General features: G+C 50.1%; 1 protein-coding gene and 1 pseudogene across 2 annotated transcripts; both read left to right on the top strand.

Moving 5' to 3' along the window:
• The first annotated feature begins 48286 nt into the window (after nucleotides 1–48286).
• LOC142474710 (cold shock domain-containing protein E1 pseudogene) lies at nucleotides 48287–50931 on the top strand (annotated as a pseudogene).
• Nucleotides 50932–60765: 9834 nt separating this feature from the next.
• LOC142474709 (rano class II histocompatibility antigen, A beta chain-like) lies at nucleotides 60766–142575 on the top strand. 2 transcript variants are annotated; one of them, XM_075580896.1, is made up of 6 exons: nucleotides 60766–61660; nucleotides 62649–62918; nucleotides 128012–128293; nucleotides 139575–139688; nucleotides 140046–140075; nucleotides 141753–142575. In XM_075580896.1, the coding sequence occupies exons 1-6, from the start codon at nucleotides 61564–61566 to the stop codon at nucleotides 141764–141766; spliced, it is 807 nt and encodes a 268-aa protein (XP_075437011.1). In that variant the 5' UTR covers nucleotides 60766–61563; the 3' UTR covers nucleotides 141767–142575. The 2 variants fall into 2 exon arrangements, with proteins under 2 accessions (XP_075437011.1, XP_075437010.1); XM_075580895.1 differs by having other exon boundaries at nucleotides 140043–140075.
• The last annotated feature ends 1604 nt before the right edge of the window (nucleotides 142576–144179 follow it).

Below are 144179 nucleotides of genomic sequence, written 5' to 3'. Positions count from 1 at the left end.
CATTATTAAACACTGCATTAGTATACCTAAATAAAGTCAATAAAAACAGTAGCCAGCTAATCCAATGAATACAAGCAGTAACAACATCAGCAATGAATTAATTAAACCATTAACCAATTACACCAATTAATTCCTAAACCAACTCAAAATGAATAGTAACACTAACCAATCAAACCAATTAATTACAACATTAATAAATGTTAACATTAAAAGACAAAGAAATACATTCAAACAATCTCAGAAAGAACCATAAAACACATTAGCCAACATAATACAACATTAACTACAAACGAACACCAATCGCAAACATTTTATTACATTAAGCATGAAAAAAAAAAACAATCACATCCACAGAAGAAACTGACATAAAAATATCAACAGCAATAGCAAGCCACAAATGCCCCCCAAATATTGGCATAATAATGTATTAATCTGTACCCTAAAGTGGTACAGATTAATATATTATCAGTCAATATGCCGGCCCCAAAAAAATCAAAAATCACATCCAAAGAATAAACCTGTAAAAAGAGACATTTACAAACATTGAATATCTTACTTACCATTAGAAGCGGTGGCCCTCCGACGTAGACACGCGAAGCATTGCAGCCTATTAAATCCTAATCATTATCATTTAACAGATCAGCCGCCCGTCAGCCAGGCATGAACCCAGGCTGGGAAGGCAAATGCAACGGGGCTTGTTAGAGGTGAGGAGCGGCGCATTCCAGGTATCTGCCAGGTACATACCGGGTATTTGCTCGAATAAAGTGTGTCGGTGCAGTACATTGCACGCACGATAAGCCAGTGTTGGGCACGTCTGATAAAAAATGGGCTGAGGGCATTAGTGAATCGCGCCGCCGGCTTCATTTTTTATCGGACGTGCTAATTTTTTTCAGGCCTGCGCAAAAGCTCGGAGCTTAGTGCATAGCCCCCTTTGTCTGAGTACTGGAATAGTTGTAACTCTGACTTCTGTGGCCTTCAAAATTGTGACCTTACTCAGGACAGATGTTCCTGTAAGACTATCGTTGCTTAGCCTGGCGATCCCGCCGCTATGCCACCAGAAAATAGCCTATCACGGGAGACCAGGACTAACACACCTGGGATCAATTTGCCAGACAGAAACACAGAGTTTATAAAGTTAATTTATTGGAAAAAGAATTATCCACAGTGATTAACAGCAAATCAACACAAACACAACTGGGAAACCCTATAAACCTAGATGCAGTGACCCCCCTAAAGAGATTTTCTCTGTTCTTCCTGCAATGTCTATGCAGCTTCTTCCAGATTCTTCACAGCTGCTGCTCCAAACAAAATCTGATTCACAACTAAAACACTCTGAGCTCACAGCTAACAAAGAGCTGCTCTTATCTCAACAGAAAACTCCCCTCCCTCAGGTGTTTGCAACATGACCCAGCCCCTGATTAGTGGGTGGAAGGGGAACAACTAAGCCATTTACATGCAAAAAGTTACTTGTAAAGATGAGACCATTTGGCCACTTTACAACAGTCACCTGAAAACAAAATTAACCCCTGGTCCCTGAAGTGCTGGAACCAGGCTACAGAATACATATACACAAATAGCATAAAACAAATGTATTAATGACAGGTAGGGGTAATGGCAGGCTTGATCTTTATTAAAAGCAGTCACATTTACCCCAACCATCACAGTCTCCATGGGTAATGAATCCCACACTGTAACTGCCCTTACTGTAAAGAACCCTTTCCTTTGTTGCTGGTGAAATCTCCATTCCTCCAACCTTAATGGATGACCCCGTGACCTTTGTACTGCCCGTGGGATGAATAGTTCTTTTGAAAGCTCTTTGTACTGTCCCTGAATATATTTGTAAATAGTTATCATATCCCCTCTTAGACACCACCCCTTTTTTTTTCAATTGTGTATTTTATCCATTTTTCTTCAAAAGGCATCAATACATAGTATGACCCGCGTTATCTTTTTTAACTGCCACAGCCATACTGATTGACATACAAACATACAGTATAAGACAATGTTGGGGGTAAGGAAAGGAAAACCAAGGTGGGGGGGCAGAGGAAGAGGGTCGCTGAATTATTTTCTGCTGGTTGTGTGATGAACACTGCTTTTTGTTACCTTCCAATTAATGGATGCTCCTGTGTCGCCTGCTGAATCTGTGGTTAGATCCATCTATTCCGAATTTTTCAATAGATGGAATTGTGTTCTGGTTCCACAATGCTGCGGTCTCGCACCTCATCGCAGTTGCAAAATGCACATAATTTATTCCTTGCTCTGGCTATTCCTTGCAATGGTTTGTTTAGCAAAACCAACCAGGGGTCTAGCTGAATTTCAAGGCCCAATATCCTCTGTAACCAATTCCGAATTTGTTCCCAAATCGGTGCCAATCTGGGACAAGACCACAGCATATGCAACAAATCCCCCAGCTCTCCGCATTGCCTAGGGTACAAGGGGGAATAACCGGGTACAGATTTAGCTAGTGAGGTACCACCTCACCTTATATGAGTTCTCCTTTAATGTCGTGTAGATGGAGCTTTTGGCCGCTGCGTCAAATATCTTTGTCCAGTCTTCGTCTTCTAACGTCCTAGACGCCTCTTTTCTAATGTAAATAAATCTAATATAGCTAGCCTCTCCTAGATGTTTCCCCCCCCCCCTCTTAACTCTGTGCTGTTAATTGACCAACTGGAACAAGCTGATTTATTGGGGAGGGGGAGGGTCATGTGACTGCTTTAGCTGTATAAAACCAGTACCCCTTCTGCATTTGCAGGACCTGCATTGGCATTTTAGTGAGGCATTTTAAGTGAGCTTGAGCTTTTAAGTGAGCTTTTAAGTGAGCAGATAGTTAGACTATAGTTAAACTAGAGGTGACTGGGGACTGCGTCCTACTGCACATGGCAACAAACGGTGAGCTATTCTGATCACACTATGGTTCCTGCTGTTTAGTCTGCGCACACATACTTGGCTCACAATAGCTCCATGCAGCATTACCTACCTCTGGCAAAATGAACCTGCTTTTTACCTCCACTTTGTTCTTTCTCATGGCCTCATTGAAATGTTACTCTCTCTATATTCACTACACACTCCCCCCTCCTGGCCCACGCCCAACATCACCATACACCCTGGATTACTCAAAAGCCTTGCACTATCTACTGAATGTTGGTGGAGAACCCTGAAAACCAGCACACCAACCACTGCACACTCAAATGGCAAACATCATAAAGTAACAACTTGCAAACAACTCAAATTTCTACTCATACTATTACTCTCTTTAGCAGGTGATATTGATCCTAACCCAGGCCCTCCCACATTAACTCGGTCACACACCCCTTCAAATTCAAAAAAGGGCTGTCGCCCATATAAATATCCGGAGCCTGCTACCCAAACTGGATGAACTAAGGGCATGGTGCCTTATGCATAAACCAAAAGCCATCATTCTTACAGAAACATGGCTAACCCATAAAACCCCTGATGCACATATTACCATTCAGGGATACTCCATTTTTAGGAGAGATAGGTCAAAGAGAGGAGGAGGGGTGTTATTTTATATTGCAGACACATTACAATTTACACTGTTAAATTGCCCCCCAAGACCAACCTCTTTTGAAATCCTAAATTGGCAGAATCTGCCTCCCCTTTTCTAAGCCCATCTTGCTCGCTGGCATCTACAATCTCTGACTGATATCACCCAGTTTCTTGGCTCCATTTCCTCTCTGAATGAGAAGAGTGAGCTGCTAGTTCTTGGGGATTTCAACTTCAATTGGCTTGACCCTAAAAACCACAAAATCCAGATACAACTCAAGTCACTTAACCTATCGCAACTCATTTCCCAACCCACACGGATAAACCTGAAAGCGCATAACCATTCCTTGCTTGACTGGATACTCTCCTCAAATCCCAGCAGAATCCAATCCTCTGGCATCCTTCCTGATATTTTCAGTGACCATGCAATATTGTACTGTGTAAGGAAAATTAAACCGCCCCAATCAAGCCCTAAAGTTCTCCTCACTAGAACATTCAGAAACTTTAACCCACAACAGTTTCTGGATGACCTTACCAACTGCCCTTGGCACAGAATCGATTTAATCCCTGACCCTGATTCTGCGCTAAACTATTTCCAATCTGAGTTCTTAAAACTCTGTGATACCCATGCTCCACTACGCAGAATAAGGGTATGGGGTGCCCACCTTCCATGGGTTACACCTGACCTTATAGCACTCTACCAGTTCAGGGATGCCTTGTGGAAAAGCCACAAAGTAACTGGCACTACCAAGGATCTCAATCACTACAGATGCATGCGGAACATGTGCACAAGGCAAACAAGGCAAGCAAAAGCACAATATTACTCTGAAAATCTCCACCAGAACACATCAAACCCAGCTAACTTCTGGAAGGTTATCAACAATATATTCCAGCCTCCTAACCATCAACAGCCAAGTAATATCACTAAGGGGGATATTACTCTGACAAACCCCACCGACATTGCAAATGCATTCAATGATTACTTTGTGGGGTGTGCCACTAACTTATTAGCAAAACGCAGCCCAAACCACAAACCTGAATCTCATCCTGGGAGTACCCCTATAGCCCCACCCCCTCCCAACACTGCCCACAAATTTCAATTTGGCCCAGTATCCGAAGAGGAGATTACACAAGCGCTTCTCAAACTAAAACTAAGCAGCCAATGTGGACCTGACTTACTACAATCTAGGTTCCTAAGACTTGGTGCCCCAGCAATTGCCAAACCAATTGCTTCCATAGTCAACTCTATCCTGTCTGCTGGCCATATCCCTAAGACCTGGAAAGCTGCCAGAGTTGTCCCAATCTTCAAAAGTGGGGACAAAAACACTGTCTCAAACTACAGTCCAATCTCCCTTCTCCCAATCCTATCCAAAGTCATGGAAAAATGTGTCCACTCCCAATTAAGCGATTACTATAACAAGACAAATTTCCCTAGCCAATTCCGATCTGGCTTTCGCCCCAAACACTCTACCGTAACTACCCTGCTAAAAGTTTGCAATGAAATCCACTGTGGAATGGAACGGGGTCAACTCACTGGTGCAGTATTCCTAGATTTTGCAAAGGCTTTTGATACTGTTGATCATGCTATCCTGCTTAACAAACCCCAGAGCTCTGGAATAGGGAAGCATGCTTTAAACTGGTTTCAGTCCTACCTATCAGGTAGATCCCAACATGTGTCCATCTCTGGCTCTAACTCTAACCCTAACCCCCTGGATATCACCTGTGGCGTCCCGCAAGGCTCTGTTCTGGGGCCCCTACTCTTCTCAGTGTTCATCAATGATCTTCCCACAGCTTGTCAGGAAGCCTCAATACACATGTATGCACATGACACAATCCTATATGCACACAGCCATAGCCTCTCTGACCTTCAACACATACTTCAGTCTGACTTTTTGAGACTCGAAAACTGGATTTCCCAAAACAAACTGTTTTTAAACACTGACAAGACTGTAACAATGGTATTTGGGACCAAGACTAAATTTTTAAAGCTTCCAGCAACTGAGCTCCACATTAGAACCAACACTAACACCACCCTAACTCCTGTTACTAGTTTTAAATACCGGGGCATATGGCTTGACTCCCACTTAACATTCGGGATGCACATTGATACCCTGAAAACCAAGACCTATGCCAAACTAGGGGTACTTTACAGGATCAAATCCTCCCTAAGTCTCCTGGTCAGAAAGCGTATCACACAGCAGATGCTAATGCCAATTATTGACTATGGAGACATAGTATATGGCTCGGCAACTCAATCCCACCTTAGAAAACTTGACACCCTCTACAATTCAATTTGTCGTTTTGTTCTCCAATGCAACTACAACACACATCACTGCGAAATGCTCAAAGAACTAGATTGGTCGTCACTCGAGTCTAGGCGCAAAGTTCACCTTTCCTGTCTTGTCTTCAAATATTTTCTGGGCAAGCTACACATCTATCTGAACAAGCTCCTCACCCCTACCACATGCAGCACCTATCACCTGAGATCAGACTCCAAAAGACTGTTCATGGTCCCAAGGCTCAACAAAGTATCCGGCCGCTCCTCCTTCTCCTACCGTGCACCCCAAAACTGGAACAACCTACCGGAGACTCTCACATCCACCACCAGTTTAAGTTCTTTCAAAACTAAGGCTGTCTCACATTTTAATCTGGTCTTTAACTGTTACATACGCCCATAATATATATTATCTTTAACTGTGCATGCAATGTCTTGTATATAATGTATACCCTGTTCATTTATTTAACTGTATTTGTAACCATGTATTATTTGTCATATTAACTATGCCCAGGACATACTTGAAAACGAGAGGTAACTCTCAATGTATTACTTCCTGGTAAAACATTTTTATAAATAAATCAATTTAAAAAAAACAAGTTAGATTGTCCATCCCTTTTATTAATTTGGTGGCTCTTCTCTGCACTCTCTCTAGTTCCATAATGTATTTTCTAAGGAGTAGTGCCCAAAATGGTACTCCATATTAAAGGTGTGTGTCAATGGAGACAAGAACTTTTAACACCAGGATCACTATTACCAGAGAGAACACCGTAGTAGAATCAACAAAAGTTTATTCTGGCAAGCCAGCAAACATACAAATCAGGCAATCGCAGTGTAACACTCACCAACTGAGGCCTGAGGGGGTAGAATCTAGCCTCAACTAGGTGCAGGGTCCTGCTTCGGTAGGATTGCCCTGACAGCTCCTTCTCATTCTTCTCAGTGCTATTCCACAAGTAGCACTTTCGAATCACCCACCAGTCGTGACATCACAGTCTCCGTTCAACTCCAAATCTGATCTTGTACTCTGATCAGCCGTGCTCTTTACATAGCCCTTGGTTTCCCATTTTTATACTGGAGCAGAGGCCGGCAACCAATCAGAGCGCCGGATCGTGATGGTGCAGCCAATCGGAGGATGAAGGCTCACCCGGCTGCACCAATCAGAGAAGGGGGCCGGCCCAGGGACTCTGCACCGCCCCTCGGGGAGTGAGCTACTGTCGAGCGGGAAATTCGAACTGGCCAATAGTGTTACGCTTGTGCTCCTACACACAAGCAGAGGGAAAGGAAAGGGACCCGATAGCGAGGTGGGGGATCCGCTGGAGAGACGAAAGGGAGTCAGTTGCCGCGCAGCTGGGGATCGCGCACGTAGTCACGTGAGCGCGTCGCGCGCATGAGAATGCGCGACGCGTCCGGAGGTGCGGAGCCAAGCTCAGAGACATGACTAGCCCAGCTGCATGTGCACACGTGCTCTGGCAGCAGAGCGGGGATGCGCGCGTTCTCAGGCACCAACGCGGGGGGAAGCCAACGCTTCAGCACAGGAGTCTGGAACAGGCCTCTGCGTGGAGAATAGCAGCAGGTCTCTGGAAACATGGTGACCCAGGCCTCTGCGTGGAGGGTAGCAGCAGGCCTCAGGAAATCAGGAACGCAGGCCTCTCCATGGAGAGTTGCAGCAGGCCTCAGGATAATCAGATACTAATAACGAGATCTAGAGAGGAGCAGGGGAGGTAGAGTCCAGAGCACAAGGTAACAATAGAATTGCTTCTTAGAGGATGTCCAGCCTCCTTAAAGGCATAGTGCCAGTAACAGAAGAGTTGTCAGGAATCCACTCCTGGGTTTGGCTGGAGCCCATCCATCCGGAGCTTTGCAGGTTCCAGACAAACTATTCCCTGTTTCTGCAATCACCTGCCTCCTGCTGCCTCCTGTGCAGCTCTGGCCTGATTGGCCTCCTGTGCTATTTAGTGCCTGCCCCGCCCTCAGGAAGTGGCTGGACATAGACTTTGCAATCCAAGTTGCTAGTGACTGTGCTTGTCAAATCAAATCAAATCAAATCAGCTTTATTGGCATGACGAAAGAACATTTCAGTATTGCCAAAGCGTGAATAGTAAGGGGTGGGGGACAATAATTACACGAATACTAGGGCGTAGGGAATAATGATTGCAGGGTATATGGGTAACAGTTTCGCACAGGGGTGTGGAGGTTAGTGGACGTCTCTCAGCTTGTGGCAGGTGCTGACAGTGTGCAGCCAGTTCTGCTGTGGTTTCATCTTCTCCCAGGAGGATCGCTATTTGTTGGTTCTCCTCTATATTATTAAAGTTCTGGATAACAGCAGTGAGTTTCTCTAGGTGGGCACTCCTCACTTCAGAGTATTGTGTGCAACGCAACAGGAAGTGAGTTTCATCTTCTACCTCTCGTAGCTCACATCTTTGGCACAGTCTCATCTCCCGGGGCTTCCAGTTCTGTTTGTGTCTGCCTGTTTCTATTTCTAGGCTGTGGGCACTTATTCTGTACTGGCCCAGGGTCTGTCTCTGTTTTGGGTCTTTTACCTTCAGTAGGTAGGGTGCCAGAGTGTATTCTCTCTGTAGGCTGTGGTAGGTTTCCAGCTTCTTTGAGCGCTGGATATCATTTTCCCACATTGCAAATACTGCTTCTTCATTTCGCTGGCGATTGAGTTGATTTCTTTTTTCGTCAGGTTGTTAATCTGTGTGGGGTTTTGTCCTTGGAGTGAGAGGACAAGTTGTTTGATGGCACAGGGTCTAGTGATGAGGTCCTGACTTCGCATTGCTCTGTAGCAGTAAGACTGTGGTTGGCTCTTGTTTAGGTGAGCCCAGAATGTCAGTGCTCTCTTCTGTACCGTGAGCAGTAGAGGAAAGCGGCCCAGCTCAGCCCGGCATGCATTGTTTCATGTACTCCTGTGTACTTGGAGAAGGTGTTTGCAGAATTCCAGATGCAGTATTTCTGTTGGGCTGGTATCCCATTTTGTGGAGTCTGGGTATGTTACAGGAACCCACACCTCGCTGCCATACAGAAGGATGGGTGTGATGATGCTGTTGAATATTTTCATCCAGATTCTTATTGGTGGTTTGAGGTGGTACATCTGTTTCCTTATTGCATAAAATGCGGGCCTTCTCCTTCAGTATATTTATGGCCAGATTGAATTTCCCTGATGAGCTGATTGTCAGACCAAGGTATGTGTAGCTCGTTGTCTGTTCCAGTGCATTGTCGTCCAGTGTGAATTGAGATATGGTTGGATGTTTTTTAGATTTTTTCTGGAATACCATTATTCTGTTTTTTTCTAGGTTCACAGAGAGTGCCCAGGTCTGGCTGAATTTTTCTAGTATTGCCAGTTTCTGTTGGAGGCCTTGTTCTGTTGGAGACAGCAGGAGCAGGTCGTCTGCGTATAGTAGAAACTTAATCTCAGTTCCAGCCAAGTTGAGCCCAGGTGCTGAGGAGGATTCTAGGGCTGCTGCGAGCTCATTGATGTAGATGTTACACAGTGTGGGACTCAGGCTGCAGCCCTCCAACTCCACGGCCTTGATGGAAGAAGTCTGTCCTTTTGTTATTAACTTTCACGCAGCATTTGTTTTCAGAGTACATACTTTTGATTGTGTCGTATGTTCTCCCCCCGATTCCGCTCTAGTATTTTCAGCAATAGGCCTTGTTAGGTCCAGTCTACCTAACCAGACCTTAGAGCAGGCAACTTCTTCTACTCGACCCGGGGAGATTCATCACGCAGCTGCTATATGCTTCTGGTCTCAGATATGATAGTCGAGCTCGGAGAAGCAAAGATTCAATGCACACAAGGCAGTTGAGTTATCACTTCTGATTTTTTTTTTTTTTTTTCAACTTAAAATTTTTTATTTTGTATTTTGTGCAGTACATAATATACATACAGTAGAAAATCTCTCGGCAGCGTACCGTAACAGTTTACTGCATGTGACAATCCTTTTCGTAAATTGGTGGATGTCTTTGGACAAACTGGGAAGACCGACAGACATACTGGGGATGGGATCTCCGGCTAGGAGCCGGGGGGGGGGGGGGGGGGAAGACAGACAAGGGGAGTGGAAAAAGGAAAGAGAGAGTGGAGGGGGGGGGGGGGGAGGGAGTATGGGAGTTAGGGGGGTCTCCTTCCGTGGGTCCGCTTCTGCCTCCCCCATGCTGGTTCTCTGCGTCTGAGGACTTTCTGCGTACCCCGTAGGCCGTCTGGTTCGTACCTGATTTGTCTCTCTCATTGTCTTGTGTGTCCCATCCTGGCCATATGGGGTTCTGGGGTGGGAGGGGGGGGAGTGGGGGGGGGGGCCTCTATCTTAGTGTGTTGTAGGTTCCGTCGTTAAGCACCCCCGCAAGGGAGAACGCATTTGTTCCTATTAAAGCCAAATTGAGGACCTCTCCACTCCCCGAATTTCTTTCTGGGCTAACCACGGTGCCCATACTTTTTCAAAATTTTCGCCAGTGTCATTGACCAAGCTTGTTAGCATTTCCATCTGGCATACCGTCCAAATTCTATGTCTAATGTTTGGAATTGAAGGGATTATGTTTTGTTTCCAGCGTGCTGCAGTCTCCCCCCTCATCGCCATAGCAAAGTGAGCTATCAGTTTGTTTTCCCCTTTGGTGAACCCGATTGCTGGCCTGTTCAGGAGGAACAGCCATGGATCTAATGGGACGGGTTTACCTGTGATAATGTTCAACCAGTCTTTAATTGAGTCCCAGACTGGGACGATTTTGGGGCAGGACCACAGCATGTGCAACAAATCTGCCTGCTGTCCACATTGTCTTGGACACAATGGGGAGTAACTGGGCAGAAATTTAGCTAATTTTGTGGGAGTGTGATACCAGCGCATCATTACCTTATATGCGTTCTCCCTTAAGGTCGTGCACATTGAACTTTTGGAGGTCGCCGTCACTATCTTTGTCCAGTCCTCTACCTCCAACTCCTCTCCTAGGTCTGTTTCCCATTGGGTCATATATCTGGTTTTGTCCTTTACTGTCGTGCTAGAACCGGTCACTTCTTTATACATCTGCGATGTAAGTCTCACCGTGGATGTCCCTGATCGACAGAGCTTTTCGAAATTTGTCATAGGGGATTTTGGCTGAACTTTTTGATAGAACGCCCTGATCTGGAGGTACCTAAAGAGCTCGGCATTGGGGATATGGAAGTCTGATTTTACTATTTCGAAGATTTTTATTCCTTGTCTTCCCTCCAGATCAATCAATCGTTTAATGTTATTTTGTTTCCAGATAGAGAATTCTGTGCTGGACTGGCCCGGAGCAAAGAGGGGGTTATTCCAAATTGGTGTCATGCCCGATGCCCTGCTGGTCAGGCCATATTTGAGCCTTGTGCTTTCCCAGATTAACAGCGAGTTGGTCATTGAGGATAGCGGCAGTTTGGTGCTGTTGCGCACCTTCTTAGGGTACCAAATCAGGTGCTCTAGTTCCAATGGGGAGCATGCCTCTCGTTCCAACGCGACCCACCTTTTAGAGTCGGGGTTAGTGTGCCATTGCACAATTTGACATAATTGGGCCGCTCGATAGTATGACAACAAACAAGGTACCGCTAGCCCTCCCGCCCCCGTTTGTGTGCGCATTATCTGTTTGCTCACTCTCGCCTTTTTGCCTCCCCAGATAAACTTATCTATTTCAGTTTGGAGGGAGAGAGTTTCCTTCAAATTTAATGGCACTGGGAGCGTTTGAAAAAGATACAAGAGGCGAGGGAGCAAATTCATTTTTACGCATTGGATTTTACCAATCCATGAGATCTTGTTTTTAGCCCACTTATGGAGATCCTCTCTCAGGGTCCGCATCAGTTGCGGGTAATTGGCGTGGCCGATGGTATTGTATGTCCGTGTGATATTGACTCCCAGGTATTTGATTTGTTGCTTCTGCCAGCGGAAATTGAAGTTAAGGGCAATTAATTTTTCTACGTGTTTGGGGAGGTTTATGTTAATGGCCTCCGATTTGCTCTGATTTATTTTGAACCCGGAGACCCTATTGAACCGTCCCAATACTTCAAACAGGTTCGGCAGAGAGGTGAGGGGCCTGGATACTGTCAGGAACACGTCATCCGCATAGAGTGCCACCTTATGCGTCTGGTTTCCGATGGCAATACCTGAAATATCTTTGCTATCCCGGATCTGGGCCGCCAGCGGCTCCATACACAGTGCAAAGAGGAGGGGGGAGAGCGGGCATCCCTGTCGCGTACCACTCTTAATTTGAAAGGGGTCGGAAGCGAATCCCTGGTGGGTCACCCTAGCCGACGGGGTCGAATATAGTGCGAATATAGCTTTTATTAATTTGTTGCCCATTCCGAACGCTCCAAGCGTGGCCTCCAAGTATGGCCAGTCTATCCTATCAAACGCTTTTTCCGCATCCAGACTGAGCGCCATAACTGGTATATCGTTGTGATTGGCTATTTCTATCAGATCAATAATCCGTCGGGTATTATCCGATGCTTGTCGACCCTGGATAAACCCGACTTGATCTGGGTGCACCAGTCTGGGTAGGATTAGACTCACTCTATTGGCCAGTAATTTGGAATAGATTTTGATGTCCGAATTAATGAGGGATATAGGTCTGTAGCTCTTACAGTCCTGCGGGTCTTTCCCTGTTTTGTGTATTACTGAGATGGACGCTTGGAGCATTTGGCTAGGGAATGGGGATCCGTTCAACACTTGGTTAAACATACGTAGTAAATAAGGGGCCAATTGTTTCCTAAACTTTTTGTAGTAAAGATTTGAGTACCCGTCGGGGCCCGGGGCTTTAGAGGGTTTCAGGTTTTTCATAACCTCCGATAATTCCTCCATTGTAAAATCTCTACCCATCACCTCTCTGTCCAACTCGCCCAAACAGGGTATATTTGAACTTGCTAGAAAATTCTCTAGGGCCACCTTGTTCGCTGGTGATCTGGTTACTTTATCCCCGTCGTACAACTTTGCGTAGAAATCTTTAAATTCCCGTACAATTTGCTTGGGGTTGGCAGTAATTTCCCCTGATTCGCGCCGTAACGCTTGGATACTATAATTGTGCAATTTGGAGTTAATCATATTGGCTAATAAGGTATCTGGTTTGTTTGCTTTCTCGAAAAATCTTCTCTTTGACCAACTTAACGCTTTCTCAGCCTGGGAGGTGAGCAGAAGATTCAGCTTAGTCTGGGTGTCTTTAATTTGTTGCAGGGTCTCTGCATTAGGTGACTGCCTATGCTGTTCCCAGTGCTGTTTTAGTTCTGTTTGCACCTTAATAATTTTTGCGTTACGCTCCTTTTTCTTACGGGCTCCCATACTAATCAAAACCCCCCTCAGTGTTGCTTTATGTGCCTCCCAGAGGGTTATGTGTGAGTCAACGCTGTCTTTATTTTCACTGAAGAAGTATTTAATCTCCTCTTTGATCTTTCTCTCAAGGTCTGGGATCTTTAGAAGGGAGTCGTTTAGTTTCCAATTTGCTCTTGGCCTTTCCAGCCCTATCTGCGCGCACCTTAGCTCGATCGGCGCATGGTCCGACCATGAAATATCATGGATCCCCGTGTGGGTGACCGCGGAGACCAGTCTGCTAGAGATAAAGAAGTAATCGATTCTGCTGAATGAGTCATGTGGGTGTGAATAGAAAGTGTAGAGTTTTTCTAGTGGGTGGATTTCTCTCCATGCGTCTATTAGTTGTAGGTCTTTCAGACCTTGTTCTAGTGCGGAATGTCGGGGGTTGGTTCTGCGCTTGTGGGGACCTGAGCGATCTAGGGTTGTGTTCATAGCCACGTTGAAGTCCCCGCCTAGGATTAGGGCTCCTTCGCTAAATTTTTTTATAACGCCGAATGTCTTCGTAAAGAATTCTGCTTCATGGGTGTTAGGGGCATACAGCGTGGCTATTGTTATGGGGAGCATATTGATGGATCCTATGAGCATCAGGAACCTTCCCTCTTGGTCTTTCTTTACCTTATCCACCACTAGGCCTACTCTATTATGGACTAGGATTGCTACCCCCCTTTTCTTTTCTGGAGCGGAGGATAGGAATACTTGATTATATTGTTTATCAAAATATTTGGGAGCGCTAGTGGTACTGAAATGCGTTTCCTGGAGTAGGATGAAGTCCGCTCCCTTTTTTTTGTAATCAGTGAGTGCTATCCTTCGTTTGCATGGGGAGTTTAGACCCTTAGTGTTGTGGGATATAAAGGTTAGAGGCATGGTGGTGTGGGGAACTGACCTTGTTTTCCTAATGTTGCTCTTGGATGTGTCGGGCCGCTACGGTGCCGCTTCTGTTCCTCTGCAGTACTCAGCTCTGTGCGGGGCTTCAGCGGGGGACCACTCGTGTAGGAGACGATGTGGGGGAGGGTAGACACAATAGGTACATGGGACACATAAGGGAAAAGAAAAAACACGTAAACAACACATATCAACTGGGGAGATTGATCAGCGGCATAGGACCGCCGTCTCTCCCTTGCCTGTGGGACTGCGGATCTCTGGAACACGTCCTCCCTCTCCTTCCTCCTCCAAAGGGCCGTGTTGCCCCGCCTCGTCCCCAGGACTTCCTCGGGTTCTAGGGCGACTGCCCCAGCCCAAGGGTAGACACGCATGGCGACTGTAGGACCGCCGTCTCAGCCGATGAACTAGTAACTTTGTTAGTCCAAACCTGACTTTTAAACAACCTGCATACTTAAGAAATTGCATGTAAACTAAAACTCTGACCTTCTATCAGTAACTTTCATCAACTTGTCCCCCCTTCCTCTGTAGCCCCTTACCAATTTGCCTCTTGTACTGCCTATTCGGCCCAAACTTTCTGCCAAATCCCGTGATTATTCACCCGGTTTCTTTACCTCTTGATTTAGCCTGAGTTCAGCTTAGCTGCCCTAAGCTTAACTTAATCTCCCTCCCTGAAGTGTCTGTGCGTCAGGGCACCCTCCTATGTCTTTCTGTCTGTTTTTGTCTTTTGTTTTCGTTTTCCCCTCCCAGAGCTCCGTTTTGGGGCTTCTAACTCCCGCCCCCCCGGTCTCTCCGTCGGCCCATGTCTACATTCACTACTGCCCCTTGCCTCTCGCTATTGCTGTGTGTGCCCCTGCTTCAGCGGGTGTTCCCGCCTTTATCTCCCTCTCCCCTCACTTAGAGGGCTTCCGTTACTGTTGTGAAGGTGTCTGTGGGAGGAGCAGAGGTGTCAGCGTGAGTAGGGGTGTTTGCCGTGCGCCTAAGAGGTATCCTCAAGGGACTCGCCCGCAGGAGTATCCGCGGGAGGGGTGCCAGCGGGGGACGTAGGGGTGTCAGCGCGAGGGGTCAAGGTGTCAAAGGGACGTCCGCGGGAGGGGCGGGAGTATCAGTGAGCGAAGCGCCAGTGGGAGCGTTAGGGGTGTCAGCGCAAGGATCAGGGGCGGCCGCAGAAGCGGGGGTGTCAGTGTATGGGGTGCCCGCCCGCGTGGTGGCTTATGCTGCACTCTGTGCTGTCCGTTTGTCCCACCTCCTAGGGCCCTACTTCTCTCTGTCTACGTGCGCTCTATTAGTGTGTCTTCCTGCGCCGTTTCCCTTCGGCGCCTTATAGTGTTTGGTCCCCTCCGGGGTTGCCTTCCGGATCCCGCCTCTTCCGGCCCGTCCCGACCTCCGCCATCTTGGATGTGGCATCTCTCCTGCGCCCCTCGCACGTGAAGTGCAGTCTCCTCCCTGCTGACGTCATCCGCGGCCGCTCCTCCTCAGTTGGGCACCAGAGCTGATCCAAGATGGCTGCCAGTCTCCCTCCGCTGCCGTCAGTGGATCAGGTGAGTGGTGCATCAAGTCCAAAGGGCCTTGGCTCTTCTGGGCTCCGGGGGGGGATGCCGTGGGGGGGGGGGAGGGGGTGTAGCTATAAGGGGGGGTCTCAGAGGGGCTACTACGGGTATTTTTAGGCGAGCGGAGAGCGGGGGGTAGGGGGGGGGTCAACACCAACTGTGATAGAACTCAGTCTCGTTAGTAGATCGATTACCGTGGACTGCGGGCACGATTTTTCTTGTTGGGTCTTCCCGCCTCCCGCCATGTTGGGTCCGGCGCTATTCTGTTTCCCGCCACTTCCTCTGTAATTTTGTCCTGCAAGCCCAGTTTAGTGAGGAAGGCTCCGCCATCTTCAGCTTTTTTTATCGTTGTAGATGCCCCGTTTCTGGATACTAGGAGCCCAAAGGGGAAAATCCAGCGATATTTAACCCCTTCATCTCTGAGGATCTTGGTAATTGGGGTAAGTTGTTTTCTTTTTAATAACGTGGTGGGGGAGATGTCCTGAAAAACTTGAATTTTTTGTGATTCAAAAGAAGGATTATTGCGGGTCAGCTGGGTAAATAGTTCTTTTATTTTGAAATAATGGAAGCGGGCGATGATATCCCGCGGGGGGTCTCCCTGCTGTGGCCTGGATCTCAGGGCTCTGTGACACCGGTCCAGATGCAGCTCCTGGGTCGTCTTATCCGGCATCAATTGGGTTAGCCACCGGCCCACAAAGTCCTCCGGGTCAAGTTCCTCTTCTGAGACCCCTCTAATCCTCACATTATTCCGACGCTCTCGGTTTTCAGCATCTTCCTGCTTGTCTAAGAGGTCTTGGATAGTGTCCTTTACTTGGGCTAGTTGTTTGTCAGTTCTGTGGAGGGACTTTATTGTGGTGTCCAGCTTCCTCTCTAGGGAGTCCGTTCTGGCGCCAATGCTGCTTATGTCCGCTCTCAGGGACGCCACTTCAGCCTGCAGGCATCTTTTAATATCTGTGCAGAACTCCTGCATATCGCGTCTCCGCATGATTCTGTTCCCGCTATCCTCATCTCCCTCTCCCTCTGCCTCTGAGTCGGACCCGCTTGGCGGGGGGCCCTCTTGGCTGCGGGCGCGTGGTTGATCTCCCTTGCCATAGTAATCAGTCATTACTGTGGAGGGGCGCTTTGATCTTGTCCCTTTTGACATCTTGACTGTGTCCGGGGGCTCTGTGGTCAGTTTTCAGTGAAATCCGCCAGGTTTGGATGTGTTTATTTATTGATAATCGTCGGCTGGAAACGGAGCTGAATGTTCAAGCAGCCATTCAGTCCGTTGTCGCGCATGCGCCTCATCACTTCTGATTTTAATATGCTAACAGAGGAATATTTATACAAAAGGCAAGGACAATACATCGTGTGTCAATTTCATACATCTGTTACAAACTAAGTTCTCATGTATAGATCATACATCTAAAATGACATATACCATCTGGCCTAAATTAGTAGAAATAGGGATCAAAGGTCAATAACTACTAATGGGGTAAGAAACAAGACTAGTGGTCTTGTTTCTTATAATCTTATTTCTTATGTAATAGATATCCTGGGACAGCTGGTCCACAGCTAGAATACTTTTACTATTTGGTCTCTGAGAGAACAAAGCTTGACACATATTTATTTTAACCTGTTCAGTCCCTGAAAAGAACAGAGCTGGCAGATACAGTTTTTAACCTTACATTTCCTCCTTTTGTTCTGGAAGAACAATCCAATCGACCAGTCCCATTTATTCTTCTACACACCACTCAGGAGAGGAAAAACTGCAAGGGAGAAACCTCTAAGAGACCGTGGGGATGCAGAAACCTATCTCTTTTAGGTACCTCGTTTGATAATCAGAGATGAACATATGGGTGGTTGACGAGTACCAAGACTATTGGTATTTCTCGCTATCATTGTGGGAAACATATACATAACTGTAGAGCTAGAAGCAGCTTTCTTTGGCAAAAATAGAGCTGATTACACTTTTAGCCATCTGAATTAACATATACACACAAAGTAATAAACTTGCGATTGCCATGATTCCATAAAGAATTTTCATTCCCAACGCACCTAGCCAATTTCCAAGACCAAATGTCCAATCGAACCCTTTTGGTTCCTCTCGCATTCTAGATTGAATTTCTGGTAGAGTGTCCATGTCATGATGTATACTTTTTGATTGGTCATCAATATAAACACAACATTCTTTACCTACTAACTTACAAACCCCTCCTTGTGCTGCCAACAGATAATCTAGTGCCATACAATTTTGCAATACTATTGCTCTAATTTGTTGCTATTTGCTACTGAGTCTTAAAATATCGTCTTTAGTATCGTTAAAAACGGCATCTATATTGACTACTAAAAAATCCCCTTTTGCATATAAATCATACATTCCTAAAAAAGGTATTAGACCTCCCGCAACTCTCTTAACTGAGCTACTTTTAATAATTAATGCCTTTCAATTTCGTATTCTTTGCTTAGGTAGGGGGAACATTATTTAAATTCTATTTCTGAGCATAAGTGGGGGTTGGTGTGGGTTAATATTTCCTAGGAGCGACTGCCCAACACATACATCTTACATACTACATTTACTCAGAATATCGGAACAGACAAAATGGATACCATGGTCAAAATGGATGACTTGTGATCCTTTCCTTGTGGTTGACACACACCCTTCCCACCTTCCTCATATCCAATCTTCTCAGCCCCCTCGTATCCTTTAGAGACAGTCTTTTTAAAGAACGGTTAACCATATCATAGTCCTGCTGGACCAAAAAAATAGTCCCATAGTGCATAACTTGATTCCTATCTGGCCATTGTATCGGCCCAGTTGATTTCTTTTTTGGTCTCTTCTTCTGGGGGACTGCTGACATTTTCATCACCAAAAAGAGACATAGCATCGGTGGGGGGGGTTGCAACACACTTCTGGACCAAAGTTTTGCTGTTCATAACGCATATATAGAGAGTAATGAGTAGGACAAACACACATACAAAAACATCCACTAGCTTCGCTCCCAGCGAAATAATCTAACCACCAAGTCCCAACAAATCCCAACCCTCATCTCTACCTTTAAACACTAAAATCACTTTCCCAAATAACATAACCTGGTCTAGTTGCAGGATAATACTTTATCTATCCTTCTATCACAGAGTCAATAACTTCCCTAGGGCAAAGTCGTATTTCTACTCCCTTCGTAACCAGTTTCTTTTATATATATATAGTTCTACAAATATCTTATAGCATCTTGTCTTTTTCCAAGGGGTTAAATATAACTCTCGTGTTCCAGGGGTGCAACCTATTGGGTATGGATAGTACATTGGGTTACATTGCACATAAGATGTGGGCTTTGTTTACCAGGATTCCATTATATAACAAGAAGGTGTGCATATATGCTATACACAGGACAATAAAACAAAAGACATATTTTTAAACAAAATATTCCTGTTACTACCCTATCATCTTAATGTGAACACCATTTATATAAACCTAACAGCATAAACATTGTACTGCACCGACACACTTTATTCGAGCAAATACCCGGTATGTACCTGGCAGATACCTGGAATGCGCCGCTCCTCACCTCTGACAAGCCCCGTTGCATTTGCCTTCCCAGCCTGGGTTCATGCCTGGCTGATGGGCGGCTGATCTGTTAAATGATAATGATTAGGATTTAATAGGCTGCAATGCTTCGCGTGTCTACCAGATGGCATAAATTCATGAATTGTAATGCAGTATATATATATATATACTGTGCAGTATTGCAGCCAACGGGAATAAAATGCTTCAATCCCTGCCGGAAAATAACTCAATGCACTCGGGCAGAAAACAGTCACAAACCTCAATACACCCGGGTATACCCGAATTCGTGGGACTAGCCGAGCTCGAATAAAGTGTGTCGCCAGTGTAATTAAAATAATAAAACCTGTAAAAAAGGGTTATTAGAAAGTTCAAAGTTCATATATTGAGGTCCGGATTTCTGGTACGAACTTTTCTCCTTCTTTGGTTAGTGCCGGGTTTTATTGTGACCCAAAACACCAACTGAAAATAACTGTGTCTTTAGGCCTTCCCTTCTGTATTGAGGTTTAATTTTGAAGCGACTGTGGGTGCACTTGTGTAACATGGATCCAGGAAAATACTCTGACGGGGTAGAATCTGGAATGGGCCTCTCCACTTTAGATGAAAAGCGCTTTTGCGTCACCTTTATCTTCATCTAATTAGTAGGACTGCACCTGGACATGAGACACTCAAACAATTGCATTAGTTTCACACAATAGACGCTGATTAAAATCGTCTGTTTAGAGCATAATCATACAACATTAAATCTAAAATGTACCTGGGGTGACCATTGGTTTTCCCATGAGAAAAATTATTTCTGATTGTCACGGTAGGCCAGGCCGAATACAACTTTATATTTAAGGGATCGATCACAAAGCAAAACAGGCAGAAAAATACATTGCGGTTTATTCGGATAGGACCTCAGAAACACACAGAAACACAAGAAACAGAGAATATACTTTGGGGGACCTTATACTTATTAGGGAAATAACTTGGGGGGATTTGGGCTCAAAATCCAGCAGTCTGGGGGACACAGGGAAGCCCTGGTGTAATTCACCCTGCGCACTGTCAAATCATGCCTGCTTGCTGGGGAAAATTAAGTGACTACCAGCACGTTGGACCCCTAACTCCTGCAACCATAATAATTATATTTCCACCCAAATATCCCCCTAAAACTGACACACAAGAAATTTCACAGTTCAAGGGCTAATGGAACATGACATAGGAAATAACAGGGTCAGTTCACTTTCAAGCACTCCATATCTGAGCTGGGGCATTGGGATGCTTATTCACATGCTAATTCACCAACCTGGGTTTAAATCACAGGACAAACACAATGCATTGTAGGTTTAAAACACATACAACCAACATGTAGACACAAGAGCTTGCACTCCACCATTTGTACCTATCATGTGGGGTTCTAAAACCTTCTCTTCTCTAAGACACCAGCTAAGAATACCTTGCTGACAGGCCAAAATATCCCCTCCGTTTTCTATCATGTGCCAGGAGACTGCTCTGCAGCTATTTCTCATAAGGGGCCACCCATACAAGGCAATCCACTTATAAACTCGCACAGACAGCTGCAGTCCCATGAGGCAAAGGGAATACACAGAGAATGCATTAACTAGCCCACTGGTCTTACACAGTTAATCCCACATACACAGTTCCTAGCTTATACCCCTAAGGGGGACAGTATCAAAGGGAAAAATTATAGGCAACACAGTAAGGTACAATATTATACCCAAGAGCTGACAATCTCAGCCCTTGCCATACGGTTTCAGGGGCAGCCAGCAATAATAACAGCAATAACACCCTCCTTTTGTTCACTTTTATTACATGTGAACAATATCACATAAAGGATAACAGCATTTAAAGCATAACCTTAATGGAATTGCTTGACGTATAGCAAAACTAACCTGAAACCTTTGGGTATAAAATGTACATTAAAAAATCTCAAAAAAAACCTACTGAATATAAATATAATCTGCTATAGTCTTCTGACAGAAACTTTTAGAACACAAAATAACATCTGGTTTGCTGAAAGAACAACCTGTAGCATAAAAAACTCATAGACACAGATTTAAAGGTGGGACACATTTGAGAGAAAAAGATGGTTAAAAAATGATAAAATATTAAATATTTGATCAATTTTGCAGAAAAATAATTCCACATAGAACCCTCTAGTATACTGGCAGACCTGGCTAGGGTCCCTTTTCCATGTCTTTTTTTTTTACTGCTATTTCAGGGTCTGCACACTTATACGTACATCAGCACTAGAGTTTTTTTTTTTGTGCTGATTACATTGGACTAGTGGTTACTTTATCCACTTCACTGTTCCCACTGCAAGACACTAGTTTAGTGATTCTATGCAGTTAATCAGTGATCCAGAACATTACATTGTGCTCATACTATAGGATCTGAGCATTTAATATCTGTTTTAATTCCCATCATTTTACACGGATATTAAAGATTTAAGTTTTAACCACTTCATTACCCACCCACCAGGTGTTTAGAGTGCTCATTCTAGGTTACTGTCCTCTGTTCATTTGAACTATATTTTAATCAATTTACAACTGTTTCCATTTCAAGCCATATAACAAGCTCAAATAACTTCTGGGCTTCCTGCCAAAACCTTGTAACAAAAAAAAGGTTAATTACTGGTTACTGCAATACAATTTAGGACAGCTTGAAATATGCAGCTCGTCACAGAGCCCGATAATGTTACTGGTATTCAAAAATTAAAACTGGATCTTTGTTAAACAGAAAATTATAGGCTTAATATATACTTTAGACAGTTTTAGTTACTGGTTATACACAAAAAGAGCACAGAGTGCAGACACAAAACAAACAGAATTTTACGCTTCATTCACACATTCAACCAGTTTTTACAAAAATAACAGACACATATTTTCTCACCTATTCTAATAAATAGGAAAACAAAACAATTTGATCCTGCAGACTAAATTTATAAAGATATCCTTTTTTTTTCATATCATAATTAACTTTTTTAAACTAATTTTAAAATGCTGAGCTTCTAGTTAGCTTTGTGTCTAGAATATATTTCGCCTGTTATTTCTATATAACATATTCACCTGATTTTATCTGTGGAGATTTAGAGGAAAAGAATTGTAATTCTGTTTAAGGAAATAAATCGCCTGGCCAGTACGATAAACATCCTTATTATTCCAGTGACAGAACTGTTTACAAAAATAATTAATCCTTTCTTTATTCTTTTTCTCCACAGATACCCAAAACTTCCCCATGTCCAGTGTAAATTAGTTTATATTATAGTGGGGGTGTACACCTTTTAAAAATTAAATTTCAACATGAGCAATTAATTATATTCTTATTTTAGAAGCACTTGCCCTGAATAGTAATTTTGTATACATACAATAAACCGTTTTTCTTATTATTCAATGCAAATAACACTTTCATATGGATAGAATTCACTCAGATTCTTACAAGCACACACACAGGGATTACATACAATCAACCTTTTTATCATATTCATGCCTGAAAATGTAATAAAAACATTCTAATGGAAAAAGAAACCTATACCTGTTATAATCTTGTTTTTCCACTCAATTTTGTAATACATAAGACTCCTTGAACTTTTCAATTCAGACGGGAAAATATTATTAATTCAACTTAATATACACTCATACTTGGTTAATGTGGCACAAATAATTTGGGTTTGCATGTCTTAAAATTAAATTGGAACAATTATATTTTTCTGTCTTTCTCTCTCCTAAGAGCTCTGCTGACTTGCTAACAACATTTCAACAAAAAGAAAACCATCTCTGTAACTTGTCCTATAAAACAAAATTCTTATTATTTCAACTTTCTAATTCTTGTCTCTCTCTTTTTTTTCTTTTTCTTCTCTATCTGTCTTCAACATTCCTGTGCCTTTTCTGTGTAACAAATCACTGGGGGAAAAAAGGTGGGGGCTAGAGCGGTTTATACATGCAGGCAACTTGAGAGGGAGACAGACAAAAAAAAAAAATCTTTTATCTTCCCAGCTTGTTGCTGTGCTTGAGAGTTAATTGAGGCACCTATGCCACACTGCATTCATCCATAAGGGTTATTTTAACTCATCCTACAGTACATTTCTTCATACAGTATACCTATAATCCCATAAACAACTTATAAAGGAATTTTATCTTAACAAGCATACAATAAGGTTAGTCTTATCATTCTTAATATCATCTTAACCTAAACAATTATTAGCTTATCCTAAATTACCATCATATCTGAGACACCATATCAGTACAGCCCGTTTCAATTAAACAAATGGGACTCCAACCCTTTGTTATATAAATAAGGGACTTAAACCCTTGATTCTTCTGCCCTATAAAATTTAGGTTCTTTAGATTCGCAGAGAAACGGTGAGAAACAATAAAATAAGTTTTTCTCACCTTTTTTCTGTGCAAATCCCACTTTTTCTGACACCATTTGTTAGGTCCAGTCTACCTAACCAGACCTTAGAGCAGGCAACTTCTTCTACTCGACCCGGGGAGATTCATCACGCAGCTGCTATATGCTTCTGGTCTCAGATATGATAGTCGAGCTCGGAGAAGCAAAGATTCAATGCACACAAGGCAGTTGAGTTATCACTTCTGATTTTAATATGCTAACAGAGGAATATTTATACAAAAGGCAAGGACAATACATCGTGTGTCAATTTCATACATCTGTTACAAACTAAGTTCTCATGTATAGATCATACATCTAAAATGACATATACCATCTGGCCTAAATTAGTAGAAATAGGGATCAAAGGTCAATAACTACTAATGGGGTAAGAAACAAGACTAGTGGTCTTGTTTCTTATAATCTTATTTCTTATGTAATAGATATCCTGGGACAGCTGGTCCACAGCTAGAATACTTTTACTATTTGGTCTCTGAGAGAACAAAGCTTGACACATATTTATTTTAACCTGTTCAGTCCCTGAAAAGAACAGAGCTTGCAGATACAGTTTTTAACCTTACAGGCCTGGATTCCAGATGGAGTCGAAGGCTCCCTGTTTGGTCTGCTGGGCTCCTTGTGCCTGGTATCCTGCTTCCAGTCCCCTGCTTCACAAGGCCTTCTTGCTTAGCAGCCCCGGCGCTGCTTTCCTTGTTCCTGGCAGACTTCGCCGCCGCGCTGAAGCGGCTACACTGGTGTCCCCAGTGTTTCCTGTGGCGTGTCTGCACCCCTGGTTCCTGTGGCCTTCCTGTTGGCAGTCCTGTTCCCAGTAGTCTCCACCACTCTCGGCTGTACCCGCTAGGGGGTGCCGCTCTGTGCTGTAGCACTGGATTCTGCAGTTCCTGTTCCCAGTGGTCTCCACCACTCTCGGCTGTACCCGGCTAGGGGGTGCTGTTTTGTGCTGAAGCACTGGATTCTGCAGTTCCTGTTCCCAGTGGTCTCCACCACTCTCGGCTGTACCCGGCTAGGGAGTGCTGTTTTGTGCTGAAGCACTGGATTCTGCAGTTCCTGTTCCCAGTGGTCTCCACCACTCTCGGCTGTACCCGGCTAGGGGGTGCCGTTCTGTGCTGAAGCACTGGATTTCCAGTTCCTGTTCCTATCCCTGAAGTACCTTCACCCAAGATTTCCTGTTGATGACCTCGGCTTGTTTCCTCGACCACCGCTCCTGTGCCGCCTGCCTTGACCCCTGCCTGGATAACTTTAACCCTACCTTCTCCAATCCTGACCTGGCTATGTCTGATTATGGAATCCGCACTCCGGACCTGACTCTGTGGCCTAAGGTCGGTGTTTATATATCCCCACCTCAGCCCCGCGGTCCGGTACCAGTTTGTGGCAAGCACGTACGTCACAGTATGTCCAGCCTCACAAACTCGGACCCCGCTGAGGTGGGGTTAAGCCAGTCCCCCTCTGAAAACCTGGCTCTCTGGGAAAGCCGGCCCCAGTCTGAAAACCGGCCCCAGTCTGAAAGCCGGCCCCAGTCTGAAAACCGGCCACAGTCTGAAAACCGGCCCCAGTCTGAAAACCTGTCCCAGTCTGAAAAACTTCCCCTTTCTGAGAACTGGTCCCTGTCTAAAAACCTGTCCCAGCCTGAAAACCTGACCCTGTGGGAAAAAACGACCCAGTCTGGAAGATGGTTTACACTCTCACGCCAGAGCGTGGGACAGATGGATCGTCCTCGGGCCAGCTACGCTGCCCTGTCAGTCTATCAGCGCTGAAAATCCCCCTACTGAACCCCCTTTTTCTGACTCTCTTGCAGCATCTAATGTTACCCCTCCAGTTTCTCAGAGAGTTGAAATCCCTGCCTGTGTCTAAGGGCCTCGTGCAGTAAGCCCCGATAAGGCTTTTTCGGCATTTTATAGCCGTTTTTTGCCCTCCTGATTCAGTAAGCCCCGATAAGTGGGAATTATCGGCAACTTTTGTTCCGAAAAAAATTTTTTCGCCACCCGGCTGCCGATAAGCCACTTATCGGGACTTTTTTTTCCCGCCTGAATTCAGTAAGCCCCGATCAGCTTTTCGGTGCTGATCGGCAGGCCAGATTGGAGATTTTATGGCCAATCCAGCCCGCCAACTAAAGTTGGCAACTTGCTGAAGGAGAAGCATCGGCAAGGGCGACACTTAGAAAAAATCAGCCCTTTTTCCTGCCTGTGATTGATGCCGGGGGTCTCCGGAGCTGATACCCGCACCGGAGCCCCCCGGCATGCATCCGAGGCAGGAAAAAGGCATTTAAAAGCCACTTCATTACCTTAGCGGCTAACCGCTAAGGCAATGAAGGGGTTAACCCACCGTGCCAGCGTTATTGTGGGTAGCGGGGATGGGTGAGGGGGGTATTTGGCCCTGGGTGTGAGTTTAGGACTTGCGGGGGGGATGCGGGGGCACTTAACCCCTTCACGACCGTAGCGGTTAATACCGCTACGGTCCTGAAGGGGTTAAGGCCTCCCGCTACCCACCCGCAAGCCCTAAACAACCACCGTTGGGGCTAATGCCCCCTTCACACACCCCCACCACCCACAATAATAAAAAAACACACCCCAGCCCCACAATAACGAATTAAATAAATAATTAAATAATTATATATATATATATATATATATATATATATATATATATATATATATATATATATATATATATATATACCCAACAACACCTATACCCCCCTAACATACAGTATATTAATGGGCAGAATGACTATTATCCACAAATGGATAATAGTGCAGTTGTCCATTTACAATACATACACAACAATAAAGACTTTAAATACATATAGCACTCACCCATGTCCCACTGCCACGATGAAGGCCATCCTCATCTTCATCCTGCCCATGCCCCATCCGCTTCTGCAAAACAAACACAAGAATTACAACATCCAAATTAATGTCCCCTAACCCCTTAATCACCATAGCGGTTATTAACCGCTACAGTTATTAAGGGGTTAAGCCACCATCACCCACATACCCTCCCCCACAAAGCCCCCCAACCACCCTCACCCAATAACCACAGGGGAGTCCTACCAAATACCCTTGGGCCTAATACCCCCTCCCCCAGCACATACAGTACAATAATGTGCCAAATAACTATTATCCACATAGGGATAATACATTATTTGGCCATTATTAAACACATTCAATACCGTTAAAATGTAAAGAAAATTGTACTAACCTCATCAATAAGAAGTCTCCGTCGCCAGCATCATCCTTGGGGTCCGTTGCCAACATTATAAATAGCCACAACATTTGAATATCATTAACATAACACTGAACCCCTTAATCACCTTATCGGGTACTAACCTGAAAGGTAATTAAGGGGTGAAGCCATCCTGCAATGCCTACAACAGTTATGCATAACATCCTCAGTGAAATAAAAACCAATTGCCTAACCAAATTCCATTTAATCATTCAATCTGTAGGCTCACATGCCTCATAAAACATTGCATTTACAGTGTATACATGTAGCATAACATGTAAACTGCATGTACACGCTGCAAATCAATGTTAACAATACAATAATCCCACTCAAATCGCCATACATCACAAGAAGTATATTATTTAATCCAATAAACTCACCATCAATGAATTACCACACATCACTTACATCCCTAAACAATTAAAATACCATCCATACCAATTACACAATGAACTAAAGCTATCCTAACAGAGAACAACTTCAAAACATAGTCAAAAGTACACCAACAATTACAATATACTAAAGCAAGGCTTTCCATATCCTACTGTACGGCCTGGAAGCCCAAAACTTACATCTGTCTAAAAATAAAATACATTTAGCACACATCAATGCATAGCCACAATGATTAACAATACAGAATTAGAAGCTTTAACAACACTATCATTTCTTACCCTGTATATATATCTGTACACATACATACAGACATACATACAGTGGGAAGAAATGATATGCATTATAAAAAATGAAAACATGAAAAAGCAACAAAAAAAACAGTTACATTAAGAACATTTCTTTATTTAACTTACCATTACTTGCCCCCACCGACTCCCGTTGATCAGCTTACTCACGTACCAATCCACGACACCATCCACGACACCATCCAGGAACAAATCCACGAACCAAACCAGGAACCAATCCAAGAACAAGTGCAGGAACCAATCCAGGAAGCAAGCCACGAAGAAATCCACGAAACAATCCACGACACGATCCAGGAACAGGAACCCATAAAAGAAAAAAACATAACAAATTAAACATTAAAATAATAAAACATGACAATCAAGGGTTGTGCTAGTTTTATTCTTAGTGAATCTGTATTAAAATACCTTGTTCCGGGGTCTTCTTGACGTCCGGTGCCACGCCCTGGTCTTCAATCTTCAGGAGGAGGTCCGTCCTCCTCGGCATCTGCCTTCAAAATGAGACGACATAGGCTTTTAAAGGCCTATGACGTCACATTTGTCGTCATATGGTTCCCACGGCCCTGATTGGGCCGTGAAAACCATGTGTTTTGGCCGATGTAAAAAAATTGATGACGTCACTTAAAGGCAATGCCAGCACAGCCAATCAGAATGGCTTTGCTGCTATTGCCTTTAAGAAAACGTCATGAAATGACACATGGCCGGACTCACATGGTAAGCCAGCCAATCAGAGCGTGGGAACTCAATCCCTACTCTGATTGGTTCAAGTACCATGTGAGTCCGGCCATGTGTCATTTCATGACGTTTTCTTAAAGGCAATAGCAGCAAAGCCATTCTGATTGGCTGTGCTGGCATTGCCTTTAAGTGACGTCATCAATTTTTTTACATCGGCCAAAACACATGGTTTTCACGGCCCAATCAGGGCCGTGGGAACCATATGACGACAAATGTGACGTCATAGGCCTTTAAAAGCCTATGTCGTCTCATTTTGAAGGCAGATGCCGAGGAGGACGGACCTCCTCCTGAAGATTGAAGACCAGGGCGTGGCACCGGACGTCAAGAAGACCCCGGAACAAGGTATTTTAATACAGATTCACTAAGAATAAAACTAGTACAACCCTTGATTGTCATGTTTTATTATTTTAATGTTTAATTTGTTATGTTTTTTTCTTTTATGGGTTCCTGTTCCTGGATCGTGTCGTGGATTGTTTCGTGGATTTCTTCGTGGCTTGCTTCCTGGATTGGTTCCTGCACTTGTTCTTGGATTGGTTCCTGGTTTGGTTCGTGGATTTGTTCCTGGATGGTGTCGTGGATGGTGTCGTGGATTGGTACGTGAGTAAGCTGATCAACGGGAGTCGGTGGGGGCAAGTAATGGTAAGTTAAATAAAGAAATGTTCTTAATGTAACTGTTTTTTTTGTTGCTTTTTCATGTTTTCATTTTTTATAATGCATATCATTTCTTCCCACTGTATGTATGTCTGTATGTATGTGTACAGATATATATACAGGGTAAGAAATGATAGTGTTGTTAAAGCTTCTAATTCTGTATTGTTAATCATTGTGGCTATGCATTGATGTGTGCTAAATGTATTTTATTTTTAGACAGATGTAAGTTTTGGGCTTCCAGGCCGTACAGTAGGATATGGAAAGCCTTGCTTTAGTATATTGTAATTGTTGGTGTACTTTTGACTATGTTTTGAAGTTGTTCTCTGTTAGGATAGCTTTAGTTCATTGTGTAATTGGTATGGATGGTATTTTAATTGTTTAGGGATGTAAGTGATGTGTGGTAATTCATTGATGGTGAGTTTATTGGATTAAATAATATACTTCTTGTGATGTATGGCGATTTGAGTGGGATTATTGTATTGTTAACATTGATTTGCAGCGTGTACATGCAGTTTACATGTTATGCTACATGTATACACTGTAAATGCAATGTTTTATGAGGCATGTGAGCCTACAGATTGAATGATTAAATGGAATTTGGTTAGGCAATTGGTTTTTATATCACTGAGGATGTTATGCATAACTGTTGTAGGCATTGCAGGATGGCTTCACCCCTTAATTACCTTTCAGGTTAGTACCCGATAAGGTGATTAAGGGGTTCAGTGTTATGTTAATGATATTCAAATGTTGTGGCTATTTATAATGTTGGCAACGGACCCCAAGGATGATGCTGGCGACGGAGACTTCTTATTGATGAGGTTAGTACAATTTTCTTTACATTTTAACGGTATTGAATGTGTTTAATAATGGCCAAATAATGTATTATCCCTATGTGGATAATAGTTATTTGGCACATTATTGTACTGTATGTGCTGAGGGAGGGGGTATTAGGCCCAAGGGTATTTGGTAGGACTCCCCTGTGGTTATTGGGTGAGGGTGGTTGGGGGGCTTTGTGGGGGAGGGTATGTGGGTGATGGTGGCTTAACCCCTTAATAACTGTAGCGGTTAATAACCGCTATGGTGATTAAGGGGTTAGGGGACATTAATTTGGATGTTGTAATTCTTGTGTTTGTTTTGCAGAAGCGGATGGGGCATGGGCAGGATGAAGATGAGGATGGCCTTCATCGTGGCAGTGGGACATGGGTGAGTGCTATATGTATTTAAAGTCTTTATTGTTGTGTATGTATTGTAAATGGACAACTGCACTATTATCCATTTGTGGATAATAGTCATTCTGCCCATTAATATACTGTATGTTGTGTATTGCTGCTATGTTTATTGGGGGCATTTGTCCCCAATAAACATGCTACTATGCGTTAACCCCTTCATTGCCTTAGCGGATATCCGCTATGGTAATGAAGCAGCATTAATGTATTTTAATAATATTGTGCGGAAGCAGGAGGCCCCCTGAGCTGAAGCGCATTTATTTGTGGCTCAGAGACCCCCTGCCTCCCTAGTTACAGGCCCCGGTTTGGGCCATCGGTTACAGTGTGGACGCCATGTTTATTGCGGGGACGCTATAAACATGGCGGCGACACTGCCACCCGATGACACATACCGGGGCCTGTAACTCGGGAAGCAGGGGGTCCCTGCTCCACAAAGCAATGCGGTTCAGCTCAGGGGACCCCCTGCTCACTGTACAGTATAATTAAAAAGACATTCATGCTGCTTCATTACCGTTGCACATAGCCGCCAAGGTAAGGAACGAGTCTTTATTGATGTGTGTGTGTTTTATTTATACTGTACATGTGCAGAGGGTCTCCGGAGCAGAACCGCGTTGGTTTGAGGTCCGGGGACCCCCTGCCCCCCGAGATACAGGCCCCTTTATGGGGTGCCGGTATCTCTCTGGTTTGTTTACAGGTCGCGGTCACGTGATCGGGACCTTTAAATGCCGAGGGATACCGGCACCTCATAAAGGGGCCTGTATCTCGGGGGGCAGGGGGTCCCCGGACCTCAAACCAACGCGGTTCAGCTCCGAAGACCCACTGCACATGTACACTATGAGTAAAAGTTGTTTTTAAATACTTTTTTTGGTGCCGAAGTTTGCGCTGAGAGAGCGGCTTGTCTCTCTCAGCTGCAAACATCTATCGGCACCAAAGGCTTATCGGGAGCCTTATCGGGAGCCAGGCTGTATCGCCACAGGTCATCGGCAGCTTTGCTTTCGCAGTGCTTCGGCAGGGATCGGAAGGATTCGGCCCTTACTGAATCCTGCGAGGGCAAATCGCCCCAAAAAAGCCTTTTCGCAATTCGTGGCGAAAATTTTGTATCGGGGCTTACTGCATGAGGCCCTAAATCTCTTTCCTTAGAGCCTTCCCTTCCTGCATTGACAGCTCAGGTTTCCAAGTCAAAGTTTCCTTTTTCTCCTTTCCCTGCAAAGTGCCAAATCCCTGTTATTGCACCTAATGATTCTCCAGCACCTCCTGTGTTAACCTGTACCACCGTTAAAACCCCCGATGTAATAGCAGCCTTCCCTTTCTCTGATTCCCCTGTAGTATGTGATATGTCTGAGTTTTCTGCCATTGCATCTAAAGCTCCAGTTTCTTGTTCAATGTTATCTTTGTCAAAGTTTTGTAATCATGTTGCAGTCCCTAGCAGTAACTCTCACACGCCCATTTCAGAGACCAGTGCACTTTTCTCTAAACCCTTTACAGGAGCAAGTGTAATCACTGCTGCCCCTCAGACATGTAAGATTTCTACCTTTGACTCCAAGCCTGTCTCTTTAGAACCACCCACAGCATTTGTCTCTCCTTTTGCTGTTTCTCAATCTACCACTTCAGAGATCAGCCTTTCTGTCTCTGATTCCTTTGCAAATTCTCAGTTCCCTGTTACTGCATCCCAGGATTTTCCAGCAGTTCCTGAGTTAATTTGTGAAAGTTCCAAAGCTCCTGATGAAAAAACATGTTTTCCTCCCTCTGCCTCTCCTGTAGCATGTGATTTACCCGTCACTAAAACTCCTGCTGTAAGAGGTGTTTTTCCTGATGTACCCGCATGGTTAGATGCACCTAGCTCTGTTTCTATGGTTCCTGCCACGAAGATACCCCCAGGTTCTGTTATGCCTATTGTTGTTCCACAATTTTTCCCTTCAGAGACAAGCGCAGCTTCCTCTGATTCTACTGACGCATCTACTCTGGCCCTTGGTGTTTCACAGATATCCACTTCAGAGGCTAGCGCAATGCCTTCTGACAATCAAAATACCTAGTTTGGCTCTTGCTGCTTCTCAAGGACTCACTTCAGTGACCGGTGTACCTTTTTCGATTCCCCGTGTTCTGTCTAGGGTAGCCGCTGCTGTCTCTCAGCCATGCATTTCTGGAACAAACAGACGCCTCACTGACTCTCCTGCACGTCCTGTTATAATAGGGTGACCAGATTTTGAAAATGAAAAACCGGGACACAAAAAAAATTATTAATACAACAAAAAACATTACTAAAAAAGAATATTATAATGATATTTATCTAATAGTGTCACCATTGATGCTGTATTATTCATTCTACCTCTTCCCATTCTCTCTCTACCTTCTCCCCCATCACTGCCGCCAACAGAAATCATGCGTGCGCCCCCAAAGGGAGGGAGGTGATAGGGAGGGAGGGAGGTGACAGGGAGGGAGGGAGGGAGGGAGAGAGGTGACAGGGAGGGAGGGAGAGAGGTGACAGGGAGGGAGGGAGAGAGGTGACTAGGAGGGAGGGAGAGAGGTGACAGGGAGGGAGGGAGGTGACAGGGAGGGAGGTGACAGGGAGGGAGGGAGGTGACGGAGGGAGAGAGGGGTGACAGGGAGGGAGGGAGAGAGAGAGGGGTGACAGGGAGGGAGGTGACAGGGAGGTGACAGGGAGGGAGGGAGTGACAGGGAGGGAGGGAGGTGACTGGGAGGGAGAGATAGAGGTGACTGGGAGGGATGGAGAGAGGTGGCTGGGAGTGAGGAAGAGATAGAGGTGACTGGGAGGGAGGGAGATAGGTGACTGGGAGGGAGGGAGGTGACTGGGAGGGAGGTGACTGGGAGGGAGGGAGGGAGAGAGGTGACTGGGAGGGAGAGATAGAGGTGACTGGGAGGGAGGGAGAGATAGAGGTGACTGGGAGGGAGAGATAGAGGTGACTGGGAGGGAGGGAGGGAGAGATAGAGGTGACTGGGAGGGAGAGATAGAGGTGACTGGGAGGGAGAGATAGAGATGACTGGGAGGGAGATAGAGGTGGCTGGGAGGGAGGAAGAGATAGAGGTGGCTGGATGGAGGAAGAGATAGAGGTGACTGGGAGGGAGGGAGAGATAGAGGTGACAGGGAGGGAGAGATGTGAAAGGGAGGGAGGGAGGTAGGGAGGTGACAGGGAGGGGGGAGGTGACAGGGAAGGAGGGAGGGAGAGAGGTGACAGGGAGAGAGGTGACTGGGAGGGAGAGATAGAGGTGACTGGGAGGGAGAGATAGAGGTGACTGGGAGGGAGAGATAGAGGTGACTGGGAGGGAGGGAGAGATAGAGGTGACAGGGAGGGAGGGAGGTGAAAGGGAGGGAGGGAGGTAGGGAGGTGACAGGGAGGGGGGAGGTGACAGGGAGGGAGGGAGAGAGGTGACGGAGGGAGGGGTGGCGAGAGGTGACAGGGAGGGAGGGAGAGAGGTGACAGGGAGGGAGGGAGGTGACAGGGAGGGAGGGAGAGAGGGAGAGAGGCGACAGGGAGGGAGAGATAGAGGTGACTGGGAGGGAGGGAGAGATAGAGGTGACTGGGAGGGAGGGAGAGATAGAGGTGACTGGGAGGGAGGGAGAGATAGAGGTGACAGGGAGGGAGGGAGAGATAGAGGTGACAGGGAGGGAGATAGAGGTGAAAGGGAGGGAGGGAGGTGAAAGGGAGGGAGGCAGGTAGGGAGGTGACAGGGAGGGGGGAGGGAGGTGACAGGGAGGGAGGGAGGGAGAGAGGTGACGGAGGGAGGGGGGGCGAGAGGTGACAGGGAGGGAGAGAGGTGACAGGGAGGGAGGGAGGTGACAGGGAGGGAGGTGACAGGGAGGGAGGGAGAGAGGTGACAGGGAGGGAGGGAGAGAGGGAGAGGGGTGAAAGGGAGAGAGGTGACAGGGAGGGAGGGAGGTGACAGGGAGGGAGGGAGGTGACAGGGAGGGAGGTGACAGGGAGGGAGGGAGGTGACAGGGAGGGAGGGAGGGAGGTGGGAGGGAGGTGACAGGGAGGGAGGGAGGTGACCGGGAGAGAGGGAGAGAGAGAGAGGGGGAGAGGTGACAGGGAGGTGGAGAGAGAGGGAGAGGTGACAGGTATGGAGAGGATTAGGGATGATTCTCCGGGAAGCGCAGGGATATGTGGAAAAAATATATAGAGATAGTGCAATATTGATGTGATAAATTCAAAGTAAATTGGCTGATCTATTGTAGATGTACTCACAAGTGTGAGAGGATTAAAGGCACGTAAAGGTATCTTTCCATAATATGGATATCACACAGTAGTCAGGAAATCAGTCTTAGCCCCATATAGACTCCAAGAGACCTTAAAGAAGAAGACTGGACATAGCGCAGACTGTATACAAAGGATTTATAAAAGGTAAGTGGAAAGTATTACACTCACATGATTTCAAAAGTTTAAAAGCATTTCGATCACACGCAGTGGATCTCAGCAGCCGGATAGATGGTGTATCTGGTTCCCCTCCTTCTGTGGCGTGCGTGTCACTGGTTGCGTTCCAACTGCACCGGAAGTGATGTCATCTGCTTCCAGGGGTTCCGGCCAATGGTAAAGACGTCACTCTACGCGTTTCACCTCTTCGGTGACTCCTGATGAAACCGAAGAGGTGAAACGCGTAGAGTGACGTCTTTACCATTGGCCGGAACCCCTGGAAGCAGATGACATCACTTCCGGTGCAGTTGGAACGCAACCAGTGACACGCACGCCACAGAAGGAGGGGAACCAGATACACCATCTATCCGGCTGCTGAGATCCACTGCGTGTGATCGAAATGCTTTTAAACTTTTGAAATCATGTGAGTGTAATACTTTCCACTTACCTTTTATAAATCCTTTGTATACAGTCTGCGCTATGTCCAGTCTTCTTCTTTAAGGTCTCTTGGAGTCTATATGGGGCTAAGACTGATTTCCTGACTACTGTGTGATATCCATATTATGGAAAGATACCTTTACGTGCCTTTAATCCTCTCACACTTGTGAGTACATCTACAATAGATCAGCCAATTTACTTTGAATGTATCACATCAATATTGCACTATCTATATATATTTTTTCCACATATCCCTGCGCTTCCCAGAGAATCATCCCTACTTCTCACCACGAGGACTGACAGAGCAATCCTCACCGGGTCATAGCAGCACCTGTTTATGTGTTTGTATAAGTATCACTTTTTGATTATTTCAATCACTATTATATCACTATGTTTAGCTAATTGATTTATGTAGAGCGCCACTTTTAGATAAGTTTCTTTTTTCACAGGTATGGAGAGGATGACAGGGAGGGGGAGAGACACACACACACACACACACACACACACACACAGAGACACACACACCCAGACAGAGACACACCCAGACAGAGACACACACCCAGAAAATTATATAAATAATTTATTGACATTAATTAAAATTAAATAACAAATGAAGACATTAATTGGACATTCCTCATTGTCATTCCTGACCTGACCTTGGGGCTTGTATATATAATATAAAAATGTGCTAAATAAATAGCAGGGGAAAGCAGAAATATGGTTGTGCATTATTATAAATATATATGTTGCTACTTACACTTACAGTACTTATTGTACAGACTGTGTCACACGTGCAGCAGCAGCAGCTCTGCCTCTGAGCAGCTCCAGACTGTCTGACACACCTTCTCCTGTGCTCCTCGTGGCAGTCACTGTCACAGGTCAGTGACATCACTGCCATCCCATGGATCACTGCGGCCCCGCCCACCCGGCATCTGTCCAATCCCCTGCCGTCTTGCTGAGCTGCTCCCATCCTCCTCAAATGGCCACCAATCTCCTGCACCGTTGCTCCCTGGTAGTGTAGTGTGGTGTGCTCTGCTCATACTCTGCCCCCGCCCCTCGGCATTCTCACCCAATCCCCTGCAGCCTAGCATTCTACTATGAAGGAGTATGCCGGGGCGGGGCTTTGTAGAATGCTGGCCGGCACGCAGGGGATTGGTTGAAGGATGTCTAAAGCCCCACCCCCCGGCAGCATTCTATTCTACAAGTGAAAAAACTCACCAGCTGAGTCCCGCATCCTCCTCGCGCAGCTCCGCCTCCGCAGACTAGCGCACCGCCGCCCGCTCCACATCACATCTATGTACCGGGACAAAGGCCACAACCCAGGACATTTCCGGGACAGGCAGGCAACCGGGACAGTAATGAAAAAACCGGGACTGTCCCGGCAAAATCGGTACAAGTGGTCACCCTATGTTATAACCATGGATGATCCTAAGATTCTCACAGTAAAGCATCATCCTTCCCTCCCTATCCCCCCCATAGTACCTCATGTTACCTCTGAATCTGGGATTCCCACTCCTCAGGCAATACTGTTTCCCAGTGACTCCTCCACAGTATTTGAGGTACCCGTTTCTGACTGCATAACTGCTACTGTGAATTTAGGATTATCCCTCATGGAACTTTCTGTACTACCTCATGTGTTCTCTCTGGATTTCACGTTGTCATCGTCAAAGACTGCAACGCTCCTATTGGACTTCCTTGCCTTGCCGAGTGGTGCCCGTCCCTGCTTCTTGTGCTCTCACTCTGGACACGGGCATGCTTCTCCCTGCTTTTTCCTTCGTGCCTACTGCGTTCTATGTAGATGCCCAGACAGCGGACCTGATGTTCTCTAAACCTCACCTACCTAGGGGTGCTGACCCCCTATTGATTGCAGTGCCACTACTTTTTGTTTTGAAAAAAGCGCTCATTGACAAACGCCCTCGGCGTAGATCTACAACTATACCCAGAGGGTTCAGAAATAATTCCATGTCGCCAAGACCTCTGTGGGACCCTATCTCTGCTCGTCCGGAGGTCTCGCGTGAAGGGGGGGGGGGGGTAATGTCAGGAATCCACTCCTTGGTTTGGCTGGAGCCCATCCATCTGGAGCTTTGCAGGTTCCAGACAAACTATTCCCTGCTTCTGCAATCTCCTGCCTCCTGCACTACCCGACGGTAAACGATCCTCAGTGGTAGAATGAGTGACTGTCCCTGTCTTCTGGAATCCAAAGGAGAGGAGTACAGGTCCCAGAGGAAGTTCAGGCAGGAACAGCATAGAGTACTGGGGTAGTACTTTGCAGGGCCCTGGGCAGGTAGCCACTGACTGCTTTTAAAAGGAAGCGGCAGCTGTTAGCAATGAGAAAGTCAGAGAGAGGCTTACTTCCTGTCAGGAGGAAGAGGGCAGGATTTGCCAGGAAGCAAGATGGCATTGTTTGCGTCAGAATCCTTAAAGACACAGGATCTTGACCCGCAGCTAGAGGGCGGCGATCAGAATTAAACAGGTAAGGAAGGAACACGTCACAGGGGGCATGTTCCGCTCATCGTTACAATTAGGAATCATGCTGACTGGGTTGAGACCCAGCAACGGTTCACCTGACAAGCCTCATACCCCCTGCAAGATAGGCGCTGCAGCATCTCAAACCAAAAAATGGCTCTGCACCGCCGAGAACCAGTTCCCGGACCTGAGTTACAGCCCTTCCCCACTCACCATTGTCCCAGTCCTGAAGCCGCTCCCAAGCTCTGTCACGAACCGGTATCTCTCCGTTTTCAGCCCAGCTAAGTGAATTACTGCATCTGCCCATGGAGAGATACCAGAACCATAAAGGACATTACTGGATGACTGTGAAGAAAATGGGCGTAATCAGCGCATTAATAAAGGCAGTGTGCTCAGCTGGTTACCCCTATTTCGTATTGGGGATGAAGGGGTTAATTTTTCATGCCCTGTACATGTCTTATTTTTCCCTTCTATGCATTGTTGTCTCCTATTTTGCAGACGAGTCTCGACCTGCAGTGCTGAATCACAGGAGCTGTTCCATTAAGACTGCTAAGTCAGGAACGGAGTGAGGCAGCACCCTGATTGTTGGTGTGCAGCCTCAGTGTAACCCCACAAGCACACACATATTAAAAATATAACTTTGTCATAAGCGAAACATATATTTTTGATAAAGTGCCTTTCTGTTGCAGTTTTAAAAGGCAGGATGCTATTTTTTCTGCCTGCCTTTGTAATGCACAAGAACCAAATATTTTGACACCTATGAGCTGGGTCACTTGCCTATGCAAGCTTCAAAGGTAACATGCTGGGCCCATGCCTGTAAGTCTCTCTGAAAGTTGCATATCAAAGACCCAGACTCAGGTGGGTGTGAATTGGCCAAATGGGTGCTAAATAGGAAATCCTGTTGACCATTTGTGCTAGCTCACATCCTGAGTTCCCCCTTCCAGCCTGAGAGGGGCCAGGTAAAGAGGGGAGTGCACCTATGCTAAGTAGCCAAGGTGGCGTTGTCGCACAGACTCTGTGTGAACAGGAAATCCCTAGAGTGCCCACTCTCCAAACAGTGGGCAAGTAGGGGATTGGGAAATTAAAAAATTCCCACGAGTGGGATTGGGTGGGTATGTTGGAGACAGACTTTCAAACCCTATATACATGCCACCCAGGCTATCCCCATTGTCCTTCGTTGTTCATTATACCATGTGAGCGGATTTCCAACACGCTTCTAATAGCGGAGAAGAGCAGCAGCACATTCCTGGAACACAAAGAGTCTTATTACATCGGAACCAAGGACAAAACTCTGCGTTAGGACACTGTGATTGCTGGGGGTTATCTGATTAACCCCAAGGGACCAGAAAAGACTTTGCACATTCACAGAAGGATTGGGCTGGCAATTTATGCCCTCGCAAAAGGACTACATTTTAAAAGACAATCTTCTGGTGCTTTGCACCTTTCTGGACATTATCCCGTTCCTATACCAGTAAGTGTAATTATTAAGTGTATTCTGAAGTTGTCGTGCATTTGCCTATCAAGGGAATAAATCTGAGTTTATTTTGCTCAACTTGTTCTGCTCAATTGGGATCCACAAAATATAAATTTGTTAATAAGTGCGTCCATCGTGACAGGCATTTAAAACTGGTGGCAGCGTGTGGGATACTGATTGAGCCTATATTGCAGTTCCCTGCGGGGCTCTGTAATATATTGAGGACCTTGTAGATTGCAAGCTCCCAGACAAGTGGCAACTTACACACACTTCCAAAGAGCACAAGATAATTCACTGGTCTCTGGACCCATACCCCAGTGGCACCATGAGTCCACGCTCAGGTAGATTTTGTACCTGGAACCGGGCGCAGATAGTGGAGATTTGTGGGGTACGTTTCACAACAGATGGTCGGTCCAAGAGTCAGCTGGAGGAGGACTTAGAAGAATATGAGGGCAGAATGGCCCCACCAGCTGCTGTGGCAGCAGACAGTACTCAGCCCGGAGTGCAGGAGGTCCCTCAAGGTCCGGGGCTGCAAGGACAGGGGGAGGGTGTCAGTGACCACCTGGAAGAGGGTGGCGTGGTGCCAGGGGGTGCAGATGGGTTTGTCGCTGCGGCGACCGGACTTGCTACCTCTGGACTCATTGCACTCCTCACCGCCTGGGGAGAAGGGGTTAGCTATGAACAGCGGGTACAGCTCCTGTCGACAGCGCTTGGAAGGACCCCTCACTCCCACATTGTCAGCGGGGAACAGAACGTTCCCAGAGTAACTGCTGTGGAAGCAGCAGAGTACAATGTAAAGGGGGTTTTGGCTGCACACCACAATATAATAAATACATACAGTTTACCGGTGCTGCTGGCTCAAGGAAGTACCTGCCAGGCAAATTCCAATGTACACTGAGGAAAAAAGAGAGATCCAGCGCTCCACAGATTTCAAGATAAATGAATTTATTGTGCCACACGACGTTTCGACCAACAGGTCTTTTTCAAGTGATTAGGCATACTCAAATGAGGATCTACCCAGTATATATACCCTCCAACATTAATCAAACAAGTGAAAACAAGTGAAAACATTTACATAATCACCCCAGCTGCTCCCAATCCGCTTCCCCCGATCAGTGCTACCTTCATGCATAGCCATAACAGTCCATTTCCGGTTCCTGTGTCCATTTCCGGTCTGTGCGTTCCAGTGACGTCACGATCCTCTTCTGCGCATGTGCATGCGTTCCAGCGTCGTCATCGCCTCCCCGTCGACCTGCTGTGACGTCAGTCTCATTGCCTGGATGGATTATCCTTTCCTCGTGATGCTGTGGGGGCTGTATGCTAGCTCTATGAGCTGTAAGCCTTCCTTCCTTCTGCGTCTCGATGTGGGAGGTGCTCCTGCGTCCTGTGTCATCACTGGAATCTTGTAGTGCTTCTTGGGTCCTTTTAAAAATGCAGCAAAGGATGAGAAATGAATCTCTGTATGGTGCTTCTAATTCCCAGAATAGTGAAATGAAGGCAATATAGCCCAGGAGTCAAGGGTTGAGTCAAATCAATGAAAAAATGTATATATGTGACAGGGTATGTAGCTCACCAAATAAAGCCTGATATGGACAGAAAGCATATAACCACCCTCAAAATGAAATCACAAAACAGCCCCTATATAAAAGGACTCCCAGTGCATTCACTATAGAGAGGGATGGTGTCCTGAACCAAAGGCTGGAGCCATGCAAATACCCTATAGTCACAGTCACAATGTAAGAAATACAGATAAATGACTCACATGATAGACCCCTTATGCTCCATATACGCGTGCATCCGTCCGTTGTGTAGATCAAATATGCGTGGAGAGAAGGTAGAGCACTGGTGAAAAAAGTAGGGCTGGAGGCTGAGTAGTGAAAATTAAAAATGCTTTAATAGAGATGCATGGTAGCAAAAGCTACATAAAAAGGGTCCTCTAATGCATTTCGCGCTAAATAGCGCTTTATCAAAGAGTTATGCCCTCGCAAAAGGACTACATTTTAAAAGACAATCTTCTGGTGCTTTGCACCTTTCTGGACATTATCCCGTTCCTATACCAGTAAGTGTAATTATTAAGTGTATTCTGAAGTTGTCGTGCATTTGCCTATCAAGGGAATAAATCTGAGTTTATTTTGCTCAACTTGTTCTGCTCAATTGGGATCCACAAAATATAAATTTGTTAATAAGTGCGTCCATCGTGACAGGCATTTAAAACTGGTGGCAGCGTGTGGGATACTGATTGAGCCTATATTGCAGTTCCCTGCGGGGCTCTGTAATATATTGAGGACCTTGTAGATTGCAAGCTCCCAGACAAGTGGCAACTTACACACACTTCCAAAGAGCACAAGATAATTCACTGGTCTCTGGACCCATACCCCAGTGGCACCATGAGTCCACGCTCAGGTAGGTTTTGTACCTGGAACCGGGCGCAGATAGTGGAGATGTGTGGGGTACGTTTCACAACAGATGGTCGGTCCAAGAGTCAGCTGGAGGAGGACTTAGAAGAATATGAGGGCAGAATGGCCCCACCAGCTGCTGTGGCAGCAGACAGTACTCAGCCCGGAGTGCAGGAGGTCCCTCAAGGTCCGGGGCTGCAAGGACAGGGGGAGGGTGTCAGTGACCACCTGGAAGAGGGTGGCGTGGTGCCAGGGGGTGCAGATGGGTTTGTCGCTGCGGCGACCGGACTTGCTACCTCTGGACTCATTGCACTCCTCACCGCCTGGGGAGAAGGGGTTAGCTATGAACAGCGGGTACAGCTCCTGTCGACAGCGCTTGGAAGGACCCCTCACTCCCACCTTGTCAGCGGGGAACAGAACGTTCCCAGAGTAACTGCTGTGGAAGCAGCAGAGTACAATGTAAAGGGGGTTTTGGCTGCACACCACAATATAATAAATACATACAGTTTACCGGTGCTGCTGGCTCAAGGAAGTACCTGCCAGGCAAATTCCAATGTACACTGAGGAAAAAAGAGAGATCCAGCGCTCCACAGATTTCAAGATAAATGAATTTATTGTGCCACACGACGTTTCGACCAACAGGTCTTTTTCAAGTGATTAGGCATACTCAAATGAGGATCTACCCAGTATATATACCCTCCAACATTAATCAAACAAGTGAAAACAAGTGAAAACATTTACATAATCACCCCAGCTGCTCCCAATCCGCTTCCCCCGATCAGTGCTACCTTCATGCATAGCCATAACAGTCCATTTCCGGTTCCTGTGTCCATTTCCGGTCTGTGCGTTCCAGTGACGTCACGATCCTCTTCTGCGCATGTGCATGCGTTCCAGCGTCGTCATCGCCTCCCCGTCGACCTGCTGTGACGTTAGTCTCATTGCCTGGATGGATTATCCTTTCCTCGTGATGCTGTGGGGGCTGTATGCTCGCTCTATGAGCTGTAAGCCTTCCTTCCTTCTGCGTCTCGATGTGGGAGGTGCTCCTGCGTCCTGTGTCATCACTGGAATCTTGTAGTGCTTCTTGGGTCCTTTTAAAAATGCAGCAAAGGATGAGAAATGAATCTCTGTATGGTGCTTCTAATTCCCAGAATAGTGAAATGAAGGCAATATAGCCCAGGAGTCAAGGGTTGAGTCAAATCAATGAAAAAATGTATATATGTGACAGGGTATGTAGCTCACCAAATAAAGCCTGATATGGACAGAAAGCATATAACCACCCTCAAAATGAAATCACAAAACAGCCCCTATATAAAAGGACTCCCAGTGCATTCACTATAGAGAGGGATGGTGTCCTGAACCAAAGGCTGGAGCCATGCAAATACCCTATAGTCACAGTCACAATGTAAGAAATACAGATAAATGACTCACATGATAGACCCCTTATGCTCCATATACGTGTGCATCCGTCCGTTGTGTAGATCAAATATGCGTGGAGAGAAGGTAGAGCACTGGTGAAAAAAGTAGGGCTGGAGGCTGAGTAGTGAAAATTAAAAATGCTTTAATAGAGATGCATGGTAGCAAAAGCTACATAAAAAGGGTCCTCTAATGCATTTCGCGCTAAATAGCGCTTTATCAAAGAGTTATGCCCTCGCAAAAGGACTACATTTTAAAAGACAATCTTCTGGTGCTTTGCACCTTTCTGGACATTATCCCGTTCCTATACCAGTAAGTGTAATTATTAAGTGTATTCTGAAGTTGTCGTGCATTTGCCTATCAAGGGAATAAATCTGAGTTTATTTTGCTCAACTTGTTCTGCTCAATTGGGATCCACAAAATATAAATTTGTTAATAAGTGCGTCCATCGTGACAGGCATTTAAAACTGGTGGCAGCGTGTGGGATACTGATTGAGCCTATATTGCAGTTCCCTGCGGGGCTCTGTAATATATTGAGGACCTTGTAGATTGCAAGCTCCCAGACAAGTGGCAACTTACACACACTTCCAAAGAGCACAAGATAATTCACTGGTCTCTGGACCCATACCCCAGTGGCACCATGAGTCCACGCTCAGGTAGGTTTTGTACCTGGAACCGGGCGCAGATAGTGGAGATGTGTGGGGTACGTTTCACAACAGATGGTCGGTCCAAGAGTCAGCTGGAGGAGGACTTAGAAGAATATGAGGGCAGAATGGCCCCACCAGCTGCTGTGGCAGCAGACAGTACTCAGCCCGGAGTGCAGGAGGTCCCTCAAGGTCCGGGGCTGCAAGGACAGGGGGAGGGTGTCAGTGACCACCTGGAAGAGGGTGGCGTGGTGCCAGGGGGTGCAGATGGGTTTGTCGCTGCGGCGACCGGACTTGCTACCTCTGGACTCATTGCACTCCTCACCACCTGGGGAGAAGGGGTTAGCTATGAACAGCGGGTACAGCTCCTGTCGACAGCGCTTGGAAGGACCCCTCACTCCCACCTTGTCAGCGGGGAACAGAACGTTCCCAGAGTAACTGCTGTGGAAGCAGCAGAGTACAATGTAAAGGGGGTTTTGGCTGCACACCACAATATAATAAATACATACAGTTTACCGGTGCTGCTGGCTCAAGGAAGTACCTGCCAGGCAAATTCCAATGTACACTGAGGAAAAAAGAGAGATCCAGCGCTCCACAGATTTCAAGATAAATGAATTTATTGTGCCACACGACGTTTCGACCAACAGGTCTTTTTCAAGTGATTAGGCATACTCAAATGAGGATCTACCCAGTATATATACCCTCCAACATTAATCAAACAAGTGAAAACAAGTGAAAACATTTACATAATCACCCCAGCTGCTCCCAATCCGCTTCCCCCGATCAGTGCTACCTTCATGCATAGCCATAACAGTCCATTTCCGGTTCCTGTGTCCATTTCCGGTCTGTGCGTTCCAGTGACGTCACGATCCTCTTCTGCGCATGTGCATGCGTTCCAGCGTCGTCATCGCCTCCCCGTCGACCTGCTGTGACGTCAGTCTCATTGCCTGGATGGATTATCCTTTCCTCGTGATGCTGTGGGGGCTGTATGCTAGCTCTATGAGCTGTAAGCCTTCCTTCCTTCTGCGTCTCGATGTGGGAGGTGCTCCTGCGTCCTGTGTCATCACTGGAATCTTGTAGTGCTTCTTGGGTCCTTTTAAAAATGCAGCAAAGGATGAGAAATGAATCTCTGTATGGTGCTTCTAATTCCCAGAATAGTGAAATGAAGGCAATATAGCCCAGGAGTCAAGGGTTGAGTCAAATCAATGAAAAAATGTATATATGTGACAGGGTATGTAGCTCACCAAATAAAGCCTGATATGGACAGAAAGCATATAACCACCCTCAAAATGAAATCACAAAACAGCCCCTATATAAAAGGACTCCCAGTGCATTCACTATAGAGAGGGATGGTGTCCTGAACCAAAGGCTGGAGCCATGCAAATACCCTATAGTCACAGTCACAATGTAAGAAATACAGATAAATGACTCACATGATAGACCCCTTATGCTCCATATACGCGTGCATCCGTCCGTTGTGTAGATCAAATATGCGTGGAGAGAAGGTAGAGCACTGGTGAAAAAAGTAGGGCTGGAGGCTGAGTAGTGAAAATTAAAAATGCTTTAATAGAGATGCATGGTAGCAAAAGCTACATAAAAAGGGTCCTCTAATGCATTTCGCGCTAAATAGCGCTTTATCAAAGAGTTATGCCCTCGCAAAAGGACTACATTTTAAAAGACAATCTTCTGGTGCTTTGCACCTTTCTGGACATTATCCCGTTCCTATACCAGTAAGTGTAATTATTAAGTGTATTCTGAAGTTGTCGTGCATTTGCCTATCAAGGGAATAAATCTGAGTTTATTTTGCTCAACTTGTTCTGCTCAATTGGGATCCACAAAATATAAATTTGTTAATAAGTGCGTCCATCGTGACAGGCATTTAAAACTGGTGGCAGCGTGTGGGATACTGATTGAGCCTATATTGCAGTTCCCTGCGGGGCTCTGTAATATATTGAGGACCTTGTAGATTGCAAGCTCCCAGACAAGTGGCAACTTACACACACTTCCAAAGAGCACAAGATAATTCACTGGTCTCTGGACCCATACCCCAGTGGCACCATGAGTCCACGCTCAGGTAGGTTTTGTACCTGGAACCGGGCGCAGATAGTGGAGATGTGTGGGGTACGTTTCACAACAGATGGTCGGTCCAAGAGTCAGCTGGAGGAGGACTTAGAAGAATATGAGGGCAGAATGGCCCCACCAGCTGCTGTGGCAGCAGACAGTACTCAGCCCGGAGTGCAGGAGGTCCCTCAAGGTCCGGGGCTGCAAGGACAGGGGGAGGGTGTCAGTGACCACCTGGAAGAGGGTGGCGTGGTGCCAGGGGGTGCAGATGGGTTTGTCGCTGCGGCGACCGGACTTGCTACCTCTGGACTCATTGCACTCCTCACCGCCTGGGGAGAAGGGGTTAGCTATGAACAGCGGGTACAGCTCCTGTCGACAGCGCTTGGAAGGACCCCTCACTCCCACCTTGTCAGCGGGGAACAGAACGTTCCCAGAGTAACTGCTGTGGAAGCAGCAGAGTACAATGTAAAGGGGGTTTTGGCTGCACACCACAATATAATAAATACATACAGTTTACCGGTGCTGCTGGCTCAAGGAAGTACCTGCCAGGCAAATTCCAATGTACACTGAGGAAAAAAGAGAGATCCAGCGCTCCACAGATTTCAAGATAAATGAATTTATTGTGCCACACGACGTTTCGACCAACAGGTCTTTTTCAAGTGATTAGGCATACTCAAATGAGGATCTACCCAGTATATATACCCTCCAACATTAATCAAACAAGTGAAAACAAGTGAAAACATTTACATAATCACCCCAGCTGCTCCCAATCCGCTTCCCCCGATCAGTGCTACCTTCATGCATAGCCATAACAGTCCATTTCCGGTTCCTGTGTCCATTTCCGGTCTGTGCGTTCCAGTGACGTCACGATCCTCTTCTGCGCATGTGCATGCGTTCCAGCGTCGTCATCGCCTCCCCGTCGACCTGCTGTGACGTTAGTCTCATTGCCTGGATGGATTATCCTTTCCTCGTGATGCTGTGGGGGCTGTATGCTCGCTCTATGAGCTGTAAGCCTTCCTTCCTTCTGCGTCTCGATGTGGGAGGTGCTCCTGCGTCCTGTGTCATCACTGGAATCTTGTAGTGCTTCTTGGGTCCTTTTAAAAATGCAGCAAAGGATGAGAAATGAATCTCTGTATGGTGCTTCTAATTCCCAGAATAGTGAAATGAAGGCAATATAGCCCAGGAGTCAAGGGTTGAGTCAAATCAATGAAAAAATGTATATATGTGACAGGGTATGTAGCTCACCAAATAAAGCCTGATATGGACAGAAAGCATATAACCACCCTCAAAATGAAATCACAAAACAGCCCCTATATAAAAGGACTCCCAGTGCATTCACTATAGAGAGGGATGGTGTCCTGAACCAAAGGCTGGAGCCATGCAAATACCCTATAGTCACAGTCACAATGTAAGAAATACAGATAAATGACTCACATGATAGACCCCTTATGCTCCATATACGTGTGCATCCGTCCGTTGTGTAGATCAAATATGCGTGGAGAGAAGGTAGAGCACTGGTGAAAAAAGTAGGGCTGGAGGCTGAGTAGTGAAAATTAAAAATGCTTTAATAGAGATGCATGGTAGCAAAAGCTACATAAAAAGGGTCCTCTAATGCATTTCGCGCTAAATAGCGCTTTATCAAAGAGTTGATAAAGCGCTATTTAGCGCGAAATGCATTAGAGGACCCTTTTTATGTAGCTTTTGCTACCATGCATCTCTATTAAAGCATTTTTAATTTTCACTACTCAGCCTCCAGCCCTACTTTTTTCAGCAGTGCTCTACCTTCTCTCCACGCATCCTTTTAAAAATGGGCTTTCCTTCTTTCTCTCTCTTCCTGCAATAAAAGTCCTTTACTGTGCATGAATGAGCCATGATGTGATCAGAGGTTGCTGTATATAGTGTGTTCCAGTGTACAATTTAGAATGTGCAAAATCAACATTTAATAAAAGTTTTTGGAATGCTTATCAATCTATTTGGCCCTTACTCACTTTAAAGGCTTTTCACCAACAGCAGCCATGTCATGTAAGAAACAGTTTTATCTCCTATCAAGAAAACAGTTGTAAGATATGTAGTCATTTAACCCTTTAGGATAAACTGTATCCAATGTGTATGTCCAGTATGTTTCTCGTTGTAATAAAAGCGTATCAACATCAAATCCTGTGGACTTTCTTTTTATTAGTTCTATCCCCATTACATGAAGGGATGAGACTGGGTGTTTGTGGTCTGTACAGTGGTCAATAAAAACCGTATTCTCCGATTTATTATTGATCCTGCTTTTATGCTCAATAAATCTGGTTTTTAGACTCCTTTTTGTCTTACCCACATATAAAAGTCCACAAGGACATTTGATAATATAAATGACTTGTGAGGTAGTGCAGGTGATACGTTTATTAATTTTAAATTTTGCACCACTTCTCGGATGACAAAATACATCACCTGTCATTAAACTGTTACATACCGAACTATTAAAACACATAGCAGCCGCTACGTAATGTGCCGTGCTGCTTATGGCGGCGCTGGTGATAGTGCTGTGAGCTGTTGGGTATGAAGTGTAACAGAACAGAAACTACCACCTGAAACTGCTGCTTCAAGTTCAGATCAGTCAAGGAACCACCGCCACAATTGTAACCAACAAGACCAAAGAAGAGAATTTGCGCTGAAGACACAACACTTGATCTGAAACAAGAAGTTTGTGCCTACTCAACAGCTTCACAAGAGCACATCCCAACGCTGCTAATTAGTCTGTTTTATTCTCAGCGCTGCACTTTGCATAACGCCTGGTGCAGCGGGAGTCGTCTTTCTCCGTTCAATAGATCACTTTCTCTCGCTATCTCTCTTTTTAATACTAGCAACCGACAACCTTCCGAAGCGTACGTTGACCGAAAGAATCGGTAAATACTACTGAAAGTGCAATACCTGAATATCCCAAGATATCTTCAAGGAAGTGGTGTTCCCTTCATTCGGGCTGCAAAGACTTTTTTGGATAGCATCTGGAGCAATTTTTAGGATTTGTATATTTTACGTTTTTTGTATTCTTTTTTCTGGACTTTGTCATTTGATGAGCTTTGATCCAAACCTTCTCCACAACAATGGACACAATGGGTACCCCAATGGTACTTCAGCACTGCGTGAAACGGGCGTTATTGAAAAACTGCTGACATCTTATGGATTTATTCAATGTTCAGAGCGTCAAGCTAGACTCTTCTTCCACTGTTCACAGTACAATGGAAACCTCCAAGAGCTTAAAGTGGGAGATGATGTTGAGTTTGAAGTGTCATCCGACAGACGAACTGGCAAACCAATTGCTGTTAAACTGGTAAAGATAAAAACGGAAATTTTGCCAGAAGAAAGAATCAATGGACAGGTTGTGTGCGCTGTGCCTCACAACTTAGAAAGCAAGTCTCCAGCTGCCCCCGGTCAGAGTCCCTCAGGGAGTGTGTGCTACGAACGCAACTGGGAGGTGTTCTATCTGACCTACACCCCTGAAGATGTGGATGGAAATGTTCATCTGGAAACTGGAGATAAAATAAATTTTATAATTGAAACTAATAAACATGGAGATCCTATTGGCAACTTAGAAAAACTAAGTACTGGTGCAGTAAGCGCTCGTAACATTATGCTGCTGATGAAGAGGAAACAAATGCGCTGTCAGGGAGTGGTTTGCGCCATGAAGGAAGCCTTTGGGTTCATCGAAAGAGGAGATGTTGTCAAGGAGATATTCTTTCACTACAGCGAATTTAAAGGTGACCTCGAAGCCTTACAGCCTGGTGACGATGTTGAGTTTACAATCAAGGATCGCAACGGCAAAGAGGTGGCCACAGATGTAAGACTGCTGCCTCAAGGAACTGTTATTTTTGAAGATATCAGCATTGAACATTTTGATGGCACTGTTACCAAAGTTATCCCTAAAGTACCCAACAAAAATCAGAATGACCCTTTACCTGGACGTATCAAAGTTGACTTTGTGATTCCTAAAGAACTCCCCTTCGGTGACAAAGATACTAAATCCAAGGTGACCCTTCTGGAAGGAGATCACGTGAGATTCAACATATCGACGGATCGACGGGACAAACTAGAACGTGCAACCAACATTGAAGTGCTTCCAGATACGTTTGACTTCACAGATGAGTCCAGAGAAATGGACATGCTGTCTGCCCAGAGAAATCATGCCATACGAATTAAAAAGCTCCCCAAAGGCACAGTCTCCTTTCACACCCAGTCAGATCATCGTTTTGTGGGCATTGTAGAAAAAGAAGCCAGCGCTAAATCTAGTAGCCCCAACAAAGGCAAGGAAAAGGAGGAGGAGGAAGGAACCATCTCTTATGAAGATTGTGGCATCAGGTTAACCGTATCCTATAACCTCAAGGACCTGGAAGGATCTGCCCCCCAGACTGGTGATAAGGTTGAGTTCAGCATTTGTGAAGCCAAAAGGACCGGTCAGCAGAACGCAGTTTCAATGAAGGTTCTTGGCCGTAACTCAAATGCCAAGAGGTTTTTTGGCTATGTGGCCACCCTAAAAGATAATTTTGGATTCATTGAAACCGCAAACCACGATAAAGAAATCTTCTTTCATTACAGCGAGTATTCTGGCGATGTGGATAAACTGGACCTGGGGGACATGGTGGAGTACAGCTTGTCAAAGGGCAAAGGGAACAAAGTCAGCGCTGAGAGAGTCACCAAGGTCCATCAGGTTAATGGCTCAAATGATGAAGTGGATCCAATGGTGTATTGGGGCAGAGTTACCAGACCACTGCGAAGCGTGGATCCTACCCAGACTGAATACCAAGGCATGATTGAGCTTCTAGAAGAGGTTTCAGATGAGCAGAAGATTGCTGAAGAAACTCCAGAGGAAGCTGATGAAACAGAAGATGATCCCATTACAGAAACAAATAAAGAAGCCAACATGAAAGGACGCCTGATCCCTTTTGGCATTGTGGGAATGGCCAATAAAGCAGATTGTCTGCAGAAAGGAGAAACCGTGAAGTTCCAACTCTGTGTTCTGGGTCAGAATGGGCAGACAATGGCCTGTAATATTGAGCCTCTCCGCAGGGGTACTGTGGAGTGTGTGAAAGATCAGTTTGGCTTCATTAACTACGAAGTGGGTGACAGCAAGAAGCTTTTCTTCCACGTGAAGGAGATACAGGATGGCGTTGAGCTGCAGTCTGGGGATGAGGTGGAGTTCTCGGTAATTTTGAATCAGCGAACTGGGAAGTGCAGTGCCTGTAATGTAACCCTTCTAAGCAAAGGCCCCGAACTGGTAGCAGCCCCTCGCCCTGACAGATTAGTAAGTCGTTTAAAGAGTATTACCCTGGATGATGCCAGCGCTCCCCGTCTCATGGTCTTACGTCAGCCCAGAGGTCCAGATAACACAAAGGGATTTGGCATAGAGAGAAAGATCCGTCAAGCAGGCGTCGTCGACTAAGTTCCATCTGCAGAAGCACATTACCTAATCAACTACGATCAAACGAATGGTTGTTTTGAAGAGCAACAACATCTCTTTGCAGCCCAGAAACTCAGAAATCCTTATTCTGTATGATTAGACACATTTTAACACCTTCCATCTTATGTTCAAGCCAGGAAAATTACAAGAAGCAAACATTTTAAATTATGCACATTTGCAAGTGAGAAGTTAAGTGGAAGCCTTAGTACGATTTTTTTTTTCTTTCTTTTTTTTTTTTTTTTTTTTTTTTAAGAAGCTTTGTTTTGAATGGTGCATTGACTGCAACAGACTTTTCCTTTTGCCTATTCAAGTCAACATTGGTAATCTTCTGATTTAACCCTATGAAATTCTGCACTTGATATTGTTTAGCATATATTCTACCTCCATTATTGCTGATTTTGTTTTTACTTTGCCTTAAAGTTAATGTAGCATCTTCCTTTTTGTTCATGATTTGAACTCTGCTTTTTCTATCGGAGGACCACATAGTGAAGGTGGAGTATATTCTATACAGTTATCTCTCCAACCTGTAGATGCTTTGAAGCCCATATCGCTAATCTGACGACAGCCAAATGTTCCCTTATATTTTTTTTTTTGTTCAGATTAAAATAAAATGTTATTCATTTCAAATGTCATGAACAAAAGCTGTTAGAATTGAAAGCATGTTCTGTGACTTTGTAACTTTTTTCTTTTAATTAGTGGTTTGTGAAGATTTCTGGGAGTGCAGTATTCCACAAGGGTGTCGTGCCATCAGTGTGATTAATTTAAATATATATTAAATGCACAGGTTTTTTTTGCTGCTTTGTGACATTGCAGCGTCTAAACTTTTATGGATTCAAAAGGAAGAAAAATGTGCCTGGAAAAAAAAAATAAAAAAAAATATAATACATACACAGACGCATATACACACATACACACCCCACACACATACACACCCCACACACATACACATACACATACACACACATACACATAAACACACACACACACACCACACACACACACACACACACACACACACACACACACACACACACACACACACACACACACACACACACACACACACACACACACACACACACACACACACACACACCCCACACACACACACACCCCACACACACTCCCCCCACACACACCCCACACACACACCACACACACACACACACACACACATACACACATACACACATACACACACACATACACACACACACACACACACACACACACACACACATACACACATACACACATACACACACACATACACACGTGTCATATTAAGAAATTCTTTAGGCTTTTGACAGCTATATTGATATTTGCATCAAGGTGAATATAGAAAGTTGGTATCTATGTTTTGTTTTTCTTTACCTATTTCATTCACTCTCCGCGTTTTTTTTGTTTGTTTTTTTTTTCTCTCCACCATCAATTATCAAGCAAGAAAACAAATTTGGTCAAAGTATTTTAAACCAGAAAGATCAGGAGCTATTTTCTCTGAATAGAGGGAAGAGGTTTTTTGTTTTTTTACCTCTGTTCTGATTTAGGGGTTCTTTGTTGGAGACTTGCATTACCTTTGTAAAAACAAAACTTGGCTCCAATTTTTCTGTTTAATGGCAAAAAAAATAAAAATTGAAAATAGAATAAAGTTTTACCGATAATTAAAAAAAAAAAAAAAAAAAAACACATAGCAGCCTGCTTTTGGATTACTTAAAAAATGTGTATTCATATAGTGCTCTTTTTTTATCTGCTTTGATAAGAATATCCTTGATGTTCTCTCCACTTTTGTAGGCAAATCTAGGTGTTTCTTTACACAGGACGCAGGAGTACCTCCCACATCGAGACGCAGAAGGAAGGAAGGCTTACAGCTCATAGAGCGAGCTTACAGCCCCCACAGCATCACGAGGAAAGGATAATCCATCCAGGCAATGAGACTAACGTCACAGCAGGTCGACGGGGAGGCGATGACGACGCTGGAACGCATGCACATGCGCAGAAGAGGATCGTGACGTCACTGGAACGCACAGACCGGAAATGGACACAGGAACCGGAAATGGACTGTTATGGCTATGCATGAAGGTAGCACTGATCGGGGGAAGCGGATTGGGAGCAGCTGGGGTGATTATGTAAATGTTTTCACTTGTTTTCACTTGTTTGATTAATGTTGGAGGGTATATATACTGGGTAGATCCTCATTTGAGTATGCCTAATCACTTGAAAAAGACCTGTTGGTCGAAACGTCGTGTGGCACAATAAATTCATTTATCTTGAAATCCGTGGAGCGCTGGATCTCTCTTTTTTCCTCAGTGGAAGCAGCAGAGCCAGCAAATGAATATGTAACCAGCAGAGCTTTGGTGAGTAACGCAGCAGTCCCCAGAGAGGCAGCCATTCCGGCTAGGGGGGACCAGTCTGCACCTCAGCGGACTCCCAAACATACAGTGGGCAGTGACACGTCCTATACTGGGGAGTCCAAGCTTGAGAGACGGTGCTATCATTGCCACAAGGTGGGCCACATACGGCCACATTGCCCGGACCGTGAGCGGTCTGGGGAACCCCATCAGGGGCAACGTTCACAAGCTGCAGGGCAAGTAACCCAGATTGGGCTGGCCCACACAGAGGAACAGAGCACAGCCCTGGAGCCACAACCAAGAGGGATGTCCCAGGCAGATGCTGCTTTTGTCACCTCAGAGCCAGCAGCAGTGAGTAGAGGATGTCCAAGTGCATCAGTCGAGATGCAGCCTGCTGATGTCCTGAGAAGGCACCCACGGAGGGTTACCTTTGATGACCAGCAAGCAGATTTGGGTGCTGCTATTATTCTGGTGCAGCCAGAAGATTTGCTCCCGGGCACCGGGGTGCAAAGAACCATGCCTGATAGAGGGCTGCGGTCCTTCCAGGGTGCCCAGATCATTTTGGATGGGGGTGCCAATCATGGCATGAGGGAGGTGGGGTTTTTTGTCCAGGGTAACTGCTGAGGTGCGCCTTAGCAATAACCTGGAGCCTGTGATCTGTGTGGTTGCTGCGGAATTGCCTGCTGTTGCGGCGATTCCTAAAAGCCTGTCATCAGGGATCACAGAAGAAGCAGCCCCTGTCCCCCAGCATTTGGCACCTACGGTTCCAGCAGTCTCTGAGGAGACCAGACAGGTAAGCCAGACTACTTAGTCGCGACCAGTGACTGACTTACTGTTCCCTTTACCTGTTCCTGTTACCCCTGACTTAGAGACTACGGGTGGGTGGTTAGAATTAGGGACAGCAGATAGGGATGCGGTGAAAGCTGACCCCTCCCTCCCCGGTTCCCACTGGCCCACCCAACCCTCTACCAGGCAATCATACCCTAGAGCTGGGTGCTAACGAGGCTAGCCCCTCTCCCTGAAGCTGTGTCCTCATTACCGGAGGTGAGCTCAGGGTTGCTGGTGCAGATGCACCTACCTTAGCTCCTGGCCGGTAGATAACCCTGGGGTGGTCTAACTTTGCTACAAACCCTGATACCTCCAGCTCATAGCAAGGCTGCAACAGTGGGGCTCTTAACTGAGAGTCCCCTTGCTGCTCCGCCAGGGTCATGGGGAAGCCTAGCTGCCCTATAAGCTGCCCTTCCTTCCCCTCCCCTGGTACCCCTATCTCCTGCCACCCCCCGGTCACCCCTATAGTGAAACAACAGGGTACAGTCGTAGGAAAAAATAAGTCAGGGTCAGTCTGCGACTTGGTCTGGCTTACCTCGCTGGTCCCCGCAGAGACCGCCGCCTTCGTTGGTCCCGATTGCAGGGGGACTGGAGTGGCCGCCGCCGGCATCATCTGGGCCGGGAAGCAACGGGTCGCCGCCGCAGCAGCGCCCGGGGTTGGTACAGGTACAACGGTGCAGGACAAGGGTCCCAGGTCCTCGTGGAGAAACACGGCTCCAAACCAGGTAACATAACCCCCTCCCGCAATCCCTGTCCCTCCCCCCACTCAGAAAGGGCTCCGGCACTTTGCCGGAATCGCGGCTCTTCCGCCGCCGCGGGCGAGCCCCGGGTAGCTGCCGCAACAGCACCCGGCTTTGGTGCAGGGTCGCCGGTGCAGATCGTGGGGCTCCGGTCATCGCTGGGGATCGTCGGAATGGCGGCTTCTCCTCCGCTGGCTCCGCTGGTTCTAAGGAATTCGATGGATGGCAGCCGCTCTTGCCGATGCAGCCCGACCAGGTTCTCCAGGGAACGTCCCACGAAGGGTTGTCGCTCCGGCTGGGCGGGAGCCATCGGAGGATGCCGCTAAATGGGTCATGTTTTCCACAGCTTGTGAGCGCTGGCCCTGGGGGGCTTCGGTCATCGCTGGGAATCGCAGACTCTGCCAAACAATGTGAAACACCCACCTCCCGCACACCCCAACCCTCCCCCCAAATAAAATTGCCGCCGGCAGGATGCCGGAATGACGGCTTCTTCTCCGCCGCCGCCGGTTCACCGCCGGGATCCAAGGGACGGCCGCCGCTCTCCGCCGCTGTTGCCGATGCAGCCCGGCCAGGTTCTCCAGGGGACATCCCGCGAAGGGTTGTCGCCCCGGCTGGGCGTTAGCCATCGGAGGATGCCGCTAACGGGGTCATCTTTTCCGCAGCTCGTGAGCGCTGGCCCTGAGGGGCTTCATCGCCCGACCGCGCACGGTCCGGGCACCGGACATTGTGGCCCGTTTGTTGGCAGTGCCGCAGCGCCTGCCGGAGCTTCTCCGCCGCATGGTGGACTACCCCCCGCAAGGGGCTGCTGAGTCCAGAGCGGAGTTGCTTGAGCGCCGGGCTCACGCCAGAGCTTCTCTGCCGCCGGTGGACTACCCCCCGCAAGCGGCTGCTGAGTCCAGAGCGGAGTTGCTTGAGCGCCGGGTTCTGGGAGGGGGTAAGCGGGTCTGTGCGGCACCAACGCCATGAACTGGGTCCACTTCGCCAGGAACCACGTCTTGCCCAACGCACACACCAGTGCTAGCTCTTTCAGGGAAAATGGACGGGCCGCCGCAACGGCCGTTACCTCTCCTGGTGCAAGACTTCCGTGGTCTCCGAGACCACCCGCTCCCTCCCCAAGTCTCTGCCGTCCCGGAGCTGGGTCCATTCCCTGCTCTCCGGGAGGTTTGATGGTTATGGCGGCTGCAGCGATGGTTCTTTGCTCAGCCGGCCGGGTTTCATTCTCACCGATCGCTGTCTCTCTCTCAGCCTTGCCGGCTGCTGGTCCCCGCGCCGACTTGATGCCCTCCTCCGGTCTCAATGCCCGGCTCCAGTCACACGGGTAGCCGGCACTTTGGTTCTGGAGGCAATGCTTATCACAAGTAGGGGAACAGTGAGGAGGTGCCATATCTTGTGTTATATGTTGTACAGTACACTGTGTGTTCAATATCTTTAGTCCCAGGAACTCACAATTACTCTTGAGTTCCCACTATATTACAGAGTCCCGCAGTACTCTGTAATACAGGTCCAGTTCAATCCCGCCGCTGCCACCAGTTTTATTATAGAGCCTGTGACAGTAACTTTATGACAGGCTATTATAATACACCAAAAATACCTGGGTTGAACTGAACGAGGCTTAGATATGATAAAATATAATTTATTCCATGAAAAAGGTGAACACAACAAGATAGTACAAATAACAAACAAAATATGACACTTACTTAAGATGGAATGATGAAACAGTCAAATCTGGACTGGCAGTTCATACAGCAATCTTCAAAATCACCAAAGACACAAAAGACATAGAGCATAGGCTGAGCCTCATCTCTTAACCCTGGGCGCCTAGCTGGCTAGCAGGAGGCTCCTTTGAAGTAGAATCTTTAAGTGTGAAGTATGACACTTCCAAACCACTCAACTTCTTTGTTCCTGGCCCTAGTGTAAACAATCAGGGCGGTTAACCTTTGATCAGAAGGCTTAGGCTAAACCATCCGGCTGCCCTTCCTGACCTATTAGCATAGCAGATGGGGTCTGCATCCTTATCTCAGATCCAAAATACTATACCCAGTTTAATATCTTCACATATTAATAAGTTCCATTCTGGTGGGCTCAGTGGGTCGAAACCTGACAGTTTTTTTATGCCTACAGTGACTCTACATAGTGGCCAAATTTCAACTCTGCGACCTCCAGAACCGGAGATACATAAATGCACTTTACAAAAATTTTTACATACAGGATTCGTCCCTTTAAAAATGAATCTCTGCTTTTCACTCCCAACTTCAATCAAGCCTGTTGAAGCCCAGATATTTCTGAAAAGACACCACACATATTTGTATTTTCCTAAACTGTAGCTCATTAACCCCTTAAGCCTCCCGCATCAATCCCAGTGTATGTGTTGGTGCAAACACTGGAACAGAAACAATACATTTTAACAGGGGAATATACATTAGGATGCTGAAGCAAGGTAAAAACACATTACTGGACCACAGTCCAGTTAACCCCTTGCTTCCCAGGTGAGAGTAGGGGGTGGCCAAATGGGGTGTAACCCCTTTAATCCCGGGCCAAACCCCCTCTACCATGACACCTGCCTTTCACCCTCCGCCGCCCCCCCGCCCCTGCCTTTCACCCACCGCCGCCCTACCGCCCCTGCCTTTCACCCCCCCGCCGCTGCCTGCCGCCCTCCCGCCCCTGCCTTTCACCCCCTTGCCACCCTCCCGCCCCTGCCTTTCACCCCCCCGCCGCCCTCGCGCCCCTGCCTTTCAGCCACCCGCCGCCCTCCCGCCCCTGCCATTCACCCGCCCCTGCCTTTCATCCGCCCGCCACCCTCCCGCCCCTGCCTTTCACCCCCCCGCCCCTGACTTTCACCCCCCCGCCGCCCTCCCGCCCCTGCCTTTCACCCCCCATTGCCCTCCTGCCCCTGCCTTTCACCCCCCTGCCGCCCTCGCGCCCCTGCCTTTCACCCGCCCGCCGCCCTCCCGCCCCTGCCTTTCATCCGCCCGCCGCCCTCCCGCCCCTGCCTTTCACCCGCCCGCCGCCCTCCCGCCCCTGCCTTTCATCCGCCCGCCGCCCTCGCGCCCCTGCCTTTCACCCGCCCGCCGCCCTCCCGCCCCTGCCTTTCATCCGCCCGCCGCCCTCCCGCCCCTGCCTTTCACCCACCCTCGCCCCTGCCTTTCACCCCCCCCACCTCCCTCCCGCCCCTGCCTTTCACCCCCTCCCGCTGCCCTCCCGCCCCTGCGCCGCCCTCCCACCCCTGCCTTTCACTCCCCGCCCCTGCCTTTCACCCCCCCCGCCGCCCTCCCGCCCCTGCCTTTCAACCCCCCGTCGCCCTCCCGCCCCTGCCTTTAATCCCCCCCGCCCTCCTGCCCCTGCCTTTCACCCGCCCCTGCCTTTCACCTGCCCCTGCCTTTCACCTGCCCCTGCCTTTCGCCCACCCGCCCCTGCCTTACACCCACCCGCCCCTGCCTTACACCCCTTCCAACCGTAGTGGGACCGCCACACCGCACTCACCAGCCACTCGCCACCTTATACCCGCTCACAACCTAGCGGGACTCACACCCACCACTCACTACCCTCCCGCCCCCCGTACTGAGCACCCGCCCGCCGACTCACACATTGGCGGGGGACACACCTCACATTGTACTGTGTTGTGTTTACAATAAACCATTTTTAAACAACATCGTATTACATTTTATTCCATGTTTCTTTTCAACATTATTATACAACCTTTACACCAGGCCCGTCTGGCCTCTCTGTGCGGCCCGCGATGACTCCGGACGGGCGCCAGTTAATTAATTAAATAAATAATAAATAAAAAAGTTTTAAAAAAATGGCGGCGATTCATCTCCCCCCTCCCTCCCCGCCCCCGGGGTTTGCGGTGCGCGGGGGCAGCAGCAGCAGCGTGAGGAGGATGCGGCAGCCGTGAGAATTTTATTTTTCAATAGCAGGATGCCGGGCGCGGGGCTTAGTACCGGGGGGGTGTGTGAAAAATGGGCTGGTGCAGAGGTGGGGGGTGGGCTGCTGACATGTGAGGGGGGGGTGCTGACATGTGAGGGGGGGGTGCTGACATGTGAGGGGGTGTGGGCTGCTGACATGTGAGGGGGGGTGGGCTGCTGACATGTGAGGGGGGTGGGCTGCTGACATGTGAGGGGGGGGTGGGCTGCTGACATGTGAGGGGGGGTGGGCTGCTGACATGTGAGGGGGGGTGGGCTGCTGACATGTGAGGGGGGGTGGGCTGCTGACATGTGAGGGGGGGTGGGCTGCTGACATGTGGGGGGGTGGGCTGCTGACATGTGAGGGGGGGGTGCTGACATGTGAGGGGGGGGTGCTGACATGTGAGGGGGGGTGGGCTGCTGACCTGTGAGGTGGGGTGGGCTGCTGACATGTGAGGGTGGGGTGGGCTGCTGACATGTGAGGGGGGGGGCTGCTGACATGTGAGGGGAGGTGGGCTGCTGACATGTGAGGGGGGTGGGCTGCTGACATGTGAGGGGGGGTGGGCTGCTGACATGTGAGGGGGGTGGGCTGCTGGCATGTGAGGGGGTGGGCTGCTGACATGTGAGGGGGGTGGGCTGCTGGCATGTGAGGTGGGGTGGGCTGCTGGCATGTGAGGGGGGGTGGGCTGCTGACATGTGATGGGGGGTGGGCTGCTGACATGTGAGGGGGGGGCTGCTGGCATGTGAGGGGGGGGCTGCTGACATGTAAGGTGCAGGGGGGAAGTGATGTGAGGTGCAGGGGGGGGGAGAGAGTGATGTGAGTTGCAGGGGGGGGAGGGTATGATGTGAGTTGCAGGGGGGGGAGAGAGTGTCATATTGAGAGGAGGGGGAGAGTGTCATATTGAGGGGAGGGGGAGAGTGTCATATTGAGGGGAGGGGGAGAGAGTCATATTGAGAGGAGGGGGAGAGAGTGTCATATTGAGAGGAGAGGGTGTGATTTAGGGGAGGGGGAGAGTGTCATATTGAGGGGAGGGGGAGAGTCATATTGAGAGGACGGGGATAGGGTGTGATTCAGGGGAGGGGGAGAGTGTTATATTGAGGGAAGAGAGACATGGGGGGATGCTGACTTGTGGGGGGGGGATGCTGACATGGGATGCTGACTGGGGGGGGGCAGCTGACATGGAATGGGCTGGGGGGATGTGGAGGGGGTATTGTGTGTTTGATGTGGAGGAGGGTATTGTGTGGGTGAGGGGGAGAGATGGGGGTATGAGAGATAGATGGGGAGTATCGTAAAGGTTGATAGTGAGGGGTTCTGGGGGAGATATGATGATGATGAGAGGTGCTGGAGGAGAGATGATGATGATGATGATGATTATTTAACCCGTGCGGCCCAAATTTTTTTTCCTTGAAGCAGTTCGGCCCTTCTCACTTTACGAGTTGGGCAGGCCTGCTCTACACCAAATACTCAACCTATTCTTACCCTATTTAGAAATACTACCTATTACAGATTTACATCCCGGGCAACGCCGAGTATATCAGCTAGTACCAAATAAATATACATGGGAAGGATGTTGATCCAGGGATTAATCCGATCTCTTTAAACATAACTCATTCATTTTCTGTCATATCTGACTACCCTGGTAGCACACACACCCAAGATACTATATATATTCACGGTGGTTAGAGCGGGGGATATCCTCCTCTGTATCAAAATCTGGTCACTCTACCGCCACAGGGTTAGGGAAGTACCTTTGGTCCTTTTGGACCTGAGGGAACGGGCCTGAGGAAGGGGTCGTAACCCTGAAACGTTGCCCTACATCCCTCACCCTTTATCCCCCCACGTTCCCCTTGTGGTTTTCTCCGTCTCTGTCCCCCTCCCCCCTGTTATTCTCCCACATCTGTATTTTGGGGTGTTTTTTTGTGATTTATGTATATTATTCTAGTTAATTATATCTTGTGCTTCTATTATTATATTTTTTTTTTTCATTTTTGCTTATTCCAATGTTTGAGAGTATTCTATAAGTCAGTGACTGCTGGAACATACTATCATATTTTCATCAATCAAACAGTTTTTATCGGTAACAAACCGCCACAGGAGGCGCACTTTGGGCTGTGAAAGTCCTGGTTCTGTGACACACATTCCTCTGTGTGCAGAGCTGCAGCTGTCAGACTGCAGGTCCTTCTCCCCGGTAACTAGTGACGCTCACAGGTTCCTCAGCCCATTGGTCAGTATCATACTGCTGCTGCCATGCAGGGCGGAGTGTGAGATGTAACACACATTATATCACGGGGCTGTTAGCAGGGGGGGCATTAGGGTTATAACACAGGGCTGTTAGCAGAGGGGGCATTAGGGTTATATCACAGGGCTGTTAGCAGAGGGGGCATTAGGGTTATATCACAGAGATGTTAGTAGGGGGGCATTAGGGTTATATCAGAGGGCTGTTAGCAGGGGGCATTAGGGTTATAACACAGGGCTGTTAGCAGAGGGGGCATTAGGGTTATATCACAGAGATGTTAGTAGGGGGCATTAGGGTTATATCAGAGGGCTGTTAGCAGGGGACATTAGGGTTATATCACAGAGCTGTTAGCAGGGGGTATTAGGGTTATATCACAGGGCTGTTAGCAGAGGGACATTAGGGTTATAACACAGGGCTGTTAGCAGAGGGGGCATTAGGGTTATATCACAGAGCTGTTAGCAGAGGGGGCATTAGGGTTATATCACAGAGCTGTTAGCAGAGGGGGCATTAGGGTTATATCACAGAGCTGTTAGCAGGGGGCATTAGGGTTATATCACAGGGCTGTTAGCAGAGGGGGCATTAGGGTTATATCACAGAGCTGTTAGCAGGGGGCATTAGGGTTATAACACAGAGCTGTTAGCAGGGGGCATTAGGGTTATTACACAGAGCTGTTAGCAGAGGGGGCATTAGGGTTATATCACAGAGCTGTTAGCAGAGGGGGCATTAGGGTTATAACACAGGGCTTTTAGCAGGGGGCATTAGGGATATATCGCAGGGCTGTTAGCAGGGGGGTATTAGTATCAGTAGGGGCATTAGTGTCAGGATGGTTTCCTCTCAGGAATTAGGAATACTACATATAACTGTGCGGGTTATGGCCGTACTTCTGACCCTGAGCCCCTCACTGTGCGAGACTCCGCCAGGTAATGTGCATTTATTTACACTGTTTGTGAAACTATTATCTGCTGAAATATATTCCTGAATATTGTGAGAAAACGGGAATCAGAGCAATTAACTAAATATTCAAGCTGCATGTTTACTATCTTTTACTGGTTTTAAATTAAGCATATATATCCTCTGTTTTATTATATATTATACAATGTATAGTTGATGGCATTAACTTTCTGCTTTATTATTTAGTAACACCAGTTAATTGATCTTTGGATTGATGACGGTGGGGTATATATAATATAGGACATTATATGGGGCAGTACTTGCAGATGTTCAGGTTATGGATGCTTTTGCCCTGTGAAGAACTCAGTATTTCTGCCCTACTGTCTGCAGAACTCTTTATTTCTGCCCTAAGTTCTCTCTATCCTCAGTTTAGATAACTGCGATACAGGAAAGCTGCAGCTCTGTGACATGATGTGGATATAAATATAAATTACATGTTGTATAAATGAAGGTAGACATGTAATGGGGGGAGGGGGAGAGGGGAGCCTCTGTTGTGTTCTTGTGTATAGCTGAGTATTTTAATCTAGATAACACATATGTCTTATGTATGTGGCTGTGTGTACTGTATATGCACTGTATATGTAGTGTATGTGTACTGTATCCAGTACTAGAAGTGACAGTGTGTAACTTCCTCTTTATACTGTATGGGGTGAATATAAAGCAGGGTGCTCAGATTTCTGTTATTATTTTGGGGTACAGCCCCACCCCTGCCTGAGATAATTTATTAGAAATCTGTGATGATGCAGGAATGATAAAAAAAGAAATATTTAATGAAATAAATTGGGAGCTCCTGGAGTAAAGGTGTTTATGCATCAGCACCCTATGTGTGTTATTATATATCCTATAACTTACATTAAGAGTAACATACTGCACCTCTGTGACCTCACCCTGGTATTCCCATAACCCCCCTCCCCTCCCCCACCCGCGGATAGTGACTGGGGGTGTTTCTCTTCACAGAGGATTTCCTGTATCAGACGAAGAGTCAGTGCTATTACAGGAACGGCAGCGCGGACATCAGGTTTCTGTATCGCTGCATTTATAACCAGGAGGAGTTTGCTTACTTCGACAGTGACACCGGTTACTTTATCCCCAAAACTGAGCTGGGGAGACTGCAGGCGGATACATGGAACAGTCAGCCGGACCTGTTAGAGGATGCACGGGCTCAGGTGGAGAGAGTCTGTAAACACAACTATGAGATCTTTACACCTTATACTATAGACAAGAAATGTGAGTATGCACTTACTGACCACGCACCACTCACACCCCCGTCCCTCAGCCCCACTCACACCCCCGTCCCTCAGCCCCACTCACACCCCCGTCCCTCAGCCCCACTCACACCCTTGTCCCTCAGCCCCACTCGCACCCCTGTCACTCAGCCCCACTCGCACCCCCGTCCCTCAGCACCTCACACCCCTGTCCCTCAGCACCACTCACACTCCTCTAACTCAGCACCACTCACACTCCTGTCCCTCAGCCCCACTCACACCCCGTCACTCAGCACCACTCACACCCCCTGTCCCTCAGCCCCACTCACACCCCCTGTCCCTCAGCCCCACTCACACCCCCTGTCCCTCAGCCCCACTCACACCGTCACTCAGCACCACTCACACACCTGTCCGTCAGCCCCACTCACACCCCTGTCACTCAGCCCCACTCACCCCCCCGTCACTCAGCACCACTCACTCCCCCGTCCCTCAGCCCCACTCACACCCCTGTCACTCAGCCCCACTCACACCCCTGTCACTCAGCACCATTCACACCCCTGTCCCTCAGCCCCACTCACACTCCTGTCACTCAGCACCACTCACACTCCTGTCCCTCAGCACCACTCACACCCCCGTCACTCAGCACCACTCACACCCCTGTCCCTCAGCACCACTCACACCCCTGTCACTCAGCCCCACTCACACCCGTCACTCAGCCCCACTCACATCCCTGTCACTCAGCACCACTCACACTCCCGTCCCTCAGTACCACTCACACTCCCGTACCTCAGGCCCACTCACACCCGTCACTCAGCCCCACTCACACCCGTCACTCAGCCCCACTCACATCCCTGTCACTCAGCACCACTCACACTCCCGTCCCTCAGTACCACTCACACTCCCGTCCCTCAGGCCCACTCACACACCCGTCACTCAGCACCACTCGCACCCCTGTCACTCAGCCCCACTCGCACCCCCGTCCCTCAGCACCTCACACCCCTGTCCCTCAGCACCACTCACACTCCTCTCACTCAGCACCACTCACACTCCTGTCCCTCAGCCCCACTCACACCCCGTCACTCAGCACCACTCACACCCCTGTCCCTCAGCCCCACTCACACCCCCTGTCCCTCAGCCCCACTCACACCCCCTGTCCCTCAGCCCCACTCACACCGTCACTCAGCACCACTCACACACCTGTCCGTCAGCCCCACTCACACCCCTGTCACTCAGCCCCACTCACACCCCCGTCACTCAGCACCACTCACTCCCCCGTCCCTCAGCCCCACTCACACCCCTGTCACTCAGCCCCACTCACACCCCTGTCACTCAGCACCATTCACACCCCTGTCCCTCAGCCCCACTCACACTCCTGTCACTCAGCACCACTCACACTCCTGTCCCTCAGCACCACTCACACCCCCGTCACTCAGCACCACTCACACCCCTGTCCCTCAGCACCACTCACACCCCTGTCACTCAGCCCCACTCACACCCGTCACTCAGCCCCACTCACATCCCTGTCACTCAGCACCACTCACACTCCCGTCCCTCAGTACCACTCACACTCCCGTACCTCAGGCCCACTCACACCTGTCACTCAGCCCCACTCACACCCGTCACTCAGCCCCACTCACATCCCTGTCACTCAGCACCACTCACACTCCCGTCCCTCAGTACCACTCACACTCCCGTCCCTCAGGCCCACTCACACACCCGTCACTCAGCACCACTCGCACCCCTGTCACTCAGCCCCACTCGCACCCCCGTCCCTCAGCACCTCACACCCCTGTCCCTCAGCACCACTCACACTCCTCTCACTCAGCACCACTCACACTCCTGTCCCTCAGCCCCACTCACACCCCTGTCCCTCAGCCCCACTCACACCCCCGTCCCTCAGCCCCACTCACACCCCCGTCCCTCAGCCCCACTCACACCCGTCACTCAGCCCCACTCACATCCCTGTCACTCAGCACCACTCACACTCCCGTCCCTCAGTACCACTCACACTCCCGTCCCTCAGGCCCACTCACACACCCGTCACTCAGCACCACTCACCCCCTGTCACTCAGCACCACTCACACCCCTGTCACTCAGCCCCACTCACACCCCCGTCCCTCAGCCCCACTCACACCCCCGTCCCTCAGCCCCACTCACACCCCCGTCCCTCAGCCCCACTCACACCCCTGTCCCTCAGCCCCACTCACACCCCCGTCCCTCAGCCCCACTCACACCCCCGTCCCTCAGCCCCACTCACACCCCCGTCCCTCAGCCCCACTCACACCCCCGTCCCTCAGCCCCACTCACACCCCCGTCCCTCAGCCCCACTCACACCCTTGTCCCTCAGCCCCACTCACACCCCTGTCACTCAGCCCCTCACACCCCTGTCCCTCAGCACCACTCACACCCCTGTCACTCAGCCCCACTCACACCCCTGTCACTCAGCCCCACTCACAGCCCCGTCACTCAGCACTACTCACACCCCTGTCACTGAGCCCCACTCACACCCCTATCACTCAGCACCACTCACACCCGTTACTCAGCACCACTCACACTCCCGTCCCTCAGCACCACACACCCCCGTCCCTCAGCACCACTCACACACCTGTCCCTCAGCCCCACTCACACCCCTGTCACTCAGCCCCACTCACACCCCTGTCACTCAGCCCCACTCACACCCCCGTCCCTCAGCCCCACTCACACCCCTGTCACTCAGCCCCACTCACACCCCCGTCCCTCAGCCCCACTCACCCCCCCGTCCCTCAGCCCCACTCACACCCCCGTCCCTCAGCCCCACTCACACCCCTGTCCCTCAGCCCCACTCACACCCCTGTCCCTCAGCCCCACTCACACCCCCGTCCCTCAGCCCCACTCACACCCCCGTCCCTCAGCCCCACTCACACCCCCGTCCCTCAGCCCCACTCACACCCCCGTCCCTCAGCCCCACTCACACCCCCGTCCCTCAGCCCCACTCACACCCCCGTCCCTCAGCCCAACTCACACCCTTGTCCCTCAGCCCCACTCACACCCCTGTCACTCAGCCCCTCACACCCCTGTCCCTCAGCACCACTCACACCCCTGTCACTCAGCCCCACTCACACCCCTGTCACTCAGCCCCACTCACAGCCCCGTCACTCAGCACTACTCACACCCCTGTCACTCAGCCCCACTCACACCCCTATCACTCAGCACCACTCACACCCGTTACTCAGCACCACTCACACTCCCATCCCTCAGCACCACACCCCCCCGTCCCTCAGCACCACTCACACCCCTGTCCCTCAGCCCCACTCACACCCCTGTCACTCAGCCCCACTCACACCCCTGTCACTCAGCCCCACTCACAGCCCCGTCACTCAGCACTACTCACACCCCTGTCACTCAGCCCCACTCACACCCCTATCACTCAGCACCACTCACACCCGTTACTCAGCACCACTCACACTCCCGTCCCTCAGTACCACACCCCTCCGTCCCTCAGCACCACTCACACCCCTGTCCCTCAGCCCCACTCACACCGTCACTCAGCACCACTCACACACCTGTCCGTCAGCCCCACTCACACCCCTGTCACTCAGCCCCACTCAAACCCCCGTCACTCAGCACCACTCACTCCCCCGTCCCTCAGCCCCACTCACACCCCTGTCACTCAGCCCCACTCACACCCCTGTCACTCAGCACCATTCACACCCCCGTCCCTCAGCCCCACTCACACTCCTGTCACTCAGCACCACTCACACTCCTGTCCCTCAGCACCACTCACACCCCCGTCACTCAGCACCACTCACACCCCCGTCACTCAGCACCACTCACACCCCTGTCCCTCAGCACCACTCACACCCCTGTCACTCAGCCCCACTCACACCCCCGTCCCTCAGCCCCACTCACACCCCCGTCCCTCAGCCCCACTCACACCCCCGTCCCTCAGCCCCACTCACACCCCCGTCCCTCAGCCCCACTCACACCCCCAACCCTCAGCCCCACTCACACCCTTGTCCCTCAGCCCCACTCCCACCCCTGTCACTCAGCCCCTCACACCCCTGTCCCTCAGCACCACTCACACCCCTGTCACTCAGCCCCACTCACACCCCTGTCACTCAGCCCCACTCACAGCCCCGTCACTCAGCACCACTCACACTCCCGTCCCTCAGTACCACTCACACTCCCGTCCCTCAGGCCCACTCACACACCCGTCACTCAGCCCCACTCACACCCGTCACTCAGCCCCACTCACATCCCTGTCACTCAGCACCACTCACACTCCTGTCCCTCAGTACCACTCACACTCCCGTCCCTCAGGCCCACTCACACACCCGTCACTCAGCACCACTCGCACCCCTGTCACTCAGCACCTCACACCCCTGTCCCTCAGCACCACTCACACTCCTCTCACTCAGCACCACTCACACTCCTGTCCCTCAGCCCCACTCACACCCCGTCACTCAGCACCACTCACACCCCTGTCCCTCAGCCCCACTCACACCCCTGTCACTCAGCCCCACTCACACCCCTGTCACTCAGCCCCACTCACAGCCCCGTCACTCAGCACTACTCACACCCCTGTCACTGAGCCCCACTCACACCCCTATCACTCAGCACCACTCACACCCGTTACTCAGCACCACTCACACTCCCGTCCCTCAGCACCACACACCCCCGTCCCTCAGGCCCACTCACACACCCGTCACTCAGCACCACTCACCCCCTGTCACTCAGCACCACTCACACCCCTGTCACTCAGCCCCACTCACACCCCCGTCCCTCAGCCCCACTCACACCCCCGTCCCTCAGCCCCACTCACACCCCCGTCCCTCAGCCCCACTCACACCCCTGTCCCTCAGCACCATTCACACCCCCGTCCCTCAGCCCCACTCACACTCCTGTCACTCAGCACCACTCACACTCCTGTCCCTCAGCACCACTCACACCCCCGTCACTCAGCACCACTCACACCCCCGTCACTCAGCACCACTCACACCCCTGTCCCTCAGCACCACTCACACCCCTGTCACTCAGCCCCACTCACCCCCCCGTCCCTCAGCCCCACTCACCCCCCCGTCCCTCAGCCCCACTCACACCCCCGTCCCTCAGCCCCACTCACACCCCCGTCCCTCAGCCCCACTCACACCCCCGTCCCTCAGCCCCACTCACACCCCCAACCCTCAGCCCCACTCACACCCTTGTCCCTCAGCCCCACTCCCACCCCTGTCACTCAGCCCCTCACACCCCTGTCCCTCAGCACCACTCACACCCCTGTCACTCAGCCCCACTCACACCCCTGTCACTCAGCCCCACTCACAGCCCCGTCACTCAGCACCACTCACACTCCCGTCCCTCAGTACCACTCACACTCCCGTCCCTCAGGCCCACTCACACACCCGTCACTCAGCCCCACTCACACCCGTCACTCAGCCACACTCACATCCCTGTCACTCAGCACCACTCACACTCCTGTCCCTCAGTACCACTCACACTCCCGTCCCTCAGGCCCACTCACTCACCCGTCACTCAGCACCACTCGCACCCCTGTCACTCAGCACCTCACACCCCTGTCCCTCAGCACCACTCACACTCCTCTCACTCAGCACCACTCACACTCCTGTCCCTCAGCCCCACTCACACCCCGTCACTCAGCCCCACTCACACCCCCGTCCCTCAGCCCCACTCACACCCCCGTCCCTCAGCCCCACTCACACCCCCGTCCCTCAGCCCCACTCACACCCCCTGTCCCTCAGCCCCACTCACACCCCCTGTCCCTCAGCCCCACTCACACCGTCACTCAGCACCACTCACACACCTGTCCGTCAGCCCCACTCACACCCCTGTCACTCAGCCCCAATCACACCCCCGTCACTCAGCACCACTCACTCCCCCGTCCCTCAGCCCCACTCACACCCCTGTCACTCAGCCCCACTCACACCCCTGTCACTCAGCACCATTCACACCCCTGTCCCTCAGCCCCACTCACACTCCTGTCACTCAGCACCACTCACACTCCTGTCCCTCAGCACCACTCACACCCCCGTCACTCAGCACCACTCACACCCCCGTCACTCAGCACCACTCACACCCCTGTCCCTCAGCACCACTCACACCCCTGTCACTCAGCCCCACTCACACCCCCGTCCCTCAGCCCCACTCACACCCCCGTCCCTCAGCACCACTCGCACCCCTGTCACTCAGCCCCACTCGCACCCCCGTCCCTCAGCACCTCACACCCCTGTCCCTCAGCACCACTCACACTCCTCTCACTCAGCACCACTCACACTCCTGTCCCTCAGCCCCACTCGCACCCCTGTCACTCAGCCCCACTCGCACCCCCGTCCCTCAGCACCTCACACCCCTGTCCCTCAGCACCACTCACACTCCTCTCACTCAGCACCACTCGCACCCCTGTCACTCAGCCCCACTCGCACCCCCGTCCCTCAGCACCTCACACCCCTGTCCCTCAGCACCACTCACACTCCTCTCACTCAGCACCACTCACACTCCTGTCCCTCAGCCCCACTCACACCCCGTCACTCAGCACCACTCACAACCCTGTCCCTCAGCCCCACTCACACCCCCTGTCCCTCAGCCCCACTCACACCCCCTGTCCCTCAGCCCCACTCACACCCGTCACTCAGCACCACTCACACACCTGTCCCTCATCCCCACTCACACCCCTGTCACTCAGCCCCACTCACACCCCTGTCACTCAGCACCACTCACTCCCCCGTCCCTCAGCCCCACTCACACCCCTGTCACTCAGCCCCACTCACCCCTGTCACTCAGCCCCACTCACACCCCTGTCACTCAGCCCCACTCACACCCCTGTCACTCAGCACCACTCACACTCCCGTCCCTCAGCACCACTCACACTCCCGTCCCTCAGCACCACTCACACCCCCATCACTCAGCACCACTCACCCCCCGTCCCTCAGCACCACTCACAGCCCCGTCACTCAGCACCACTCGCACCCCTGTCACTCAGCCCCACTCGCACCCCCGTCCCTCAGCACCTCACACCCCTGTCCCTCAGCACCACTCACACTCCTCTCACTCAGCACCACTCACACTCCTGTCCCTCAGCCCCACTCACACCCCGTCACTCAGCACCACTCACAACCCTGTCCCTCAGCCCCACTCACACCCCCTGTCCCTCAGCCCCACTCACACCCCCTGTCCCTCAGCCCCACTCACACCCGTGTCCCTCAGGCCCACTCACCCCCCGTCCCTCAGCCCCACTCACACCCCCCTCACTCAGCACCACTCACACCCCCGTCACTCAGCACCACTCGCACCCCTGTCACTCAGCCCCACTCGCACCCCCGTCCCTCAGCACCTCACACCCCTGTCCCTCAGCACCACTCACACTCCTCTCACTCAGCACCACTCACACTCCTGTCCCTCAGCCCCACTCACACCCCGTCACTCAGCACCACTCACAACCCTGTCCCTCAGCCCCACTCACACCCCCTGTCCCTCAGCCCCACTCACACCCCCTGTCCCTCAGCCCCACTCACACCCGTCACTCAGCACCACTCACACACCTATCCCTCATCCCCACTCACACCCCTGTCACTCAGCCCCACTCACACCCCTGTCACTCAGCACCACTCACTCCCCCGTCCCTCAGCCCCACTCACACCCCTGTCACTCAGCCCCACTCACCCCTGTCACTCAGCCCCACTCACACCCCTGTCACTCAGCCCCACTAACACCCCTGTCCCTCAGGCCCACTCACACCCCCGTCCCTCAGCCCCACTCACACCCCCGTCAGTCAGCACCACTCACACCCGTCCCTCAGCCCCACTCACACCCCTGTCCCTCAGCACCACTCACACTCCTGTCACTCATCACCACTCACACTCCTGTCACTCAGCACCACTCAAATTCCTGTCCCTCAGCACCACTCACACCCCCATCACTCAGCACCACTCACCCCCCGTCCCCCAGCACCACTCACAGCCCCGTCACTCAGCACCACTCGCACCCCTGTCACTCAGCCCCACTCGCACCCCCGTCCCTCAGCACCTCACACCCCTGTCCCTCAGCACCACTCACACTCCTCTCACTCAGCACCACTCACACTCCTGTCCCTCAGCCCCACTCACACCCTGTCACTCAGCACCACTCACAACCCTGTCCCTCAGCCCCACTCACACCCCCTGTCCCTCAGCCCCACTCACACCCCCTGTCCCTCAGCCCCACTCACACCCGTCACTCAGCACCACTCACACACCTGTCCCTCATCCCCACTCACACCCCTGTCACTCAGCCCCACTCACACCCCTGTCACTCAGCACCACTCACTCCCCCGTCCCTCAGCCCCACTCACACCCCTGTCACTCAGCCCCACTCACACCCCTGTCACTCAGCCCCACTCACACCCCTGTCACTCAGCCCCACTCACACCCTTGTCACTCAGCCCCACTCACACTCCCGTCCCTTAGCACCACTCACACTCCCGTCCCTCAGCACCACTCACACCCCCATCACTCAGCACCACTCACCCCCCGTCCCTCAGCACCACTCACAGCCCCATCACTCAGCACTACTCACACCCGTTACTCAGCACCACTCACACTCCCGTCCCTCAGCACCACTCACACCCCGTCCCTCAGCACCACTCACACCCCTGTCCCTCAGCCCCACTCACACCCCTGTCCCTCAGCACCACTCACACCCCTGTCACTCAGCCCCACTCACACCCCTGTCCCTCAGGCCCACTCACACCCCCGTCCCTCAGCCCCACTCACACCCCCGTCAGTCAGCACCACTCACACCCGTCCCTCAGCCCCACTCACACCCCTGTCCCTCAGCCCCACTCACACCCCTGTCCCTCAGCACCACTCACACCCCCGTCCCTCAGCCCCACTCACACTCCTGTCCCTCAGCCCCACTCACACCCCTGTCACTCAGCCCCACTCACACCCCTGTCACTCAGCACCACTCACACTCCCGTCCCTCAGCACCACTCACACCCCTGTCACTCAGCACCACTCACACCCCCGTCACTCAGCACCACTCACCCCCCCGTCCCTCAGCACCACTCACACCCCTGTCACTCAGCCCTACTCACACTCCTGCCACTCAGCACCACTCACACTCCTGTCACTCAGCACCACTCACACTCCTGTCACTCAGCACCACTCAAATTCCTGTCCCTCAGCCCCACTCACACCCCCGTCCCTCAGCACCACTCATACCCCTGTCCCTCAGCCCCACTCATACACCCGTCCCTCAGCTCCACTCATACACCCGTCCCTCAGCCCCACTCACACCCCTGTCCCTCAGCACCACTCACACTCCTGTCACTCAGCACCACTCACACTCCGGTCACTCAGCACCACTCACACTCCTGTCACTCAGCTCCACTCACACTTGTTGAAATTACTGCTCTGTCTCAGTATCACTCATGCTAGTCACACTCAGTCTAAATTGCTCCCACTCTCACTCAGTCTCACCCTTAGGGCCTCATGCAGTAAGCAGCAATAAGCCTTTTATCGCCAAAAAAGCCTACTGCGATTCAGTAAGCCCCGATAAGCTGGCGATAAGCCCCACTCACACCCCTGTCACTCAGCACCACTCACACTCCCGTCCCTCAGCACCACTCACACTCCCGTCCCTCAGCACCACTCACACCCCCGTCACTCAGCACCACTCACCCCCCCGTCCCTCAGCACCTCACAGCCCCGTCACTCAGCACTACTCACACCCGTCACTCAGCCCCACTCACACCCCTATCACTCAGCACCACTCACACCCGTTACTCAGCACCACTCACACTCCCGTCCCTCAGCACCACTCACACCCCGTCCCTCAGCACCACTCACACCCCTGTCCCACAGCCCCACTCACACCCCTGTCCCTCAGCACCACTCACACCCCTGTCACTCAGCCCCACTCACATCCCTGTCCCTCAGGCCCAATCACACCCCCGTCCCTCAGCCCCACTCACACCCCCGTCACTCAGCACCACTCACACCCGTCCCTCAGCCCCACTCACACCCCTGTCCCTCAGCACCACTCACACTCCTGTCACTCAGCACCACTCACACCCCTGTCACTCAGCCCCACTCACACTCCTGTCACTCATCACCACTCACACTCCTGTCACTCAGCACCACTCAAATTCCTGTCCCTCAGCCCCACTCACACCCCTGTCCCTCAGCCCCACTCACACTCCTGTCCCTCAGCCCCACTCACACCCCTGTCACTCAGCCCCACTCACACCCCTGTCACTCAGCACCACTCACACTCCCGTCCCTCAGCACCACTCACACCCCCGTCACTCAGCACCACTCACACCCCCGTCACTCAGCACCACTCACCCCCGTCCCTCAGCACCACTCACACCCCTGTCACTCAGCCCTACTCACACTTCCGTCCCTCCGCACCACTCACACCCCTGTCCCTCAGCACCACTCACACTCCTGTAACTCAGCACCACTCACACCCCCGTCCCTCAGCACCACTCATACCCCTGTCCCTCAGCCCCACTCATACACCCGTCCCTCAGCTCCACTCATACACCCGTCCCTCAGCCCCACTCACACCCCTGTCCCTCAGCACCACTCACACTCCTGTCACTCAGCACCACTCACACTCCGGTCACTCAGCACCACTCACACTCATTGAAATTACTGCTCTGTCTCAGTATCACTCATGCTAGTCACACTCAGTCTAAATTGCTCCCACTCTCACTCAGTCTCACCCTTAGGGCCTCATGCAGTAAGCAGCAATAAGCCTCTTATCGCCAAAAAAGCCTACTGCGATTCAGTAAGCCCCGATAAGCTGGCGATAACAGCAAAAAACGTAGTTTTCCCCCCCAAAAAATAAAAACCGCCAGACGCTCAGCGATAAGGCGCATAGAATTGTGATTTCCTCTCAAAATCGTCCGCCACAAAACATTGGCGTGAGGCTGGTGAGACGCTGCCGATGAGCGGCGAGACGGGACCTAGAAAATAAAATGCATGTTTCCTGCATGGGATTGATGCCGGGGGTCTCCGGAGCTGATACCCATTAATACCAGCACCGGAGACCCCCGGCATGAATCAGATGTATGAAAAATGCATTTACAGGCAACTTCATTACCTTTATATAGCAAGGAGTAGACTCCTTGATAAAGGACCTGCCCGTCCGAAACGCGTAGGAGGCTGTTTGTTACCCCCCCTGGGGTGATGTTTTTTATCAGATATGTTCTGAAATAAATGGATTTTATCTTCTCACCACCTGACTCCCGGGCAGTGCGCTGTTCGCTTTCTTTTTCAACTTCATTACCTTAGCGCACCCCTCTTCTCATATCATTTTCCTAACCCACGTAACCGTGTAAACATAAACAGAATATATCTCAAACTATATACAAACAGAACTTTTCCATTTAGAATTTTAGGCTGTGTGACCAATTCTTTTACCCAGATACTACAGACCCATCTTGCCCTGTTCGTTGGGGGGTTATTTCCAGAGGCGACCATAGGAGAGGCGCGGGGGGGCGGACATCATGAGAAAGGGAAGCCGGGGAATCGAGGGAGGCCACGAAAGGAAGGGGTGGGGGGGGGAAAGGAGAGGGGGACAGGGAGAGGGGCAAAGGGCGAAGGCCCCCTTCCAGCCGCGGGTTGTTCCGCTGAGTTGGAGTTCTTCGGGTAACACGCGGGCGGCGGCCAGCATGGGGAGCCGGCAGCCAGAAACTGTACTGGGATCGCGCGGGGTGGTTCAGGCGCGGATGAGCCTGTTTAGGCTGTTACTCGGGGACACAGTCCTCTCCCTGCTCGGCTCGTGCTCGGGGCAAATCTCTCACGCAGATGGCCGTGTCTCCCGTTTTTTCTGAGCTCTGGGGCCTGGCGCTCAGGAGCTGCACGTCGGCTCGGTGGTTAACCACGCCCCCCCTGGGATAATGCTTTTAATGGTTGTTTAGCTGAGATGTTTTATTAATTAATTGCTTTGTTGGTTAATGGTTGAATTAATTCCTTGTTGTGTTGGTTAGTGCTTTTATTAATTGCATTTGTTGATTAGTGTTTTAATTGATTGAATTTGGATGTTTAGGTGTTTTGTAATGTTTTATTATTGTGTCTTTTGGGCATTAATGTATTTTGATTAGGTGCCCATTGAGTGCTATAGTATCTTATCATGCCCATATTAATATATGGGTATGATGTACTTCTATAACAATCAATGGGTACAGGGTGGGTATAGTGGGTCTGGGGTGGGTGGTTAGGCCTCCCGGGTGGGTAGCGGGGCCTGGGTGGGTTAACCCCTTAATTACTGTAGCAGTTATTAACCGCTAAGGTGATTAAGGGGCAAGGGACATTAGAATGTATTCTGCTATGTATTTTTCTGGTAACTGGCAACGGAGGACATTGCCCTGCAGTAAGCTGACGAGGACGCCCTTCATATTACCAGGGGTAAGTAGAACGGTTTTATTTACTTTATTTCTGCTGCATGGCTAATGTTTTGATTAATAATGGGCAAATAATCTATTATCCATATCTGGATAATAGTTATGTTGCCCATTACTGTACTGTATGTGTTTGGGGGGGGGAGGTGTATTGATTTTAAATTTAGGCCATGTTTTATTTTTTTAAATGCAGGATTGGTACCACAGGCCTGCGAGGACCCACAGGGACCACCCGACGCCCACGGTACCACCCGAGGACCCCCCGGACGCCCACGGGGACCACCTGAGGACCCACGAGAACACCTGCGGGGAAGAACCTGTGGGGGCCCCAGGGACCACCCGAGGGCCCCTAAGTCACCCATGGGAATTACCCAAGGGTCCCAAGACCCCTGTGGGAACCATCCGTGGGCCCCCAGACACCCGTGGGGACAACCCGGGGACCCCCAGACACCCGCAGTGACCACCCATGGACCCCGTTGGGGCCCACGGACACACACGTGGACCACTTAGAAGCCCACGGAGCCTAGCGGTGACCACCCGGAGGCCCCCAGACACCCTGTGGAGACCTGCAGACACCCGTTGAGACCACCGAGGACCCCCGCTGCCCTGGGGTATTCTGTGTGTAAAAAAATAAATCATGATTTAATGGCTGGGCACGGGGTGGGTTCGGTATTGGTGCTTAATAAATCTTTTTAAATGTTATGACTAGTGTAGATGAGCAGGGGGTCTCCTGAGCAGAACCGCATTGATATGAGGTCCGGGGACCCCCTGCTTCCCGAGATGCAGGCCCCGTTATGCATGTAAATGTCTTGCGTCACGTGATCGGGACATTTCAATGCATAGGAGATACCGGCACCCCATAAGGGAGCCTGTATCTTGGGAAGCAGGGGGTCCCCAGACCTCAAAACAATGCAGTTCTGCTCCGGAGACCCCCTGCTCATCTACACTAGTCATAACATTTAAAAAGATTTTTTTCCGGCGATTTTTTTCGCAGAGAGAGGCGGATCTCTCTGCAGCAGATAGAACTCGCAGGGTGAGCCCTTATCGGAGGGAAGGTCCTATCGCCGCTGGCAACTCGCCAAGTTTGGAAATGTTGCTATCACTGGTATTCGGAGCTTTCTGCATACCCTGATAGCAAAGCTGCCTAAAATGCGATTTAAAAATCCTGGCGATTTTTGTATTTTGGCCTTTACTGCATGAGGCCCTTAGTCTCACATTGACTTGGGAAGAGGAATGACTAAGGGCCTCATGCAGTAAAGTTCGATAGAAAAAATCACCAGGGATTTGAAATCTACATTTTTGATAGTGTTGCTATCACGGTGCAGAAAGCACCGAATACCAGTGATAGCAACATTTGCAAAAATGGCGAGTAGCCGGCGACAAGATGATCGCCCCTCTGAAAAGGCCTCATCTGGCGAGATCTATTTGCTGCAGAGAGAGAGAGAGCCATCTCTCTCTGCGCAAATCTCTCCCAATTTTTTTTATTACTAGTGTAGATGAGCAGGGGGTCTCTGGAGCAGAACTGCGTTGATTTCAGCTCCGGAGAGCCCCTACTTCCTGAGATAACAGCCCCATTCTGGGGTGCCGGTATCTCCTATGCTTTTGATTCCCACCGTCACATGACGAGGGACATTTACATGCATAGGAGATACTGGCACCCCATAACGGGGCCTGTATAACGGGAAGCAGGACGTTCCCGGACCTGAAATCAACATGGTCCTGCTCTGGAGACCCCCTGCTCATCTACACTAGTAAGAAAATGTATATTAAAATATGTAATAAGCACCAAAACACAACCCACCCCCTGTACACCCACATATAACCATTTTTTTTTTACACACAGGATTAATACCACAGGCTGCAAGGGTTTCCCATGTGGTCCCCACGGGTGTCCGCAGGCCCCACAGTGTACCCCGGGGGGTTCCCATGGGTGTGTGGGGGCCCTCGGGTTATCCCCGCTAGGCTCCGTGGGCCCACAGGTGGTCCCCGCGGGTGTCCCTGGGCCGCAACGGGGTCCACAGATGGTGTCCGTGGGTGCCAGCGTGTCCCCGGGTGGTCCAAACTGTGGTCTGGGGGCACTCAGGTGGTCCCTGCAGGTCCCCGGGGGCAACACAGGTCCCCAGTTCCTCCCCGCAGGTGTCTGTGTGTCCTCAGGTGGTCCCCGTGATCCCCGCTGGCCTGCGGTACTATTCCTGTATTTAAAGAATAACGGCCTACAATAAATACACCTAAAAACACATACAGTACAGCCAACATGAAGGGCGTTCTTGTCAGCTTACTGCAGGTCCATGTCCTCTGTTGCCAGAAAGAATACTTGTCAAAATACATTCAACTGGACCCTAACCCCTTAATCACCTTAGCGGTTAATAACCGCTATAGTATAGTATAGGAATATATATCATGGTCTACTGCAACCAATCAGATTGGGGATATAGTTCTCACAATCTGATTGGCTGAAGAACCATTTGATGCCGGCCATATTGGATTTAGTCACATCATGTTATAGGGAAATGAAGCACAGTCATTCTGATTGGCTAGCTTCATTCTCTTTAAATGACATCACATAAAAAAAATAAAACAAAGGCACGTTTTTAACAGCCAATCAGATGGCTGTTGAACCATTTCCCACCCAAATGTGACGTCACAGGCCATATTTAAGGCCGTGACGCCTCATTTGAGCCCAAGAAGCTGACGAGACATCATCGTGTTGTGGATCTACCATTGGGTTTTTGGATTGACAGATGAAGAAAATAATGAAATAATTACAGATGAAGATAGAAGAAGCTTATTGAAGATAAAAAGAAGAATTGGGGTACCTGATCCGGATCTTCATGGCAGATGGCATCGGATGGAGTTTGAGGCCTTCGCGGTACGTGAGCTTCCTGTTTCCCCGGGAGTCGGAAGGCCAGCGCTTCTAATGGTAAGTAAAATATTGAATGTTTGTAAATGAATTTTTTTTTAATGTATTTTGATTGGATATGTATTTTTTTATGTTTTTCTTTGCACATTGACTGATAATGTATTAATCTGCACCCCTTTAGGGTACAGATCAGTACATTATTAGCCAATGCATTTTATTGAAATAGCTTTCTTTGTATTGAGTGTGTTTTTTTTTTTCTATTTCTGGTTATTCTGTGGATGTAATTGTTTGTTTGTCATTTTGCTGCCTTATTTTGATTTTTTTTGTGCGATTGATTTTCGTTTAAAATGTTGTCTTGTGTTGGGTCCTGTTGTTAATGGATGGTGAAAGGTTCTTGCCAAATAAAAAGGACCAGGGACCACCTCGGTCAGCCGGCCGTAGTGACTGGAAACAATGTTGCTCGACCCGGGGAGACTTAACCACGCCCTGGGCTGTTGGATCTGTGATCTGATGACATACGAATATTCGGTAGATGAAAAGAAAGACACAAACTAACTCTTACCTTGCACTGGTAATCCGGAGGTCTCCACACATCACTGTGTCTACAGCGCAGACCCGGATGCGGGAGGAAGAGAGGCGGCGAGACGCGGAACAGCTATTGCTCCCAACGGCTGCTAACTCACCCTGCATAGAGGAAGACTTTGTGCTTCACTTCAGGAGAGTGGAACTCCTAAGCGGTCCAGCTTAAGACAATTTGTTGGAAGTATTTGTACGCTGTAAGTGGAATTACTTTGATTTTACTTCTACAATTTACATTATATCCTTTTATACCCCAGTGCGCTTTGTGCATCTTTTTGTGTGACTGGTTATACATTTGTTGGATAGTGTTTTTATTTATTGAATCGGTGTGTTTAGGTCTTTGTGTATGTTTTCTTATTGTGTCTTTTAGAACTTCATGTCTTTGATTAGGATGCCCATTGACTGCTATAGTAGCTTATCATGCCCATGTTATATGGGTATGATGTACCACTATGCCACTCAATGGGTACAGGGTGGGTATAGTGAGTCCGGGGTGGGTGGCTAGGGCTCCCGGGTGGGTAGCAGGGCAGGGTGTGTAAACCCCTTAATTACTATAGCAGTTATTAACCGCTAAGGTGATTAAGGGATTAGGGTCCATTAGAATGTATTTTGCTATGTACAGGCGGTCCTCGTTTTACGACGCTTCGTTTTACGACGAACGGCTTATCCGACGCTTGTCAATGCATCCCTATGGCCCGTTTTACGACGCCCGAACGGCTTATCCGACGCTCTTACGACGCTTTAAAAAATTGCTACAAATGAACAACCAGACGGCTGCAGGCTAAGGAGATCATTCTGAACAGTCTGTGTGAAGGTTTGGTGGTGTATTTTAGGCCCTAAACCATGGCTGATCAAAGCAAAAAGCAAAGTGCTGTTACTCCAAAAAGGAATAGAAAATCTATAACTTTGGAGACCAAGCACAACATCATAAAGCGCTCTGAGAAAGGAGAGACGAACACAGAAATTGGACGTTCCTTGGATATACCTCGCACAACTATTGTGACTATAATAAAAGACAAGGCAAGAATCCTGGAACAGATCAAGGGCTCAGCACCTATGCAAGGTACGACAATAAGGCAACGTGCTGGGCATATTGCTGAGGTAGAAAAACTCCTCATCATATGGCTGGAAGATCAATCCCAGCGTCATGTGCCCATTAGTTTAGCCTTAATTCAGGCCAAGGCTTTGAGTCTCTATGAGGACATTAAGCACCAGCATGGAGAAGGGGCCACTGAGGAAACGTTCACTGCAAGTAAGGGCTGGTTTATGCGGTTTAAAGAGAGGGCAAACTTGCATAACATTAAAGTGACCGGTGAAGCTGCTAGTGCTGATGAGGAGGCAGCTAAAACCTTCCCTGTTACATTGGCCAAAATTATAGAGGACGGTGGCTATTGCGCACGTCAAGTGTTCAATGTTGATGAGACTGGGCTCTACTGGAAGAAAATGCCCAGTAGAAGCTACATTGCAAGAGAGGAAAAATCTATGCCCGGGTTTAAAGTTGCAAAGGACAGGCTGACTCTTCTGCTTGGTTCAAATGCTGCAGGTGATTTCAAGCTAAAACCTTTGCTTGTTTATCATGCAGAAAACCCTAGGGCATTCAAGGGTTATGCAAAGCACACACTTCCAGTGATTTGGAAGTCCAACCGTAAAGCATGGGTAACAGGGAGCCTTTTTGAGGACTGGTTCCAGCATCAATTTGTTCCGACTGTGCAATTATATTGCATGAACCAGAACCTCGATTTCAAAGCGTTGCTGCTCCTGGACAATGCTCCTGGCCATCCCGTGTACCTGGATGACCATCATCCAAACATCATGGTGGTGTTCATGCCCCCCAACACCACCTCACTGATACAGCCGATGGACCAGGGTGTTATCGCTTCCTTCAAGGCCTACTATCTTAGGCGAACATTTGCCCAGGCCATCAGAGCAACCGATGTGGAAGGTGGTCCAACCCTAAAAGAATTTTGGAAGGGTTACAACATTCTTCATGCAGTGAGAAACATCGGAGAGGCATGGAATGAGGTGAAACAATCCAATCTAAACGGAGTTTGGCGTAATTTGTGCCCGGATTTTGTGTCTGATGTCCAAGGCCTTACAGAGACTGTTGCAGAAGTTACAGAAACTGTTGTGCAAATGGCCAGAGATCTCAACTTGGAGGTGGAAACCGAGGATATTGAGGAGTTGCTCGCCTCACAGTCTAACGAGTTGAGCAATGAAGACCTCATGCAATTAGAGGAGCAAAAAATTGCTGAAGAGGAGGCCCACCAATCTGCTGATGTGGCACAGCCACAGCCACGTAAATCTTTGTCTAGCAAAATGTTGGCTGCGGCATTCAAGCACATTGATAGCGCACTGGCCATATTTGAGGACAATGACCCTAACATTGAACGGAGTTCAACAGTCAGTCGTGGGGTGTCTAACCAAATCAGCTGCTATAGAGAGATCTACACGCAGAAAAGGAAAGGATCTGTCCAGACTTCAATGAAGAGGTTCTTCAAGAGGCCGAAACCTTCAACCGCACCTACATCACCTCCAAAAAGTCCGTTGTCTATTGAAGATTCCCCCCCCCCATCATCTTCCTCCAATAATTGATGTGTTTTTTTTTTTTGCTCGTGTACATTTCTGTACAGAATACAGCATAGTTTTATTTTTATAGTTTTATTTTACAGTTCTGTAATCAATAAATATAATGTTTACATCATAATCTATGTGTGTGCTGCATATCTTATTGCTTGAGTAACATTTTCTGTGTATTTTAGCATTAAAAATGCCTTCAGGAACGGAACGTTTAATTTAAACTGTGTTCCTATGGGAAAACGGGTTTCGCTTTACGACGCTTCGCTATCCGACGCCATTTTGAGTAACGCATTGCGTCGGATAACCGAGGACCGCCTGTATTCTTTCTGGCAATGGAGGACATGGACCTGCAGTAAGCTGATGAGGACGGCCTTCATGTTGGCAGGGGTAAGTAGAACATTTTAAATTTACTTTATTTATGCTGGCTGGCTAATGTTGTGTTTAATAAAGGGCAAATAATATAATAGTTATTTTGCCCATTACTGTACTGTGTGTGTTTGGGGGGGGAGAGGGGTAGGTGTATTTATTGAAATGTAGGCCATGTTTTTGTTTTTTAAATACAGGAAAGGTACCGCAGGCCAGCGGGGACCAACGGGAACCACCTGAGGACACACAGACACCTGCAGGGATGAACCGGGGCCCGCAGGGACCACCCGAGTGCCCCCTTTCCCCATGGGAACAACCCCAGTGCCCCTAGACACCTGTGGGCCCACAGAGCCTAGCGGGGACCACCCGAGGGCCCACAGACACCCGTGGGAACCCCCCAGGGTGCACTATGGGGCCTGGGGACCACCCAGGGAACCCCGCTGGCCTGTGATATTAATTCTGTGTTTAAAAAATATATATATATATATTGTTTTATGTGGGGGCACAGGGGGTTGTGTATTGGTGTTTATTAGATATTTCTGAAACCGTCGTATGTGTCTGTGTCTGTATGTGTCTCCCTGTGTCCCTAGCGGCAATCACATTGGCCCTTTGGCCCGTCACTCCACCTCAGGCCAATGAGATGGCTCCCTTGGCCCGCCCGCCCCCGCACACCTCTCATTGGCCTGAGGCAGAGTGACGGGCCAAAGGTCACACACACACACACACACACACTCTCACACACTGACACACTGACTCACTGACACACTCTCCCTCTGTCCCCCCCCCCCTCATCACGTGCGCCGCCCTGCACCGGCTCCCGGACGGAGGGTAAGCGTGGCGCGGCCCTCCTACCCCAGCCGCCAACGCTCCCTTACCTCCCCGGCGCTCCCTTACCTCCCCGGCGCTCCCTTACCTCCCCGGCGCTCCCTTACCTCACCGGCGCTACCTCACCGGCGCTACCTCCCCGCCGCTAACTACCCGGCGCTACCTCCCCGCCACTAACTCCCCGCCGCTACCTCCCCAGCCGCTGGGGGGGCCAAGCAGCCTCCTCGGATCTGCGCCAGTCCCACTCTCCACCACCTCTCACTCCCGTTGTGTGTGTGTAGGGACATTTTACTCCTGCCAACAATTTGTGCCTCACTTTCACCCCTGCCCTTCACCCCCCCCTGCCCTTCACCCCCCCTACCTCTGCCCTTCACCCCCCCTACCCCTGCCCTTCACCCCCCCTACCCCTGCCCTTCACCCCCCCTACCCCTGCCCTTCACCCCCCCTACCCCTGCCCTTCACCCCCCCACCCCTGCCCTTCACCCCCCCCACCCCTGCCCTTCACCCCCCCTAACCCTGCCCTTCACCCCCTCTACCCCTGCCCTTCACCCGCCCCTACCCCTGCCCTTCACCCGCCCCTACCCCTGCCCTTCACCCGCCCCCTACTTTCACCCGCCCCCTACCCCTGCCCTTCACCCCCCCCTACCCCTGCCCTTCACCCCCCTACCCCTGCCCTTCACCCCCCCACCCCTGCCCTTCACCCCCCCTACCCCTGCCCTTCACCCCCCCTACCCCTGCCCTTCACCCCCCCTACCCCTGCCCTTCACCCCCCCACCCCTGCCCTTCACCCCCACCCTACCCATGCCCTTCACCCCCCCTACCCCTGCCCTTCACCCGCCACCTACCACTGCCCTTCACCCCCCCACCCCTGCCCTTCACCCCCACCCTACCCATGCCCTTCACCCCCCCTACCCCTGCCCTTAACCCCCCCTACCCCTGCCCTTCAACCGCCCCCTACCCTGCCCTTCACCCCCCCTACCCCTCCCCTTCACCCGCCCCTACCCCTGCCCTTCACCCGCCCCCTGCCCTTCACCCGCCCCCTACCCCTGCCCTTCACCCCCCCTACCCCTGCCCTTCACCCCCCCTACCCCTGCCCATCACCCCCCCTACCCCTGCCCTTCACCCCCCCTACCCCTGCCCTTAACCCCCCCTACCCCTGCCCTTCACCAGCCCTACCCCTGCCCTTCACCCCCCCTACCCCTGCCCTTCACCCCCCCTTACCCCTGCCCTTTACCCCCCATAACCCTGCCCTTCACCCCCCCTACCCTTCACCCCCCTACCCCTGCCCTTCAACCGCCCCTACCCCTGCCCTTCACCCGCCCCCTACCCCTGCCCTTCAACCGCCCCCTACCCCTGCCCTTCACCCCCCCTACCCCTGCCCTTCAACCGCCCCCTACCCCTGCCCTTCACCCCCCCTACCCCTGCCCTTCACCCGCCCCCTACCCCTGCCCTTCACCCGCCCCCTACCCCTGCCCTTCACCCGCCCCTACCCCTGCCCTTCACCCCCCTACCCTTCACCCCCCTCTACCCCTGCCCTTCACCCCCCCTACCCCTGCCCTTCACCACCCCTACCCCTGCCCTTCACCCCCCCTACCCCTGCCCTTCACCCCCCCTACCCCTGCCCTTTACCCCCCGTACTCCTGCCCTTCACCCCCCCTACCCTTCACCCCCCCTACCCCTGCCCTTCACCCCCCCTACACTTCACCCGCCCCCTACCCCTGCCCTTCAACCGCCCCCTACCCCTGACCTTCACCCCCCCTACACTTCACCCCCCCTACCCCTGCCCTTCACCACCCCTACCCCTGCCCTTCACCCCCCCTACCCCTGCCCTTCACCCGCCCCTACCCCTGCCCTTCACCCGCCCCCTACCCCTGCCCTTCACCCGCCCCCTACCCCTGCCCTTCACCCGCCCCTACCCCTGCCCTTCACCCGCCCCTACCCCTGCCCTTCACCCCCCTACCCCTGTCCTTCACCCCCCCTACCCCTGCCCTTCACCCCCCCTACCCCTGCCCTTCACCACCCCTACCCCTGCCCTTCACCCCCCCTACCCCTGCCCTTCACCCCCCCCTACCCTGCCCTTTACCCCCCGTACCCCTGCCCTTCACCCCCCCTACCCTTCACCCCCCCTACCCCTGCCCTTCACCCCCCCTACACTTCACCCCCCCTACCCCTGCCCTTCACCCGCCCCTACCCTTCACCCGCCCCCTACCCCTGCCCTTCAACCGCCCCCTACCCCTGCCCTTCACCCCCCTTACCCCTGCCTTCACCCGCCCCTACCCCTGCCCTTCACCCGCCCCCTACCCCTGCCCTTCACCCGCCCCTACCCCTGCCCTTCACCCCCCTACCCCTGCCCTTCACCCCCCTACCCTGCCCTTCACCCCCCCTACCCCTGCCCTTCACCCCCCCTACCCCTGCCCTTCACCACCCCTACCCCTGCCCTTCACCCCCCTACCCCTGCCCTTCACCCCCCCCCTACCCCTGCCCTTTACCCCCCGTACCCCTGCCCTTCACCCCCCTACCCTTCACCCCCCCTACCCCTGCCCTTCACCCGCCCCTACCCCTGCCCTTCACCCGCCCCCTACCCTGCCCTTCAACCGCCCCCTACCCCTGCCCTTCACCCCCCCTACCCTTCACCCCCCTACCCCTGCCCTTCACCCCTCCCTACACCTGTCCTTCACCCCACTCTACCCCTACCCTTCACCCCCCCTACCCCTGCCCTTCACCCCCCCTACCCCTGCCCTTCACCCCCCCTACCCCTGCCCTTCACCCCCCCTACCCTTCACACCCCCCCTACCCCTGCCCTTCACCCCCCCTCCCCCTGCCCTTCACCCCCCCTACCCCTGCCCTTCACCCCTACCCCTGCCCTTCACCCCCCACCTACCCATGCCCTTCACCCGCCCCCTACCCCTGCCCTTTACCCCCCATACCCCTGCCCTTCACCCTCCCTACCCCTGCCGTACACCCGCCCCCTACCCCTGCCCTTCACCCCCCCTATACTTCACCCCCCCTACCCCTGCCCTTCACCCCTCCCGACCCCTGCCCTTCACCCCCTCGACCCCTGCCCTTCACCCCCTCGACCCCTGCCCTTCACCCCCTCTACCCCTACCCTTCACCCCCCTACCCCTGCCCTTCACCCCTCCCGACCCCTGCCCTTCACCCCCTCGACGCAGACACACCCTGACTGACGCACACACACAAACTGACTGACGCATGCACAACTGACTGCACGCACGCACGCACGCACACACACACACACACACACACACACACTGACGCACGCACACACACACACGTACCGATGCACGCACACAACCCGACAGCCGCACGCACACAACCCCTGACAGCCACACGCACGCACACACACACACACACACACACACACACACACTGACACACACACACACAGACTAACTGACGCGCACATACACACACACACACTGACTGGCGCACACACACACTGACACACACACACTGACACACACACACTGACACGCACACACACACACACACACACACACACACGCACACACACACACACACACACACACACACACACACACACACTGACTGACACACACACTGACTGACACACACACTGACTGACACACACACACACTGACTGACACACACACACACACTGACTGACACACACACACACACTGACTGACGCACACACACACTGACTAACACACACACACACTGATTGACACACACACACACACACTGACTGACTCGCGCGCGCACACACCCCCAAACCCACACACACAGTGACTGACTGCCGCACGCACACACGCACGCACACACTGACTGACGCGCACACAAACACTGACTGCCGCACACACGTACGCACACACTGACTGTGTGTGTGCGTCAGTCAGTCTGTGTGTGTGTTTGTGTTTCTGCGTCAGACTCACTGACGCCCGGGCACACACACACACAGTGACTGACGCACACACACTGCATGAAGCTGTAAAGGGGGACAAACAGAGCTGTAAAGGAGGGAGGGGGGGGGACTGGATTGATGTGAATGGGGGACAAACAGAGAGAGGGTGGAGGAGAGAGAGAGGAGCGGGAACATTACATCCCGGGCAACGCCGGGTCTCTCAGCTAGTAATGTTTATTGGTGGCCTAGGAGTTGGGTAGTGGGCCTGTTGTGTGTATGTGTTTATTTTGGGTAGCGGGGGTGGGTGAAGGTGGTAGTAGCCCCAAGAATGGGCTTTTTCGTCCTACCGGGTGGAAGCGGGATGGGTTAGCCCCTTCATTACCGTAGCAGTATTAACCACTAAGGTAATGAAGGGGTTAAGTCCACCTGCAATCCCCCCGCAAGGCCTAAACACCCACCAAGGGCCAAATACCACCTTCGCCCACCCCTACCCACAATAAGCATGGCACTGGTTAACCCCATCATTACCTTAGTAGTTAGTCGCAAAGGTAATGAAGTGGGCTGTAAATGCCTTTTTCCTGCATAGGATTGATGCCGGGGGTCTCCGGTGCTGATATTAATGGATATCAGCACCAGAGACCCCAGCATCAATCCGATGCAGGAAAAAGGCCATTTTTTTTCCCGCTCATTGGCCGCTTCTCACCACCTTCTTGCCAACTTTTTCTGGCGAGGCGATTTGGAGAGAATTTCCATTCTAGAGCGGCGATAGACTGATCGGGGCTACTATAATACAGCAAGTTTGAAAAGCTGGCGATGAGCAGCGAAAGTGTCTTATGGCTGCACGGTTGGCGATTTATTTATTTTTGATCGGCAAAAAAAACCTGCCGATTTTTGCACTTATCGCCAGCTTTTCGGGGTTTACAGAGTAGCAGCAGGCCGTTTTGGCGATAAGTGGCTTATAGCCGTTTACAGCATGAGGCCCGAAGTGGTTTCAAACCATAAAAACATCTGCTGCTTTACCAGGGAGTGTGAGTGAAAAGGGACAGTTTCAGTCAGTAATGGCCCATCAGGGAGTGCGTGTGAAAAGGGGGAGTTTCAGTCAGTAATGGCCCATCAGGGAGTGCGAGTGAAAAGGGCGAGTTTCAGTCAGTAATGGCCCATCAGGGAGTGCGAGTGAAAGGGGCGAGTTTCAGTCAGTAATGGCCCATCAGGGAGTGCGAGTGAAAAGGGGGAGTTTCAGTCAGTAATGGACCATCAGGGAGTGCGTGTGAAAAGGGGTAGTTTCAGTCAGTAATGGCCCATCAGGGAGTGCGTGTGAAAAGGGGGAGTTTCAGTCAGTAATGGCCCATCAGGGAGTGCGTGTGAAAAGGGGGAGTTTCAGTCAGTAATGGCCCATCAGGGAGTTCGAGTGAAAAGGGGGAGTTTCAGTCAGTAATGGCCCATCAGGGAGTTCGAGTGAAAAGGGAGTTTCAGTCAGTAATGGCCCATCAGGGAGTTCGAGTGAAAAGGAAGAGTTCCAGTCAGTAATGGCCCTTCAGGGAGTGCGCATGAAAAGGGGGAGTTTCAGTCAGTAATGGCCCATCAGGGAGTGCGAGTGAAAAGGGGGAGTTTCAGTCAGTAATGGCCCATCAGTGAGTGCGTGTGAATAGGGGGAGTTTCAGTCAGTAATGGCCCATCAGGGAGTGCGCGTGAAAAGGGGGAGTTTCAGTCAGTAATGGCCCATCAGGGAGTGCGAGTGAAAAGGGAGAGTTTCAGTCAGTAATGGCCCATCAGGGAGTGCCTGTGAATAGGGGGAGTTTCAGTCAGTAATGGCCCATCAGGGAGTGCGTGTGAAAAAGGGGAGTTTCAGTCAGTAATGGCCCATCAGGGAGTACGCGTGAAAAGGGGGAGTTTCAGTCAGTAATGGCCCATCAGGGAGTGCGAGTGAAAAGGGAGAGTTTCAGTCAGTAATGGCCCATCAGGGAGTGCGCGTGAAAAGGGAGAGTTTCAGTCAGTAATGGCCCATCAGGGAGTGCGAGTGAAAAGGTGGAGTTTCAGTCAGTAATGGCCCATCAGGGAGTGCGAGTGAAAAGGGGGAGTTTTAGTCATTAATGGCCCATCAGGGAGTGCGAGTGAAAAGGGGGAGTTTTAGTCAGTAATGGCCCATCAGGGAGTGCGAGTGAAAAGGGGGAGTTTCAGTCAGTAATGGCCCATCAGGGAGTGCGAGTGAAAAGGGGGAGTTTCAGTCTGTAATGGCCCATCAGGGAGTGCGAGTGAAAAGGGAGAGTTTCAGTCAGTAATGGCCCATCAGGGAGTGCGAGTGAAAAGGGGGAGTTTCAGTCAGTAATGGCCCATCAGGGAGTGCGTGTGAATAGGGAGTTTCAGTCAGTAATAGCCCATCAGGGAGTGCGAGTGAAAAGGGAGAGTTTCAGTCAGTAATGGCCCATCAGGGAGTGGGAGTGAAAAGGGGGAGTTTCAGTCAGTAATGGCCCATCAGGGAGTGCGAGTGAAAAGGGACAGTTTCGGTCAATAATGGCCAAACAGGAAGTGCGCGTGAAAAGGGACAGTTTGTCAGTAATGGCCCATCAGGGAGTGCATGTGAAAAGGGGGAGTTTCAGTCAGTAATGGCCCATCAGGGAGTGCGAGTGAAAAGGGAGAGTTTCAGTCAGTAATGGCCCATCAGGGAGTGCGTGTGAAAAGGGAGAGTTTCAGTCAGTAATGGCCCATCAGGGAGTGCGAGTGAAAAGGGGGAGTTTCAGTCAGTAATAGCCCATCAGGGAGTGCGAGTGAAAAGGGGGAGTTTCAGTCAGTAATGGCCCATCAGGGAGTGCGAGTGAAAAGGGACAGTTTCAGTCAATAATGGCCCATCAGGGAGTTCGAGTGAAAAGGGAGAGTTTCCGTCAGTAATGGCCCATCAGGGAGTGCGAGTGAAAAGGGGGAGTTTCAGTCAGTAATGGCCCATCAGGGAGTGCGAGTGAAAAGGGACAGTTTCAATCAATAATGGCCCATCAGGGAGTGCGAATGAAAAGGGGAAGTTTCAGTCAGTAATGGCCCATCAGGGAGTGCGAGTGAAAAGGGGGAGTTTTAGTCAGTAATGGCCCATCAGGGAGTGCGTGTGAATAGGGAGTTTCAGTCAGTAATGGCCCATCAGGGAGTGCGTGTGAAAAGAGAGAGTTTCAGTCAGTAATGGCCCATCAGGGAGTGCGTGTGAAAAGGGACAGTTTCAGTCAGTAATGGCCCATCAGGGAGTGCGAGTGAAAAGGGAGAGTTTCAGTCAGTAATGGCCCATCAGGGAGTGCGAGTGAAAAGGGAGAGTTTCAGTCAGTAATGGCCCATCAGGGAGTGCGTGTGAAAAGGGACAGTTTCAGTCAGTAATGGCCCATCAGGGAGTGCGAGTGAAAAGGGAGAGTTTCAGTCAGTAATGGCCCATCAGGGAGTGCGAGTGAAAAGGGGGAGTTTCAGTCTGTAATGGCCCATCAGGGAGTGCGAGTGAAAAGGGAGAGTTTCAGTCAGTAATGGCCCATCAGGGAGTGCGAGTGAAAAGGGGGAGTTTCAGTCAGTAATGGCCCATCAGGGAGTGCGTGTGAATAGGGAGTTTCAGTCAGTAATAGCCCATCAGGGAGTGCGAGTGAAAAGGGAGAGTTTCAGTCAGTAATGGCCCATCAGGGACTGGGAGTGAAAAGGGGGAGTTTCAGTCAGTAATGGCCCATCAGGGAGTGCGAGTGAAAAGGGACAGTTTCGGTCAATAATGGCCAAACAGGAAGTGCGCGTGAAAAGGGACAGTTTGTCAGTAATGGCCCATCAGGGAGTGCATGTGAAAAGGGGGAGTTTCAGTCAGTAATGGCCCATCAGGGAGTGCGAGTGAAAAGGGAGAGTTTCAGTCAGTAATGGCCCATCAGGGAGTGCGTGTGAAAAGGGAGAGTTTCAGTCAGTAATGGCCCATCAGGGAGTGCGAGTGAAAAGGGGGAGTTTCAGTCAGTAATAGCCCATCAGGGAGTGCGAGTGAAAAGGGGGAGTTTCAGTCAGTAATGGCCCATCAGGGAGTGCGAGTGAAAAGGGACAGTTTCAGTCAATAATGGCCCATCAGGGAGTTCGAGTGAAAAGGGAGAGTTTCCGTCAGTAATGGCCCATCAGGGAGTGCGAGTGAAAAGGGGGAGTTTCAGTCAGTAATGGCCCATCAGGGAGTGCGAGTGAAAAGGGACAGTTTCAATCAATAATGGCCCATCAGGGAGTGCGAATGAAAAGGGGAAGTTTCAGTCAGTAATGGCCCATCAGGGAGTGCGAGTGAAAAGGGGGAGTTTTAGTCAGTAATGGCCCATCAGGGAGTGCGTGTGAATAGGGAGTTTCAGTCAGTAATGGCCCATCAGGGAGTGCGTGTGAAAAGAGAGAGTTTCAGTCAGTAATGGCCCATCAGGGAGTGCGTGTGAAAAGGGACAGTTTCAGTCAGTAATGGCCCATCAGGGAGTGCGAGTGAAAAGGGAGAGTTTCAGTCAGTAATGGCCCATCAGGGAGTGCGAGTGAAAAGGGAGAGTTTCAGTCAGTAATGGCCCATCAGGGAGTGCGTGTGAAAAGGGACAGTTTCAGTCAGTAATGGCCCATCAGGGAGTGCGAGTGAAAAGGGAGAGTTTCAGTCAGTAATGGCCCATCAGGGAGTGCGAGTGAAAAGGGAGAGTTTCAGTCAGTAATGGCCCATCAGGGAGTGCGAGTGAAAAGGGGGAGTTTCAGTCAGTAATGGCCCATCAGGGAGTGCGAGTGAAAGGGGGAGTTTTAGTCATTAATGGCCCATCAGGGAGTGCGAGTGAAAAGGGGGAGTTTTAGTCAGTAATGGCCCATCAGGGAGTGCGAGTGAAAAGGGGGAGTTTCAGTCAGTAATGGCCCATCAGGGAATGCGCGAGAAAAGGGAGAGTGTCAGTCAGTAATGGCCTATCAGGGAGTGTGTGTGAAAAGGGGGAGTTTCAGTCAGAAATGGCCCATCAGGGAGTGCGAGTGAAAAGGGGGAGTTTTAGTCAGTAATGGCCCATCAGGGAGTGCGTGTGAATAGGGAGTTTCAGTCAGTAATGGCCCATCAGGGAGTGCATGTGAATAGGGGGAGTTTCAGTCAGTTATGAACCATCAGGGAGTTCGAGTGAAAAGGGAGAGTTTCCGTCAGTAATGGCCTATCAGGGAGTGTGCGTGAAAAGGGAGAGTTTCCGTCAGTAATGGCCCATCAGGGATTGCGAGTGAAAAGGGAGAGTTTCCATCAGTAATGGCCCATCAGGGAGTGCACGTGAAAAGTGAGAGTTTCAGTCAGTAATGGCCCATCAGGGAGTTGGGGGAAAAGGGGGAGTTTCAGTCAGTAATGGCCCATCAGGGAGTGCGAGTGAAAAGGGGGAGTTTCAGTCAGTAATGGCCCATCAGGGAGTGCGCGTGAAAAGGGAGAGTTTCAGTCAGTAATGGCCCATCAGGGAGTGCGAGTGAAAAGGGGGAGTTTCAGTCAGTAATGGCCCATCAGGGAGTGCGAGTGAAAAGGGAGAGTTTCAGTCAGTAATGGCCCATCAGGGAGTGCGAGTGAAAAGGGGGAGTTTCCGTCAGTAATGGCCCATCAGGGAGTGCGAGTGAAAAGGGGGAGTTTCAGTCAGTAATGGCCCATCAGGGAGTGCGAGTGAAAAGGGACAGTTTCAGTCAATAATGGCCCATCGGAGTTCGAGTGAAAAGGGAGAGTTTCCGTCAGTAATGGCCCATCAGGGAGTGCGAGTGAAAAGGGGGAGTTTCAGTCAGTAATGGCCCATCAGGGAGTGCGAGTGAAAGGGGCGAGTTTCAGTCAGTAATGGCCCATCAGGGAGTGCGAGTGAAAAGGGGGAGTTTCAGTCAGTAATGGACCATCAGGGAGTGCGTGTGAAAAGGGGTAGTTTCAGTCAGTAATGGCCCATCAGGGAGTGCGTGTGAAAAGGGGGAGTTTCAGTCAGTAATGGCCCATCAGGGAGTGCGTGTGAAAAGGGGGAGTTTCAGTCAGTAATGGCCCATCAGGGAGTTCGAGTGAAAAGGGGGAGTTTCAGTCAGTAATGGCCCATCAGGGAGTTCGAGTGAACAGGGAGTTTCAGTCAGTAATGGCCCATCAGGGAGTTCGAGTGAAAAGGAAGAGTTCCAGTCAGTAATGGCCCTTCAGGGAGTGCGCATGAAAAGGGGGAGTTTCAGTCAGTAATGGCCCATCAGGGAGTGCGAGTGAAAAGGGGGAGTTTCAGTCAGTAATGGCCCATCAGTGAGTGCGTGTGAATAGGGGGAGTTTCAGTCAGTAATGGCCCATCAGGGAGTGCGCGTGAAAAGGGGGAGTTTCAGTCAGTAATGGCCCATCAGGGAGTGCGAGTGAAAAGGGAGAGTTTCAGTCAGTAATGGCCCATCAGGGAGTGCCTGTGAATAGGGGGAGTTTCAGTCAGTAATGGCCCATCAGGGAGTGCGTGTGAAAAAGGGGAGTTTCAGTCAGTAATGGCCCATCAGGGAGTACGCGTGAAAAGGGGGAGTTTCAGTCAGTAATGGCCCATCAGGGAGTGCGAGTGAAAAGGGAGAGTTTCAGTCAGTAATGGCCCATCAGGGAGTGCGCGTGAAAAGGGAGAGTTTCAGTCAGTAATGGCCCATCAGGGAGTGCGAGTGAAAAGGTGGAGTTTCAGTCAGTAATGGCCCATCAGGGAGTGCGAGTGAAAAGGGGGAGTTTTAGTCATTAATGGCCCATCAGGGAGTGCGAGTGAAAAGGGGGAGTTTTAGTCAGTAATGGCCCATCAGGGAGTGCGAGTGAAAAGGGGGAGTTTCAGTCAGTAATGGCCCATCAGGGAGTGCGAGTGAAAAGGGGGAGTTTCAGTCTGTAATGGCCCATCAGGGAGTGCGAGTGAAAAGGGAGAGTTTCAGTCAGTAATGGCCCATCAGGGAGTGCGAGTGAAAAGGGGGAGTTTCAGTCAGTAATGGCCCATCAGGGAGTGCGTGTGAATAGGGAGTTTCAGTCAGTAATAGCCCATCAGGGAGTGCGAGTGAAAAGGGAGAGTTTCAGTCAGTAATGGCCCATCAGGGAGTGGGAGTGAAAAGGGGGAGTTTCAGTCAGTAATGGCCCATCAGGGAGTGCGAGTGAAAAGGGACAGTTTCGGTCAATAATGGCCAAACAGGAAGTGCGCGTGAAAAGGGACAGTTTGTCAGTAATGGCCCATCAGGGAGTGCATGTGAAAAGGGGGAGTTTCAGTCAGTAATGGCCCATCAGGGAGTGCGAGTGAAAAGGGAGAGTTTCAGTCAGTAATGGCCCATCAGGGAGTGCGTGTGAAAAGGGAGAGTTTCAGTCAGTAATGGCCCATCAGGGAGTGCGAGTGAAAAGGGGGAGTTTCAGTCAGTAATAGCCCATCAGGGAGTGCGAGTGAAAAGGGGGAGTTTCAGTCAGTAATGGCCCATCAGGGAGTGCGAGTGAAAAGGGACAGTTTCAGTCAATAATGGCCCATCAGGGAGTTCGAGTGAAAAGGGAGAGTTTCCGTCAGTAATGGCCCATCAGGGAGTGCGAGTGAAAAGGGGGAGTTTCAGTCAGTAATGGCCCATCAGGGAGTGCGAGTGAAAGGGACAGTTTCAATCAATAATGGCCCATCAGGGAGTGCGAATGAAAAGGGGAAGTTTCAGTCAGTAATGGCCCATCAGGGAGTGCGAGTGAAAAGGGGGAGTTTTAGTCAGTAATGGCCCATCAGGGAGTGCGTGTGAATAGGGAGTTTCAGTCAGTAATGGCCCATCAGGGAGTGCGTGTGAAAAGAGAGAGTTTCAGTCAGTAATGGCCCATCAGGGAGTGCGTGTGAAAAGGGACAGTTTCAGTCAGTAATGGCCCATCAGGGAGTGCGAGTGAAAAGGGAGAGTTTCAGTCAGTAATGGCCCATCAGGGAGTGCGAGTGAAAAGGGAGAGTTTCAGTCAGTAATGGCCCATCAGGGAGTGCGAGTGAAAAGGGGGAGTTTCAGTCAGTAATGGCCCATCAGGGAGTGCGAGTGAAAGGGGGAGTTTTAGTCATTAATGGCCCATCAGGGAGTGCGAGTGAAAAGGGGGAGTTTTAGTCAGTAATGGCCCATCAGGGAGTGCGAGTGAAAAGGGGGAGTTTCAGTCAGTAATGGCCCATCAGGGAATGCGCGAGAAAAGGGAGAGTGTCAGTCAGTAATGGCCTATCAGGGAGTGTGTGTGAAAAGGGGGAGTTTCAGTCAGAAATGGCCCATCAGGGAGTGCGAGTGAAAAGGGGGAGTTTTAGTCAGTAATGGCCCATCAGGGAGTGCGTGTGAATAGGGAGTTTCAGTCAGTAATGGCCCATCAGGGAGTGCATGTGAATAGGGGGAGTTTCAGTCAGTTATGAACCATCAGGGAGTTCGAGTGAAAAGGGAGAGTTTCCGTCAGTAATGGCCTATCAGGGAGTGTGCTTGAAAAGGGAGAGTTTCCGTCAGTAATGGCCCATCAGGGATTGCGAGTGAAAAGGGAGAGTTTCCATCAGTAATGGCCCATCAGGGAGTGCACGTGAAAAGTGAGAGTTTCAGTCAGTAATGGCCCATCAGGGAGTTGGGGGAAAAGGGGGAGTTTCAGTCAGTAATGGCCCATCAGGGAGTGCGAGTGAAAAGGGGGAGTTTCAGTCAGTAATGGCCCATCAGGGAGTGCGCGTGAAAAGGGAGAGTTTCAGTCAGTAATGGCCCATCAGGGAGTGCGAGTGAAAAGGGGGAGTTTCAGTCAGTAATGGCCCATCAGGGAGTGCGAGTGAAAAGGGAGTTTCAGTCAATAATGGCCAAACAGGGAGTGCGAGTGAAAAGGGAGAGTTTCAGTCAGTAATGGCCCATCAGGGAGTGCGAGTGAAAAGGGGGAGTTTCCGTCAGTAATGGCCCATCAGGGAGTGCGAGTGAAAAGGGGGAGTTTCAGTCAGTAATGGCCCATCAGGGAGTGCGAGTGAAAAGGGACAGTTTCAGTCAATAATGGCCCATCGGAGTTCGAGTGAAAAGGGAGAGTTTCCGTCAGTAATGGCCCATCAGGGAGTGCGAGTGAAAAGGGGGAGTTTCAGTCAGTAATGGCCCATCAGGGAGTGCGAGTGAAAAGGGAGAGTTTCAGTCAGTAATGGCCCATCAGGGAGTGCGCGTGAAAAGGGGGAGTTTCAATCAATAATGGCCCGTCAGGGAGTGCGAATGAAAAGGGGAAGTTTCAGTCAGTAATGGCCCATCAGGGAGTGCGAGTGAAAAGGGGGAGTTTTAGTCAGTAATGGCCCATCAGGGAGTGCGTGTGAATAGGGAGTTTCAGTCAGTAATGGCCCATCAGGGAGTGCGTGTGAAAAGAGAGAGTTTCAGTCAGTAATGGCCCATCAGGGAGTGCGTGTGAAAAGGGACAGTTTCAGTCAGTAATGGCCCATCAGGGAGTGCGAGTGAAAAGGGAGAGTTTCAGTCAGTAATGGCCCATCAGGGAGTGCGAGTGAAAAGGGAGAGTTTCAGTCAGTAATGGCCCATCAGGGAGTGCGAGTGAAAAGGGGGAGTTTCAGTCAGTAATGGCCCATCAGGGAGTGCGAGTGAAAGGGGGAGTTTTAGTCATTAATGGCCCATCAGGGAGTGCGAGTGAAAAGGGGGAGTTTTAGTCAGTAATGGCCCATCAGGGAGTGCGAGTGAAAAGGGGGAGTTTCAGTCAGTAATGGCCCATCAGGGAGTGCGCGAGAAAAGGGCGAGTGTCAGTCAGTAATGGCCTATCAGGGAGTGTGTGTGAAAAGGGGGAGTTTCAGTCAGAAATGGCCCATCAGGGAGTGCGAGTGAAAAGGGGGAGTTTTAGTCAGTAATGGCCCATCAGGGAGTGCGTGTGAATAGGGAGGTTCAGTCAGTAATGGTACATCAGGGAGTGCGAGTGAAAAGGGGGAGTTTCAGTCAGTAATGGCCCATCAGGGAGTGCGAGTGAAAAGGGGGAGTTTCAGTTAGTAATGGCCCATCAGGGAGTGCGAGTGAAAAGGGGGAGTTTCAGTCAGTAATGGCCCATCAGGGAGTGCGAGTGAAAAGGGACAGTTTCAGTCAATAATGGCCCGTCAGAGAGTTCGAGTGAAAAGGGAGAGTTTCCGTCAGTAATGGCCCATCAGGGAGTGCGAGTGAAAAGGGGGAGTTTCAGTCAGTAATGGCCCATCAGGGAGTTTGACTGAAAAGGGAGAGTTTCAGTCAGTAATGGCCCATCAGGGAGTGCGAGTGAAAAGGGGGAGTTTCAGTCAGTAATAGCCCATCAGGGAGTGCATGTGAATAGGGGGAGTTTCAGTCAGTTATGACCCATCAGGGAGTTCGAGTGAAAAGGGAGAGTTTCCGTCAGTAATGGCCCATCAGGGAGTGCGAGTGAAAAGGGAGAGTTTCCATCAGTAATGGCCCATCAGGGAGTGCACGTGAAAAGTGAGAGTTTCAGTCAGTAATGGCCCATCAGGGAGTTGGGGGAAAAGGGGGAGTTTCAGTCAGTAATGGCCCATCAGGGAGTGCGAGTGAAAAGGGGGAGTTTCAGTCAGTAATGGCCCATCAGGGAGTGCGAGTGAAAAGGGGGAGTTTCAGTCAGTAATGGCCCATCAGGGAGTGCGAGTGAAAAGGGGGAGTTTTAGTCAGTAATGGCCCATCAGGGAGTGCGTGTGAATAGGGAGTTTCAGTCAGTAATGGCCCATCAGGGAGTGCATGTGAAAAGAGAGAGTTTCAGTCAGTAATGGCCCATCAGGGAGTGCGTGTGAAAAGGGACAGTTTCAGTCAGTAATGGCCCATCAGGGAGTGCGAGTGAAAAGGGAGAGTTTCAGTCAGTAATGGCCCATCAGGGAGTGCGAGTGAAAGGGGGAGTTTTAGTCATTAATGGCCCATCAGGGAGTGCGAGTGAAAAGGGGGAGTTTTAGTCAGTAATGGCCCATCAGGGAGTGCGAGTGAAAAGGGGGAGTTTCAGTCAGTAATGGCCCATCAGGGAGTGCGCGAGAAAAGGGAGAGTGTCAGTCAGTAATGGCCTATCAGGGAGTGTGTGTGAAAAGGGGGAGTTTCAGTCAGAAATGGCCCATCAGGGAGTGCGAGTGAAAAGGGGGAGTTTTAGTCAGTAATGGCCCATCAGGGAGTGCGAGTGAAAAGGGGGAGTTTCAGTCAGTAATGGCCCATCAGGGAGTGCGAGTGAAAAGGGGGAGTTTCAGTTAGTAATGGCCCATCAGGGAGTGCGAGTGAAAAGGGGGAGTTTCAGTCAGTAATGGCCCATCAGGGAGTGCGAGTGAAAAGGGACAGTTTCAGTCAATAATGGCCCGTCAGGGAGTTCGAGTAAAAAGGGAGGGTTTCCGTCAGTAATGGCCCATCAGGGACTGCGAGTGAAAAGGGGGAGTTTCAGTCAGTAATGGCCCATCAGGGAGTTCGAGTGAAAAGGGAGAGTTTCAGTCAGTAATGGCCCATCAGGGAGTGCGAGTGAAAGGGGAGTTTCAGTCAATAATGGCCAAACAGGGAGTGCGAGTGAATAGGGAGAGTTTCAGTCAGTAATGGCCCATCAGGGAGTGCGAGTGAAAAGGGGGAGTTTCCGTCAGTAATGGCCAAACAGGGAGTGCGAGTGAAAAGGGGGAGTTTCAGTCAGTAATAGCCCATCAGGGAGTGCGAGTGAAAAGGGAGAGTTTCAGTCAGTAATGGCCCATCAGGGAGTGCGAGTGAAAAGGGGGAGTTTTAGTCAGTAATGGCCCATCAGGGAGTGCGTGTGAATAGGGAGTTTCAGTCAGTAATGGCCCATCAGGGAGTGCGTGTGAAAAGAGAGAGTTTCAGTCAGTAATGGCCCATCAGGGAGTGTGAGTGAAAAGGGAGAGTTTCAGTCAGTAATGGCCCATCAGGGAGTGCGATTGAAAAAGGAGAGTTTCAGTCAGTAATGGCCCATCAGGGAGTGCGAGTGGAAAGGGGGAGTTTCAGTCAGTAATGGCCCATCAGGGAGTGCGAGTGAAAGGGGGAGTTTTAGTCATTAATGGCCCATCAGGGAGTGCGAGTGAAAAGGGGTAGTTTTAGTCAGTAATGGCCCATCAGGGAGCGCGAGTGAAAAGGGGGAGTTTCAGTCAGTAATGGCCCATCAGGGAGTGCGCGAGAAAAGGGAGAGTGTCAGTCAGTAATGGCCTATCAGGGAGTGTGTGTGAAAAGGGGGAGTTTCAGTCAGAAATGGCCCATCAGGGAGTGCGAGTGAAAAGTGGGAGTTTGTCAGTAATGGCCCATCAGGGAGTGCGTGTGAATAGGGAGTTTCAGTCAGTAATGGCACATCAGGGAGTGCGAGTGAAAATGGGGAGTTTCAGTCAGTAATGGCCCATCAGGGAGTGCGAGTGAAAAGGGGGAGTTTCAGTCAGTAATGGCCCATCAGGGAGTGCGAGTGAAAAGGGGGAGTTTCTTTCAGTAATGGCCCATCAGGGAGTGCGAGTGAAAAGGGGGAGTTTCAGTCAGTAATGGCCCATCAGGGAGTGCGAGTGAAAAGGGACAGTTTCAGTCAATAATGGCCCGTCAGAGAGTTCGAGTGAAAAGGGAGAGTTTCCGTCAGTAATGGCCCATCAGGGAGTGCGAGTGAAAAGGGGGAGTTTCAGTCAGTAATGGCCCATTAGGGAGTTTGACTGAAAAGGGAGAGTTTCAGTCAGTAATGGCCCATCAGGGAGTGCGAGTGAAAAGGGGGAGTTTCAGTCAGTAATGGCCCATCAGGGAGTGCATGTGAATAGGGGGAGTTTCAGTCAGTCATGACCCATCAGGGAGTTCGAGTGAAAAGGGAGAGTTTCCGTCAGTAATGGCCCATCAGGGAGTGCGAGTGAAAAGGGAGAGTTTACATCAGTAATGGCCCATCAGGGAGTGCACGTGAAAAGTGAGAGTTTCAGTCAGTAATGGCCCATCAGGGAGTTGGGGGAAAAGGGGGAGTTTCAGTCAGTAATGGCCCATCAGGGAGTGCGAGTGAAAAGGGGGAGTTTCAGTCAGTAATGGCCCATCAGGGAGTGCGAGTGAAAAGGGACAGTTTCAGTCAATAATGGCCCGTCAGGGAGTTCGAGTGAAAAGGGAGAGTTTCCGTCAGTAATGGCCCATCAGGGAGTGCGAGTGAAAAGGGGGAGTTTCAGTCAGTAATGGCCCATCAGGGAGTTCGAGTGAAAAGGGAGAGTTTCAGTCAGTAATGGCCCATCAGGGAGTGCGAGTGAAAAGGGAGTTTCAGTCAATAATGGCCAAACAGGGAGTGCGAGTGAATAGGGAGAGTTTCAGTCAGTAATGGCCCATCAGGGAGTGCGAGTGAAAAGGGGGAGTTTCCGTCAGTAATGGCCAAACAGGGAGTGCGAGTGAAAAGGGGGAGTTTCAGTCAGTAATAGCCCATCAGGGAGTGCGAGTGAAAAGGGAGAGTTTCAGTCAGTAATGGCCCATCAGGGAGTGCGAGTGAAAAGGGGGAGTTTCAGTCAGTAATGGCCCATCAGGGAGTGCATGTGAATAGGGGGAGTTTCAGTCAGTTATGACCCATCAGGGAGTTCGAGTGAAAAGGGAGAGTTTCCGTCAGTAATGGCCCATCAGGGAGTGCGAGTGAAAAGGGAGAGTTTCCATCAGTAATGGCCCATCAGGGAGTGCACGTGAAAAGTGAGAGTTTCAGTCAGTAATGGCCCATCAGGGAGTTGGGGGAAAAGGGGGAGTTTCAGTCAGTAATGGCCCATCAGGGAGTGCGAGTGAAAAGGGGGAGTTTCAGTCAGTAATGGCCCATCAGGGAGTGCGAGTGAAAAGGGGGAGTTTCAGTCAGTAATGGCCCATCAGGGAGTGCGAGTGAAAAGGGGGAGTTTTAGTCAGTAATGGCCCATCAGGGAGTGCGTGTGAATAGGGAGTTTCAGTCAGTAATGGCCCATCAGGGAGTGCGTGTGAAAAGAGAGAGTTTCAGTCAGTAATGGCCCATCAGGGAGTGCGTGTGAAAAGGGACAGTTTCAGTCAGTAATGGCCCATCAGGGAGTGCGAGTGAAAAGGGAGAGTTTCAGTCAGTAATGGCCCATCAGGGAGTGCGAGTGAAAGGGGGAGTTTTAGTCATTAATGGCCCATCAGGGAGTGCGAGTGAAAAGGGGGAGTTTTAGTCAGTAATGGCCCATCAGGGAGTGCGAGTGAAAAGGGGGAGTTTCAGTCAGTAATGGCCCATCAGGGAGTGCGCGAGAAAAGGGAGAGTGTCAGTCAGTAATGGCCTATCAGGGAGTGTGTGTGAAAAGGGGGAGTTTCAGTCAGAAATGGCCCATCAGGGAGTGCGAGTGAAAAGGGGGAGTTTTAGTCAGTAATGGCCCATCAGGGAGTGCGAGTGAAAAGGGGGAGTTTCAGTCAGTAATGGCCCATCAGGGAGTGCGAGTGAAAAGGGGGAGTTTCAGTTAGTAATGGCCCATCAGGGAGTGCGAGTGAAAAGGGAGAGTTTCCGTCAGTAATGGCCCATCAGGGAGTGCGAGTGAAAAGGGGGAGTTTCAGTCAGTAATGGCCCATCAGGGAGTTCGAGTGAAAAGGGAGAGTTTCAGTCAGTAATGGCCCATCAGGGAGTGCGAGTGAAAAGGGAGTTTCAGTCAATAATGGCCAAACAGGGAGTGCGAGTGAATAGGGAGAGTTTCAGTCAGTAATGGCCCATCAGGGAGTGCGAGTGAAAAGGGGGAGTTTCAGTCAGTAATGGCCAAACAGGGAGTGCGAATGAAAACGGGGAGTTTCAGTCAGTAATAGCCCATCAGGGAGTGCGAGTGAAAAGGGAGAGTTTCAGTCAGTAATGGCCCATCAGGGAGTGCGAGTGAAAAGGGGGAGTTTTAGTCAGTAATGGCCCATCAGGGAGTGCGTGTGAATAGGGAGTTTCAGTCAGTAATGGCCCATCAGGGAGTGCGTGTGAAAAGAGAGAGTTTCAGTCAGTAATGGCCCATCAGGGAGTGCGAGTGAAAAGGGAGAGTTTCAGTCAGTAATGGCCCATCAGGGAGTGCGATTGAAAAAGGAGAGTTTCAGTCAGTAATGGCCCATCAGGGAGTGCGAGTGGAAAGGGGGAGTTTCAGTCAGTAATGGCCCATCAGGGAGTGCGAGTGAAAGGGGGAGTTTTAGTCATTAATGGCCCATCAGGGAGTGCGAGTGAAAAGGGGTAGTTTTAGTCAGTAATGGCCCATCAGGGAGCGCGAGTGAAAAGGGGGAGTTTCAGTCAGTAATGGCCCATCAGGGAGTGCGCGAGAAAAGGGAGAGTGTCAGTCAGTAATGGCCTATCAGGGAGTGTGTGTGAAAAGGGGGAGTTTCAGTCAGAAATGGCCCATCAGGGAGTGCGAGTGAAAAGGGGGAGTTTGTCAGTAATGGCCCATCAGGGAGTGCGTGTGAATAGGGAGTTTCAGTCAGTAATGGCCCGTCAGAGAGTTCGAGTGAAAAGGGAGAGTTTCCGTCAGTAATGGCCCATCAGGGAGTGCGAGTGAAAAGGGGGAGTTTCAGTCAGTAATGGCCCATCAGGGAGTTTGACTGAAAAGGGAGAGTTTCAGTCAGTAATGGCCCATCAGGGAGTGCGAGTGAAAAGGGGGAGTTTCAGTCAGTAATGGCCCATCAGGGAGTGCATGTGAATAGGGGGAGTTTCAGTCAGTCATGACCCATCAGGGAGTTCGAGTGAAAAGGGAGAGTTTCCGTCAGTAATGGCCCATCAGGGAGTGCGAGTGAAAAGGGAGAGTTTACATCAGTAATGGCCCATCAGGGAGTGCACGTGAAAAGTGAGAGTTTCAGTCAGTAATGGCCCATCAGGGAGTTGGGGGAAAAGGGGGAGTTTCAGTCAGTAATGGCCCATCAGGGAGTGCGAGTGAAAAGGGACAGTTTCAGTCAATAATGGCCCGTCAGGGAGTTCGAGTGAAAAGGGAGAGTTTCCGTCAGTAATGGCCCATCAGGGAGTGCGAGTGAAAAGGGGGAGTTTCAGTCAGTAATGGCCCATCAGGGAGTTCGAGTGAAAAGGGAGAGTTTCAGTCAGTAATGGCCCATCAGGGAGTGCGAGTGAAAAGGAAGTTTCAGTCAATAATGGCCAAACAGGGAGTGCGAGTGAATAGGGAGAGTTTCAGTCAGTAATGGCCCATCAGGGAGTGCGAGTGAAAAGGGGGAGTTTCCGTCAGTAATGGCCAAACAGGGAGTGCGAGTGAAAAGGGGGAGTTTCAGTCAGTAATAGCCCATCAGGGAGTGCGAGTGAAAAGGGAGAGTTTCAGTCAGTAATGGCCCATCAGGGAGTGCGAGTGAAAAGGGGGAGTTTTAGTCAGTAATGGCCCATCAGGGAGTGCGTGTGAATAGGGAGTTTCAGTCAGTAATGGCCCATCAGGGAGTGCGTGTGAAAAGAGAGAGTTTCAGTCAGTAATGGCCCATCAGGGAGTGCGAGTGAAAAGGGAGAGTTTCAGTCAGTAATGGCCCATCAGGGAGTGCGATTGAAAAAGGAGAGTTTCAGTCAGTAATGGCCCATCAGGGAGTGCGAGTGGAAAGGGGGAGTTTGAGTCAGTAATGGCCCATCAGGGAGTGCGAGTGAAAGGGGGAGTTTTAGTCATTAATGGCCCATCAGGGAGTGCGAGTGAAAAGGGGTAGTTTTAGTCAGTAATGGCCCATCAGGGAGTGCGAGTGAAAAGGGGGAGTTTCAGTCAGTAATGGCCCATCAGGGAGTGCGCGAGAAAAGGGAGAGTGTCAGTCAGTAATGGCCTATCAGGGAGTGTGTGTGAAAAGGGGGAGTTTCAGTCAGAAATGGCCCATCAGGGAGTGCGAGTGAAAAGGGGGAGTTTGTCAGTAATGGCCCATCAGGGAGTGCGTGTGAATAGGGAGTTTCAGTCAGTAATGGCACATCAGGGAGTGCGAGTGAAAAGGGGGAGTTTCAGTCAGTAATGGCCCATCAGGGAGTGCGAGTGAAAAGGGGGAGTTTCAGTCAGTAATGGCCCATCAGGGAGTGCGAGTGAAAAGGGGGAGTTTCTTTCAGTAATGGCCCATCAGGGAGTGCGAGTGAAAAGGGGGAGTTTCAGTCAGTAATGGCCCATCAGGGAGTGCGAGTGAAAAGGGACAGTTTCAGTCAATAATGGCCCGTCAGAGAGTTCGAGTGAAAAGGGAGAGTTTCCGTTAGTAATGGCCCATCAGGGAGTGCGAGTGAAAAGGGGGAGTTTCAGTCAGTAATGGCCCATCAGGGAGTTTGACTGAAAAGGGAGAGTTTCAGTCAGTAATGGCCCATCAGGGAGTGCGAGTGAAAAGGGGGAGTTTCAGTCAGTAATGGCCCATCAGGGAGTGCACGTGAAAAGTGAGAGTTTCAGTCAGTAATGGCCCATCAGGGAGTTGGGGGAAAAGGGGGAGTTTCAGTCAGTAATGGCCCATCAGGGAGTGCGAGTGAAAAGGGAGAGTTTCAGTCAGTAATGGCCCATCAGGGAGTGCGAGTGAAAGGGGGAGTTTTAGTCATTAATGGCCCATCAGGGAGTGCGAGTGAAAAGGGGGAGTTTCAGTCAGTAATGGCCCATCAGGGAGTGCGAGTGAAAAGGGAGAGTTTCAGTCAGTAATGGCCCATCAGGGAGTGCGAGTGAAAGGGGGAGTTTTAGTCATTAATGGCCCATCAGGGAGTGCGAGTGAAAAGGGGGAGTTTCAGTCAGTAATGGCCCATCAGGGAGTGCGCGAGAAAAGGGAGAGTGTCAGTCAGTAATGGCCTATCAGGGAGTGTGTGTGAAAAGGGGGAGTTTCAGTCAGAAATGGCCCATCAGGGAGTGCGAGTGAAAAGGGGGAGTTTTAGTCAGTAATGGCCCATCAGGGAGTGCGAGTGAAAAGGGGGAGTTTCAGTCAGTAATGGCCCATCAGGGAGTGCGAGTGAAAAGGGGGAGTTTCAGTTAGTAATGGCCCATCAGGGAGTGCGAGTGAAAAGGGGGAGTTTCAGTCAGTAATGGCCCATCAGGGAGTGCGAGTGAAAAGGGACAGTTTCAGTCAATAATGGCCCGTCAGGGAGTTCGAGTGAAAAGGGAGAGTTTCCGTCAGTAATGGCCCATCAGGGAGTGCGAGTGAAAAGGGGGAGTTTCAGTCAGTAATGGCCCATCAGGGAGTTCGAGTGAAAAGGGGGAGTTTCAGTCAGTAATGGCCCATCAGGGAGTTTGACTGAAAAGGGAGAGTTTCAGTCAGTAATGGCCCATCAGGGAGTGCGAGTGAAAAGGGGGAGTTTCAGTCAGTAATAGCCCATCAGGGAGTGCATGTGAATAGGGGGAGTTTCAGTCAGTTATGACCCATCAGGGAGTTCGAGTGAAAAGGGAGAGTTTCCGTCAGTAATGGCCCATCAGGGAGTGCGAGTGAAAAGGGAGAGTTTCCATCAGTAATGGCCCATCAGGGAGTGCACGTGAAAAGTGAGAGTTTCAGTCAGTAATGGCCCATCAGGGAGTTGGGGGAAAAGGGGGAGTTTCAGTCAGTAATGGCCCATCAGGGAGTGCGAGTGAAAAGGGGGAGTTTCAGTCAGTAATGGCCCATCAGGGAGTGCGAGTGAAAAGGGGGAGTTTCAGTCAGTAATGGCCCATCAGGGAGTGCGAGTGAAAAGGGGGAGTTTTAGTCAGTAATGGCCCATCAGGGAGTGCGTGTGAATAGGGAGTTTCAGTCAGTAATGGCCCATCAGGGAGTGCGTGTGAAAAGAGAGAGTTTCAGTCAGTAATGGCCCATCAGGGAGTGCGTGTGAAAAGGGACAGTTTCAGTCAGTAATGGCCCATCAGGGAGTGCGAGTGAAAAGGGAGAGTTTCAGTCAGTAATGGCCCATCAGGGAGTGCGAGTGAAAGGGGGAGTTTTAGTCATTAATGGCCCATCAGGGAGTGCGAGTGAAAAGGGGGAGTTTTAGTCAGTAATGGCCCATCAGGGAGTGCGAGTGAAAAGGGGGAGTTTCAGTCAGTAATGGCCCATCAGGGAGTGCGCGAGAAAAGGGAGAGTGTCAGTCAGTAATGGCCTATCAGGGAGTGTGTGTGAAAAGGGGGAGTTTCAGTCAGAAATGGCCCATCAGGGAGTGCGAGTGAAAAGGGGGAGTTTTAGTCAGTAATGGCCCATCAGGGAGTGCGAGTGAAAAGGGGGAGTTTCAGTCAGTAATGGCCCATCAGGGAGTGCGAGTGAAAAGGGGGAGTTTCAGTTAGTAATGGCCCATCAGGGAGTGCGAGTGAAAAGGGGGAGTTTCAGTCAGTAATGGCCCATCAGGGAGTGCGAGTGAAAAGGGACAGTTTCAGTCAATAATGGCCCGTCAGGGAGTTCGAGTAAAAAGGGAGAGTTTCCGTCAGTAATGGCCCATCAGGGAGTGCGAGTGAAAAGGGGGAGTTTCAGTCAGTAATGGCCCATCAGGGAGTTCGAGTGAAAAGGGAGAGTTTCAGTCAGTAATGGCCCATCAGGGAGTGCGAGTGAAAGGGGAGTTTCAGTCAATAATGGCCAAACAGGGAGTGCGAGTGAATAGGGAGAGTTTCAGTCAGTAATGGCCCATCAGGGAGTGCGAGTGAAAAGGGGGAGTTTCCGTCAGTAATGGCCAAACAGGGAGTGCGAGTGAAAAGGGGGAGTTTCAGTCAGTAATAGCCCATCAGGGAGTGCGAGTGAAAAGGGAGAGTTTCAGTCAGTAATGGCCCATCAGGGAGTGCGAGTGAAAAGGGGGAGTTTTAGTCAGTAATGGCCCATCAGGGAGTGCGTGTGAATAGGGAGTTTCAGTCAGTAATGGCCCATCAGGGAGTGCGTGTGAAAAGAGAGAGTTTCAGTCAGTAATGGCCCATCAGGGAGTGTGAGTGAAAAGGGAGAGTTTCAGTCAGTAATGGCCCATCAGGGAGTGCGATTGAAAAAGGAGAGTTTCAGTCAGTAATGGCCCATCAGGGAGTGCGAGTGGAAAGGGGGAATTTCAGTCAGTAATGGCCCATCAGGGAGTGCGAGTGAAAGGGGGAGTTTTAGTCATTAATGGCCCATCAGGGAGTGCGAGTGAAAAGGGGTAGTTTTAGTCAGTAATGGCCCATCAGGGAGCGCGAGTGAAAAGGGGGAGTTTCAGTCAGTAATGGCCCATCAGGGAGTGCGCGAGAAAAGGGAGAGTGTCAGTCAGTAATGGCCTATCAGGGAGTGTGTGTGAAAAGGGGGAGTTTCAGTCAGAAATGGCCCATCAGGGAGTGCGAGTGAAAAGTGGGAGTTTGTCAGTAATGGCCCATCAGGGAGTGCGTGTGAATAGGGAGTTTCAGTCAGTAATGGCACATCAGGGAGTGCGAGTGAAAAGGGGGAGTTTCAGTCAGTAATGGCCCATCAGGGAGTGCGAGTGAAAAGGGAGAGTTTCAGTCAGTAATGGCCCATCAGGGAGTGCGATTGAAAAAGGAGAGTTTCAGTCAGTAATGGCCCATCAGGGAGTGCGAGTGGAAAGGGGGAGTTTCAGTCAGTAATGGCCCATCAGGGAGTGCGAGTGAAAGGGGGAGTTTTAGTCATTAATGGCCCATCAGGGAGTGCGAGTGAAAAGGGGTAGTTTTAGTCAGTAATGGCCCATCAGGGAGCGCGAGTGAAAAGGGGGAGTTTCAGTCAGTAATGGCCCATCAGGGAGTGCGCGAGAAAAGGGAGAGTGTCAGTCAGTAATGGCCTATCAGGGAGTGTGTGTGAAAAGGGGGAGTTTCAGTCAGAAATGGCCCATCAGGGAGTGCGAGTGAAAAGGGGGAGTTTGTCAGTAATGGCCCATCAGGGAGTGCGTGTGAATAGGGAGTTTCAGTCAGTAATGGCACATCAGGGAGTGCGAGTGAAAAGGGGGAGTTTCAGTCAGTAATGGCCCATCAGGGAGTGCGAGTGAAAAGGGGGAGTTTCTTTCAGTAATGGCCCATCAGGGAGTGCGAGTGAAAAGGGGGAGTTTCAGTCAGTAATGGCCCATCAGGGAGTGCGAGTGAAAAGGGACAGTTTCAGTCAATAATGGCCCGTCAGAGAGTTCGAGTGAAAAGGGAGAGTTTCCGTCAGTAATGGCCCATCAGGGAGTGCGAGTGAAAAGGGGGAGTTTCAGTCAGTAATGGCCCATCAGGGAGTTTGACTGAAAAGGGAGAGTTTCAGTCAGTAATGGCCCATCAGGGAGTGCGAGTGAAAAGGGGGAGTTTCAGTCAGTAATGGCCCATCAGGGAGTGCATGTGAATAGGGGGAGTTTCAGTCAGTCATGACCCATCAGGGAGTTCGAGTGAAAAGGGAGAGTTTCCGTCAGTAATGGCCCATCAGGGAGTGCGAGTGAAAAGGGAGAGTTTACATCAGTAATGGCCCATCAGGGAGTGCACGTGAAAAGTGAGAGTTTCAGTCAGTAATGGCCCATCAGGGAGTTGGGGGAAAAGGGGGAGTTTCAGTCAGTAATGGCCCATCAGGGAGTGCGAGTGAAAAGGGACAGTTTCAGTCAATAATGGCCCGTCAGGGAGTTCGAGTGAAAAGGGAGAGTTTCCGTCAGTAATGGCCCATCAGGGAGTGCGAGTGAAAAGGGGGAGTTTCAGTCAGTAATGGCCCATCAGGGAGTTCGAGTGAAAAGGGAGAGTTTCAGTCAGTAATGGCCCATCAGGGAGTGCGAGTGAAAAGGAAGTTTCAGTCAATAATGGCCAAACAGGGAGTGCGAGTGAATAGGGAGAGTTTCAGTCAGTAATGGCCCATCAGGGAGTGCGAGTGAAAAGGGGGAGTTTCCGTCAGTAATGGCCAAACAGGGAGTGCGAGTGAAAAGGGGGAGTTTCAGTCAGTAATAGCCCATCAGGGAGTGCGAGTGAAAAGGGAGAGTTTCAGTCAGTAATGGCCCATCAGGGAGTGCGAGTGAAAAGGGGGAGTTTTAGTCAGTAATGGCCCATCAGGGAGTGCGTGTGAATAGGGAGTTTCAGTCAGTAATGGCCCATCAGGGAGTGCGTGTGAAAAGAGAGAGTTTCAGTCAGTAATGGCCCATCAGGGAGTGCGAGTGAAAAGGGAGAGTTTCAGTCAGTAATGGCCCATCAGGGAGTGCGATTGAAAAAGGAGAGTTTCAGTCAGTAATGGCCCATCAGGGAGTGCGAGTGGAAAGGGGGAGTTTGAGTCAGTAATGGCCCATCAGGGAGTGCGAGTGAAAGGGGGAGTTTTAGTCATTAATGGCCCATCAGGGAGTGCGAGTGAAAAGGGGTAGTTTTAGTCAGTAATGGCCCATCAGGGAGTGCGAGTGAAAAGGGGGAGTTTCAGTCAGTAATGGCCCATCAGGGAGTGCGCGAGAAAAGGGAGAGTGTCAGTCAGTAATGGCCTATCAGGGAGTGTGTGTGAAAAGGGGGAGTTTCAGTCAGAAATGGCCCATCAGGGAGTGCGAGTGAAAAGGGGGAGTTTGTCAGTAATGGCCCATCAGGGAGTGCGTGTGAATAGGGAGTTTCAGTCAGTAATGGCACATCAGGGAGTGCGAGTGAAAAGGGGGAGTTTCAGTCAGTAATGGCCCATCAGGGAGTGCGAGTGAAAAGGGGGAGTTTCAGTCAGTAATGGCCCATCAGGGAGTGCGAGTGAAAAGGGGGAGTTTCTTTCAGTAATGGCCCATCAGGGAGTGCGAGTGAAAAGGGGGAGTTTCAGTCAGTAATGGCCCATCAGGGAGTGCGAGTGAAAAGGGACAGTTTCAGTCAATAATGGCCCGTCAGAGAGTTCGAGTGAAAAGGGAGAGTTTCCGTTAGTAATGGCCCATCAGGGAGTGCGAGTGAAAAGGGGGAGTTTCAGTCAGTAATGGCCCATCAGGGAGTTTGACTGAAAAGGGAGAGTTTCAGTCAGTAATGGCCCATCAGGGAGTGCGAGTGAAAAGGGGGAGTTTCAGTCAGTAATGGCCCATCAGGGAGTGCACGTGAAAAGTGAGAGTTTCAGTCAGTAATGGCCCATCAGGGAGTTGGGGGAAAAGGGGGAGTTTCAGTCAGTAATGGCCCATCAGGGAGTGCGAGTGAAAAGGGAGAGTTTCAGTCAGTAATGGCCCATCAGGGAGTGCGAGTGAAAGGGGGAGTTTTAGTCATTAATGGCCCATCAGGGAGTGCGAGTGAAAAGGGGGAGTTTCAGTCAGTAATGGCCCATCAGGGAGTGTGCGAGTGAAAAGGGAGAGTTTCAGTCAGTAATGGCCCATCAGGGAGTGCGAGTGAAAGGGGGAGTTTTAGTCATTAATGGCCCATCAGGGAGTGCGAGTGAAAAGGGGGAGTTTCAGTCAGTAATGGCCCATCAGGGAGTGCGCGAGAAAAGGGAGAGTGTCAGTCAGTAATGGCCTATCAGGGAGTGTGTGTGAAAAGGGGGAGTTTCAGTCAGAAATGGCCCATCAGGGAGTGCGAGTGAAAAGGGGGAGTTTTAGTCAGTAATGGCCCATCAGGGAGTGCGAGTGAAAAGGGGGAGTTTCAGTCAGTAATGGCCCATCAGGGAGTGCGAGTGAAAAGGGGGAGTTTCAGTTAGTAATGGCCCATCAGGGAGTGCGAGTGAAAAGGGGGAGTTTCAGTCAGTAATGGCCCATCAGGGAGTGCGAGTGAAAAGGGACAGTTTCAGTCAATAATGGCCCGTCAGGGAGTTCGAGTGAAAAGGGAGAGTTTCCGTCAGTAATGGCCCATCAGGGAGTGCGAGTGAAAAGGGGGAGTTTCAGTCAGTAATGGCCCATCAGGGAGTTCGAGTGAAAAGGGGGAGTTTCAGTCAGTAATGGCCCATCAGGGAGTTTGACTGAAAAGGGAGAGTTTCAGTCAGTAATGGCCCATCAGGGAGTGCGAGTGAAAAGGGGGAGTTTCAGTCAGTAATAGCCCATCAGGGAGTGCATGTGAATAGGGGGAGTTTCAGTCAGTTATGACCCATCAGGGAGTTCGAGTGAAAAGGGAGAGTTTCCGTCAGTAATGGCCCATCAGGGAGTGCGAGTGAAAAGGGAGAGTTTCCATCAGTAATGGCCCATCAGGGAGTGCACGTGAAAAGTGAGAGTTTCAGTCAGTAATGGCCCATCAGGGAGTTGGGGGAAAAGGGGGAGTTTCAGTCAGTAATGGCCCATCAGGGAGTGCGAGTGAAAAGGGGGAGTTTCAGTCAGTAATGGCCCATCAGGGAGTGCGAGTGAAAAGGGGGAGTTTCAGTCAGTAATGGCCCATCAGGGAGTGCGAGTGAAAAGGGGGAGTTTTAGTCAGTAATGGCCCATCAGGGAGTGCGTGTGAATAGGGAGTTTCAGTCAGTAATGGCCCATCAGGGAGTGCGTGTGAAAAGAGAGAGTTTCAGTCAGTAATGGCCCATCAGGGAGTGCGTGTGAAAAGGGACAGTTTCAGTCAGTAATGGCCCATCAGGGAGTGCGAGTGAAAAGGGAGAGTTTCAGTCAGTAATGGCCCATCAGGGAGTGCGAGTGAAAGGGGGAGTTTTAGTCATTAATGGCCCATCAGGGAGTGCGAGTGAAAAGGGGGAGTTTTAGTCAGTAATGGCCCATCAGGGAGTGCGAGTGAAAAGGGGGAGTTTCAGTCAGTAATGGCCCATCAGGGAGTGCGCGAGAAAAGGGAGAGTGTCAGTCAGTAATGGCCTATCAGGGAGTGTGTGTGAAAAGGGGGAGTTTCAGTCAGAAATGGCCCATCAGGGAGTGCGAGTGAAAAGGGGGAGTTTTAGTCAGTAATGGCCCATCAGGGAGTGCGAGTGAAAAGGGGGAGTTTCAGTCAGTAATGGCCCATCAGGGAGTGCGAGTGAAAAGGGGGAGTTTCAGTTAGTAATGGCCCATCAGGGAGTGCGAGTGAAAAGGGGGAGTTTCAGTCAGTAATGGCCCATCAGGGAGTGCGAGTGAAAAGGGACAGTTTCAGTCAATAATGGCCCGTCAGGGAGTTCGAGTAAAAAGGGAGAGTTTCCGTCAGTAATGGCCCATCAGGGAGTGCGAGTGAAAAGGGGGAGTTTCAGTCAGTAATGGCCCATCAGGGAGTTCGAGTGAAAAGGGAGAGTTTCAGTCAGTAATGGCCCATCAGGGAGTGCGAGTGAAAGGGGAGTTTCAGTCAATAATGGCCAAACAGGGAGTGCGAGTGAATAGGGAGAGTTTCAGTCAGTAATGGCCCATCAGGGAGTGCGAGTGAAAAGGGGGAGTTTCCGTCAGTAATGGCCAAACAGGGAGTGCGAGTGAAAAGGGGGAGTTTCAGTCAGTAATAGCCCATCAGGGAGTGCGAGTGAAAAGGGAGAGTTTCAGTCAGTAATGGCCCATCAGGGAGTGCGAGTGAAAAGGGGGAGTTTTAGTCAGTAATGGCCCATCAGGGAGTGCGTGTGAATAGGGAGTTTCAGTCAGTAATGGCCCATCAGGGAGTGCGTGTGAAAAGAGAGAGTTTCAGTCAGTAATGGCCCATCAGGGAGTGTGAGTGAAAAGGGAGAGTTTCAGTCAGTAATGGCCCATCAGGGAGTGCGATTGAAAAAGGAGAGTTTCAGTCAGTAATGGCCCATCAGGGAGTGCGAGTGGAAAGGGGGAGTTTCAGTCAGTAATGGCCCATCAGGGAGTGCGAGTGAAAGGGGGAGTTTTAGTCATTAATGGCCCATCAGGGAGTGCGAGTGAAAAGGGGTAGTTTTAGTCAGTAATGGCCCATCAGGGAGCGCGAGTGAAAAGGGGGAGTTTCAGTCAGTAATGGCCCATCAGGGAGTGCGCGAGAAAAGGGAGAGTGTCAGTCAGTAATGGCCTATCAGGGAGTGTGTGTGAAAAGGGGGAGTTTCAGTCAGAAATGGCCCATCAGGGAGTGCGAGTGAAAAGTGGGAGTTTGTCAGTAATGGCCCATCAGGGAGTGCGTGTGAATAGGGAGTTTCAGTCAGTAATGGCACATCAGGGAGTGCGAGTGAAAAGGGGGAGTTTCAGTCAGTAATGGCCCATCAGGGAGTGCGAGTGAAAAGGGGGAGTTTCAGTCAGTAATGGCCCATCAGGGAGTGCGAGTGAAAAGGGGGAGTTTCTTTCAGTAATGGCCCATCAGGGAGTGCGAGTGAAAAGGGGGAGTTTCAGTCAGTAATGGCCCATCAGGGAGTGCGAGTGAAAAGGGACAGTTTCAGTCAATAATGGCCCGTCAGAGAGTTCGAGTGAAAAGGGAGAGTTTCCGTCAGTAATGGCCCATCAGGGAGTGCGAGTGAAAAGGGGGAGTTTCAGTCAGTAATGGCCCATCAGGGAGTTTGACTGAAAAGGGAGAGTTTCAGTCAGTAATGGCCCATCAGGGAGTGCGAGTGAAAAGGGGGAGTTTCAGTCAGTAATGGCCCATCAGGGAGTGCATGTGAATAGGGGGAGTTTCAGTCAGTCATGACCCATCAGGGAGTTCGAGTGAAAAGGGAGAGTTTCCGTCAGTAATGGCCCATCAGGGAGTGCGAGTGAAAAGGGAGAGTTTACATCAGTAATGGCCCATCAGGGAGTGCACGTGAAAAGTGAGAGTTTCAGTCAGTAATGGCCCATCAGGGAGTTGGGGGAAAAGGGGGAGTTTCAGTCAGTAATGGCCCATCAGGGAGTGCGAGTGAAAAGGGGGAGTTTCAGTCAGTAATGGCCCATCAGGGAGTGCGAGTGAAAAGGGACAGTTTCAGTCAATAATGGCCCGTCAGGGAGTTCGAGTGAAAAGGGAGAGTTTCCGTCAGTAATGGCCCATCAGGGAGTGCGAGTGAAAAGGGGGAGTTTCAGTCAGTAATGGCCCATCAGGGAGTTCGAGTGAAAAGGGAGAGTTTCAGTCAGTAATGGCCCATCAGGGAGTGCGTGTGAATAGGGAGTTTCAGTCAGTAATGGCACATCAGGGAGTGCGAGTGAAAAGGGGGAGTTTCAGTCAGTAATGGCCCATCAGGGAGTGCGAGTGAAAAGGGGGAGTTTCAGTCAGTAATGGCCCATCAGGGAGTGCGAGTGAAAAGGGGGAGTTTCTTTCAGTAATGGCCCATCAGGGAGTGCGAGTGAAAAGGGGGAGTTTCAGTCAGTAATGGCCCATCAGGGAGTGCGAGTGAAAAGGGACAGTTTCAGTCAATAATGGCCCGTCAGAGAGTTCGAGTGAAAAGGGAGAGTTTCCGTCAGTAATGGCCCATCAGGGAGTGCGAGTGAAAAGGGGGAGTTTCAGTCAGTAATGGCCCATCAGGGAGTTTGACTGAAAAGGGAGAGTTTCAGTCAGTAATGGCCCATCAGGGAGTGCGAGTGAAAAGGGGGAGTTTCAGTCAGTAATGGCCCATCAGGGAGTGCATGTGAATAGGGGGAGTTTCAGTCAGTCATGACCCATCAGGGAGTTCGAGTGAAAAGGGAGAGTTTCCGTCAGTAATGGCCCATCAGGGAGTGCGAGTGAAAAGGGAGAGTTTACATCAGTAATGGCCCATCAGGGAGTGCACGTGAAAAGTGAGAGTTTCAGTCAGTAATGGCCCATCAGGGAGTTGGGGGAAAAGGGGGAGTTTCAGTCAGTAATGGCCCATCAGGGAGTGCGAGTGAAAAGGGGGAGTTTCAGTCAGTAATGGCCCATCAGGGAGTGCGAGTGAAAAGGGACAGTTTCAGTCAATAATGGCCCGTCAGGGAGTTCGAGTGAAAAGGGAGAGTTTCCGTCAGTAATGGCCCATCAGGGAGTGCGAGTGAAAAGGGGGAGTTTCAGTCAGTAATGGCCCATCAGGGAGTTCGAGTGAAAAGGGAGAGTTTCAGTCAGTAATGGCCCATCAGGGAGTGCGAGTGAAAAGGGAGTTTCAGTCAATAATGGCCAAACAGGGAGTGCGAGTGAATAGGGAGAGTTTCAGTCAGTAATGGCCCATCAGGGAGTGCGAGTGAAAAGGGGGAGTTTCCGTCAGTAATGGCCAAACAGGGAGTGCGAGTGAAAAGGGGGAGTTTCAGTCAGTAATAGCCCATCAGGGAGTGCGAGTGAAAAGGGAGAGTTTCAGTCAGTAATGGCCCATCAGGGATTGCGAGTGAAAAGGGGGAGTTTTAGTCAGTAATGGCCCATCAGGGAGTGCGTGTGAATAGGGAGTTTCAGTCAGTAATGGCCCATCAGGGAGTGCGAGTGAAAAGTGGGAGTTTGTCAGTAATGGCCCATCAGGGAGTGCGTGTGAATAGGGAGTTTCAGTCAGTAATGGCACATCAGGGAGTGCGAGTGAAAAGGGGGAGTTTCAGTCAGTAATGGCCCATCAGGGAGTGCGAGTGAAAAAGGGGAGTTTCAGTCAGTAATGGCCCATCAGGGAGTGCGAGTGAAAAGGGGGAGTTTCTTTCAGTAATGGCCCATCAGGGAGTGCGAGTGAAAAGGGGGAGTTTCAGTCAGTAATGGCCCATCAGGGAGTGCGAGTGAAAAGGGACAGTTTCAGTCAATAATGGCCCGTCAGAGAGTTCGAGTGAAAAGGGAGAGTTTCCGTCAGTAATGGCCCATCAGGGAGTGCGAGTGAAAAGGGGGAGTTTCAGTCAGTAATGGCCCATCAGGGAGTTTGACTGAAAAGGGAGAGTTTCAGTCAGTAATGGCCCATCAGGGAGTGCGAGTGAAAAGGGGGAGTTTCAGTCAGTAATGGCCCATCAGGGAGTGCATGTGAATAGGGGGAGTTTCAGTCAGTCATGACCCATCAGGGAGTTCGAGTGAAAAGGGAGAGTTTCCGTCAGTAATGGCCCATCAGGGAGTGCGAGTGAAAAGGGAGAGTTTACATCAGTAATGGCCCATCAGGGAGTGCACGTGAAAAGTGAGAGTTTCAGTCAGTAATGGCCCATCAGGGAGTTGGGGGAAAAGGGGGAGTTTCAGTCAGTAATGGCCCATCAGGGAGTGCGAGTGAAAAGGGGGAGTTTCAGTCAGTAATGGCCCATCAGGGAGTGCGAGTGAAAAGGGACAGTTTCAGTCAATAATGGCCCGTCAGGGAGTTCGAGTGAAAAGGGAGAGTTTCCGTCAGTAATGGCCCATCAGGGAGTGCGAGTGAAAAGGGGGAGTTTCAGTCAGTAATGGCCCATCAGGGAGTTCGAGTGAAAAGGGAGAGTTTCAGTCAGTAATGGCCCATCAGGGAGTGCGAGTGAAAAGGGAGTTTCAGTCAATAATGGCCAAACAGGGAGTGCGAGTGAATAGGGAGAGTTTCAGTCAGTAATGGCCCATCAGGGAGTGCGAGTGAAAAGGGGGAGTTTCCGTCAGTAATGGCCAAACAGGGAGTGCGAGTGAAAAGGGGGAGTTTCAGTCAGTAATAGCCCATCAGGGAGTGCGAGTGAAAAGGGAGAGTTTCAGTCAGTAATGGCCCATCAGGGATTGCGAGTGAAAAGGGGGAGTTTTAGTCAGTAATGGCCCATCAGGGAGTGCGTGTGAATAGGGAGTTTCAGTCAGTAATGGCCCATCAGGGAGTGCGTGTGAAAAGAGAGAGTTTCAGTCAGTAATGGCCCATCAGGGAGTGCGAGTGAAAAGGGAGAGTTTCAGTCAGTAATGGCCCATCAGGGAGTGCGATTGAAAAAGGAGAGTTTCAGTCAGTAATGGCCCATCAGGGAGTGCGAGTGGAAAGGGGGAGTTTCAGTCAGTAATGGCCCATCAGGGAGTGCGAGTGAAAGGGGGAGTTTTAGTCATTAATGGCCCATCAGGGAGTGCGAGTGAAAAGGGGGAGTTTCAGTCAGTAATGGCCCATCAGGGAGTTTGACTGAAAAGGGAGAGTTTCAGTCAGTAATGGCCCATCAGGGAGTGCGAGTGAAAAGGGGGAGTTTCAGTCAGTAATGGCCCATCAGGGAGTGCATGTGAATAGGGGGAGTTTCAGTCAGTTATGACCCATCAGGGAGTTCGAGTGAAAAGGGAGAGTTTCCGTCAGTAATGGCCCATCAGGGAGTGCGAGTGAAAAGGGAGAGTTTCCATCAGTAATGGCCCATCAGGGAGTGCACGTGAAAAGTGAGAGTTTCAGTCAGTAATGGCCCATCAGGGAGTTGGGGGAAAAGGGGGAGTTTCAGTCAGTAATGGCCCATCAGGGAGTGCGAGTGAAAAGGGGGAGTTTCAGTCAGTAATGGCCCATCAGGGAGTGCGAGTGAAAAGGGGGAGTTTCAGTCAGTAATGGCCCATCAGGGAGTGCGAGTGAAAAGGGGGAGTTTTAGTCAGTAATGGCCCATCAGGGAGTGCGTGTGAATAGGGAGTTTCAGTCAGTAATGGCCCATCAGGGAGTGCGTGTGAAAAGAGAGAGTTTCAGTCAGTAATGGCCCATCAGGGAGTGCGTGTGAAAAGGGACAGTTTCAGTCAGTAATGGCCCATCAGGGAGTGCGAGTGAAAAGGGAGAGTTTCAGTCAGTAATGGCCCATCAGGGAGTGCGAGTGAAAGGGGGAGTTTTAGTCATTAATGGCCCATCAGGGAGTGCGAGTGAAAAGGGGGAGTTTTAGTCAGTAATGGCCCATCAGGGAGTGCGAGTGAAAAGGGGGAGTTTCAGTCAGTAATGGCCCATCAGGGAGTGCGCGAGAAAAGGGAGAGTGTCAGTCAGTAATGGCCTATCAGGGAGTGTGTGTGAAAAGGGGGAGTTTCAGTCAGAAATGGCCCATCAGGGAGTGCGAGTGAAAAGGGGGAGTTTTAGTCAGTAATGGCCCATCAGGGAGTGCGAGTGAAAAGGGGGAGTTTCAGTCAGTAATGGCCCATCAGGGAGTGCGAGTGAAAAGGGGGAGTTTCAGTTAGTAATGGCCCATCAGGGAGTGCGAGTGAAAAGGGGGAGTTTCAGTCAGTAATGGCCCATCAGGGAGTGCGAGTGAAAAGGGACAGTTTCAGTCAATAATGGCCCGTCAGGGAGTTCGAGTGAAAAGGGAGAGTTTCCGTCAGTAATGGCCCATCAGGGAGTGCGAGTGAAAAGGGGGAGTTTCAGTCAGTAATGGCCCATCAGGGAGTTCGAGTGAAAAGGGAGAGTTTCAGTCAGTAATGGCCCATCAGGGAGTGCGAGTGAAAAGGGAGTTTCAGTCAATAATGGCCAAACAGGGAGTGCGAGTGAATAGGGAGAGTTTCAGTCAGTAATGGCCCATCAGGGAGTGCGAGTGAAAAGGGGGAGTTTCAGTCAGTAATGGCCAAACAGGGAGTGCGAATGAAAACGGGGAGTTTCAGTCAGTAATAGCCCATCAGGGAGTGCGAGTGAAAAGGGAGAGTTTCAGTCAGTAATGGCCCATCAGGGAGTGCGAGTGAAAAGGGGGAGTTTTAGTCAGTAATGGCCCATCAGGGAGTGCGTGTGAATAGGGAGTTTCAGTCAGTAATGGCCCATCAGGGAGTGCGTGTGAAAAGAGAGAGTTTCAGTCAGTAATGGCCCATCAGGGAGTGCGAGTGAAAAGGGAGAGTTTCAGTCAGTAATGGCCCATCAGGGAGTGCGATTGAAAAAGGAGAGTTTCAGTCAGTAATGGCCCATCAGGGAGTGCGAGTGGAAAGGGGGAGTTTCAGTCAGTAATGGCCCATCAGGGAGTGCGAGTGAAAGGGGGAGTTTTAGTCATTAATGGCCCATCAGGGAGTGCGAGTGAAAAGGGGTAGTTTTAGTCAGTAATGGCCCATCAGGGAGCGCGAGTGAAAAGGGGGAGTTTCAGTCAGTAATGGCCCATCAGGGAGTGCGCGAGAAAAGGGAGAGTGTCAGTCAGTAATGGCCTATCAGGGAGTGTGTGTGAAAAGGGGGAGTTTCAGTCAGAAATGGCCCATCAGGGAGTGCGAGTGAAAAGGGGGAGTTTGTCAGTAATGGCCCATCAGGGAGTGCGTGTGAATAGGGAGTTTCAGTCAGTAATGGCACATCAGGGAGTGCGAGTGAAAAGGGGGAGTTTCAGTCAGTAATGGCCCATCAGGGAGTGCGAGTGAAAAGGGGGAGTTTCAGTCAGTAATGGCCCATCAGGGAGTGCGAGTGAAAAGGGGGAGTTTCTTTCAGTAATGGCCCATCAGGGAGTGCGAGTGAAAAGGGGGAGTTTCAGTCAGTAATGGCCCATCAGGGAGTGCGAGTGAAAAGGGACAGTTTCAGTCAATAATGGCCCGTCAGAGAGTTCGAGTGAAAAGGGAGAGTTTCCGTCAGTAATGGCCCATCAGGGAGTGCGAGTGAAAAGGGGGAGTTTCAGTCAGTAATGGCCCATCAGGGAGTTTGACTGAAAAGGGAGAGTTTCAGTCAGTAATGGCCCATCAGGGAGTGCGAGTGAAAAGGGGGAGTTTCAGTCAGTAATGGCCCATCAGGGAGTGCATGTGAATAGGGGGAGTTTCAGTCAGTCATGACCCATCAGGGAGTTCGAGTGAAAAGGGAGAGTTTCCGTCAGTAATGGCCCATCAGGGAGTGCGAGTGAAAAGGGAGAGTTTACATCAGTAATGGCCCATCAGGGAGTGCACGTGAAAAGTGAGAGTTTCAGTCAGTAATGGCCCATCAGGGAGTTGGGGGAAAAGGGGGAGTTTCAGTCAGTAATGGCCCATCAGGGAGTGCGAGTGAAAAGGGACAGTTTCAGTCAATAATGGCCCGTCAGGGAGTTCGAGTGAAAAGGGAGAGTTTCCGTCAGTAATGGCCCATCAGGGAGTGCGAGTGAAAAGGGGGAGTTTCAGTCAGTAATGGCCCATCAGGGAGTTCGAGTGAAAAGGGAGAGTTTCAGTCAGTAATGGCCCATCAGGGAGTGCGAGTGAAAAGGAAGTTTCAGTCAATAATGGCCAAACAGGGAGTGCGAGTGAATAGGGAGAGTTTCAGTCAGTAATGGCCCATCAGGGAGTGCGAGTGAAAAGGGGGAGTTTCCGTCAGTAATGGCCAAACAGGGAGTGCGAGTGAAAAGGGGGAGTTTCAGTCAGTAATAGCCCATCAGGGAGTGCGAGTGAAAAGGGAGAGTTTCAGTCAGTAATGGCCCATCAGGGAGTGCGAGTGAAAAGGGGGAGTTTTAGTCAGTAATGGCCCATCAGGGAGTGCGTGTGAATAGGGAGTTTCAGTCAGTAATGGCCCATCAGGGAGTGCGTGTGAAAAGAGAGAGTTTCAGTCAGTAATGGCCCATCAGGGAGTGCGAGTGAAAAGGGAGAGTTTCAGTCAGTAATGGCCCATCAGGGAGTGCGATTGAAAAAGGAGAGTTTCAGTCAGTAATGGCCCATCAGGGAGTGCGAGTGGAAAGGGGGAGTTTGAGTCAGTAATGGCCCATCAGGGAGTGCGAGTGAAAGGGGGAGTTTTAGTCATTAATGGCCCATCAGGGAGTGCGAGTGAAAAGGGGTAGTTTTAGTCAGTAATGGCCCATCAGGGAGTGCGAGTGAAAAGGGGGAGTTTCAGTCAGTAATGGCCCATCAGGGAGTGCGCGAGAAAAGGGAGAGTGTCAGTCAGTAATGGCCCATCAGGGAGTGCGAGTGAAAAGGGGGAGTTTCAGTCAGTAATGGCCCATCAGGGAGTGCATGTGAATAGGGGGAGTTTCAGTCAGTCATGACCCATCAGGGAGTTCGAGTGAAAAGGGAGAGTTTCCGTCAGTAATGGCCCATCAGGGAGTGCGAGTGAAAAGGGAGAGTTTACATCAGTAATGGCCCATCAGGGAGTGCACGTGAAAAGTGAGAGTTTCAGTCAGTAATGGCCCATCAGGGAGTTGGGGGAAAAGGGGGAGTTTCAGTCAGTAATGGCCCATCAGGGAGTGCGAGTGAAAAGGGACAGTTTCAGTCAATAATGGCCCGTCAGGGAGTTCGAGTGAAAAGGGAGAGTTTCCGTCAGTAATGGCCCATCAGGGAGTGCGAGTGAAAAGGGGGAGTTTCAGTCAGTAATGGCCCATCAGGGAGTTCGAGTGAAAAGGGAGAGTTTCAGTCAGTAATGGCCCATCAGGGAGTGCGAGTGAAAAGGAAGTTTCAGTCAATAATGGCCAAACAGGGAGTGCGAGTGAATAGGGAGAGTTTCAGTCAGTAATGGCCCATCAGGGAGTGCGAGTGAAAAGGGGGAGTTTCCGTCAGTAATGGCCAAACAGGGAGTGCGAGTGAAAAGGGGGAGTTTCAGTCAGTAATAGCCCATCAGGGAGTGCGAGTGAAAAGGGAGAGTTTCAGTCAGTAATGGCCCATCAGGGAGTGCGAGTGAAAAGGGGGAGTTTTAGTCAGTAATGGCCCATCAGGGAGTGCGTGTGAATAGGGAGTTTCAGTCAGTAATGGCCCATCAGGGAGTACGTGTGAAAAGAGAGAGTTTCAGTCAGTAATGGCCCATCAGGGAGTGCGAGTGAAAAGGGAGAGTTTCAGTCAGTAATGGCCCATCAGGGAGTGCGATTGAAAAAGGAGAGTTTCAGTCAGTAATGGCCCATCAGGGAGTGCGAGTGGAAAGGGGGAGTTTGAGTCAGTAATGGCCCATCAGGGAGTGCGAGTGAAAGGGGGAGTTTTAGTCAGTAATGGCCCATCAGGGAGTGCGAGTGAAAGGGGGAGTTTTAGTCAGTAATGGCCCATCAGGGAGTGCGAGTGAAAAGGGGGAGTTTCAGTCAGTAATGGCCCATCAGGGAGTGCGCGAGAAAAGGGAGAGTGTCAGTCAGTAATGGCCTATCAGGGAGTGTGTGTGAAAAGGGGGAGTTTCAGTCAGAAATGGCCCATCAGGGAGTGCGAGTGAAAAGGGGGAGTTTGTCAGTAATGGCCCATCAGGGAGTGCGTGTGAATAGGGAGTTTCAGTCAGTAATGGCACATCAGGGAGTGCGAGTGAAAAGGGGGAGTTTCAGTCAGTAATGGCCCATCAGGGAGTGCGAGTGAAAAGGGGGAGTTTCAGTCAGTAATGGCCCATCAGGGAGTGCGAGTGAAAAGGGGGAGTTTCTTTCAGTAATGGCCCATCAGGGAGTGCGAGTGAAAAGGGGGAGTTTCAGTCAGTAATGGCCCATCAGGGAGTGCGAGTGAAAAGGGACAGTTTCAGTCAATAATGGCCCGTCAGAGAGTTCGAGTGAAAAGGGAGAGTTTCCGTTAGTAATGGCCCATCAAGGAGTGCGAGTGAAAAGGGGGAGTTTCAGTCAGTAATGGCCCATCAGGGAGTTTGACTGAAAAGGGAGAGTTTCAGTCAGTAATGGCCCATCAGGGAGTGCGAGTGAAAAGGGGGAGTTTCAGTCAGTAATGGCCCATCAGGGAGTGCACGTGAAAAGTGAGAGTTTCAGTCAGTAATGGCCCATCAGGGAGTTGGGGGAAAAGGGGGAGTTTCAGTCAGTAATGGCCCATCAGGGAGTGCGAGTGAAAAGGGAGAGTTTCAGTCAGTAATGGCCCATCAGGGAGTGCGAGTGAAAGGGGGAGTTTTAGTCATTAATGGCCCATCAGGGAGTGCGAGTGAAAAGGGGGAGTTTCAGTCAGTAATGGCCCATCAGGGAGTGCGAGTGAAAAGGGAGAGTTTCAGTCAGTAATGGCCCATCAGGGAGTGCGAGTGAAAGGGGGAGTTTTAGTCATTAATGGCCCATCAGGGAGTGCGAGTGAAAAGGGGGAGTTTCAGTCAGTAATGGCCCATCAGGGAGTGCGCGAGAAAAGGGAGAGTGTCAGTCAGTAATGGCCTATCAGGGAGTGTGTGTGAAAAGGGGGAGTTTCAGTCAGAAATGGCCCATCAGGGAGTGCGAGTGAAAAGGGGGAGTTTTAGTCAGTAATGGCCCATCAGGGAGTGCGAGTGAAAAGGGGGAGTTTCAGTCAGTAATGGCCCATCAGGGAGTGCGAGTGAAAAGGGGGAGTTTCAGTTAGTAATGGCCCATCAGGGAGTGCGAGTGAAAAGGGGGAGTTTCAGTCAGTAATGGCCCATCAGGGAGTGCGAGTGAAAAGGGACAGTTTCAGTCAATAATGGCCCGTCAGGGAGTTCGAGTGAAAAGGGAGAGTTTCCGTCAGTAATGGCCCATCAGGGAGTGCGAGTGAAAAGGGGGAGTTTCAGTCAGTAATGGCCCATCAGGGAGTTCGAGTGAAAAGGGAGAGTTTCAGTCAGTAATGGCCCATCAGGGAGTGCGAGTGAAAAGGGAGTTTCAGTCAATAATGGCAAAACAGGGAGTGCGAGTGAATAGGGAGAGTTTCAGTCAGTAATGGCCCATCAGGGAGTGCGAGTGAAAAGGGGGAGTTTCCGTCAGTAATGGCCAAACAGGGAGTGCGAGTGAAATGGGGGAGTTTCAGTCAGTAATAGCCCATCAGGGAGTGCGAGTGAAAAGGGAGAGTTTCAGTCAGTAATGGCCCATCAGGGAGTGCGTGTGAATAGGGAGTTTCAGTCAGTAATGGCCCATCAGGGAGTGCGTGTGAAAAGAGAGAGTTTCAGTCAGTAATGGCCCATCAGGGAGTGCGTGTGAAAAGGGACAGTTTCAGTCAGTAATGGCCCATCAGGGAGTGCGAGTGAAAAGGGAGAGTTTCAGTCAGTAATGGCCCATCAGGGAGTGCGAGTGAAAAAGGAGAGTTTCAGTCAGTAATGGCCCATCAGGGAGTGCGAGTGGAAAGGGGTAGTTTTAGTCAGTAATGGCCTATCAGGGAGTGTGTGTGAAAAGGGGGAGTTTCAGTCAGAAATGGCCCATCAGGGAGTGCGAGTGAAAAGGGGGAGTTTGTCAGTAATGGCCCATCAGGGAGTGCGTGTGAATAGGGAGTTTCAGTCAGTAATGGCGCATCAGGGAGTGCGAGTGAAAAGGGGGAGTTTCAGTCAGTAATGGCCCATCAGGGAGTGCGAGTGAAAAGGGGGAGTTTCAGTCAGTAATGGCCCATCAGGGAGTGCGAGTGAAAAGGGGGAGTTTCAGTCAGTAATGGCCCATCAGGGAGTGCGAGTGAAAAGGGACAGTTTCAGTCAATAATGGCCCGTCAGGGAGTTCGAGTGAAAAGGGAGAGTTTCCGTCAGTAATGGCCCATCAGGGAGTGCGAGTGAAAAGGGGGAGTTTCAGTCAGTAATGGCCCATCAGGGAGTTCGAGTGAAAAGGGAGAGTTTCAGTCAGTAAAGGCCCATCAGGGAGTGCGAGTGAAAAGGGGGAGTTTCAGTCAGTAATGGCCCATCAGGGAGTGCGAGTGAAAAGGGACAGTTTCAGTCAATAATGGCCAAACAGGGAGTGCGCGTGAAAAGGGGGAGTTTCAGTCAGTAATGGCCCATCAGGGAGTGCATGTGAATAGGGGGAGTTTCAGTCAGTAAAGGCCCATCAGGGAGTGCGAGTGAAAAGGGGGAGTTTCAGTCAGTAATGGCCCATCAGGGAGTGCGAGTGAAAAGGGACAGTTTCAGTCAATAATGGCCAAACAGGGAGTGCGCGTGAAAAGGGGGAGTTTCAGTCAGTAATGGCCCATCAGGGAGTGCATGTGAATAGGGGGAGTTTCAGTCAGTTATGACCCATCAGGGAGTTCGAGTGAAAAGGGAGAGTTTCCGTCAGTAATGGCCTATCAGGGAGTGTGCGTGAAAAGGGAGAGTTTCCGTCAGTAATGGCCCATCAGGGAGTGCGAGTGAAAAGGGAGAGTTTCCATCAGTAATGGCCCATCAGGGAGTGCACGTGAAAAGTGAGAGTTTCAGTCAGTAATGGCCCATCAGGGAGTTGGGGGAAAAGGGGGAGTTTCAGTCAGTAATGGCCCATCAGGGAGTGCGAGTGAAAAGGGGGAGTTTTAGTCAGTAATGGCCCATCAGGGAGTGCGTGTGAATAGGGAGTTTCAGTCAGTAATGGCCCATCAGGGAGTGCGTGTGAAAAGAGAGAGTTTCAGTCAGTAATGGACCATCAGGGAGTGCGTGTGAAAAGGGACAGTTTCAGTCAGTAATGGCCCATCAGGGAGTGCGAGTGAAAAGGGAGAGTTTCACTCAGTAATGGCCCATCAGGGAGTGCGAGTGAAAAGGGAGAGTTTCAGTCAGTAATGGCCCATCAGGGAGTGCGAGTGAAAAGGGGGAGTTTCAGTCAGTAATGGCCCATCAGGGAGTGCGAGTGAAAGGGGGAGTTTTAGTCATTAATGGCCCATCAGGGAGTGCGCTAGAAAAGGGAGAGTGTCAGTCAGTAATGGCCTATCAGGGAGTGTGTGTGAAAAGGGGGAGTTTCAGTTAGTAATGGCCCATCAGGGAGTGCGAGTGAAAAGGGGGAGTTTCAGTCAGTAATGGCCCATCAGGGAGTGCGAGTGAAAAGGGACAGTTTCAGTCAATAATGGCCCGTCAGGGAGTTCGAGTGAAAAGGGAGAGTTTCCGTCAGTAATGGCCCATCAGGGAGTGCGAGTGAAAAGGGGGAGTTTCAGTCAGTAATGGCCCATCAGCGAGTTCGAGTGAAAAGGGAGAGTTTCAGTCAGTAATGGCCCATCAGGGAGTGCGAGTGAAAAGGGGGAGTTTCAGTCAGTAATGGCCCATCAGGGAGTGCGAGTGAAAAGGGACAGTTTCAGTCAATAATGGCCAAACAGGGAGTACGCGTGAAAAGGGGTAGTTTCAGTCAGTAATGGCCCATCAGGGAGTGCATGTGAATAGGGGGAGTTTCAGTCAGTTATGACCCATCAGGGAGTTCGAGTGAAAAGGGAGAGTTTCCGTCAGTAATGGCCCATCAGGGAGTGTGAGTGAAAAGGGAGAGTTTCCATCAGTAATGGCCCATCAGGGAGTGCACGTGAAAAGTGAGAGTTTCAGTCAGTAATGGCCCATCAGGGAGTTGGGGGAAAAGGGGGAGTTTCAGTCAGTAATGGCCCATCAGGGAGTGCGAGTGAAAAGGGGGAGTTTCAGTCAGTAATGGCCCATCAGGGAGTGCGAGTGAAAAGGGAGAGTTTCAGTCAGTAATGGCCCATCAGGGAGTGCGAGTGAAAAGGGGGAGTTTCAGTCAGTAATGGCCCATCAGGGAGTGCGAGTGAAAAGGGAGTTTCAGTCAATAATGGCCAAACAGGGAGTGCGAGTGAATAGGGAGAGTTTTAGTCAGTAATGGCCCATCAGGGAGTGCGAGTGAAAAGGGGGAGTTTCCGTCAGTAATGGCCAAACAGGGAGTGCGAGTGAAAAGGGAGAGTTTCAGTCAGTAATGGCCCATCAGGGAGTGCGAGTGAAAAGGGGGAGTTTTAGTCAGTAATGGCCCATCAGGGAGTGCGTGTGAATAGGGAGTTTCAGTCAGTAATGGCCCATCAGGGAGTGTGTGTGAAAAGAGAGAGTTTCAGTCAGTAATGGCCCATCAGGGAGTGCGTGTGAAAAGGGACAGTTTCAGTCAGTAATGGCCCATCAGGGAGTGCGAGTGAAAAGGGAGAGTTTCAGTCAGTAATGGCCCATCAGGGAGTGCGTGTGAAAAGGGAGAGTTTCAGTCAGTAATGGCCCATCAGGGAGTGCGAGTGGAAAGGGGGAGTTTCAGTCAGTAATGGCCCATCAGGGAGTGCGAGTGAAAGGGGGAGTTTTAGTCATTAATGGCCCATCAGGGAGTGCGAGTGAAAAGGGGGAGTTTTAGTCAGTAATGGCCCATCAGAGAGTGCGAGTGAAAAGGGGGAGTTTCAGTCAGTAATGGCCCATCAGGGAGTGCGCGAGAAAAGGGAGAGTGTCAGTCAGTAATGGCCTATCAGGGAGTGTGTGTGAAAAGGGGGAGTTTCAATCAGAAATGGCCCATCAGGGAGTGCGAGTGAAAAGGGGGAGTTTTAGTCAGTAATGGCCCATCAGGGAGTGCGTGTGAATAGGGAGTTTCAGTCAGTAATGGCACATCAGGGAGTGCGAGTGAAAAGGGGGAGTTTCAGTCAGTAATGGCCCATCAGGGAGTGCGAGTGAAAAGGGAGAGTTTCAGTCAGTAATGGCCCATCAGGGAGTGCGCGTGAAAAGGGGGAGTTTCAATCAATAATGGCCCATCAGGGAGTGCGAATGAAAAGGGGAAGTTTCAGTCAGTAATGGCCCATCAGGGAGTGCGTGTGAAAAAGGGGGAGTTTCAGTCAGTAATGGCCCATCAGGGAGTGCGAGTGAAAGGTGGGGAGTTTCAGTCAGTAATGGCCCATGAGGGAGTGCGTGTGAAAAGGGAGAGTTTCAGTCAGTAATGGCCCATCAGGGAGTGCGAGTGAAAAGGGAGAGTTTCAGTCAGTAATGGTCCATCAGGGAGAGCGAGTGAAAAGGGAGAGTTTCAGTCAGTAATGGCCCATCAGGGAGTGCGAGTGAAAAGGAAAAGTTTCAGTCAGTAATGGCCCATCAGGGAGTGCAAGTGAAAAGGGAGTTTCAGTCAGTAATGGCCCATCAGGGAGTGCAAGTGAAAAGGGAGTTTCAGTCAGTAATGGCCCATCAGGGAGTGCGTGTGAATAGGGGGAGTTTCAATCAGTAATGGCCCATCAGGGAGTGCAAGTGAAAAGGGGGAGTTTCAGTCAGTAATGGCCCATCAGGGAGTGCGAGTGAAAAGGGGGAGTTTCAATCAGTAATGGCCCATCAGGGAGTGCGTGTGAAAAGGGGGAGTTTGTCAGTAATGGCCCATTATTTTTTTACGTGCACTCCCTGGTAAAGCAGCAGATCTTTTTTTTAACATTGATATTTTAACAGTATTGAAAACAGGGGTGCTCCGGAGCTAAACCATGGGGGTTTCAGCCTCTGGGACACCCCAGTTCTCTAGATACTTACCGGTGTGATCACTGGTGTGCATCCTATTGGATGGCAATACAGGACATGCCATACACATATACATATAGGCCATATACATGCCATACACATATACATATACTGTAGGCCATATACATGCCATACACATATACATATAGGCCATATACATGCCATACACATATACATATAGGCCGTGTACATGCCCTGGGAGAACACTAGTAACTACACTGGGAAATATCTCGGGAATCAGGGGGAAGATGTGGGGTCCTTAGAGCCGGAAACAATGCTGTTCAGCTCCAGAAGACCTGGTTACACTGCTCTTAAAAATATTACTTTCATATCATGTTACTCATTTTGTTTTGTTACAGGACAGTAGTGTCCTGTGTCCCCCTGTCCTAACAGGCCCGTTATATTTGTATCTTCTCCTGTGTCCCCCTGTCCTATCAGAGATGTTATATTTGTATCTTGTCCTGTGTCCCCGTCCTATCAGAGCCGTTATATCTGTATCTTCTCCTGTGTCCCCCTGTCCTATCAGAGCCGTTATATCTGTATCTTCTCCTGTGTCCTCCTGTCCTATCAGACGTTATATCTGTATCTTCTCCTGTGTCCCCGTCCTATCAGAGACGTTATATTTGTATCTTCTTCTGTGTCCCCCTGTCCTATAAGAGACGTTATACATGTATCTTCTCCTGTGTCCTCCTGTCCTATCAGAGACGTTATATTTGTATCTTCTCCTGTGTCCCCGTCCTATCAGAGACGTTATATTTGTATCTTCTCCTGTATCCCCGTCCTATCAGAGCCGTTATATTTGTATCTTCTCCTGTGTCCCCCTGTCCTATCAGAGCCGTTATATCTGTATCTTCTCCTGTGTCCTCCCGTCCTATCAGAGCCGTTATATTTGTATCTTCTCCTGTATCCCCGTCCTATCAGAGCCGTTATATTTGTATCTTCTCCTGTGTCCCCCTGTCCTATCAAAGCTATTATATTTGTATCTTCTCCTGTGTCCCCCCCCGTCCTATCAGAGATGTTATATCTGTATCTTCTCCTGTGTCCCCCCATCCTATCAGAGATGTTATATCTGTATATTCTCCTGTGTCCCCCTATCCTATCAGAGACGTTATATCTGTATCTTCTCCTGTGTCCCCCAGTCCTATCAGAGCCGTTATATTAGTATCTTCTCCTGTGTCCTCCTGTCCTATCAGAGACGTTATATTTGTATCTTCTCCTGTGTCCCCACTGTCCTATCAGAGACGTTATATTTGTATCTTCTCCTGTGTCCCCCTGTCCTATCAGAGCCGTTATATTTGTATCTTCTCCTGTGTCCCCACTGTCCTATCAGACGTTATATCTGTATCTTCTCCTGTGTCCTCGTCCTATCAGAGACGTTATATTTGTATCTTCTCCTGTGTCCCCCCCCCGTCCTATCAGAGCCGTTATATCAGTATCTTCTCCTGTGTCCCCCTGTCCTATCAGAGACGTTATATCTGTATCTTCTCCTGTGTCCTTCTGTCCTATCAGAGCCGTTATATCAGTATCTTCTCCTGTGTCCCACAGCTCCTCCCCATGTGAAGATAGTGAACACGAGGGCAGTGAGCCTTGAGTATGAGAACATCCTCACCTGCTACGTTGACAGTTTCTTCCCCTTCATGATTACGGTCACCTGGCTGAAGAATGGGGTTGAGGAGACAGAGCAGGTCACCTCTACAGAGCTGCTGCAGGATGGAGACTGGACGTACCAAATCCACGTCATGCTGGAGACAACCATACAGCACGGAGACTCCTTCACCTGCCGCGTGGAGCACAGCAGCCTGGAGACCCCGATATCCGTGCACTGGGGTAAGATATAATCCTGTGTATACACTGTATATATAACAGGAAACAGACCCCCCGATATCCGTGCACTGGAGTAAGATAAAATCCTGTATATACACTGTATATATAACAGGAAACAGACGCCCGATATCCGTGAGTCACAGATGCTCACTGCAACCTGGACTGAACCACGGGGCAGAGGTGGGGAATATATATATAACCACCGCCCTAAGCCACAGGGGTGGGTCCGGATTGCAGAGTCGTGAATGTAGCAGGGTCAAGATAGGAGAGTGGAGAGGTTAGCGGGTACTTGCCTATGGTTCGGGATTGGAGAGTGTAGAATGGTCGAGATTCTTAAGCCATAGTCGAGGATAGGAGAGTGTAGAAGTCCGTTAGCCAAGCCAAGGTTCAAGGGAACAAGAAGAGACAGGTCAGGTACAAGCAGGGTCACAACAAGAATACAGGGTCAACATGGACAGGTACTCAGGCTGCAAGTGAGCACGGTGCATAGAAGGTCTATGCTCAGCAATGACCAGAAGGCAGAATGAGTCTATATACAGGGAAGCACCAATCAGGGACAGAAGGGAGGAGTGGCTCAGACATAGGTAGACCGGTGATAGGCTGAGGTAGGGTGTAGCTCCGGTGTAGCCCACCTGAGATCAATCCAGGCATTATTGTAGGTGCTGGTTCCTTTAAATGATGCATGTGCATGCCGCGCGCGCCCGGGGCTGGAGCGTGGCACGCCAAGGTGTGCACAAGGACAAGACCCGCCGCGCGCTCCCGGAAGATGGAGGCAGCGTGCCAATGGGGCGCGGGCCGACGGAGGAGCGGGGAAAGCGGCCGCGTGAGCCGCCATGACGGGACGTTGGCACAGGCAGGTAGGAAGGTGCGGGCACGAACCGTGCGGTCATGACAGTACCCACCCCTCGAGGGGAGACCACCGGGCAACCGAAGGGATGGCTTAGAGGGGTACTTGCGGTGAAACTCCCGGATCAGTCATGGGGCATGTACTTGATCCCGGCATATCCACTCCCGTTCTTCCGGACCAAAGCCTTTCCAGTGTACCAAATACTGTAGCTTTCCCCTGGATACCCTTGAATTGATGATGGCCTGGACATCAAACTCCTCTTGACCCTCCACTAAGATGGGTCTGGGAGAAATGTTCATCCTTGAGACGGATTTGTCGGGTAGAATAGGTTTCAGGAGCGAAACATGAAAAGCCGATGGGATTTTCATGGTTGGGGGGAGTTTTAGCCGGTAGGCCACTGGATTAATTCTCTTCAGAATTGGGAATGGTCCGATGAATCTCGGGCCAGCTTAGGAGAGGGAACCTTGAGCCGAATATTCCTCATGGAGAGCCAGACTTTTTGGCCAGGAAAATAATTAGGAGTCCCGCGGCGGTGGCGATCAGCTTGTTTACTGTGGAGAAGAGCAGCCTGTCTTAGGTTGTCTTGGCTCTTCTTCCAGGATTGCTGAAGAAGTCAGACCCTGTCCTCCACTGCAGGAACCCCAGAGTTGGGGACAGGAGATGGGAAAGAGGTGGGGTGAAACCCATAATTAATGAAGGGAGACTGTTGAGTGGACTCGTTGCGAGAATTGTTGTGCCCAAGGGAGAATTTCCGCCCAGTTGTGCTGTGCATCAGAGACGAAGCAGCGAATATATTGTTCAAGTGACGACTGGTCCGCTCGGTTTGCCCATTGGTTTGTGGGTGGTAGCCAGAGGAGAACTGTAACTTGATACCCAGTTTTTTGCAGAAGGCTCTCCAAAACTTAGACACAAATTGAGACCCCCAATCCGACACTATAGTTTGGGGTGTCCCGTGAAGTCTGAAGATCTCCTTGGCGAAGGTTTCGGATAATTTGGCGGCAGATGGTAGTCCTCGGAGAGGGATGAAGTGTGCCTGCTTCGAAAAGCGATCTACCACCAAAACCATATCCATACCCCTGGACTTGGGCAATTCGACTATAAAGTCCATCGAGAGGTGCTCCACGGGCGGTCGGGGATGGGAAGAGGCAACAGGAGACCAGGTGGTTTACTGCGGGGTGTCTTGTGCTGGGCACATATAGTTCAAGAAGATACGAAGCTCCTAATGTCCTTGCGCATGCCAGGCCACCAGAAGGTGCGTTCCAAGAGATCGATAGTCCTCCTAGTGACCTGCCGTCTTGAAAGCGTGACCCCACTCCATGACCTGTCTGTGAAAGGTGGGAATGAACAACCGTCCCTCAGGAACCAGGATGCCCTCGGGGATGGGGTTCTGTGCCTTCGTGATCTCAGAAAGAGCGCTGAAGACGTTTGTGGCAAGAATGCACGTTGGGGGAAGGATTGGCTCGCGTTGATCCGGGGTTTTTTCCTCAGTTAAGAACTGCCGGGACAGTGCATCCACCTTGATGTTCTTGGAACCCGGGATGTAGGAGATCACGAAGTTAAAGCGGGTGAAGAATAGATCCCAACGTGCCTGGCGAGATCCTAGGCGGCAAGCCCCTTCAATATAAAGAAGATTTTTATGGTCCGTCAAGATAGTGATCGGGGTTGTTGTACCTTCCAGAAAGTGCCTCCATTCTTCCAAGGCCATCTTGATAGCGAGAAGTTCGCGATTACCCACGTCGTAATTTCTCTCAGCGGCAGAATTTTTTTTTAGAAAAAAAATGCCCATAGATTGAGTCTTGCCTGGGGATCTTTTCTCTGCGAGAGTACTGCGCCAGCTCCGACGTCGGAGGCGTCCACCTCGAGGGTAAAGAGTAGTGCAGTGTTCAATTGCACAAGAATGGGTGCGGTTATGAAGGGCTTCTTTAGTCTCTCAAAGGCTTCAATAGCTTCGGTAGGCCAGTGAGCCGGATCGGCTCTGTAACAGGGGACTTATCCCTTTTCACAAATGTGCCTCTAATCCAGCAGTGTGGTGGTTAACTGCTGGTAGGCAATTAACTAACACCACCTGGCTGATTACAGGTGTTAGAAAAAGCCTGCCTCTGAGACAGGAAGAGAGATTCCTTAGTCCACAACTGGGCTGAACCAAGGAAGGACAGATGTCTTGAGCGGCAAGTTGAAGACAAGACAAATGGGACAAGATTCTAAACTTGGAGTAGGACATTGCCTTAGCACACAAGGGTGCGGATCCAAGAGAGCAGAGAAGCTTCCCCTACAGCAACCCAGCTAACAGATAAGACTTTTCTTATAAGACTATTATCTATGTCTATGTATATTGATAAATGTCTCTATGATTTGGGCTGGTGAATCGCTGGGCTAACCACACAGTTAAAGAGAACTGGATCACAAGTGTATATATACTCCAGAGTGGAGCGGATTTTGTTTGCTGATTTACATGTTTGCTGTGTTTAAAGCAACAGGCGCAATAAAGCCTTATTTTAATTTCACCTTAAAACAGTCTCCATTGCGTACCTCTGATCACGTCTCTTACAGGCTCCCTTTTTGGTTAGTGCAGTGATAGGTGCGACTACTGCGGAGAAGCCCTGGATGAACCTCCGGTAGTAATTTGAGAAACCCAGGAACCTCTGGACAGCATTGAAAGATAGTGGTCGTGGCCATTCAATGATCACCTTGACTTTATCCGGATTCATCGTCAAGCCAGGACCCCAGGAACGTGGTGGAGGACTGATGAAATTGGCACTTCTCTAATTTAGCGAAGAGATGATTAGTGCGTAGTCTCTGGAGAACCTGTCTCACATGTTCGGAGTGCTCAAAAGCGTTCTTTGAGAGGATCAGGATGTCGTCCAAGTATATGACTACGTATTGGTCGAGTAGATCCCTGAAGATCTCATTCACAAATTCCTGGAACACTGCGGGTGCATTGCACAAACCGAAGGGCATCACCAAATACTCATATTGTCCGTCTCGACCCACCCTCCTCCCCTCTTACTTACCCTCCACCTATCTCCCCCCCCCACTCCCTCCCCCCCCCCCTTTTTTTCCCAACACCGACTAACCTCCCGGGGCAAAATGCAGGCCTAGATCTTGACCCACGGGGACCAGCAGTGGGGAGCTGAATTGAAGATATGCAGATCCGAGGGGATCAATACACATAGGCAATAATAAATCGATCTCCCTGGTAAAATACCCATCCCATGTGAAACAGGGAACAAAACAAAATGGTTTAATGTGTCCCGCTGCGGGAATAGAAGCGTCAACTGTTGTTTATTGTTTTAAAAATGAAGCTGAATGCAAAGGTTAACCCTTCATGTCAAGCCCTCCACCACAATCAAAAATGCATGTTGTTTCAGAACCCAGAGTTAGAAGCAAATATGAAAAGGATTTTTTACCATGTACCCCCCTCCCATCCCCCCCCTACCCTCCCCCCCCACACACCCCCACCCCTACCCCACCTCCCCTCCCCCACCCCCCCCCACCCAGCTTGCCCTCACACACCCCCACCCCTACCCCACCCCCCCCCCCCACCCAGCTTGCCCTCACACCCCTCCCCCCTTTCCTCTCCCAACTACCCCCCGCCACTTCCCCTCCCCCCCACCTGCCCCCCCTCCCACCCCCCCCTCCCCTCTCACTTACCCTCCACCTACCTCCCCTCCCCCCTCCTTTCCCAACGCCAACAAACCTCCCAGGGCAAAACGCAGGTTTAGATCTGGATCCAGGTGGGCCAACAATGGGGAGCTGAACTGGAGATCTGAAGATCCGAGGGGATCAACCCACTTAGTCAATCTCTAATGGATCTCCCTAGTAAAATACCCATCCCAGGTGAAACAGGGAACAAAATAAACTGGTTTAGTGTGTCCCGCTGCAGAAATAGAAGTGTTAACTGTTGTAGATGGTTGTAAAAAATGAAGTTGAATGCAAAGGTTAATTGGACTCTGAAACCCTTCATGTTAATAGGCAGGTCCTTAACTACAACCAAAAATGCATGTTATTTCAGAATCCAGAGTTGTTTGCAAATGTGAAAAAGGTTTTTTAATATGTTCCCTCCTTCCCCCCCCACCCCCCCCTCCCCACACACACCACCCCGCCCCTATCCCACCACCCCCCTGCCACTGCACCAGCAACCTCGGACAGGTATAGATGCTGAGACGGAGGGGCAGGGAGGGGAAAGGCGCAATACATCGACAACAGAGGGTCTGGACCCCTCCTGTTTCGTATCGGCCATTGGCGCCGGTCTCACCGCTACAGGGCAAGTCTGCCCAAATGCCGGTCTACCCTAGACCTGGCAACACCATGTTAAGGCCCAGGAAGGCCCTAATCCTTTCTCTTCTCTATCTGTTGACCCTGTCCCAGCAGATCTTTATCCCCCTCCCCCTACCTCTCCCCCCTCCTTAGTAGGCCTTATTCTCCCCCAAAAGAAGCTCACATCCCCCTCCCAAAAAACAAATAAACCAAAACACAGCGACCCCCCCAAAAACTAAAGGCAAGATCTCTCTTAATGGGAAAGGGGAGATCCCGAGACCCTGAACCACAAAAAACAAACACCGTAATGATGTCAGTAGCCCCAATTAAAATTTGTTCGCTAAACATTAAAGGACTACAAAACAATAGAAAGCGGAGGTTAGCCCTCCAGGATATGAAAAAATCGGGGGGAGACATCATATTCCTACAGGAGACCCACTTCACATCACAGGACCCCCAAATTTATTCAAAAAAATGTTCCCAGCATGCTTTTTTGCATCATTCAGTAGTAAAAAGAGGGGTGTGGCTATCCTAATCAGACAAGGCACCCTATTTAATCATGTCAAAACAACAGTGGACCCGGAGGGTAGATTTCTGGTGGTATATGGCTCCCTAGCGGGCTCGGCAATTGCCCTGATCAATGTATACGCCCCAAACGAGAACCAAACAGAATTTCTACAAACTGTTCTCGAGGGCGTTGACCCGGGATATCTGTCATCGATGATAGTGGGAGGTGACCTAAACATGGTCCTAAATCCCACCGAAGACAGATCAACCACAATGGGTCCTCCCCGCACAGCCCACTCCCAGATCAAGGGGAAAAGGTTTAGGGGAATCATGAGCGAGTTCTCACTGGTGGATGTTTGGAGAACCCAACATCAGGGTCAGAGAGACTACACCTTTTACTCAGCACCTCACCAGACCTACTCTCGAATAGACTATTTTCTAACCACCAAAAATGAGATGGCGGCAGCCATTGAATCAGACATTGGCTCAATCACCTGGTCCGATCACGCCCCGATCACCCTGACACTATCAATACCCTTTGAGAAAACAACGAATTACTCCTGGAGACTGAATGATTCACTTCTTAATCACCCTGAAGTAGAAAGGGAAATTAGAACCTCACTTAAGGACTATTTCTTTTTCAACGCAGGGACAGTCTCCTCTCCAGCAATCCTATGGGAAGCCCATAAGGCAACTATCAGAGGGAAATTTATTTCCATCGCATCCCACAGGAAAAAGCCCGCCAAGCAATAATCAAAGAACTCACAGATAGTATCAAAACAATAGAACAAGCCCATATTAACCCTTCAAAAAAGATATACAAAACATTGCTAATGGCCAGAACAAAACTTAGGCAAGTTCAGCTGGAGGATGTTGAAAAGGCCTTCAAATGGACCAACCAAAAATACTATGACACGGGTAATTGGTAGGTCCTCGATATCTTGACTCCCAAATATTTGATACAGGAGGAGCTCCATCGATAGTTAAAGTTTAGTTTGAGGAGTTTCACCTCCGGCTCTGGCAGGCTTAGATTCAGGGCTTCCGATTTATCATTATTAATCTTATATCCTGAGATTTTTCAAAAATCTCTGAGTTCTTTTTGGAGGTTGGGTAGGGACAAAAGAACCGTTCTGGGGACTCTGGGTTTCTTCCCTTGCCAAATGAATTGGTCCAGATATCTTGGATCGGGAGAATGATCTCAGTTAAAATGAACATACTCCCTAGATTGCTATATTACTTTCAGACTCTCCCGATCCACATCCCCGGCTCGGAATTAAAAAACATCCAAAAGCTAATCTTCCAATTCATTTGGCAAGGGAAGAAACCCAGAGTCCCCAGAACGGTTCTTTTGGCCGCAAGGAGGGGAGGAATGGGAGTCCCAGACATCACAAGATACTACCTAGCCGCACAACTGCGACAGGTGGTGGTCTGGATGCTAACCCAAATCAAAACTGCTGGCTAGAGATAGAAACGCACTATGCTGGGACGCCCTCACTGCCGGCCTGCCTTTGGTCCCTGAGTAAGGAAGACATGCAGAACAGTAAACTCAAATTAAGCCCTATGAGACACACATGGGAGACCTGGTCGAAATGCAAATACAAATTTAAGCTCACAACACCTCAATCCCAATTTACACGAATTCACGAAAATCCGAAATTCCCACCTGGATGTGAGCCCAGACAATTCGATCAATTCAAAACAAAAGATATCAAAGTGGTTGCCGACCTCCTGAGCTTCGGGGAGTTCCTGAGTTATCAAAGACTACAAACTAAATATGAAATGGTAGGATTAAACGTTTTCAAATACCTACAAATTCGGCACTTTATTCAAACATTATCCCCAATGTTGGAATTTCCCCCTCTCACTGGATTCGAACGACTCTGCAGAGAGACAGGCCACCAGAGAGGTCTTATAACGCAAATTTGTGCAGAATTGGAGAAGGCACCCAGAGCCCCCACGCACGATTATATGCTGCATTGGGCAGCAGAATTGGATACAGTTATAGACCCAGAGGATTGGGAAAGTATTTGGGGAAATGCCTCAGGAACTTCCATATGTACCACAATCAAAGAAAATATATATAAAATACTATTTCGCTGGTATCTTACCCCAGTTAGAATAAATCAAATCTACCCCCAGGCTTCCGATTTATGCTGGAGAGGTTGCGGTCAAAAGGGGGACATGGCCCACATCTGGTGGTCATGCCCGGAAATTCAAAGATACTGGGAAACCATTCAAAAACTAATTGAAGAGGTCACGGACCTCAAAATACCCATTGACCCGCTGACCTATCTGTTGGCCAGGCCCTTAGATACGCTGGACTGACCAACAGGCAAATTAGTCTCCTTCATTCTCACTGCGGCTAGATGTGCGGTGGCAGCCGCCTGGAAGAAGGTGTCTCCCCCCTCCAAGCAAACAGTGATAAAAAGAGGGCAAGAGGTGATGGATATGGAGAGATTATCCACCTTTCTGAAAAGATCCACCACCTCTTTTAATAACATGTGGGACCCCTGGATAACTCACATGGCGCTACTGCGCAGAAACTCCCTATAGAAATATAGGGACACAACAAATAGAACTAAGGCCCTAAAAAGGGAAGCCAAAGAGAAGGGGAGCAATGCCCCATCCCACTCCTTCCCCCCCCCCCACTCTCTCACTTTCTATCTCCTTCGAACCCCATTTCTGTTTCCATACTCACGTCACCCCGACAGCCCCCGAAGGGTCAGGGGGGGCGTTGAGTCTATCTCCTTACCCCCCCCCCCCCCAGTTGAAAAGTAAAAACCTGGATTAGGCTGTTATATCAAATGTACCTATAATGTTGTGAAATATTGTAACTGCCTAATAAAAAATTTGAAACAATATTGTCTGTCGCGAGTGTTGAACTTCGTCTTCCACTCGTCTCCATGGCGGATCCTCACCAGGTTGTATGCCCCTCTCAGGTCCAGTTTCGTAAAGATTGTGGCTCCTTGAAGTCTGTCGAATAATTCAGAAATCAGAGGGAGAGGATAATGGTTCTTAACCGTTATTTTGTTGAGCCCCCGATAGTCTATACAAGGTCTTGGAGACCCATCCTTCTTTTTAACGAAGAAGAATCCTGCACCAGTGGGTGAGGAAGATTTTCGGATGAAGCCCCTGAGGAGGTTCTCTTGTATATATTGCCTCATGGCCTGAGTCTCTGGTGCGGATAGAGGGTAGTACCACCCACGGGCAATAGTGGCACCGGGGAAGAGGTCGATGGGGCAATCGAAGGAACGGTGGGGCGGTAGCTCTTCGGCTTGACCCTTGTTGAAGACGTCCCGGAATTTGTGGTATATCTCTAGTAGAGAATCTCCAGGATCCAGTAGTAATAATCCGGCGAGGGTTTTGTCCAAACATGTCTCCTGGCACAGAGTACTCCAACGGATAGGCCAAGTACCGGTCCAATCCACCTCCGGATTGTGTTGCTGGAGTCACGGTAGTCCTAGAATGATATCTACAGACGGTGAGTGAATAACATCGAGTTGTAATGTCTCGGAATGGCCACCGGGGGAGTGTAGGAACAGAGGAATGGTTTGGAGGATAATAAAGGCCGGTTGGAGAGGACGACCGTCGATAGTCTCGAGGCCCACTGGGCGATCTTTAGGGGTTAAAGGTATCTTGTTTCTCTCCACAAATTCCTGGTCGATAAAGTTGCCCCGTCGGCTGCACGATCTCCTTGGACTCCTGGTTGTTTCTGCTGGCCAGACGCACCCCGGAGCTAAACAGATCGGCACACAAATTAGTTGCACATTTCGCAACAGCCCTGAGGTGTGAAATCGCAGCATTGTGGAAGCAACCCGAGGTACCCAATATCCCACAAATCAGGAATAGAATTTGGTATGTTTGCCGGATGGAGCAGTTAACGAGTCTGGTTAACGACACCGGCACAAATTTCCTAAAAGTTTGGACGCCATGGTTGGCCCAAATCGATATCCCTGGGGTCAGTGCCTCTAACTTACTGCTTTGATAGTTTCTGTCGCATTCTCCTCTGATGTGGGTGGTTGTTGGACTAGCGGGGCGACTACACTTTAAACTAAAGAGACTTGACGCTAGCCGGACCGATAGAGGGACCAAACAGTTTGCCACAAAATGGCCGCAGGAGCAGAAGAAGGTTGGGACCTGGGAGCCGTCAGCCGTTCTGAGGTCCGCCGGTGGGGAGCTCCTCCTCTGGCGGCGCTCCGGAGAATCAACGACACAGTGGAACTGCTCCACCTGCCCTTTCCCTCCCCCCCCCCCTTTTTGGTTTTTGTTTGTCAGTATGTCTCCCCAGTACGTCAGTTGTGGTTTATCTATAAAAATGAGCAGTCATGGTAACATGTATGTATGACAATGGGTTGGCAGATACTGTATTAATTGTACCATGTGCTCAATAAAAACATTTTTGGTTGAAAAAAAAAAGTTGCCCCCTGATCCAGAGTCCAGGAAGGCACGTGTGGTTGTCTCCGGACAAGGTGACGGGAATGTGGATCCTGGTAGGAGGTTTGAAAGAGGGATGTGACGTGGTTCCCAGTGTAATTTCCCAACCTTCACTAGGCGTTGGTGTCCCTTGTTGCCGCAATACATACAAAGTCCCGAGCGTTGTCTTCGCTGTCTCTCTTCAGTAGACAGATTGGTAAGTCCAAGTTGCATGGGTTCCTCCACGGCTACGGCTGGGGAATTACCGCTGGAGATTGGAGAAGGAAGACAAATAGGTGAACTTAGAGCCACTAACTCCTCTAATCCCGACGGACGTTCCAATGATGCCAGTTCGTCCTTGAGATTCTCGGACAGCCCTTGCCAGAACACCGCCGACAATGCTTCGTCATTCCACCCAGTCACAGTGGCAGTTGTGCGGAATTCGAGGGTGTAACACGCCACCATGTGGTTCCCCTAGGATATATTTAGGAGAGAAGAAGCTGCCGTTATCTTCCTTCCTGGAGTGTCAAAAATTCTTCGGAACTCTGCAGTGAATCGGTCCACGTCAGACATGAGATCGGGTCTTTGCTCCCAAATCGGTGAGGCCCAGGCCAAAGTGTCATCCATCAAGAGGGAGATAATGTACGCCACCTTAAAGCGAGGAGAAAGAAAGTGTGCAGGCAGTAATTCAAACGGCATGGAGCACTGGTTAAGGAAACCCCGGCATGCCAAGGGGTCGCCTCCGTAGCGGTTAGGGGTCGGAAGGCATGGTGCTGAGCTCGGGGAGAGCAGAGAAGGGATAGGTGCCGGTACAGCAGGCTGAAGTACAGCGGGTTGGAGGGTGGTAACCCGGGCATCCGAATCCCCTAGTGATCGTTGGAAACCCTCCATCCGTTGATTATTCTGCTCACCCCAACTGCTCGCGCCCCCCCTCACATTGTATGAAGCGTCAAATGATGCCGTGGGTCATGTGACCCTGCAGTGTCATTTGATGTCGTGTTACCATGGCGACATACGGACTGTTTTCTATGGACAATTGGCCAGGCAATCCGGACACTTAATAACTCACAAGACGTTTTCCCAGAGTCTCCGTGTGATTTTGAGCCCCGTTCCACATAAAACCTTTCCAGATGGTGTCTCATGGGAACAGCTTCTATAAACAACACATCTAGCAGTCTAACAGTATAACACCTCTTTCTTCAGATATAAATATTACTCTGCTACAGATGTATTATACTGTGTATGTTTTCTTTCTCACAGAACCAGACACATCCGAATCTGCCCGGAACCTGATGCTGACCGGTATTGTTGGGTTTGTCCTGGGATCCATCTTCATCGTGGTAGGACTCACCATTTATCTCCGCAGTAAGAAAGGTAATTGCACCAATTGCAGACTTTATGCTGGAAAATCACGCTAGTGTTTTCAGTGTCACTATTAGAACATATTCATTATGAAAAGCTAAATTAATTAGCATTATTGGACTTTCATCTCTGGCAGAGGTTTGGAAACGCAGGCTTCTCGCTGTCCCACCATTGTCCTGTCTCTTTGTGCTGATCATTAAATAACAAAATCACCACATTTTAGAAATGTTTGTTAGAGAATATTGTTACATTTCCTAATCTTTAAGCCTATAAGCTCGTATGTCACACGAAATAACGTTATTTCATCTACTTTCACACGGTTTGTAATCATACAAATCTTCTATAACCTCATTTTCTATTCCTCAGCAGGGACTCGCTTTCCTGTTCCCCAGAATGAAGGTACGGTATTTACTGTGTGGGATAACTCATGTTAGGTATGTATGGGATAACACGTGATGGGTATGTATGGAATAACACGCGATGGGTATGTGTGGGATAACTCACGATGGGTATGTGTGGGATAACTCACGATGGGTATGTGTGGGATAACTCACAATGGGTATGTGTGGGATAACACGTGATGGATATGTATGGGATAACACGCGATGGGTATGTGTGGGATAACTCACGATGGGTATGTATGGGATAACACGCAATGGGTATGTGTGGGATAACTCACGATGGGTATGTGTGGGATAACACGTGATGGGTATGTATGGAATAACACGCGATGGGTATGTGTGGGATAACTCACGATGGGTATGTGTGGGATAACTCACGATGGGTATGTGTGGGATAACACGTGATGGGTATGTATGGGATAACACACGATGGGTATGTGTGGGATAACACGCGATGGGTATGTGTGGGATAACTCACGATGGGTACGTGTGGGATAACTCACGATGGGTACGTGTGGGATAACTCACGATGGGTACGTGTGGGATAACTCACGATGGGTACGTGTGGGATAGGTCACGATGGGTACGTGTGGGATAGGTCACGATGGGTACGTGTGGGATAGGTCACGATGGGTACGTGTGGGATAGGTCACGATGGGTACGTGTGGGATAGGTCACGATGGGTACGTGTGGGATAGGTCACGATGGGTACGTGTGGGATAGGTCACGATGGGTACGTGTGGGATAGGTCACGATGGGTACGTGTGGGATAGGTCACGATGGGTACGTGTGGGATAGGTCACGATGGGTACTTGTGGGATAGGTCACGATGGGTACGTGTGGGATAGGTCACGATGGGTACGTGTGGGATAACTCGCGATGGGTACGTGTGGGATAACTCGCGATGGGTACGTGTGGGATAACTCGCGATGGGTACGTGTGGGATAACTCGCGATGGGTACGTGTGGGATAACTCGCGATGGGTACGTGTGGGATAACTCGCGATGGGTACGTGTGGGATAACTCGCGATGGGTACGTGTGGGATAACTCGCGATGGGTACGTGTGGGATAACTCGCGATGGGTACGTGTGGGATAACTCGCGATGGGTACGTGTGGGATAACTCGCGATGGGTACGTGTGGGATAACTCGCGATGGGTACGTGTGGGATAACTCGCGATGGGTACGTGTGGGATAACTCACGATGGGTACGTGTGGGATAACTCACGATGGGTACGTGTGGGATAACTCACGATGGGTACGTGTGGGATAACTCACGATGGGTATTCGCATTATTCACAAAGTTTTCATAGTCACTGCTGCAGATTATTGTACAGGTAAAACCCCAGTTATAATACACAGTGATTATTGTGCTGCTGATGGTGACTCTTCTCAAAGTATTAGAGCATATTCTTGTCCAAGGAGTTTCCATCAATGTATCTGCTTTTGTTGGATTCAGAACTAGGTGGGTGTGAGTGTGTGCGGGTGTGCGCGTGTGTGGTGTACTGGGTCACTATACCAGTATAACCGGTCACAGGTAGAGATAAATGTGTGAAAGGGAAGAAGTCCTGGGAGTCATGTTGTCATTACAGACTATACCGTTATATTGAAGAATGAGAATGTTTTATTGAATTCCTGTCTCCTGATTTCTATCATTTCTTATTGTTTGTATCAGGTCTGATGAGTTAATCTGTGAGGAGGAGACACAGACCCTATGCAAAGGTTTCTATACGGTCTCTCCCCCTCGCTTACACCGGACGATCTCAACTCTCCTCCCTGAGCTCCACTAGCAGCTAATATCTCTCTGTGTATTACACATCACGGTAATACCGTGTTATTACGCCTCGCTGCGGCTGCACCTCCTGCCGCGTCTCCACTCTCCAAGATGTATAATATAATGGGTAAATAAGTGATAAACCCCCCCGCCCCCTCCCCCCATACAATGTGCAGGGGGCCTGTGCCTCTCCTACAAACCCCCAATCTGCGCCCTCTCATGTCACACATCCCAGGAAAGCAAGACGCGGTGACATCACATCAGCAGATGGGACGCGTTTCGGGGACACGTGCAGCAGCCGCTGCTTTATTTCTAATGGGGGATTTATTCCTTTAACAGCAGCGATCCCCCTAATATGAGAGGGGGGCGCGGGGTCCCGCAGATCTCCCCCTGTGAGACCCCCGTTACCAATAAATGCTGCGTCTATTCTGTGTCACTTCCTGGTCACATGTACCAATATGGCGGCTGTGGTCGCCAGCACGTAGCCACGATGTCATCGCGCATTCATGGTGCAGCTTCCCATTGGCTGCCAGAGGCAAGGCGCACAGCGGCCGCCATATTGTTCTCCCGAAGAATCAGCGTTAGACACAAAGCGGCCTTTATACAGAAATATGGGGCCTATTTCTCTTTATAAATAAAGCCGCGTGCAGGAGAATCCCGCACTGGGAATAACCTGCCCTTATCCTTACTATACGTGGGGGGTTTTGCACAATATCGGGGGGTTTGGGGGTTTCGCACAATATCGGGGGGTTTGGGGGTTTCGCACAATATCGGGGGGTTTGGGGGTTTCGCACAATATCGGGGGGTTTGGGGGTTTCGCACAATATCGGGGGGTTTGGGGGTTTCGCACAATATCGGGGGGTTTGGGGGTTTCGCACAATATCGGGGGGTTTGGGGGTTTCGCACAATATCGGGGGGTTTGGGGGTTTCGCACAATATCGGGGGGTTTTGGGGGTTTCGCACAATATCGGGGGGTTTGGGGGTTTGGGATTCTGCGCATTTGCCGTGAATATATAATGTATAAATATGCAGCGTTTCTAATAACGTGTTTCTGCCGTAACATATCCAGCGACGGATCTCTGACACGTTCACCAGAACCGCGCTGAGGAAACCGGTCTCTTTATATCTGTGTTATACAAATCATTTATTTCGTGCTGATATCCGAACGAGACAATTACACAAGTCTCCCTTATATTTGCTTTTTTTAGCGTTATAATGTTTCTTTGTTCATTTGCAATAAAAATAGTAACAATGCTTCTGTGTGAAATATAAATATAACGGGACATAATTCAGATTAAACCCGACGCGCCAGAATATGCATCACACTGGCCCGACTCGCCCTGATCAGGTTTATATCAGCGATGTTATGTTTAAATAAAGAGATAAACAGTAATTACATAGCGCGGCCTCGTTTTTCTACACATTTTGCATTTGTGCGGCTCTTTGTGTGAATAGTGTGCAATATGGGTGTGTGTGCGTGTGTGCGTGTGCGCGTATATATATATATATATATATATATAAACATAAAAGTATACATTACCGCATAGCAGCAAAAAGGAGACAGCACTCAGGTGAATGAAAATCAATGTATTAAATACACTGACCACCCTGAGGAAGATCCCCCCGTGGGATCGAAACGTTGGAGCTATGTGCTGTATTTAATACATTCATTTTCATTCACCTGAGTGCTGTCTCCTTTTTGCTGCTATGCGGTAATGTATACTTTTATTATTTATATGGGACATGCACCTATTCATTATTGAATTTCTATTGGAGTGCCAGTGATTTTTTATCACATATTATATATAAACATATATATACAGTGTTCGACAAATCACTCAAAAATCTACTCGTGGACCCAAAAAATCTACTCGCCCCCTAGCCCCGCCCCATTGCAAATGTAATAAATTCTTAGTAAGACCGTTCCCGCAGCGTTAAGATCAGGGTGGGGTGCTGGGTGTGTGAGCTGCCCCACAGTGAAGCTAATTCTTCAATAATGGGAAACTTCTTCATATTAACGAAATGCCGACAGGTTGCGAATATAAGCGATTGTTAACAATCCCAACACAAAATGAAAGCATAACTGTCAGCAAATACACACGAGTGCAGCCGTCCCCTACCTGTCTTCTGCGTTAGGGGGGAGGCCGAGGTCTCCTGTGAGAAGCTTTCTAGTCAGATCTGGAACAAAGCAAGTTAGAAATTAGTTCAAAACCTCAATACATTATTATGTGTAGACCGCTGACTACTTGTTTGACTGGGTGACTGACTGACTGGGTGACTACTTGTTTGACTGACTGGGTGACTGACTGACTGACTGGGTTACTGACT

This window comes from Ascaphus truei, assembly GCF_040206685.1.
Source record: "Ascaphus truei isolate aAscTru1 chromosome 20 unlocalized genomic scaffold, aAscTru1.hap1 SUPER_20_unloc_2, whole genome shotgun sequence".
Taxonomy (NCBI): Eukaryota; Metazoa; Chordata; class Amphibia; order Anura; family Ascaphidae; genus Ascaphus; species Ascaphus truei.
The sequence above is the reverse complement of the archived record's forward strand: the minus strand, read 5'-3'. Positions and strand labels throughout refer to the sequence as shown.

Excerpts from the sequence above, each read along its gene's own strand:
- LOC142474709 (XM_075580895.1), top strand. The coding sequence starts at position 61,564 with ATGGTTTCCTCTCAGGAATTAGGAATACTACATATAACTGTGCGGGTT. Across the intron at positions 61,661-62,648 it reads ACTGTGCGAGACTCCGCCAG|AGGATTTCCTGTATCAGACG; the intron begins GTAATGTGCATT and ends TTCTCTTCACAG. Across the intron at positions 139,689-140,042 it reads TTATCTCCGCAGTAAGAAAG|CAGGGACTCGCTTTCCTGTT; the intron begins GTAATTGCACCA and ends TCTATTCCTCAG.